This window comes from Microcebus murinus, chromosome X (assembly GCF_040939455.1).
Source record: "Microcebus murinus isolate Inina chromosome X, M.murinus_Inina_mat1.0, whole genome shotgun sequence".
NCBI lineage: Eukaryota > Metazoa > Chordata > Mammalia > Primates > Cheirogaleidae > Microcebus > Microcebus murinus.
In genome coordinates this window covers 96,830,554-96,974,732 of record NC_134136.1, presented here as the reverse complement: position 1 = coordinate 96,974,732, position 144,179 = coordinate 96,830,554, and the positions used below count along the sequence as shown (strand labels likewise).

Below are 144,179 nucleotides of genomic sequence, written 5' to 3'. Positions count from 1 at the left end.
AGTACTCTTTCAAATATACTTGTGGCTAGTGGCTACCATATAGTGAAGGTCTAGAGAAATGTAACCTTGTTTAACTTACTAATCACTGTTGATTAGGGCCCAGATTCTGTAAAGCTACATATTTGTCTGTTAACTTGTAGAAAAGATCGATAAGATTATGAGTGATTTTTTGGTTCAGTAGAAATGCAAATGATTTCTCCTGGTCAATATGATAACACCAATAGTTGCATTTATATTTAACTTTGTGCTGGGCACTGGTGGCTCACGCCTGTAATCCTAGCACTTTGGAAGAATAAAGTGGGAGGATAATTTGAGCTCAGGAGTTTGAGACCAACGTAAGCAAGAGCAAGACTCTGTCTCTATTTATTTATTTATTTATTTATTTAATTTTTTTTTTTTTGAGACAGAGTCTCGCTTTGTTGCACAGGCTAGAGTGAGTGCCGTGGCGTCAGCCTAGCTCACAGCAACCTCACACTCCTGAGCTCAAGCAATCCTCCTGCCTCAGCCACCTGAGTAGCTGGGACTACAGGCATGCACCACCATGCCCGGCTAGTTTTTTCTATATATATTAGTTGCCCAATTAATTTCTTTCTATTTATAGTAGAGACGGGGTCTCCTCTTGCTCAGGCTGGTTTCGAACTCCTGACCTCGAGCAATCCACCCGCCTCGGCCTCCCAGAGTGCTGGGATTACAGGCGTGAGCCACCGCGCCCGGCCTGTCTCTATTTAAAATAGAAAAAATAATTAGCCGGGCAACTAAAAATAGGCAATATTAGCTGGGCATGGTGGCACATGCCTGTAGTCCCAGCTACTCGAGAGGCTGAGGCAGGAGGATTGCTTCAGCCCAGGTATGAGGTTGCTGTGAGCTAGGCTGATGCCATGGCACTCTAGCCCGGGAAACAGAGTGAGACTCTGTCTCAAAAAAAAAATTATATCTAAGTTTGTATCTTATTCTCAGCAATCTTATTTCAACATTCTTTCTTTTGTCAATGGAAAAGAAAACAAATTCTGTAAAATAATTTAAGGAGGTTTATTCTGAGCCAAATTTGAGGACCATGACCCAGAGCCACGTCCAAGAAGCCGTGAGCAAGGGGACTGGCTGTGGCTGGGTTACAGTTTTGTTTTATACATTTCAGAGAGACAGGGGTTACAGGTAAAGTCATAAATCAATATGTGGAATGAATTACATTGGTTTGGCTTGAAAAGGTGGGCCATCTCGAAGCGGGCGATTACAAGTCACAGGTGGACTTAGGGATTCTTTAGTTGACAATTGGCAGAAAGAGTTAGGCTTTGTCCAGAAGACTGGGAATCAGAGGAAAGGAATGCTTGAGTTAAGATAAGGGTCTTCTATTCTTTGTGTGATGCTATACCGGAATCAGGTCAGGAAGTAAACCACATCATAAAACCTGTTTATTGAGATTTTATCATTTGTAGGCATGACTCACCAGGTCCCCTAGAAAGGAATTTTCTGCCGGGCTGGTGTAGTGGGTCACGCCTATAATCCTAGCACTGTGGAAGGCCTAGGCAGGAGGATCGCTGGAGCTCAGAAGTTCAAGTCCAAACTGAGCAAGAGTGAGACCCCCGTCTCTACTAAAAATAGAAAGATATTAGCTGGACAACTAAATATATATATAAAAAAAATTAGCTGGGCATGGTGGTGCATGCCTGTAGTCCCAGCTACTTGGGAGTCTGAGGCAGGAGGATGGCTTGAGCCCAGGAGGCTTTTTTTGTTTGTTTGTTTTTCTGTTTGTTTGAGACAGAGTCTCACTCTGTTGCCCGGGCTAGAGTGCTGTGGCGTCAGCCTGGCTCACAGCAACCTCAAACTCCTGGGTTCAAGCCATCCTTCTGCCTCAGCCTCCCAAGTAGCTGTGACTACAGGCATGTGCCACCATGCCCGGCTAATTTTTTCTATATATATTTTTAGTTGTTCAGCTAATTTCTTTCTATTTTTCAGTTGAGACGGGGGTCTCACTCTTGCTCAGGCTGGTTTCAAACTCCTGACCTTGAGTGATCCTCCCACCTCGGCCTCCCAGAGTGCTAGGATTACAGGTGTGAGCCACTAGGCCTGGCCTATTTTCATATGCTTTTAAGTATATTGGCATTCTGGAAAAATAGGAAGGATATAAACAAAGATGTTTACCATTTCCTGTGGGTGAGATTATGCATGATTCGAAAATATTTTGGGGGGTTGTCTTTATTTTAAAAACCACAGTCCTATTAAGAAAAATCTCATAAAACTGTTATATCATTTTAACTCAGGTTAACTGCAGGAAGCCTTTTCTCATTCCCTCTTCTCTGTTCCTGTAAAACCTAGTGAACTACTTTGAAACACTTTAGCAACATTGGTAATTCTTGCTACTTATCAGCTACTTCACGTATTTTAAACAATGATGATGATAATAAATATGTATACAAGACTGTGGAGTCTTCTACCTGTCTCTTCTGTAACTATTCTGTGTTCTTTCAGCTGCTTACTGAGATGCTGTGCTTTTATTTTTATTTTGCTGGGAATAATACTTCCATGTGCCTAAATTGTGAATAAATTGAGAATGCCTTATAAATACAACAACAACTAAAATGTAGTGCATTTTTTTTTTTTTTTTTTTTTGAGACAGAGTCTCGCTTTCTTGCCTAGGCTAGAGTGAGTGCCCTGGCATCAGCCTAGCTCACAGCAACCTCAAACTCCTGGGCTCAAGGGATCCTCCTGCCTCAGCCTCCTGAGTAGCTGGGACTACAGGCATGCGCCACCATGCCCGGCTGATTTTTATATTATATATATTAGTTGGCCAATTAAGTTCTTTCTATTTTTATGGTAGAGACGGGGTCTCGCTCAGGCTGGTTTTGAACTCCTGACCTTGAGCAATCCGCTTGCCTCGACCTCCCAGAGTGTTAGGATTACAGGCGTGAGCCACCACGCCCGGCCTGTAGTGCATGTTTTTATCAGAACCTGTCCCCCTCCCCATCTCTTATAGAGTTTTTAAATTCTATATGTTTTTCTTTTTCCCTAGATTTAGCCTGTGAGCCCTTGACCAAGGACTGTATTTTATTAACCACTGTGGCTCAATGCCTGGGGTAATTCCTGGCATATGACAGGGTAGGAGCATGCTATAAATCTGTAAGGATTTAATGAAAGAATAAGGATTCCCATTCAGCCCTAGTATGTGCCATCCGAGGCACTTGGACATCTGTAAGTTTGGAATATAAAAGGATTGTGATTTAATCCCTTGAATGTGATCAAATGATATATTTAAAAGCAGAAATTAAAACACATAGAACCAAGAAGGCAGCATAGACTCCACTAGTTTTATACAGCAGGTTGTTCATCCTAACCAGAAAATCATTGCATTACTGTTAAACTAAGAAGCAGTGTCCTTATCAGACTTCTCTCTCCGCAGGCACCCAGTCCTAACTCCATATGTAAAACTTAAAATAAAAAGACTGATCTTTTCTTTTTTTCTTTCTCCAAATCTCATGACTTGGGATCAGAATCACAAGTTGGCAAACCTACACAAAGTTTGTAGCACTCTGTTTTCAGCACAGACTCTATTGAGCTACAAATAGAATCAACCGGTTCCATCACAGCTGGATTTCCACCTTCTCTGCCAGCTGTGCAGCCAACCACAGGGTAGTCAGTGAATAGGGACTCTGCCTTCTCTCTGACTTCCTGTGGCAACGAGGCGGACATGTCCACAGAGAAAAATGTGAATCTGAAGCAGCGTCCCTCAATCCCTAGTTATCTTGTTCTTAAGTTGATATAGCAAGAATTACTTTAAAAAATAGGATAAGACACTCCACAGATTACTTATTATTATTATTATTTTTTGAGACAGAGTCTCACTTTGTTGCCCAGGCTAGAGTGAGTGCCGTGGCATCAGCCTAGCTCACAGCAACCTCAAACTCCTGGGCTCAAGTGATCCTATTGCCTCAGCCTCCCAAGTAGCTGGGACTACAGGCATGCGCCACCATGCCCGGCTCATTTTTTCTATATATATTAGTTGGCCAATTACTTTCTTTCTATTTATAGTAGAGACGGGGTCTTGTCCAGGTTGGTTTCGAACTCCTGAGCTCAAACGATCCGTCTGCCTCGGCCTCCCAGAGAGCTAGGATTACAGGCGTGAGCCACAGCACCCGGCCTTATTTTTTTTATTTTTTTATTTTTTGAGACAGAGTCTCACTTTGTTGCCTGGGCTAGAGTGCTGTGACGTCAGCCTAGCTCACAGCAACCTCAAACTCCTGGGCTCAAGCAATCCTCCTGCCTCAGCCTCCCGAGTAGCTGGGGCTACAGGCATGCACCACCATGTCTGGCTACTTTTTTCTCTATATATTTGTCAGTTGGCCAAATTAACTTCTTTCTATTTTTAGTGGAGATGGGGTCTCGCTATTGCTCAGGCTGGTTTCGAACTCCTGACCTTGAGCCATCCTCCCGTCTCGGCCTCCCAGAAGGCTAGGATTACAGGTGTGAGCCACCATGCCCGGCCTACTTATTAATTATAATAGAGAGGTCTGGTAGGTAAGAACTTACCCAAATGACGCAACTTCCATCACTAAAAACTGACATTATAGGCCTCCTGATGTGATGCAACGGTGTCTGGGTTATCCATTGCTACATGATAAGCCACCAACAATTGAGGGGAACCTTAAAATTGAATACAAACAGAAACAAGTGAACTGAGGCTGGGGCACGGTGGCTCATGCCCACTCGAAATCCAATCACTCTGGGAGGCTGAGGAGAGAGGATTACTTGAGGCCAGGACTTGGAGACTATCCTCAGCAGGAACAAGACCCCATCTCTACAAAACATAGAAAAATTAGCCTGGCACGTCGTTGTGGCAAGCACCTGCAGTCCCAGCTACTCTGGAGGCTGAGGCAGAAGGATCGCTTGAGCCCAGGAGTTTGAGGTTGATGTGAGCTAGGCTGACGCCATGGCATTCTAGCCCGGGCTCTAGCCTCGGTGACAGAACAACACTCTATCTCAAAAACAAAACAAAACACACCAAAAACAAGTGACTGAAGCATCTTTCAAATAAATAACATAATCACATTGGAAAGGGGGCATTAGACCAGGCGCGTGGCTCATGCTTGTAATCCTAGCACTCTGGGAGGCCGAGGCGGGTGGATTGCTCGAGATCAGGAGTTCGAAACCAGCCTGAGCAAGAGTGAGACTCCATCTCTACTAAAAATAAAAATAAATTAATTGGCCAGCTAACATATATAGAAAAAAAAATTAGCTGGGCATGGTGGCGCATGCCTGTACTCCCAGCTACTCGGGAGGCTGAGGCAGGAGGATAGCTTGAGCCCAGAAGTTCGAGGTTGTTGTGAGGTAGGCTGACGCTATGGCACTCACTCTAGCCTGGGCAACAAAGTGAGACTCTGTCTCAAAAAAAAAAAAAAAAAAAAGAAAGGGGGCATTAATTCAAATAATGTTAACATGGAGAATTTGGACCACATGCCCTCAGGCTAAAGGGAAAAATAACTCTAAACAAGAATTGAACTCAGAAATCTTTTTTCGTTTGTATAGGCATGAATTCAAAATTCTGAAACTACTTTCTATGTATCCTAGGATTAAGCAAATAAGTAAATATATTGTGGATAATAGGATTCAGTTTTCTTCATTGTTGGAGAAGGCAGTTACAATTATGGAAAGGGGGAAGAATAGATTGAACACCTTGTGTTGGATTGGAACTGGAGGTATCAGTGGGAAATCATGAGTTTTAACTGATGAGAGAGAGAGAGACAGAGTGTGTAAGAGAAAGAGAGAGCGCTAGATACAGAAATAGATATAGATATGAGTAAGTGTGTATATGTATTGAATACATATGTGAGTGTATGTGTATAATTGTGCACACATATGTGTATGTGTGTGTTCACATACATACATCTATTTCCCAGCTCTCTCTGCTGAGAGGTTCTAGACGCAATGACTCCCCATATATGATGAACACATCCAGCACCCAGATCCTGGTTTCTAAATGGCATTCTCCACTGAAAGGATCCTTAGAGAAATGGCTGATTTTAGGGCTGGGGCAAGGAAAATACAAGATGAGCCTTGATCATTTTGTTGTGTTAAAAAGTAAGGGATTTCTTCCACTGGTCATGGAAAAAAAAAAAAAAAAAAAAAAAGTAAGGGAGTAGGCCAGGTGCAGTGGTTCACGCCTGTAATCGTAGCACTCTGGGAGGTCGAGGTGGGTGGATTGTTTGAGCTCAGGAGTTCGAGACCAGTCTGAGCAAGAGCCAGACCCCATCTCTACTAAAAAAAATAGAAAGAAGTTAATTGGCCAACTAAAAATATATAGAAAATATTAGCCGGGCATGGTGGCGCATGCCTGTAGTACCAGCTACTTGGGAGGCTGAGGCAGGAGGATCACTTGAGCCCAGGAGTTTGACGTTGCTGTGAGCTACCATGTTTCCCCGAAAATAAGACAGGGTCTTATATTTATTTTTCCTCAAGAAGACACCCTAGGGCTTATTTTCAGGGGATGTGTTATTTTCCCCTCAAAGCCTCAGCTTGCAGCACGCACAGGATGGCCAGGGTCTGACAGGGGGAGCCGACCTTGTTGGTGGGGCTGCCCGCACCTTTTCGGTCACCTCTGGGATAGTAGCTGTCACCATGGGGCAGATGAGAAGGGCTGCTCATCTTCTTTACCTCTCCACAAGGAAATGCATGGGTTGTGCAGATACGCTGCGTAGTCACGACCATGACTAGGCCTTATTTTCAGGATAGGGCTTCTATTGCACAAATGCTTAGAAATCTTGCTAGGGCTTATTTTATGGGTAGGTCTTATTTTCAGGGAAACACGGTAGGCTGATGCCAGGGCACTCTAGCCCAGTCAACACAGTGAGACTCTGTCTCAAAAAAAAAAAAGTAAGGGAGTACTGAAGAAATAATGGGGACAAAGATCCCCATTATCTCCTGTTAAAAGATCACAGGAGCCAGTTTGAAGAACTCCCACTAGCCAACTCTGAAACAATTTGAGCATAAAAGTAAATATTAACGTTAATAGTTACAATTTGTTGAATAAAGAATCCATGAGGCCTGGTGCCGTGGCTCACCCCTGTAATCCTAGCAGTCTGGGAGGCTGAGGTGGGCGGATAGCTCAAGGTCAGGAGTTCGAGACCAGCCTGAGCAAGAGCCAGGACCCCGTCTCTACTATAAATAGAAAGAAATTAATTGGCCAACTAAAAATATATAGAGAAAAAATTAGCCGGGCATGGTGGCGTATGCCTGTAGTACCAGCTACTGGGGAGGCTGAGGCAGCAGGATTGCTAGAGCCCAGGAGTTTGAGGCTGCTGTGAGCTAGGCTGACGCCATGGCACTCTAGCCTGGGCAACAGAGTGAGACTCTCTCAAAAAAAAAAAAAAAAGGAAGAATCCATGAGTTCACAATCAAATGAACAAACAAATATATAAATAAGAAGGGAGGCCGGGCGCGGTGGCTCACGCCTGTAATCCTAGCACTCTGGGAGGCTGAGGCGGGCGGATTGCTCAAGGTCAGGAGTTCAAAACCAGCCTGAGCGAGACCCCGTCTCTACCATAAAAATAGAAAGAAATTAATTGGCCAACTAATATATATATATATATATATATATAAATCAGCCGGGCATGGTGGCTTGTGCCTGTAGTCCCAGCTACTCGGGAGGCTGAGGCAGGAGGATCGCTTGAGCCCAGGAGTTTGAGGTTGCTGTGAGCTAGGCTGATGCCATGGCACTCACTCTAGCCTAGGCAAGAAAGTGAGACTCTGTCTCAAAAAAAAAAAAAAAAAAATAAGAAGGGGAAGATCTTTCTTATAGTAGAAAGCCACATAATCAATGTAGAAGAAATGATGAAAATATGAAAATCACCATTTGGTGGCCGTCATCATAACTGATTCAGACGAGAATCATCAACAGATGCTAAAGCCAGTGGATGAAAATTTGGGTAGTAACAAGAGATTTACAGAGTGTTTTACACTCTGTAAGATTTACAAAGAGATTTACAAAGTATCTCCCCAGAAAACATTTATTAATTACAAAGGGAAAAGCAGTAACTTTATGGTTACTGGCATATACCAGCTTAACCAAATGATCAAAGTTTACCCTGACTGTAATGAAGGTAACTGACAGCATGTGCCTCCTGATCCGAGGCACTAAGAAGGACTCAGCATCACTTCTGTGGGATTCCTGCCAAAAATGCATAATCTGAATCTAATCATGAGGAGCATCAGACAAACTAAAAGCGAAGGACAATTTATAAAATAACTAGCCTACACTCCCCCAAAAAAGTCAATGTCATCGAATACAAAGAAAGACTCAGGAATTATCCCAGATGAAAGGAAACGAAAGAAACTTGATAACAGTAGGCAACACATATTTTGGAATTTTTTGATTTTTGTTTTGTTTTGTTTGCTATAAAACACATTATTGGGACAATTGGTGAGATCTTATAAGGTATATAGGTCAGACTATATTATTCTATCAATGTTAATTAAGTGGTATTTTTTTTTTTTTTTTTGAGACAGAGTTGCCCGGGCTAGAGTGCCGTGGCGTCAGCCTAGCTCACAGCAACCCCAAACTCCTGGGCTCAAGCGATCCTCCTGCCTCAGCCTCCCGAGTAGCTGGGACTACAGGCATGCACCACCATGCCCGGCTAATTTTTTCTATATATATATTAGTTGGCCAATTACTTTCTTTCTATTTATAGTAGAGATGGGGTCTCGCTCTTGCTCAGGTTGGTTTTGAACTCCTGACCTCGAGAAATCCGCCCGCCTCGGCCTCCCAGAGTGCTAGGATTACAGGCGTGAGCCACTTGCGCCCGGCCGACTCTATCTTTTGAAGGTGCTGTGGCATGCATGTACACAGAGGGAAGGAATTGATAAAGACCTCTTTGGGGATCAGCTACCACAAGTGATAGCTATATGAGAGTATATAAAGAATTCTTGTCAAAGAGGTTTAACTAGAACCCTATCAAAAGGAAACAATCACATAAATCTAGATATAGACCTTTTACAACACATTGGGCTGGACTCAAAAAAATCTCAAAGTCCTAACACTCCGGAAAGCTGAGGCACGTGGATCATTTGAGGTCAGGAGTTCGAGACCAGCCTAAGCAAGAGGGAGACCCTGCCTCTACTAAAAATAGAAAGAAATTAGTCAAACAACTAAAAATATATAGAAAAAATTACCCGGGCATGGTACTGCATGCCTGTAGTCCCAGCAACTCAAGAGGCAGAGGCAGGAGGATCGCTTGAGCCTAGGAGTTTGAGGTTGCTATGAGCTACTCTGACGCCACGGCACTCTAGCCTGGGCAACAGAGTGAGACTCTGTCTCAAAAAAATAAATAAATAAATTAGACTTCTGCTACATCTCATTAATTAATAGACTAAGTGAAATAGCACACATATACAGTAAATATACATTTCTAATAGTACTTTGATAGCCACATTTTCAAGATATTTGGTTTCCTTTATATTCCTATGCATGCTGTTTTGTGCATTGAAAAACATTATTTTGAGAAGCCAGACCACCAAAGAGCCCCTAAGTTAAAAAAAAGTATTTATAATACTTGGACTGGGCCGGGCGCGGTGGCTCATGCCTGTAATCCTAGCTCTCTGGGAGGCCGAGGCGGGCGGATCGTTTGAGCTCAGGAGTTCGAAACCAACCTGAGCAAGAGCGAGATCCTGTCTCTACTATAAATAGAAAGAAATTAATTGGCCAACTAATATATATAGAAAAAATTAGCCGGGCATGGTGGTGCATGCCTGTAGTCCCAGCTACTTGGGAGGCTGAGGCAGGAGGATTGCTTGAGCCCAGGAGTTTGAGGTTGCTGTGAGCTAGGCTGACGCCACGGCACTCACTCTAGCCTGGGCAACAAAGTGAGACTCTGTCTCAAAAAAAAAAAAAAAAAAATACTTGGACTGGATGATCTCTGATTTTCAAAGTCCACTTTAGTGTGTATGCAGGATCTCTATTAGTCTCTCTGGAAGAATGGCTTATAACTTAGATAATTATCTCTGTGACAAAGCTGTACCAGCATTTTGATCATTTCATATTTGACTTGAAGTGCAAACCTTTAAAATCAACTTTTCAAATGAACTTTTGTATTAAAATTATTCTCTAATGTGTTTATAACTAAAAGTAGGAAAAATAGCACCAGAAAATCTGGGTGTGGTGGTGAACACCTGTTCTCCCAGCTACTCGGGAGCCTGAGTCAGGAGGATTGTTTGAGCCCAGAAGTTGGAGGCTGTAGTGTGCCATGATCGAACCTGTGAATAGCCACTGCACCTCAGCCTGGGCAACATAGCAAGACCCTGTCTCTGAAAAAACCCCAAAAGTACCAGAAACTGAAACAGAAAACCCACATCTTATTTTCATTTCTGTTTTCTGATTCTGAGATAGTCATTCAATGTCTCTGAACCTCATCGATAAACACATTTAGATGATCTTTAACATCTACAAGCTCTCTTTCCTGTCGTAACATTGTACACTTCTGGAATTTTCTGGCTTTCTGCTGAGGATTGTATCTTTAATGAATTCATTCATCTATTGGATATTGAGGTGGGAATAACTAAGCAGTTAGGCCAGGGGATTCTGGGAATATATTCCATAGAGTCATATTTAAGCTGGGTTTTGAAGGCTGAGTAGGAGTCTGTTCAGTGAGGAGAGGACAAGGATGTTCCAGGCAGGGAGGATACTGCCTAGAAAGGCCCAGTGTGCACAGGGCCCACAGTGCACTGAGAGGCTTGATACGGGTTCAAAGGGGCCCAGAGTATGGGCTCCTTAGCTTATAAGAAATGGGGACGGTGTCTAAACAGGGGAAGTAGCATGGTCAAGTTTGTGTTTTGGAAAAAGAACCCTGAGAACATGGGGGAGATTGAAATCAGAGAGATCAGTTACAAAGGAGAATACTGAGAAAGAAGAAAGAAAAAGAAAGAAAGAAAGAAAGAAAGAAAGAAAGAAAGAAAGAAAGAAAGAGACAAAGAAGACAAAGAAAGAAAGAAAGAAAGAGAAAGAAGACAAAGAAAGAAAGAAAGAAAGAAGAAAGAAAGAAAGAAGAAAAAGAAAGAAAGAAAGAAAGAAAGAAAGAACGAAAGAAAGAAAAGAAAGAAAGAAAAAGAATCTGTGCACACTCTTATTTCTACACATAGAATACATGCGTCCCTCCCCTTTGGAGATAACTGAAAGTACAAGCCATTTAGCGAGTACAAAATAAAGTCTTAGCCGGGCGCGGTGGCCCACGCCTGTAATCCTAGCACTCTGGGAAGCCGAGGTGGGCGGATTGCTCAAGGTCAGGAGTTCGAAACCAGCCTGAGCAAGAGCGAGACCCCGTCTCTACTATAAATAGAAAGAAATTAATTGGCCAACTGATATATATAGAAAAAATTAGCCTGGCATGGTGGCGCATGCCTGTAGTCCCAGCTACTTGGGAGGCTGAGGCAGGAGGATCGCTTGAGCCCAGGAGTTTGAGGTTGCTGTGAGCTAGGCTGACGCCACGGCACTCACTCTAGCCAGGACAACAAAGCGAGACTCTGTCTTCAAAAAAAAAAAAAAAAAAAAAAATCAAAATAAAGTCTGGCATCGCTGGGTAGTGTACAGTCCTCTCCATTAGGTCTAGATCTAGTGTCTCATAATCCAGAAATCTATATAATGATAGATCATTACTCCTTTGTCACTACTCAACATTCAGTATATAATGTAGAGCAAGAACAGGATATCCACAGAAAACTCCCATTTGGACAAGAGAACAATGGAAAGCATTCATCAGTCACTGGTGCATGGAAATGATAAAACCGTGCTGGGCAAGATGTGCACGGACTCCCTAGTAGTGAAGGAAGTTCTCCTGTAAGATCTTGGTTCTGCTCTCTGGGAAGAGCTCCTTTGTACGTGATCCTCCTTGAACCTTGGCCTTGTCCATTATTCTGTCATACCTGAAGTGGGCTGTGGAGAGTACATCTATGTGTCCTGACTTATTTGTCTATTGGTTCTACCAATTATAATGAAAGTCGTATTAATATCTCTCACTGTGATTGAGGATTGTCTTTCTTCTCCTTGAGGTACAATGTTTATTTTTTATATTTTAGGCCATATTATTAGTTTACATACAAATTTAAAATTGTCCTATCTTCCTGGTGAATGGAGCCTTTCATAAGAAGTGACTTGTTTTATTTTCAATAACGCTTTTTGCTTGAAGTTTATTTTGTGTGATGTTAATATGGCTATGTCAGCTTTCTCTTAGCATTGTGGGATAAATGTCATTTCTTTACTTTCTCTTTTTTTGTTTTTTTTTTTTTGAGACAGAGTCTCGCTTTGTTGCCCAGGCTAGAGTGAGTGCTGTGGCGTCAGCCTAGCTCACAGCAACCTCAAACTCCTGGGCTCAAGTGATCCTCCTGCCTCAGCCTCCTGAGTAGCTGGGACTACAGGCATGCGCCACCATGCCTGGCTAATTTTTTTGTATATATATTTTTAGTTGGTCAATTAATTTCTTTCTATTTATAGTAGAGACGGGGGTCTCGCTTTTGCTCAGGCTGGTTTTAACTCCTGACCTCGAGCAATCCGCCTGCTCGGCCTCCCAGAGTGCAATTTCTTTACTTTCTACCTTTCTTTATTCTTCTATTTTAAATGTGTCTCTTTAAATGGCACATAGTTTTGTTTATTTTCCATTTCATAATCTTTGTTTTCTCACTGGAAAATTTAGTCCACTTACATTCAGTATACTTGCCAATGTATTTGCATTTAAATCTACTATCTTATTATGCACTTTACCTTGTCCTGTCTGTTTTGAGTTTTTTCTTTCCTTCCTTCCCTTCTTCTGGACTGATGCATTTTCTCATTCAATTTAAACATCTCTTTTAGTTGAAAATAGTATATAGATCATAGCATATGATATATAGTATATAGTATATAGATATATACTATATATACTATATACTATATAGATATATACTATCTATATCTATATACTATATACTATATGGTATCTATATAGTATACTATATATACTATATCTCTATATACTATATAGATATATAGTATATAGTATATAGATCATATACTCTTCTTCTGTTCCTTTGGTGGTTATCCTAGAATTACAACATGTATGTTTCACTTATAAATATCTAATTTTAATTGATACCTTTCCTCTCCTCTTGGATAATGTGAGGAATTAAGAACATTTATCCCCATTTAATTTCTTCCCAAACCTTTATGCTATGATTGTCATGCATTTTATTTTATTTCACTTGATTTAATTTAATCTAATTAATTTATTTATTTTGAGACAGAGTCTCACTCTGTTGCCCTGGCTAGAGTACCCTGGTGTCAGCCTAGCTTACAGCAACCTCAAACTCCTGAGCTCAAGCGATCCTTCTGTCTCAGCCTCCCGAGTAGCTGGGACTACAGGCATGCGCCACCATGCCTAGCTAATTTTTTCTATATATTATTAGTTGGCCAATTAATTTCTTTCTATTTTTAGTAGAGACGGGGTCTCCCTCTTGCTTAGGCTGGTTTCGAACTCCTGACCTTGAGCAATCCACCTGCCTCGGCCTCCCAGAGTGCTAGGATTACAGGGGTGAGCCACTGAGCCCGGCCAATTGTCATGAATTTTAAATAAATTTTGTATCTATCTATCTATTTATTCCCACAGGGCATTATAATAATTATTTCACATAGTTAATACTGATTTAGATTTACCCAGTATCTGGAATCCCTTTGAATCTGTTTTGTTGTTCATTTTTCCTAGTGGTTCTTGCTCAAAGTTTTCTGTCCCTAATAGGCGTGGTTATCTTTAATTGTGTGCTGGACGCTATACATGAAAAATTATTTGTTGAAATAATTTGAGGCCCAGGTTGATGTTAGCTCTCTCTAGAGAGGATGTACATTTGCTTTTCCCAGGATCGCCTTAGTCCAGGTTCAAGATTTGAGATTTCCTGAGCAAGCCACTTCTAGTTCACCCTCCCTCCTGGAGTATGTGTGGGTATGAGATGAGGACGGTTTACCAGGTCTCCACCCTTGGCAGGTCCCGATATCGGACTTTTTTCTCCTTAGTTCCATGAGGTTTCTAACAAGACTGCTCACCCTCTCAGTTATCTCTTCAGGATCTGTTAATGACCCCAAGGCAAAAACAGTTCAGAGTGCCAAGCTCACCCCTCTGGACTTCCATTCTTTTCTGGATCTCATCCCAGTTATTTGTCATTATTTTGTTAGCTTTTTGATGCTTTCAAGAAGATGTTTAATATATTATTATGTTTAGCAGGAAGGTTGATTTTTTTTATTTTTATTTTTTTTTTTTTTGAGACTGAGTCTCACTCTATTGCCCAGGCTAGAGTGCTGTGGCGTCAGCCTAGCTCACAGCAACCTCAAACTCCTGGGCTCAAGCGATCCTCCTGCCTCAGCCTCCAGATTAGCTGGGAGTACAGGCATGCGCCACCATGCCCAGCTAATTTTTTCTATGTATTTTTAGTTGGCCAATTAATTTCTTTATATTTTTAGTAGGGAAGGAGTCTTGCTCTTACTCAGGTTGGTTTCGAACTCCTGACCTTGAGGGATTCGCCTGCCTTGGTCTTCCAGGGTGATAGGAGTACAGGGGTGAGCCACTGCGTCAGGCAAGGAAGGTTGATCTTTTTTATTTATTTTTTTTGAGACACAGCCTCACTCTGTTGCCCGGGCTAGAGTGCCGTGGCGTCAGCCTAGCTCACAGCAACCTCAAACTCCTGGGCTCAAGCAATCCTCCTGCCTCAGCCTCCTGGGTAGCTGGGACTACAGGCAGGCACCACCATGCCTGGCTAATGTTTTCTATTGTTTAGTTGTTTGGCTAATTTCTTTCTATTTGTTGTAGTAGAGACAGGGTCTCACTCTTGCTCAGGCTGGTCTCGAACTCCTGAGCTCAAGCAATCCTCCCACCTCGGCCTCCCAGAGTGCTAGGATTACAGGCGTGAGCCACCAGGCCCAGCCTGAAATTGGAAGTGTTACTTCTTTATAGCTCCTAGACTAATGTTTCTAAAGATGGGGCCTGTGGACCATGTGCATCAAAATCACATGTTATGCTTATTAAAAATGAAATTCTGAGGCTGCCATGTCAGACATCATTCAGAACCTATGGCACTAAAACCTAGGCATCTGCCTTTTTGATAGGTTCTTAGACCAGACTATGGTTATGAAGATTTAAGTTTGACAAATTTTGCCCCAAAGCTTTGCCTAGTACTCTTAGTAATAAGCATTCAGGGAATATAATTTGATTTGATTCTTGGTTAAAGGTCAGGTAGGGTAGAAGAAATCTGAAAACATACCCCAGTTGGAATTTGGTCAATATTGAAATCTCTTATCTCTCCACCATTTGAAAAAAAATCCTCCTTAATGCAAGATGAGCCCAAAGAAAAACTCTCAAGAACCAAACACCTACCTAGAGCCAAAGTCTAGTCCTCTCACAGTCACCTGTCTCAGGAGTAGTGTTCATTTTGATTGGCTGTGGCAGGTACTTCAATGTGCCTGTTTGTCACTAATGAAAAGTTTTAGGCCAGGCGCGGTGGCTCACGCCTGTAATCCTAGCTCTCTGGGAGGACGAGGCGGGCGGATTGCTCGAGGTCAGGAGTTCGAAACCAGCCTGAGCAAGAGCGAGACCCCGTCTCTACTATAAATAGAAAGAAATTAATTGGCCAACTAATACATATAGAAAATATTAGCCGGGCATGGTGGCACATGCCTGTAGTCCCAGCTACTCGGGAGGCTGAGGCAGGAGGATTGCTTGAGCCCAGGAGTTTGAGGTTGCTGTGAGCTAGGCTGACGCCATGGCACTCACTCTTGCCTGGGCAACAAAGTGAGACTCTGTCTCAAAAAAAAAAAAAAGAAAAGTTTTAGAAAGAAAATACCTAAAGATATCTTGACCCCAAATGCACTGGTGAATCTAATTATGAACCAGCCTCAAAAAATAAGGTCTGTGAAATGATAGCAATTATAAATAGTATTTTTCCCAATATTATTCTTTGTCAAAATAAGAAGTTCTTAAGGCCAGGGGTGGTGGCTCACGCAGGTAATCCTAGCACTCTGGGAGGCCGAGGCAGGAGGATCGCTCAAGTTCAGGAGTTCGAGACCAGCCTGAGCAAGAGTGAGACCCAGTCTCTACTAAAAATTAGAAAGAAATTAATTAGAGAATTGAAAAATATGTAGAAAAAATTAGCCGGGCATGGTGGCGCATGCCTGTAGTCCCAGCTACTCGGGAGTCTGAGGCAGTAGGATCACTTGAGCCCAGGAGTTTGAGGTTACTGTGAGCTAGGCTGATGCCACGGCACTCTAGCCTCCCGGGCAACAGAGTGAGACTGTGTCTCAAAAACAGAAGTTGTTAATACCATGTTGGTCTTCAACATTATTTTGAGATTTTACTGGCTCAAGAAATCTGTAGATCTCAGAATTACTGACTTACAGCTTCTCAAACCACTCCAGATTCCAATATTCCAGAAAGCTCTCGGCCTGCCTGCTAAAGTCTGTGAGAATAGCAGGCGAATCTGCATTCCACACTGTCAGGAACATGATTAATTATCTATTTGGATTAGCCAACAGACTCTATGTTCCTGTGTTTCTGCGACAGTTACTTAAATTTCTTAGCTTTGGTCATGCTTTTGAGTTACAATGCTTTCTCAAATGTTTATCTTTGCTTTCCTGCAGGAAAAAACAAAGCCAAGCAGTCGCTCAGCAACATCTTAGATATCTCATTTCTTCACCAACATTCAGTGTCTTAGATTTTATTCAGCTTTTAAAGGAAAAGCTTTGTGTGAGTTCTTGTGTTTTCCACAGCTGAATAACCTTAATATGGAAAGGTACTCATGTTACACACCATAGCCTTCAATAGAAAGTTTCAGAGAACTTGAGCTTTTTAATCAGATGATTTTGCTCTCTACTCAGAAAACAAAATTCTGCGGGGAACCTGCTATGTAGAGAAGGCTTTGTTCTATTGTAATATTCTTTTTCTCTTATTTCTCTCTAACCAAGAGAACACTTTTCAAAAACCATCTGAGTAGGGAGCTGTATTACAAATGAGCTGTTATGAGATTTTTTAAAAACCAGATCTGTTTTGGAAACTATTATCAGTTGGAGAGTGGTTTATATGTAAACTGTGCTAAATTCCTTACAGTGAAAGCAACTCTGAATATGCCTTATTGTTGCAATAATGTTTGTCACTTCAGGAACCTAACAGGCTAGCATACATTTAATGGCCTGTGGTAACTTATGTAACCTATGATGACTGAAAAATAATTATCACATGCCCTTATGGTTTCATTTAACCAGATTAATCTGCTTTGGTAATGGGATTGCTCAGGCCTACTTAAGTCTATCTAGATTATAATTCTAAGGAAAGGGTAATTTAAAAATATTTAAAATCTATAGCTTTAGAGAAAAATCACATATTTAGGGATTTTTTTTCTTTCCTATATAACTTTATTATTTTTTAAAATTTCAAAGTATTACCAGGGCACAAATGTTTCTGGCTACATGGATTGCTTTTGTAAGGCTTGAGTCAGGGTTAAAAGTGTGCCCGTTCCTAGTGGCAATCATAGCAGCAACAGAAATAAATAAATGGCACTTGATTAAATTAAAAAGCTTCTGCACAGCCAAGGAAATAATCAACAGAGCAAACAGACAACCTACAGAATGGGAGAAAACATTCACAAGCTATACATCCAATAAAGGACTAATAACTAGACTCTACAAAGAGCTCAAGCAAATCAGCAAGAAAAAAATCAAACAACCTCATTAAAAAGTGGACAGAAGACATGAACAGAAGCTTCACATATTTAGGTTTTTCAAGATACCCATTCACTTGGTCTCTAAGGCAGAAACCTGGACTTGCTTTAAACCCATCTTTTGTTTCTGTAGGCTCTTTATAAATCCATTCACAGCTCTTTTTTCCCATCGGCTCTCTGGGTTTGTGTTTGTTAAGGTGGGTGGGATGAATGTGATGTTTGACTAAGTTAAAAAAAAATTACCTAACACTTGGAAACAAGGCAAAAGGATGGCTCCTTGTCCTTTCAGCTTTTGGAATGAAGCTTTATTTAAAGACCTCTATCTCTAGGGCCCACCCAAGGATTATTCCGTTCTCTAGGAGAATGCACTGTTGCTTAAGGCCAGGCATGTTAACTTCGAGGTTTTTGTCCAGTAAAGATGCAAATGATTTCTGTGCAGAAGCGATAACCCCAAAGGTTATGGTTTTATTGCCTTGTTTACCCTCTAACTTAGCAAACTTATTTTAGCATGCTTTTCCTTTTTACATGCATAAACCCCTGTCTTTTGAATTCTCCTTTGTATCAGAGTTACATCCTGCTGGTTCCCCCATTAATACATAAAACTTGTGACGTGTGTTCTTTCTATATTTTCTTTTTTTTTTTTTTTTTTGAGACAGTCTCTCTCACTTTGTTGCCCGGGCTAGAGTGCTGTGGTATCAGCCTAGCTCACAGCAACCTCAATCTTCTGGGCTCAAGCAATCCTCCTGCCTCAGCCTCCCGAGTAGCTGGGACTACAGGCATGCGCCACCATGCCCGGCTAATTTTTTCTCTATATATTAGTTGTTCAATTAATTTCTTTCTGTTTATAGTAGAGACAGGGTCTCTCTCTTGCTCAGGCTGGTTTTGAACTCCTGACCTTGAGCAATCTTCTTGCCTCGGCCTTCCAGAGTGCTAGGATTACAGGCGTGAGCCACCGCGCCCGGCCTAGGGTCATATTTTTGAAAATTATACTTCGTCTCTATGAAAAAAAAAGAGATAGATCTCACAAGACACTCAAGAAAATGGGTATCTCATTATTTTAGTTCATCCAATCTCATCTCTCTGGGGAACACATTTAATAAGAATTAAACCAATGCATTTTGATTCCCACTTTAAATCTCATTTCCTGGTAGCTTTCCAACAAGTCATCAAGCTTATTGTCCAGAAAAGAAGGGACAGACAGGTACTGTCTACAACAGAGAGGCCATTTATCAGCTTTGAATTTGAAAGCTGATTTTTTTGCTCTTTTTAGCAAGACAACATATATAAAATCCAGGCTTTTTAGGCCGGGCTTGGTGGCTCACGCCTGTAATCCTAGCACTCTGGGAGGCTGAAGCAGGTGGATTGAGATCAGGAGTTCGAAACCAGCCTGAACAAGAGTGAGACCCTGTCTCTACTAAAAATAGAAACAAATTAATTGGCTAACTAAAAATATATACAAAAAATTAGCTGGGCGTGGTGGTGTGTGACTGTAGTCCCAGCTACTTGGGAGACTGAGGCAGGAGGATGGCTTGAGCCCAGGAGTTTGAGGTTGCTGTGAGCTAGGCTGATGCCATGGCACTCTTGCCTGGCCAACAGAGTGAGACTTTGTCTAAAATAAATAAATAAATAAAATTTAAAAATACAGGCTTTTTAGAGAAAGGGATTTCTAAATAACAAAGCTTCCTTGTTTTTTTTTTTTGAGACAGAGTCTCGCTTTGTTGCACAGGCTAGAGTGAGTGCCGTGGCATCAGTCTAGCTCACGGCAACCTCAAACTCCTGGGCTCAAGCAATCCTCCTGCCTCAGCCTCCCGAGTAGCTGGGACTACAGGCATGCGCCGCCATGCTCGGCTAATTTTTTTTTTTCTATATATATTAGTTGGCCAATTAATTTCTTTCTATTTATAGTAGAGATGGGGTCTCACTCTTGCTCAGGCTGGTTTCAAACTCCTGACCTCGAGCAATCCGCCCGCCTCAGCCTCCCAGAGTGCTAGGATTACAGGCGTGAGCCACCACGCCGGCCTCAAAGCTTCCTTTTTAATACATAGCCCTGTGTGTGCAGGATGAAAGGGAGGCCCCCACCCTCACCCCAGGCTGTAGAATAGAGGGAAAAGTATCCCATCCCTCTGGACTCTGTTCTAGGGAAAAGAAAGGGAGAATGCAATCTAGGAGGCAGGTTGCAGGACACAATTATCCTGATCCCTTCAGTCCAGGTGAAAATATTAGGGCAGGAAGTATGTTAGCTAGGTTGCTGAGAAAGCAGAGGGCCAGCAAGGGTATGGGTCTTGCTTTTCTTTTCTTTCTTTCTTTCTTTCTTTTTTTTTTTTTTTTACAAAATTGAAAACTTTTACTACATTATCAATTAAGAAAAAAACCTTTCAAGGCCGGGTGCAGTGGCTCACGCCTGTAATCCTAGCACTCTGGGAGGCCAAGGCGGGTGGATCACTCAACTCAGGAGTTTGAAACCAGCCTAAGCAAGAGCGAGACCCTCGTCTCTACTAAAAGTAGAAGCAAATTAATTGGCCAACTAAAAAAATATATAGAAAAAATCAGCCGGGCATGGTGGCACATGCCTGTAGTCCCAGCTACTTGGGAGGCTGAGGCAGGAGGATTGCTTGAGCCCAGGAGTTTGAGGTTGCTGTGAGCAAGGCTGATGCCATGGCACTCACTCTAGCCTGAGCAACAGAGTGAGACTCTGTCTCAAAAAAAATAAATAAAGTAAGATTTTTAACACAGATGGATCCTGCTTTTCTTTGAGAGGATTAACATCTGCCCTTTGCCACTATGAGGTCACGGAAGCCACACTCTTCCCTCACACATCCGGATGCCATCCTGGAGAGGAACAGAGGGAGGGGTAGAACTCTTAGTGGTTAAGCATTTAACTGACTCATCCAAGTAGAGACCATTTACCTACAAAGACATTTTAATATGGGATTGAATTAAGGTTAATAAATTGGACTTAATCTTGTCCTCCCTGCCCACTTCGACCTAGAAAGTGTGGGCTTGTAAAGTAAATGAGAGCAGAGATAAAAACGAAAGCCACAGTTTTCTTTGTCCAACCGAGTATGTTCTGAGTAAATGTGAAATGCTGCCACCTAAGTATTAGGTCATTAAGAATGAAATGTCTGATTTCCTTAAGTACTAGGCTTAACAGTTGATATCTCTGACATTTCACTTTGACATGTCTTGTTCTATTTTTATTGTGAGGGTACATCCTCATTCTTTCATATGCATGGTTTTTGGCTTGTGATTATTGTAAGCTTTTTCAGCGGCAAAAGAAACAGAGAGAGAGAGAGAGAGAGAGAGAGAGAGAGAGAGAGAGAGAGAGAGGGGCCAAACAACATGGCTTTATTTTTTTATTTTTTATTTTTTATTTATTTTTTTTTGAGACAGAGTCTCGCTTTGTTGCCCAGGCTAGAGTGAGTGCCGTGGCGTCAGCCTAGCTCACAGCAACCTCAAACTCCTGGGCTCAAGTGATCCTTCTGCCTCAGCCTCCCGGGTAGCTGGGACTACAGGCATGCGCCACCATGCCCGGCTAATTTTTTTATATATATATCAGTTGACCAATTAATTTCTTTCTATTTATAGTAGAGACGGGGTCTCGCTCTTGCTCAGGCTGGTTTTGAACTCCTGACCTTGAGCAATCCGCCCGCCTCGGCCTCCCAAGAGCTAGGATTACAGGCGTGAGCCACAGCGCTCGGCTCAACATGGCTTTATTGAGTGCTCCCGGGTGAGGTTCGTAGATCCCAAGGAGGGGGCCAAGAAGTCGCGTCCATTGCCTGGGCTAGAGTGCCGTGGCATCAGCCTAGCTCACAGCAACCTCAAACTCCTGGGCTCAAGCAATCCTGCTGCCTCAGCCTCCTGAGTAGCTGGGACTACAGGCATGCGCCACCCTGCCTGGCTAATTTTTTTAAATTTTTTTTTTTTTTTTTTTTTTTTTTTTTTGAGACAGAGTCTCGCTTTCTTGCCTAGGCTAGAGTGAGTGCCGTGGCGTCAGCCTAGCTCACAGCAACCTCAGACTCCTGGGCTCAAGCAATCCTCCTGCCTCAGCCTCCCGAGTAGCTGGGACTACAGGCACGAGCCACCATGCCCGGCTGATTTTTATATTATATATATTAGTTGGCCAATTAAATTCTTTCTATTTTTATGGTAGAGACGGGGTCTCGCTCAGGCTGGTTTTGAACTCCTGACCTTGAGCAATCCGCCCGCCTCGGCCTCCCAGAGTGCTAGGATTACAGGCGTGAGCCACCGCGCCCGGCCTAAATTTTTTTATTTATAGTTTAGTTGCCCAGCCAAATTTCTTTATTTTTAGTAGAGACGGGGGTCTCACTTTTGCTCAGGCTGGTCTTGAACTCCTGAAATCAAGCAATCCTCCCACCTCAGCCTCCCAGAGTACTAGGATTATAGGCATGAACCACCACGGCCAGCCTCAAAAAAAATTAAGGTTGTTTCTACTTTTTTGCTTGTTGATTAATTTACCTATAGCAAATTATTTCCCTAGGATCGACTATTAGAAGTGGAATTTCACGCCTGTAATCCTAGCTCTTGGGAGGCCGAGGCGGGTGGATTGCTCAAGGTCAGGAGTTCAAAACCAGCCTGAGCAAGAGCGAGACCCCGTCTCTACTATAAATAGAAAGAAATTAATTGGCCAACTGATATATATATAAAAAATTAGCCGGGCATAGTGGCGCATGCCTGTAGTCCCAGCTACTCGGGAGGCTAAGGCAGAAGGATCACTGCAGCCCAGGAGTTTGAGGTTGCTGTGAGCTAGGCTGACGCCACGGCACTCACTCTAGCCTGGACAACAAAGTGAGACTCTGTCTCAAAAAAAAAAAAAAAAAAAAAAAAAAAAAAAAAAAAAAAAAAAAAATAGAAGTGGAATTTCTGGGTAAATATCTTTGATTACACCAATTTATAAAATTTTGCTTAATTTCTTTTCTTATGCTGTTATAATCATGCAGTGAATAAAGTTTCATATACTGTTTTATTTTTTAATAAAGATATTTCCCCATGTTATCACATGTTCCATAAAAACAAATTTTAATATCTTTATAAGGACATAAAGTTGAGTTAAATTAGTCAATTTAATCCATTTATTCCATTATCTTGGTTGTTAGATAGTTAGGTCGTTTCTAGTTATTCACTGTGGTAAATCACACGTTTAGGAACATCTCTTTGTAGAAAGCCTAGTATATATTTAGGATTATCACTTTAAGATAAATTCCCAGAAGAGGAATTACTGCCTCAAAAGGCATGGACAGTTTTGAGTTTGGTGATAAATACTGATAAGTTGCTTTCTAAACTAGTTATAGCAATCTACACTGTAATGCATCATGTTTTATCATGACAAATCATGAGCTAGATATTAGAACAGCCTGATGGATTGCAGAACACTCTTGCTTAGAGATGTTTAAACAAGAATTTAAAAAATTCCCTTTCTGTGTTCCAGGTCAGACTTTCAAAAATATAAGACAGGTTTATGAACTCTCAATTAAAAAGAAGAGACATCTAAAACACCAGGCAGGGTAACATGAACTTAGTGTTCTTTATCATTTTTCTTATATCAGATCTTAGATTTGGATAATGACTTTCTAAGTGAAATGTTTTCACATTCTCTCTACAAGCAAGCACTTAAGTGTCTATTCTATGGGCAGGAAAGTACTGAGGCACACTGAAAGTTTCTTTAAGTGACTTTCCTATAGCCATATAATTTATACCGAACTCACATCTATGGTCCACGCCTTAGGGAGGACTCTAGGCAATGTTAGTAACATTCAGATTCACCTTAAGATACACTAGATATAAAACAATGTTTTTAAAAAGAGGGCACAGCAGAAAGAAAGGCTCCATCTAAGTTCTATTTTTGTGTGAAAGAAAATACTATCACATCAAAAAGAGGAATTCCTCATACAAAACAGATGGTACATACAAGCTAGACTTCAACCTAATAATTTGTAGTTTATAAGAATCAAGGCTGACTTCAACAGTTGAGATGACTTTGAAATGATGACAATTTATTCTTTCCTCTGCAGGAATTCTAATGAAAAAAGAACCTGTTTGTGTTGTATTTTAGACATCAAGGTGCTTGGTGTAGAACATCGTTTCTTAACCCTGGCACTATTGACATTATGGGCCTGAGCTTGCTTTTTTTTTTCTTTTTTTGAGGCAGTGTCTCACTCTTTTGCCCAGGCTAGAGTGTCGTGGCATCAGTCTAGCTCACAGCAACCTCAAACTCCTGAGCTCAGGCGATCCTCCTGCCTCAGCCTCTCAGGTAGCTGGGACTATAGGCACGCACCACCGTGCCCGGCTAATTTTTTCTATTTTTAGTTGTTTGGCTAATTTCTTTCTATTTTTAGTAGAGACAGGGTCTCACTCTTGCTCAGGCTGGTCTTGAACTCCTGAGCTCAAGTAATCCTCCTGCCTTGGCCTCCCAGAGTGCTAGGATTATAGGCGTGAGACACCCGCACCTGGCCCTGAGCTTGCTTTTCTGTGTGGGGCTGTCCTGTGCATTGTGGGATGTTTGGTAACATCCCAGGCCTCTTCCCATACACACCACTGACACCACTCCCCCAAGTTGTGACAACCAAAAATGTCTCTAGCACTGCCAAATGTCCTCTTGGGGACACAATCATCCTGGCTGAGAATCCCCGATGTGGTACATAAGGTGTGTTTAATTTTCTTGAATAAGCCCTGTTATGTCCAGATCAATGACGAATGAAAAGGATGGAAAGCTTAGACACTGATGTCCTTTAACAGATATTATCATATAAATTTAACTTTTTTTTTTAACATTATCTGATACATTTTGAAAAAAATGGATGTCTTATCTCAGAAAATAAATGGAAAAGTAAAATGGACATCAATTGATAAGTATAAAGTATCCTAAATCTGTAAAATTGAATGTAATCTAAAATTTTGATGAAGATGGTTTTCTAGCATAATACTGGGTAGAATCAATGGATTTGTTCATTTGTAATTATCTGTGAATAACAAAATTTTATCAGCAAATGGCTTTTCCTAAGTTATTAAGTAAAATACAAGGTAAGAAATCTGGGTTTTCTAAGCCATTACAGAAACAATTTCAAAGATACTTTGTTCATGAATTCTGCTTTCAATCTGGAAAATTTACATGGCATTTCAAATAGGACAATTTAAAACTCCCATTACTATCAGAATAAAGGACACATTTGAATCGGAATCCTTGAGAAAAACATTGACTAAATAAGACTGACAGTCTTGTCTTTCCCCTTAAAATGTATTTTATTTTATTTTTTTAATTATTATTATTTTTTATCCTCCTCCTTCTCCTCCTCCTCCTTTAGCCCTTAAAATGTAAAGCACTTGTTTCTGGATTTTATTCTAATAATTGTGCCAATAAATTTAGCCAAAAAGACTTTGCAATATGGATATTTTCACACATAAGGTAGTATGTCTTTTCTTGTACATGATGAACAACTTTTTCTGATCCTGGGATAACTGAGACCTGCCAGGGCAACCCTTGGGGGCCTAAACTGGCAAACTCCCTTTGTCTCAATGTTGTAAGGATTTTATTATATGCTTATGCTTAGTAACATGTCGTCCCAATATCTGAGGGAAAGTTAGTAAATGTTTACTAAAATATTTTCCTTCTGGACTATATTTAAAACCTCATTGAATCAGTTAAGAAGCTTTCAGCTGTGAGTAAGGACATCCAACTCTAAGGAATATATTCAACAGATAGTGGTATTGTCTTACCTGACAAGCTTTTAGAAGTCCATCGTCCCAAGTTAGACAGTGTCATTGGTGACTCAGGCTTTTTCTTTCTTTCTTTCTTTTTTTTTGTTGAGATATAGTCTCACTCTGTTGCCCAGGCTAGAGTGCCGTGGCGTCAGCCTAGCTCACAGCAACCTCAAACTCCTGGGCTCAAGGGATCCTCCTGCCTCAGCCTCCCAAGTAGCTGGGACTACAGGCATGCGCCACCATGCCCGGGTGATTTTTTCTATATATATATTTAGTTGTCCGGCTAATTTCTTTCTATTTTTAGTAGAGACGGGGTCTCGCTGTTGCTCATGCTGGTTTCGAACTCCTGACCTTTAGCGATCCTCCCGCCTCGGACTCCCAGAGTGCTAGGATTACAGGCGTGAGCCACCACGCCAGGCCTGCATCTGGTTTTTTAAAAAATAATTTTATTTTGAAATAATTTGAGACAACATTTTCAAGAAGAGTACAAAGAACTCCCTCATACCCTTCACCCAGACTCAACAATTGTTAATGTTTTGCCACATTTGCTCTATTATCTCTTTCTCTCCGAACCGTTTGAAAGTAAAGTAAGCTTCAGGCTGGGCGCGGTGGCTCACGCCTGTAATCCCAGCACTCTGGGAGGCTGAGGCGGGCGGATCGCTCAAGGTCAGGAGTTCGAAACCAGCCTGAGCAAGAGCGCGACCTCGTCTCTACTATAAATAGAAATAAATTAATTGGCTAACTAAAAAATATATATATACAAAAAAATTAGCCGGGCATGGTGGCGCATGCCTGTAGTCCCAGCTACTCGGGAGGCTGAGGCAGGAAGATTGTTTGAGCCCAGGAGATTGAGGTTGCTGTGAGCTAGGCTGACGCCATGGCACTCACTCTAGCCTGGGCAACAAAGCGAGACTCTGTCTCAAAAAACGAAAAAAAACCAAAAAAACAAAGTAAGCTTCAAACATCATGCCCCTTTAGTCTGTCAAGGAGGAAAAAGTTTTCTTCTACTCAGTTAGGTTATGTCCTTGGAGGCCGGCAAATGAAATAGATTAGACAGATTAGCAAGAAAAGGAACAGGCATGGGAATTCAGAAGGCAATGTGACTCAAGGGGGCTTATGGAGTCATGGTGGCCTTCCGCGACATAGAGGAGGTGAGCCAGGGACTGCTCAGCCTGCTGGGCGCCAACTGCGCAGGCGCAGTAGCGGCGAGTGCGGGAGCGCCATGAGCAGGTAGCGCAGCGGCTGCTGGAGACGCATGGCGCCGAGCAGAAGTGGCCCAGAATCTTCTGGACGTGAAGGAGTGGGAGCACCAGGGGGGGAGCAGAGCTGCAGCAGCTGGAAGCCGAATTTCAGAAGGCCGGAGAGGAGGACGCGAGACTGAAGGGCGGCCTGGAGCTCAAGGAGATGGAGGCAGGTCTCGAGAGAAAGAAGTGGGAAGTTGACGAAGACATGACAGTCACGATCCCTTCGGCCGTGTATGTGGCTCAGCTTTATCGCCAAGTTAGTAAAATCGAGTGGGATTACGAGAGGGACCCAGGGATGATCAAAGGCGTCCATCACGGCCCCAGCATCGCCCAGCCCGTCCACCTGGACAGCACCCAGCTGTCCAAGCAGTTCATCAGCGACTTCTGGAGCATGGTGGACACCAAGTGGTAGCCCGGAGTGTCGTCGCCGTGTCTCGCACACAGCGGGACTCTTCTGTGGTGGGATCGGTTTAAAATGAAATGTTTATCTGTAGATGGTTTTATTTTTTTCCTATTCAAACTGGATTTCTTTTTCCTTTAATTTTGGCCTCAGCTCCTGGACGTGGGAAACTGCCTTAGCCGTGCTAAGCCTGTGACCTCAAATCTGTGGCAACGCACCACAAATACCGCCACAGTATTCAGTGACAGATCCCAGGTATTTGTCATTTTTGATGCAAGCTCAGCCCCTTTTTATTCATTCAGGGAGTCTCTTTGAGTGCCGCGGTGTGCCCAGAACTGTGCTGGGTGCGAGAGACACAGATGCAAGTGACAAGGATCCTCCTTGGTCCACAGGGAATTCAACACAGAAGCAGACGCCACCCTCAAGTCGGAGAGGGGTCCAGATTGTGACAGGCCCCAGCTGGAGAGCGTGTGGGCTGCAGGGAGACCAGAGCAATGTTTGTGATGGGAATTATAAGGTGTTGCTCATTTGGAGAAGCAGTGAAGGGCGGGTAGATTATGGGATGTCCATTCTGAGGAATCTCCTGCAGCCGTGGAATCCCACTCTGCCTGCACACACAGCCCACCCACTCCTCCATCTACTGCAACCTGGCTCAACTTCCCTTACCACACTGGGGCTGACCTCAAGACCACCTATGAATAGGCTGGGTGCGGTGGCTCACGCCTGTAATCCTAGCACTCTGGGAGGCCAAGGCGGGAGGATCGCTTAAGGTAAAGAGTTTGAAACCAACCTGAGCAAGAATGAGACCCCGTCTCTACTATGAATAGAAAGAAATTAATTGGCCAACTAAAAATATATAGAAAAAATTAGCTGGGCATGGTGGCACATGCCTGTAGTCCCAGCTACTCAGGAGGCTGAGGCAGGAGGATCGCTTGAGCCCAGGAGTTTGAGGTTGCTGTGAACTAGGCTGACGCCACAGCACTCTAGCCCGGGCAACAGAGTGACACTCTAAAAAATCACCTATAAAGTCTTCTAGAGCCCACAGATATTTTTCAGTCCTCATCCTATGTCACTTCGCTCTCAGCAACATCTCACATTAATTGACATTCCCTTCTTGATACATTCTCTTCCCATTCTCTAATACTAAATTCTCTTATTTGCTTCCTAATTTTCTGAAGAAGCCCTTTCTCAGTTTTCTCTTGGTTTACTTTTCTTTCTTTCTGTCTTTTTTTTTTTTTTTTTTTTTGAGACAGGGTTTCACTCTGTCACCTGGGCTAGAGTGCTGTGTCATCAGCCTAGCTCACAGCAACCTGGGCTCAAAAAATCCTTCTGCCTCAGGCTTCCAAGTAGTTAAGACTACAGTCATGCACCACCACGCTTGGCTAATTTTTTACTTTTTTAGTTGCCTGGCTAATTTCTTTCTATTTTTAGTAGAGATGGCGTCTTACTTTTGCTGAGCCTGGTTTCGAACTCCTGACCTCAAGTGATCCTCCCACCTCGGCCTCCCAGAGTGCTATGATTATAGACTCCTCTTTCTGCACTTTTTAAAAACTAAATACTGGTATTCCTGAGATCTCTATGCCGGGACCCCTTCTCTTTCCTTTTTGTTCTCCTGCATTCTTGCCAGACTGTATCTCCCTCCAAGGGCTCAATTATGTATTGGGGTGCATCAGCTCATACATGATATCTCCAACTAATTTCTCTTGAGTCCCAGGCCTGTACCTCCAACTGCCTACTTGCCATCTTCACTTGGAGGTCTCTCAGGCATTCAAACTGAAGAGTTCCAAATTGAGCTGCTCCTTTTTTTTTTTTTTTTTTTTTTTGAGACAGAGTCTCGCTTTGTTGCCCAGGCTAGAGTGAGTGCCGTGGCGTCCTAGCTCACAGCAACCTCAAACTCCTGGGCTCGAGTGATCCTTCTGCCTCAGCCTCCCAAGTAGCTGGGACTACAGGCATGCGCCACCATGCCCGGCTATGAGCTGCTCCTTGTTTGGTGTTCCCTAGCTCTGTTAATGGCACTGCCACCATTTATTTTATTTTATTTTATTTTATTTTATTTTATTTTTTTTTTTGAGACAGAGTCTCGCTTTGTTGCCCAGGCTAGAGTGAGTGCCGTGGCGTCCTAGCTCACAGCAACCTCAAACTCCTGGGCTCGAGTGATCCTTCTGCCTCAGCCTCCCGGGTAGCTGGGACTACAGGCATGCGCCACCATGCCCGGCTAATTTTTTATATATATATCAGTTGGCCAATTAATTTCTTTCTATTTATAGTAGAGACGGGGTCTCGCTCTTGCTCAGGCTGGTTTTGAACTCCTGACCTTGAGCAATCCGCCCGCCTCGGCCTCCCAAGAGCTAGGATTACAGGCGTGAGCCACAGCGCCCGGCCTATTTTATTTTATTTTTTGAGACAGAGTCTTACTGTGTTGCCCGGGCTAGAGTGCCGTGGCATCAGCCTAGCTCACAGCAACCTCAAACTCCTGGGCTCAAGCAATCCTCCTGCCTCAGCCTCCGGAGTAGCTGGGATTACAGGCATGCGCCACCATGCCCAGCTAAGTTTTTCTATATGTTTTTAGTTGACCAATTAATTTCTATTTGTTTTTTTTTTAGTAGAGACAGGGTCTCGCTCTTGCTCAGGCTGGTTTCGAATTCCTGACCTTGAGCAATCTGCCCACCTCGGCCTCCCAGAGTGCTAGGATTATAGGCATGAGCCACCACGCCCGGCCACTGCCACCATTTATTAAATAATTGTCCTGTTGATTCCTTGTGGAAGCAAATCTACACCTAACCATTGAATACAGTGGATTCTACTTTTGAGTTTGTCTTTTCTCTTTTGATTCCTACTGCCACCGCTATGTCTAGATCACCATCATTTCTTGCTGAAGATTACAAAAATAGTCTCCTAATCAATTTCTTTGCTGCCAGCTTTGTTTCCCTCCTATCCATGCTTTACCTTCAGCCAAGGTGATCCATCCAAAAGGCAAATCTGATTACACCACTCTCTTCTTAACATTTTCAATGACTTCCCATTTGCAATGAGGCTAAAGTCTACACTGTCCTTAACATTTTCTAAGACTTGGCAACTGTTAACCTTCTTAGCTTAATCTTTTGCCACTCCATGCTTGCAACATTTAGTGGTGCTCAGCACATATTATTGGTTTAAAATTAAATGGCATTGTTTTCTTACAAAAACAAAAGAGAAGAATCATCTTATTCACTGCTGTATCCCAAGAGCCTAGAACAGTGCTTGGCACGTAACAGGTGTGCAATAAACATTTGTTAAATGAAAGACTGTATGTATCAGTTCTAGTGATTGAAGAATGAAGATGAGCAAGAAAAATCGAATGTTTTTAAACCAATAGGCGTCTCTTAGTGTAACATGTTTGCAAGAGTCATATACTGTAAAATTTGTCAAGTTTAAAAACCAATTACAGGCTGGGTGCAGTGGCTCACGCCTGTAATCCTAGCACTCTGGGAGGCTGAGGCAGGATTGTTCAAGGTCAGGAGTTCGAAACCAGCCTGAGCAAGAGCGAGACCTATCTCTACTCAAAATAGAAAGAAATTAATTGGTCAACTAAAAATATATAGAAAAAATTAGCGGGGCATGGTGGCACATGCCTGTAGTCCCAGCTACTCGGGAGGCTGAGGCAGGAGGATCACTTGAGCCCAGGAGTTTGAGGTTGCTGTGAGCTAGGCTGATGCCACGGCACTCACTCTAGCCTGGGCAACAAAGTGAGACTCTGTCTCCAAAATAAAACAAAACAAAAACAACCCCAATTACAGTGGCCTCAGAAGAAAAGGATTTTAGGCAGTGCATCTTGGGTTGACGTAGCTATGGCGGCTTGTGTCCTTTCCTTCTGTGTCCACCACCTGCCCGCAGCCTTCGCGTCGCTGCCTTGGGTCCCCATGTTAGCCACGGCCTGGCCGCTCAGCACTGCTCTGTGCCCTGCGGGGACCAGGACAGGGCCTGGGGCTTCGCAGCCAGCCTCGGTGCTCGTGCAGGTTCCAAGTCAAGTTACACAGTTGTGCCAACAGTATAGTGACGTTCCCCCTTTGACATTAGAGGGACTCAAGGACTGTGTTCTTTATGTCTTGAAACTCTATGACAGGATTGACCTAGAGAAGCTTTCAGTAAATTCTCATTTTTTTTTTTTTTTTTGAGACAGAGTCTCACTTTGTTGCCAGGCTAGAGTGAGTGCCGTGGCGTCAGCCTAGCTCACAGCAACCTCAAACTCCTGGGCTCAAGCAATCCTCCTGCCTCAGCCTCCCGAGTAGCTGGGACTACAGGCATGCGCCACCATGCCCGGCTCATTTTTTCTATATATATATTTTTAGTTGGTCAATTAATTTCTTTCTATTTATAGTAGAGACGGGGTCTCGCTCTTGCTCAGGTTGGTTTCGAACTCCTGAGCTCAAATGATCCTCCCGCCTCGGCCTCCCAGAGAGCTAGGATTACAGGAGTAAATTCTCATTTTATGAAAGACCTGGGTTTAGACAGTTTGGACCAAGTGGAGATTATCATGGCCATGGAAGATGAATTTGGGTTTGAAATTCCTTATGTAGATGCGGAAAAGTTAATGTGTCCACAAGAGATTGTAGATTACATTGCAGATAAGAAGGATGTATATAAATAACATATCAGACCCTCTTGCTTCACGGAGAGAAGATTCAGGTGATACTGGGGAGTGTCTGGACATGAGAACGCATTTTGGCATTATTGCTGACTTTAACAGAGTAATTCTGTTGGACTTGTATTTAAATTGTGTTAAGTATTTTACGCTTTGAAAATAAATCTATAAAACCAAAAAAAAAAAAAAAAAGTATTTTAAATGGGAAAAAGAGCACAGTAGACCAGCTTCTTTAAAATTGATCATTTATTGTGAATAGAAAAAACTTAAAATTTTATAAAAACTAAAATACAAATTCATAGTATCTTCATTACTTCCTTATTTTCATTATTTAAATCATGACAATAAAGATTAATGCATGTATTTGAACAAGTAATCAAGGAATGCAGTGTTTCATATTTAATTATTATGTAACTAAAACAGATGAAGATAAAATACTTTAAAATCAGGATATTTGTTCCAAAGATAGAGTTTTTTAACCTTTAAAGACTAATATTAAACAATTCACAGATAGAGGAATTAAAACTTGAAAATCTATAAAGCAAAAAAATATTTCAATTGAGAAGTTGGTGAAAACAGTACATTTAGATAATAATATATGTTAAGGATAATCTCCAGATTGCTAACCTATATTATTCAGGAATGAGAAACGCTATTTCCGTAAAAAATAAAACCACCTAAAGGAAAAAAATGATTTAAGTACTTTATTCAATCAAAACATATAAGGCATATACTCACTTTGTTGTATTACTGAACTGAAAAAGAAATGATAAATAGTTGCTTCCTATGTAAATAAGAATTATTTTTCAAATGAGAGATAATTTCATCCATTATATTTATTCTCTCCAAAGGATGTAAATTTATGCTTCTCTTTGGCTGTTATAAAATATTTTTTAAGACTAACCATCTCCTTTGGACAACTGATCAATCATTTGGAGAAAACAAAACACAAGGTAGGTTATATGTCTACTTTGCACTAACATCAAAATATATTACATGTGGGTTAAAATGTTTGAAAAAATTAAATTGTAAAATTATTATAAGAAAAATGTTTGTGAATATTTATAAAATCTTGGGGTGGGGAAGACTTCCACAATATACCACCAAAGGTGGAAAACACAAGGCAAAGATTGACAGAGCATGATATATACAAACAAAAATAAACATTATACTTAAATGAAGTTTTAATATATTCACATGTAACAAATGGTACAGCTGAGCTTATGAGGAAAAGCAGTAAGAAGACAGTGATCACTCACGTGAAAAATGGGCAGAAGATGTGGATAAACAAAAATAACACAATGTCCAATAAACACATTTTAAAATGTTCAACCTTTTTCCTAACCAAAGAAATGCAAATGAAAATGAGATGTCATTTTTGCACACTTAATAGAAAAAATTTAAATGCAACAAGGCAATATGTATACTGTATATAAAACTGTGTTCACACTTAAAGATAGAAATCTTCCCTCTAGGATTTTTATAAGAGTTTCTAGAATTATCTAAAAAATTATAGATATGCAAAAAGATTTAGTTGTAAGGCTATTACTGTTTTATTTATAATATTGCAAAATTGGAAATAATAATGGTTGATTAAATTATGGAATATTTAACACTGCAATATTATATGCCCATTGAAATAACACTAGAATATTAATAACCTAGAAAAATTCTTATAATACATTGTCAAGTTTAAACAGCAGCTTACCAGTTTATGCATAATATAATTCTAATTTTTCAATAAATAACAATTTAACTTTCATTAACATGTTTTCTATAATGAGCATGTATTTCTATTCTGGTAGGAAAGAAATTATTTTTCTATAAAGGCCAAAAAAATTACATTACTTATCTTCCTCTGTTCCAATTCTATATTCTCTAAGCAAACTCCTGATTACTAACCTCTTTTTCCTAGGTAGTTCTATGATAGAAAGGGGGTGCCCTAAACTGGAAAAGTGAACATTCTATAAACTGCAAAGTGCTACCTTCCATTGTGGATTTCTGGTGATACCTAAAGCCTAGAAAAAAAATTAGAAGCCATTAAGAGATGGAAACAGGCCAGGCATGGTGGCTCATGCCTGTAATCCTAGCACTCTGGGAGGCCGAGGCGGGTGGATTGCTCTCAAGGTCAGGAGTTTGAAACCAGCCTGAGCAAGAGCAAGACCCCGTCTCTACTATAAATAGAAATAAATTAATTGGCTAACTAAAAATATATAGAAAAAATTAGCCGGGCATGGTGGCACATGCCTGTAGTCCCAGCTACTTGGGAGGCTGAGACAGAAGGATTGCTTGAGCCCAGGAGTTGGAGGTTGCTGTGAGCTAGGCTGATGCCAGGGCACTCTAGCCCGGGCAACAGAGGGAGGCTCTATCTAAAAAACCAAAAAAACCCCAAACAAGCAAACAAACAAACAAACAAAAAACAGAGATGGAAACAAAGTGATTGAAAGGTAAGAAAAGAATGCTAGGAATAAAGTATGACAGTCAGGAACCTGTAACAGAAACTAAGGTATGGTCAAATATGTTTATAAACTCTTCGTAAAAATGTGAGCCCTGAATGATGGATAGCAATAAGAAGGTGACAACCACTGCAGGGAAATATGGGCAAAGGATGTGGATAAACAATCTACCAAAGAATACACATTTAAAAAAAGAAAGTTTAGCCTCTTTTCTAACAAGAAAAAATGCAAATTAAAATGAACGTGTAAAAAAGAGCTTATTTTGAAACAGAACGTCCCAGATCGTGCACAGAATAGATAGCTTTCTATTGTCTGATTTGGTGGCCTCAAAGACCATTCTGTCCCAAATTCTCTCCTATACCAGTTTGTCATAGGGCCTCCTTCTGAGTTAAGATACTGTTTTCATAAGACCAGATTTAAATGTTGGCTTATGTTACCATCAATGAAGACATCCATGAATACAGGTTATTTTGATTAGTTTTGGCAAGCAAAATCCTTAGCTAATAGCTTAAATATTTTAAGGTTCATTTTTTGGTTCATTTTGATTGGGGGAGGAGATGTTTACAAGGGCCAAGTCCTGGGAGATACTTTGGGCAACCAGAATCAGCCCTGAAGGCACTGGAAGTCTAGAAGGCATATGAAAAGGAAGCAAGATCTAATACCAGTAGGGACTGAGATATCAGGGCAAATTATGTCATAATTATTCTGCATTCTGAAAATAAGTAATCTTAGTTCATAATACTAACTTGAATATGCCAGGCACCATATTAAAAACTTTATATAAGCTGTTTTATTTAAAAGTCTTATAAAGGAAAATATTATTCTATGTCTATATATATATTTTTTTAGAAGATATGGTCTCGCTATGTTGGCCAGGATGGATTAGAACTCCTGGGCTCAAGTGATCCTCCCACCTCAGCCTCCAGAGTATCTGGGATTTACAGGCATGTGTTGGCTATGTATATTTTAAGGATAGTTCAGTTCATATAAAAAATAAACCTGGATTCCCTACCTCATATATTCTAGAAATTAAAGACCTCATCATGAAAGTACAACTCTAAAGCAAACGGAAGAAAATATAAGAGAATATTATTGTGACCTTGGGACAGGACAGGACTTTTTCAATAAGACTCACAAAACAAGGCCGGGCGCGGTGGCTCACGCCTGTAATCCTAGCACTTTGGGAGGCCGAGACGGGGTGGATTGCTCAAGGTCAGGAGTTCGAAACCAGCCTGAGCGAGACGCCGTCTCTACCAAAAATAGAAAGAAATTAATTGGCCGGCTAAAAATATATATATATGCAAAAAATTAGCCAGGCATGGTGGCGCATGCCTGTAGTCCCAGCTACTCGGGAGGCTGAGGCAGTAGGATTGCTGAGCCCAGGAGTTTGAGGTTGCTGTGAGCCAGGCTGACACCACGGCACTCACTCTAGCCTGGGCAACAAAGTGAGACTCTGTCTCAAAAAAAAAAAAAAAAAAAAAGACTCACAAAACACAAACAATAAATCAAGAAATTAATGGATCCTTGTTAACTAAACTAAATGGAACATACTTGTTCAACAAAAGACCTCATAAATAAAATTTATGGGTAACAAAAAAATTATTTGCAACATCTAAAATGGACAAGAGATTGATATCTAGAACTTCGGTTGTTCTGTGAACAGATAGGTATCTGGAAAGTGGGCTGTTCTGTATATTCATAAAATAAAATATTTTTGGCTTGTGGCTATGCGGTATCTGTCACAACTGCTCAACTTAGCCATGGTAGCATGAAAGCAGCCATAGACAATACATAAATGAATGAATGTATTCCAACAAAACACAAGAACACTATTTACAAAAATCATTAGTGAGTAAGATTTGACCTGCAGGCCATAATCTGTCGACCTCTAATCTAGAATATATAAGAAATTCCTTATATATTCCTATGGATCAATAGGAAAAAGTTAGGACACAACAGAAAACTGGGCAAAGGCTATCAATAAGCAATTGGCAGAATGAAAAATCCAAAGGGCTAAATGAGTATACAGATGTACAACTTTATTAATAATCTGAGAAAGCAAATTAAAATGAAATGTCATTTAAAACTCAACAGATTTGTCAGAACATGGAAGTCAGATAATTCAGGTGGTGGTAAGGGTGTGAAGAAACATGGAACCCTCATGCCTTGCTGATAAGAGTGTCAGTTATAAAAAGCCATTTTGGAGGGCAAGCTGGCAGTGCTAAGAGAAATTAAGTATGTGTTTCCACACTCCAAATAAAGGGGAGCTCTTTGATAAAGGCAGCCTTATAATATCACACATACATTATCTTTACTTTGTAATTAAATATAATATACATAATCTTTTTCTTATTTTATTATGAATGGACAAAAACACGACCCATGGACTATCAACAGTATACAGACCAGCTGTTATAAACTAGTTTCTACCAATGTATTTTAGAAATGAAGAAATCTTTATATTCTTAAATTCTTTTATAGTTTAGAGTTTCATGTCTTTAAGAGAACTGGCTTTATGGTGCCTGATTAGATTAATGGAATGCAAACTCCACATGAATTTAAGACAAAGTCAGACTTCAATTCTATACCACGGAGAGCCAATTATAGGGTTCTACTCTTAGATCCTTTTGGGTTTTCGCTCCTCTACAGTGTCAGGAGCACGTCAGTAGAAAAGTTTGAGAAGCATTCAGTTAATAAGAAGGGACAATTATTGACTACGCATCAATCCTTAGCTAAATAAAACTAAGAAATAAAGGTATTTTTTTCTCTCTTTAATGGAAAATTATACAATATAACCTGCTTGGTAATTAGAATTATAACTTCCTCTAGCCATTTTTTTCTACCTCTACCCTGAGTACAATCTATTGTAGCATTGAGTTCTGAAACAGAGGCTTTCCTTTCATTGAATTCATATGCTATGGTCTGATAAAATATACAATGGATTATTCAAATTAGTATGCCCTAAACAGCAAGAGTAGCTTACAAATGCACTGATTAAAAAGGCTAATTGTCTCAAAGAAAGTATATCCACATGTTTTGCCTGAAAAACAAATCTGTTATTCAACTCTATTACATTGCTGGTTAACATAATTTTGAAATAACTGAAACACATTTTTTTCCCTCCCAACTTTTTATCATATGTGCATTTACTTAAAAGGTTAGATTATACTGAAGCATATGCGTACTGTTGTTTGATCAGACATTAAAAGAAAAGTGGTTTACACTGAATTGCACACTTTAAAGTTTACACATAAAGGGTGAACTTTATGTTATTTAATATCTTAGTAAAGCTGTTTTAAAAAGGTGGCTTATTTCCATAGTACAGGTGCAAAAAAATAATAATAAAAAAATAAAAAGGTGGTTTAGATAATCAGTCATCTAGTCTTGTGGTTCATAATTGTAACATAATGGGATCAGGGGCAAGAAGGAGTAGAATGAGGCTAACCAATCAAAAGTTGGGCTCAATTCCCAGCCTATTTTATCTGGCTTTTAGAGAGAGAGACAGAGAGGAAGAGTATGGGAGATGAGAGGGGAGTTGTGGCTGGGCACAAGGGAGGAAGTGCTAAGGGCAAAAGGTCAAGAAGAACCAAATGTTATAGCTAAAACACTCTCTTTCAAGAATTCCTAAAAACATGGACTGACTTACAGAAGACTTCTGTCAGACACTAATGAAAAGAAACACGATAGTCCTTTCTTCATCCATAAGCCGGCAATTTCTGAAACAGTAGTGAGAGCACAGGTACCTAATTTAAAAGACTTCTTTTCAAGGCCTGAAACAACTTTTCGTATACAGATTATATGAATGAAAACTGAAGGCTGCTTTTAGAATCAAGAATTTAAAGACAACTAAGATTTTACTGTATGTAATGGGAACAATTCTGATAGAAAAGAGCATAAAGTTTTTAAAAAAGACAACACATACATGATGATAAACATAAAATGCTGGTACACATTTATTCTTTTATTGCTAAACATTAAATGCTGGCAATTATGATATCTTCAAGTTAAAGCTTAAGAATGAATTACAGCACAGTCAAAGAATTTATAGAAAAAAATACCTGTGCATAATTAGTATGTGAACATTCAATAAATACCATAGGACAAAATGATGACTGAGAGCCACAGTATTTATGAAGCACATGTTTACAACTTGCTGTTAGAACAGACAATGACCTATAAGAGCGATTATCAAAAGGTCAAGTTTAACTGCATGTCTTTTCAAACTGAGATGCTGAAAAGAATATATACATTCTTTACAGATTGTAGGTGATTTGAAAAAACTCTCAAAAATGTAAACAATGCAGAGTCAGAAAACTGAGAATAAAGTTTTACTAGAGAACAAAGTGACAACACAGAAAGAATACTTTCTTCAAATCTTCAAAAGAATTCACTTTTCTAATTGCTCTACAGAAACCAAAATGGATTCTTTCCATAAAGATGATAATACACCAGGGACACAAAGACCTTCCAAGTTATTTTTTTTTATGTTAACATATATTTACAGTAAATATTCAATAATACTTTTTACATCTTAAATAGAAACATGCTTTTCTAATCCATAAATAACCCATTCAACCATTCAACCAACTAACCATTACCCATTCAACCACATTTATTAAGTACTTATGATGTCTCATGCACTGTGCCAGGGATGCAAAGATGAATATGACATGATCCTTGCTCTAGAAGTGCCCACAATCAAGCTAAAGAAGATAACACATATTTCCTTTCTTACACAAGGAGGCCATTTCTATACAAATGGTGCTGATCGGCTCAATTTCCTAACAGAGTGATTCCAAACCCTGACCCTATGGATCAACAGACCAAGTGTTTAACAGCTAAAATAAAATGAGATTTGGGGTTTTTGGTTTTTTTTTACCCAGAAAAAGAAATTTATGGATAGGATTTCCTCTATTAACATTTTTTTTCTCAGTTTTTAAAAAACAGGCTTTGCATATAATAATATTTTCAGTAGCAACTTGCTTGGTTCATATAATTAAATTATGTAAGTATTCCATGGCATTTCCCAAGCTCTATTACTGAACAGGTTTGAGCATTACTATGCTAATATACTTTGATCCTGAATGACTGTCTACCTAAGAACAGAACAAATGCTGTATTTTGTGGGATAAACTAATAATTTGTAGGGTTTTATTACTGGTATTAACTGATGACTCAAATCATTAATAAAATGTTAAAATTATATTCAATATATAATTTTTCTTTAAGAAGGAAGACAAATTTGTAATACAATCTAAAAAGAGTTTCTTAGAAATGATTAAAAAGTTTTAGTGTTTAAAGAGCAACTCAATGGTCCGAAAAAGGTAACCCCAGGGAATACCATGTTTCCCCGAAAATAAGACAGAGTCTTATATTTATTTTTCCTCAAGAAGACACCCTAGGGCTTATTTTCAAGGGGTGTGTTATTTTCCCCTCAAAGCCTCAGCTTGCAGCACGCACAGGATGGCTGGGACCTGACAGGGGGAGCCGACCTTGTTGGTGGGGCTGCCTGCACCTTTCCGGTCACCTCTGGGATAGTAGCTGTCACCATGGGGCAGATGAGAAGGGCTGCTCATCTTTTTTACCACTCCACGACAAAATGCATGGGTTGTGCAGATGCCCTGCTTAGCCACGCCCATCACTAGGTCTTATTTTCGGGGTACGGCTTCTATTGCGCAAATGCTTAGAAATCCTGCTAGGGCTTATTTTATGGGTAGGTCTTATTTTCGGGGAAACACAGTACCTCATTTAGTGAAGAAGTTGGACACATGGCTGTTAATGAGTTATTGTCCTTTATCCCTTCTTCAGTCTGAGAGAAGCATGTATTTTTTGTAATCAAAGAAACAGCAAGGTCGTACACTTCTAAGATCACTGGGCCTGTTGGCTTCCCAAATTTCCCAGGGCTGTGTCTCCACTCTAAAAGACCTTGAACCAGGTGTGGCTCTTTCGGGCTCAAGAGTCAGTTCCCAGGCTGTGGCAAATCAACCTTTGTACTCATGTGTAGCCACTCTCACTGTACTACCAAGTCTTCCATGGACCCAAAGAGGTAGCTTAGGGGAAAGATGGAAAGCAAGGACTAGGTATTTAATCACCTGACACAGACATGGGAGACGCTGGTAAGGACAGAGTAGGGCTCAGGGTTTAAGGTCATTGCTTTTTTTTTTTTTTTTTTTTTTTTTTTTTTTTGAGACAGAGTCTCACTTTGTTGCCCAGGCTAGAGTGAGTGCCGTGGCGTCAGCCTGGCTCACAGCAACCTCAGTCTCCGGGGCTCAGCGATCCTACTGCCTCAGCCTCCCGAGTAGCTGGGACTACAGGCATGTGCCACCATGCCCGGCTAATTTTTTGTATATATATTTTTAGTTGGTCAATTAATTTATTTCTATTTTTGGTAGAGACGGGGTCTCGCTCAGGCTGGTTTCGAACTCCTGACCTTGAGCAATCCGCCCGCCTCGGCCTCCCAAAGTGCTAGGATTACAGGCGTGAGCCACCGCGCCCGGCCAAGGTCATTGCTTTTTGAAGACAGGAACCCAGGAGCTAGGCACCAGATGGCCTCAGCAGCACAAGAGAAAATGTCTGCTCTGGAAGGGTTCCCAAGCTTCAAAGCTCTATAGAGAATGGTCACCAGGACTGCTGAAGATCCTGTGATCTGTCCTGTGGCCTGTCAGAAGACCTGGCTTAGTTCTGAGGTTCAACCCTAACTGCTTCAGCTCACATGCTGCCGGTGTGAGAAACTTCCTGCAGCTCACTCTGAATGTCAAGGCCAGTGCTGCTTTATGATGGGGCAGAGACACCTTGTAAGAGGCAACTCTTGTGGGGCAAAACATGTCTCATGATATCATAGACCCTACTTCCTACTTTGTTCATTTATTTGGCATCGTTTGACAAAGATTTTCTCTTTCACATCAGCAGATTCTTTTATAAAATTTTATTAATTATAATCAGACCTCAGTTTTCAGAGTAAAAAACAATATACATTAACTTTTAAAATACTTATCAAACAAGACAAAGAACAAGAGATACACGCTAAGAAAACAGTGACCCTTCCACTTGGCTAAAGTCTGGTCTCCTTCAAATGTTGACTAATGATGCTTTTGCAAAAAGTTTTTCCCAATTAATTCCACCCAATTCTGTTCTCCTTTATACTATTTCAATATGATATGTAGTCACACAAAATGGTATTACATGAATTTGTACTTGTTTAGAAATTGTTCCACAAGCATCAGTGTATGTTCAGTCTTTAAAACTAGAGTGTAGTTAGAGACTATGCCTTTCATTTCTTCTGTTTATTCCCCACCACAGAGTTTGGGTACTCTGGATATAGGAGGAGCTCAAAGTTGTTTGGCTAAGATGTAATTTTAAGGAAACACTTTATATTTCACACCAAGTAAGGATTTCAATGGCAATGGATACCACCTAGCTGTATATTATAATTCGGAGGTTCTGTAAAATGAGGGCAAATATTACCGTGCTGTAACCATCCAGAGTCCCAGGGTCACATTGGCAGCCAAAAGTACACTGCCACCAAGCAATATGAAAAATCCTATCAGATCTTTGACATCATTGTCTCCGATCACTGAGGTAAGGGTGGCATCCAGAAAAGAGTTTAAAATCCATTGTCCATCCAAAGCAAAGCAGGGCACTGCATTAACAATAGCCAGAGCTCCTGAGAGGGAAATCAGGTACCTGGTTAAAATCAGTTAAGGAGCCAACTGTATGGGAGGGGGAGGGGGCATGTGCAATATATATAACCTTAACACTTGTACCCCCATAATACGCTAAAAAACAAAAAACCAAAAAAACCCAAAAAACAGGAGCCAACTGTGAAGTCTGAGTGGAAACCACATTTCTGTGAGTCAGAAGGTATTTTACTACGACTGAATTTGAGATTACAGTTTACATCCCTACTTTCTTTTTTTTTTAATCTTTTTTTAAATTTTTTATTTTGGCATATTATGGGGGTACAGATTTTAAGGTTTCAATAAATGCCCTTTCCCCCCCTCCCCCCACAAGTCTGAGTTTCCAGCAGGACCATCCCCCAGATGGTGCACATCTCACTCATTATGCATGTATATACCCACCCCCTCCCCCCTGCCCATACCCTATTACTGTAGTACCTATGTGTCCACTTAGGTGCTACTCAGTTAATACCAGTTTGCTGGTGAGTATATGTGGTGCTTGTTTTTCCATTCTTGGGATACTACATCCCTACTTTCTTTAAATCTCTGCCATTCCTTCTTAAATCTCTACTATTTAAAACAAATGAGTTTATATTATTTCAGAGGTCAAAAAGTTTGACTAGAAAAATAAAGGCCAACCACTTATAAACTAAACCAATCTAGAACGAATTCCTAGGAAGACTAAGTCTTTCTAATCCTTTAATAATACAAGGGAAAGAAATGTGGAAGGACTAAGAAATAAGGGAAAATTATTTTTTGATCTTTATAAAATATTACTTTGTATTAGGAAACAAAGCTTTTGGCCCTCGAACCCTACTTTATTTTACTATCATCTATAAGGTTATAGCATAAGATTCTTTGCGACAAAACTGCAGAGTCTACAAGGTACAATCTTTTTTTTTTTTTTTTTTGAGACAGAGTCTCGCTTTGTTGCCCAGGCTAGAGTGAGTGCCGTGGCGTCAGCCTAGCTCACAGCAACCTCAAACTCCTGGGCTCAAGCGATCCTTCTGTCTCAGCCTCCCAAGTAGCTGGGACTACAGGCATGTGCCACCATGCCCGGCTAATTTTTTCTCTATATATTAGTTGGCCAATTAGTTTCTTTCTATTTATAGTAGAGACGGGGTCTTGCTCTTGCTCAGGCTGGTTTCGAACTCCTGACCTCGAGCAATCCGCCCGCCTCGGCCTCCCAGAGAGCTAGGATTACAGGCGTGAGCCACCGCGCCCGGCCTACAAGGTACAATCTTGATTATGCGCAGTGTTTTTAGTAACTGCTCATTTGTTTGCCATCTCATTTTTTGGTAAATCATTGAAGAAAGAAATTAAAAAGATTTAAAAGCAACAAAAATAAAGAACCCTTCCAAAACTTTTCGTTAATTCTATATGATAGTCAATTTTTTAAAATTTCATTTTTATACGAAAACATAATATGCTAAAGACCGCATGAGATTTTGTTCTCTGAACTGCTATTTTAGTAGTAGAAAGTGGCTTGGTCTTTCTTAGGCATTCCTCCCTGGAACCAGTGGAATGGATTTACATGATTCCTGATTATGCATATAAGGGTCATCCTCCATTTGGTTAGAACTAACAGGCTAACCATGGGGCAGAATTCATCACCTCACTAGTAACTGAAACTTTCATCCTTTATAAACTTAATAAAAGGTTTTAGACCTGTAAATTTAATTCTCAATTTGTATTCTGGGTTCCTTCCTCTCCACATCTTAACCTTTCACCCTTCCTGACTAATCTTTCTCCTCTGACTTATTCCCTCCTAGTTTGTACATTCTGATCTCTTTTAACTTTAAAGTCTCTTTTTTAGCTGTTAGCAATTAAGTGACACTTGTAAGGTCTATACTTGTAATGTTCTATTCAAGGTAAAAGGGATCAAGCTCCAAGTAACACACTTTCAAAACATTTTTCACACCAGAAAGGATACTTGACAAATGTCTCCACAATCACTGGAAGATCTATGCTTAGAAAGTTGAAACGTGGGATGAAACTTGTGATGCTCACTAAAAAAGAAAAACAAGGAATAATGAATATTATTCATAACAGATAAGCAACAGCATTATGAATTTTACCACATGGTCAAAAATTGGGCTAACTAATTAAATTGAGAAAGCTCTTCCTGATTCTTTTGGAACATCTAATAAAAACAGTGAAATGAAAAAATTCATGTTCCAGTGTGTACTTATGTTTTCAGACAAGAATAAGACAAAGTGGACTATATACCAAAGACAGAGACGGACTTGAAAAAATACACTATAATTTACATCAAAAGAGTCTTTACCCTTTCAAAGAAGCACAACCTTAAAATCACACATTAACTCCAGCTACTATGCTACTTAACCTCTTTCTGGTCTTAGGTTTTTTTCTTCATTGCTAAAACAAAAATTAAGACAAGGAGATTTTTAAAGTCTCTTCTACTCTGTGGATTCCATAATTCTGTTTTTGTTCAAAATATTTTAAAACTATCCTGTAATTAGGTGGAACCCATAATTCACTTTTCTGAATCACCCCAACTGGAGACATTTCTTCATTTGTTGAGGTTTTATTTAATAGCTGCAGTCTAGAGTCACTTAATGTCAAACTAATAAATAAGAAAAATGACTCAGATTGTATCTCAGGATAAGACTATAGAGCAATGAGAGAACTTTTTAAAGAGTAACATAAAACCAACATATCCATTAACTGACAAATGAATAAGGAAAATGTGGTCTATCTATACAATGGAATATCATTTGGCCCTAAAAGGAATAAAGTACTGATTCATGCTATTACATGGATGAACCTTAAAAACATTATGCTACGTGAAAGAAGCCAGTCACAAAATATTCCATTTATATGAAATGTCCAGAACAGGCAAATTTATAGAAACAGGAACTAGATTAGTGGTTGCCAAGGGTTGGGAGGTATTGAGGAAATACAGGGAATGAGGTTTCTCTTCAGGGTGATGAAAATGTTCTGGAACTAGATTGTAGTGATGGCTGCACAACTCTGAAGATATTAAAAAACACTAAATTGCATACTTTAAATGGGTGAATTGTATGGCAAATTGTTAAAAAAAAGTAACATATAAATCTTGTACAACAAAATGAGTTAGTTTGTATGATCTTCAGCCATACGGCAAAGCTATATACTTAGTCCAATTATGTTGCCACTGATAAAATGATCATGCTGGCCCAGTTTGAAATTATAATCATATAAAATTCATATGTCATACATAAATTACTTTATAGTCACATCCCCATGCATCCTGACATTCTCTAGGGTATGCTGATCTTGCTACTGTTTTGGGGAGCTCAGATAAACTTAATAAACTTTCAAAGACTATCTGAGAGATTATGTATTTGAATTGGGTATATATAAATAGTAGGGAAGGAAAAATGTCACTCTCCATAGGCAGGCATGGAATTCAGTTCTTCCTTTATAAATTCAGATTATCTTCCTACTGTCTAAATTTCATACTTAAGAACAAGTTAACAAGACTTTTGATAAGTGATCGAATTTATAATAAATAAAATTAATACAAGGATTTGTACTGAGTTTCTACCACTAAGAATATATGTGATATTAATGATTTTCTAATGGGCTACCACAATAATACCCACCTGTGTAGTGAAGATGCAGAGGATGTCCTACATACAACATATCAATTTGAGGTGGGTGTTTCACTTTTATTAAGCGAGTGTGAGTTTCCAAAGAAGGTATTATACAGAAACTTGAACTTTTTTTACAATCTTTATTGGTTCTACAAACTTGGGTGGCTTCAAGTGCTTTCCGGGCAGGTAGACATGTATGCTATAAATAAAATATTACTTAGTCAATATTAAAAATGATTTATTAACAAGAAAAATCTAAGTTATATTCCTTCAATATTTTTCATGTCACCTAGCATATTAGGAATGAAATTTATATAAAATAAATGCTATTTATATATACCTATTATAAAGTAGATTCAGGTATCCCACTTTGGACAAATAAGATATTACCACTATAAATTTTTAAAGATTCTCAGATGCAATGTGACATCTGAAATGCAGAGATTTTAATAAAATGATACAAAGTAAATAGAGAAAAAGGGAGAAGTTTTCAGATTCCATTTTAGCTTTATATGCTTATTTTGTAGTAATTATCAGACAAGAAAGACTGCCTCAGGGACAACTTACCAAACGCTTATTAAAATTATTTCTGTAGGAAAAGCACACATCTGTGAGGCTGTGATTGTTACAGCATTCAGTGGAACCATCTAGCCGTTTGTATGCTAAAGAGGAATACAGTGTTTATTAGAATCTGTTACATAAAAGCACATTTGTAATGAAAAATTTGCTTTTAAGACAAAAAGAATAAGTAAAATGGACATGAATTTGGAAGCAACTTATAATTCAGAGTTCAGCTTGAAGGCCACTTGCTGCAGTTACATTTTACATTCCAAAGAGAGATCTATTCAATTTGAAATCAAGAAGCAGCGCTTAACCCAGGTTAGTTGTCCTCATATAAGCTTACCCATACATAAAACTGGAGTTCCAGTGTCTCAGTAGATTTCACAGTAATAACTCTAGCTGGTCAAACACAAACATTTATTGAGCCACTATTTTTTTTTTTTGAGACAGAGTCTCACTCTGTTGCCTGGGCTAGAGTGTGTGGAGTCAGTCTAGCTCACAGCAACCTCAAACTCCTGGCTCAAGCAATCCTTCTGCCTCAGCCTCTGGAGTAGCTGGGACTACAGGCATGTGCCACCATGCTTGGCTAATTTTTTCTATATATTTTAGTTGTCCAGTTAATTTGTTTCTATTTTTAGTAGAGATGGAATCTCACTCTTGCTCAGGCTGGTTTTGAACTCCTGACCTTGAGCAATCCTCCTGCCTCGGCCTCCCAGAGTGCTAGGATTACAGGTGTGAGCCACCGTGCCAGGCCCAATGAGCCACTATTATGTGCCCTAATGCCACTGATCCAACATTATTTCTGAACTCCTGCACTGTGGTGTTAGCAAACAGAGGGGGCCAGAGGATGTCTAAGACATTCCCATTATATCCAAATACCTATTTTACCTCCAGGCTTACCTTAGGGCTTTCCCTACAGATCCAGGGAAACCTAATTTGACCCACAGATGTGTATATATCTGTCTGCACGCCAGTAATCCAGTTACTATTTTTAGAAGTCAACAGAAATGGGGCAACTGTTTATTCCCAGTATTTATTTTTTTAAAGCTCTTTGGTAGACTGCTTCACTTGTATCTGGGGCAAAATAAGGAAGCTAAATCACTGATACAGGTGGGACAAAAAATGATTTCATGTATTTATCTTGGAAGGTTTCTTGCATCCAACACATCAAACTGATAAAGCATGGATTGATGTGTGGCAAGGACCAAATAAATTTGAATCTTGAATACAAACTACTATACTCAGATGTGGTGAGGAAAACAGTCTCAAAAGCAAAGTTATCTCTGTTTTCCAGTACTGCAAAAAGCTTTTCTATTACAAGAGTATCTTCGGAAGCACTTAGTATGAAAATGTTACGTGATTTGCAATGTGATTTTATAAGGATTTCGTATTTCAGCCAAAATTTTTTGCTTGTTTTTATAATAGTTGTTTGTTTTGCTTTGTTTTAGCAGATTATATGAGGAAGACATCTTGTATTAGTTATACTGGATCTCCCCTAGCCACACACTATTGCTCTCTCTCCCTGGCCAATACATACTGAAGAACTAAACAGAGGCAAAGCAAACTAACTGATGAATCAATTTTGCCTCTGCACTAGGTGGCTGCATGAGTAGTTTTGTTTTCTTATTATAACTGAATGGGTATTTAATTTTGGATTAAAGCAAATTGTGAGCATCTAATGGCATGGACAATCTATGCCTATAATCACTTGTCACCCCTAATGGTAACGGGTAAGGCAAAAAGTTGTTTAGGATTTTTTTTTTAATCAATTCAGGCTAAAACTCTCAGCGTCCTCTTTGATCAGTTGCCAAGTCCTACCAATTTTTATATCCTCATTATTTTTCTACTTGGATGTAGACAAATTCCTTCTCACTTGACCCATTTGAACAGATCCCTAATAAGTCTGTTTGCTCCCCATCTACCTATCATATGCAAACTTGTCCTACATACTGAATGCTTCAGATTAAGCTTCCAATGTATATCTCTGAGAATATAACTTCTCTAATTCAAAATTTCCAAAGACTGCACTGTTACCAAATAAAGTTTAATTCCATAGCCTAAAACTTAAAGGCCTCCACTTTTTTTTTTACCACCTTATCTTATATAATTCTTTTGCTAAACTGAATTACTAGCAGTTCCCTGACCACCTTCTATTCTGTGATGATGATGAGGTTCATGTTCATCTTGGCCTCCTAAAATTTAACTGACTATTGAGGTCCAACTCAAGGTCTGCTGCTGTGAAACCTGCCTTCATCTTCTCAGTAAAGACTGGCTGTCATAATTTCCCAGTACTGCCTGTCATTACTTAAATTTAACCTTATACTGTAATAATCTATTTCTTTGATTAGACTGTGAGCTCCTTGAGGGAAAAGTTTTTCAGTGTCTTTTTATTTATTTTTTTTGAGAAAGAGTCTCACTCTCTTGCCTGGGATAGAATGCTGTGGCGTCAGCCTAGCTCACAGCAACCTCAAACTCCTGGGCTCAAGTGATTCTCCTGCCTTAGCCTCCCAGGTAGCTGGTACTACAGGCATGTGCCACAGTGCCCGGCTAATTTTTTCTATTTTAGTTTTTGGCTAATTTCTTTCTATTTATAGTAGAGATGGGGTCTCACTCTTGCTTAGGCTGGTCTCAAACTCCTGAGCTCAAGCAATCCTCCTGCCTCAGCCTCCCAGAATGCTAGGATTACAGGCGTGAGCCACCGTGCCCAGCCTCTCAATGTCTTATATAAGGTGTATTACTCAGTATACATTGTATACATAAATAATGTACCACACTACTTGCTTTTGCATCAGTCATTATTTAAAAAAATTTACAACTGATGCTTAACCACTAACTTTTCTTGGAGGATTATATATAATACAGAATTGGAAGTTGAGAATTTATTATCACTATTGATATAGCATGTTTGGTAATATACATGCTTAAAGGGGCCAAGCAGGTATCAAATAAATGAAGTGGATCATTTATTTGTGTGGAAAAAACAGGAATTGGAAGGGACTGTCATGAATTAGAAAATATATACTCTGTTCTAAGGGGTTAGCAGCTAGGCCACTCAACTTGGGTCCCAGAATCAATAGATCTTCCGTTTTGTTCCAAGAGAAACCAGAAATCTGGGCCCTCACGTGAAACCTCTTGAAGTTTAAATATTGGCAGTGAATTAAAAATTTAAAAAACACTGGGCAAAATAAAACACACAAACAACAACAACAAAAAACACTGGGCAAGCCAAAGCAAATACATCTGCTAAGGCTGGATTTGGCCGGTAGGCTACCATCAATTTGTGATCTCTGGGTTAGGGGTTCTTCCTAGGGTGATTATTCCAATCAAAACATAAATCCACGGCTGTGGCCTCCCTGACAAGATTAAGTACTTCCTGACATACAGAATTTTCCAATAAAGAGTTAAATATTTTGTTTCCAAGTGAGAAGTAACTTGATGTTTCTGTTTGTCTTTGATAATTTTTTAAAAAGTTATAGGCTTAAAAAATATTTTATTTTAGAATTTTTTCTACTGGGTCACATAAAGGACAAGTCGCCTAACCAATTTCTGTGACTCAATTCTTAACCTATAAGATAGGGACGCCACAGATAATTTTTTACATTCGTGTACTATCAATCATGAGAGGCCAATCCAATTCTACTTTGGAAGGAGCATTCAAGATTGCAATGGGATGTCCCGGGGTCATTCATGGGTTTAATTTAACTCTAGGAGATTAAATATCCCCTTAAATATCCCCTGTCTGGGTGACAATCAGAAAAATTTAAGACCAGAGCAGTTTCACAATTCTACTATAGGGAAAACCTATATATTCCGAATGCATCCTAAGATGGGCCCTAGGATAGTCATAGAAATAGTCTAGTTTTCAAAAGATAGTCTAGACCAGAAGTGATTTTGGAAAAAGGCTAGAGAGAAGAAACTTTTTCAATCTATAATTCACAGTCCCCACCACTTTCTATATCTCTAAAATGAACTGAACAATTTTCTTACCCTAGCTTATTAAATATATAGATGCAGCTAGAACTCCAACACAAGAAAGAGAGCCTATTTATTCTCAGTTCTATGGCAGACTTTATACCAGCATTGCCTAGTAACAAGTAGTTCAATTACAAACACACACACACATGCATACACACATAAACGTACATATATACACATATATATACACCCTCACTCTTCAATTTAGGATAGCAAAGAAACATTGGATCAAAACTTGGTGTTCACAATGAGGAAAAAGTCTTTTTTTTTTAATATTAGAGAAAATTTGGGCATAAAAACAATCTGAATATTCAATGTCGAAAATATTCTCAGAGTTTTACTTTTATTATCTTAAACTAGGTCAAGAAGGGTCTTTTCTCACTTGGTTAAACATATGTAAGACAGGACAATATTTCTGCTGCCAGGCAGGTAGGGGCATATACCTTCACTACTTTGAATAGGAATATAGACTATTCCAGGTAGATGCCTGGGCCTGGGCTCACAGCTTCACTTTAAGTAGCAGTTACCTTTAGTATTCTGTCTCATGCTCCCAGCACGTAGTTCAAATGCTGGACTTGTTGAGGACAGTCTTCCTTACTCAAGACAATGCTTTCATCAAAAAACGAATTAGCTTTATGCATATATGAAATGAAGAGTGCCCCCTCAAACCAAAGAGAGAAGGTAAAAGCTACTTGTTAGGAAAAGAGTCCCCCCAAACAGCCATACTAGTTTTTGTCTCTAACTTTTAGTTCCATTCAAATCACTAAGTGGCATATGGACACCCAGATATCCTAAAAGCAGAGGCTTGAATATGAATGGGGGAAAAGTTTTGTTTTTCTGTTCTGACTGAGCATGAGACCTGAGATCTATTCCAGGTGCAAAAGGCTCCAAGCCCTCATTCAGTGTCCTTTTTGGGGCTTTCCAGGAAGGTCATTTAATCTCCAGAGTGATTAGGACAAGCTGCTTATGCTTTCCTCATGCACAGGGCAGAGGTAGAATTGAAACAGGTTTGGCTGTGTCGGTGATGTTTGTAGTTAAGCAGGTTAATGTTTGAAAAACAAAAGGGAAAGGATTAACAGAAGAAAAATGCAGGTCCTAACAATTTTATATCATGTACAGTCATTTCAGGTAGATTAATCACATTTTTCTAATTTGCTAGAAATCTACCTGTTATAGATTTATATAATAAACATTTATTTATTATATAATAAATATTTACTTATTTATTTTATTTTTATTTTATTTTTTTGAGATAGAGTCTCACTCTCTTGCCCAGGCTAGAGTGCCATGGCGTCAGCCTAGCTCACAGCAACCTCAAACTCCTGGGCTCAAGGGATCCTCCTGCCTCAGCCTCCCAAGTAGCTGGGACTACAGGCATGCGCCACCATGCCCGGCTAATTTTTTCTATTTTTAGTTGTTTGGCTAATTTCTTTCAAATAGTAGAGACAGGGTCTCGCTCTTGCTCAGGCTGGTCTCGAACTCCTAAGCTCAAGCAATCTTCCCTCCTTGGCCTCCCAGAGTGCTAGGATTACAGGCATGAGCCACTGCACCCGGCCTTCCCTGTTAATATTTAAAGGAAACAGTTTAGTCTTCTTAATTAACATCTAACAGAATATCTTAAAAAATTTAATACTATACTGGGAGAGTCAGGGTATGAAATAAGAGGCCAGAGATGATTGGCGGAGACAGCTGAGCACTTCCAGGGTTCAATCTTTCCAAGTTGACTTTATTGTTCTTAAGTAGTGTAAATCCCTAGAATTTACTTATGTGTATTGAATTCTACTCTAAATTGGATATTAATAACTTTTGGATTACTGGCCACTTTGTATTGCCATATCTTTTACCCCTCCTCATAATGAAGGGCAACAAAGTTACATGGAAACATAAAATACCATCAAGCCATACCTTTCTTTCTTTTTTTTTTTTTTAGAGACGGGGTCTCGCTATGTTGCCCAGGCTGGAGTGCAGTGGCTATTCACAGGCGCGATCCCACTACTGATCAGCACGGGAGTTTTGACCTGCTCTGTTTCAGACCTGGGCCGGTTCACCCCTCCTTAGGCAACCTGGTGGTCCCCCGCTCCCGGGAGGTCACCATATTGATGCCGAACTTAGTGCGGACACCCGATCCGCATAGCGCACTACAGCCCAGAACTCCTGGGCTCAAGCGATCCTCCCATCTCAGCCTCCCGAGTAGCTGGGACTACAGGCGCGCGCCACCGCGTCCGGCAAGCCATACCTTTCTTAAATGTCCATGGCCCCAGTGGCTAGGCCTGCCATTAAAATTAATCTAGTATGTATTTTAAATATTTATAGACATTAATAATCCTTTAAACTGGCTAAGTAAATGCACTCAATTTTAAAATGGTTACACAGAGGCATAGGTTTATCAGATACAGTCATCAGATAAAATAAATACTTATACTGATATAGTTGCTCCTAAGGAGATAAAACAGATATTGAAGAATTATTTGGGGTTTGATTCTGAAGTAGATAGTGAAGAAGAATTATTTTGGGATTGATTTGTTATTAGTGTGGAAACAATAATATCTATTTTAGATATTTAAAGAAATATCTCCAAAATAGAGCATATGACCCATAATAATAAAATACTTAAAAAACGAATAAGGAAAGAGTTTCAGAGTATTTCAGGGAAAATTTTCATTTATATTCTGTCTCACAAGAAAAGGATAAAACCTTAAACATCTGAAAATGCAGATATTCTAAATAAAACAGTGCTACTGCAGAGAACTTTATTTGATTAATGTATTATTCTGGTTTTTGTAATTCAATACACATCATATCAAAACTGGAGGAAAATGATAAAGGATTTAAGATGTGTGAAATAATGGATTATTTCTCTTAAAGAACACATTGTGGATTACATATCAACCTGTCATTTCAAAAGTTTTGTAAGATAGGAAATGGCTCTTGAGACTATGGAAAATTTACAAATATTTCAACCTTAAAGAATCAGGTTGGCACAACGAGTAAGAGGAGCAATGTTTGGGGGATGAACACGCTTGAAGCTCTTAATCAAGGGGGAAGGGGGGCACGGGCAATATATGTAACCTTAACACTTGTACCCCCATGATACGCTAAAAAAAAAAAAAAAAAAGAATCAGGTTGGCTCACTGAACAATCTTCTCATTGCTAAAATGGAGAACAGCAGACACTGGACAACTCCAAATATGATGCAATCAGAAGTACCAAGTATTACCTATGAAATATTTTTGTCCCCCAAAAAAGCAGATTCTGAATCTAACCAAGCCTCCAGACCTAATTACCAGTTTATAGGAAATTGGGGGACATCTGAACATGTTAGTGACATCATGAGGATAAGATATAACCAGAAAAATCCAGAATATGGGAAATTCAACAAAACAAATGACTACATTTCTTTAACATACAAATGACATTTCAAAAACTGGTCAAGGGCAATTGTTACAGATTAAAAGAGATTTAGAAGACATCCCATCTAACTTAAAGAAACCAACTCTAATTTTAAAAGAGAGAAAACTGAATACCAACTGGATATCAGGAATTACTGTTAATGGAGTGATGGAGTGATAACAGTATTGTGGTCATTTCTATGTTATATGTAGTCATCAACTATTTTTCTTTTTTAGTTGGCCAATTCATTTCTTTCTATTTTTAGTAGAGACAGGGTCTCGCTCTTGCTCAGGCTGGTTTGGAACTCTTGACCTCGAGCGATCCACCTGCCTCGGCCTCCAAGAGAGCTAGGATTACAGGCGTGAGCCACCGCGCCTGGCCAGTCATCATCTATTAAAGGCAGGCTGAAGTTTATGGATGAAATGGTAGGATGCCTGGGATGTAGTTTAAAATACTTCCCCCGAAAGTGGGCTGCTTAGATGAAAAACTTGGCAAAATGTTGATAACTGTTTAAGCTGGGAGAAAGATACATGAGGGTTCATTTATACTACTCTCTTTTAAGTATGTCTGAAAAATTTTTAAGATAAAAAAAGTTCTTAAAATGGGGTTCTATCTGGAAGACCAAATTTGAAAAAATTTTTTTTTTTTTTTTTTGAGACAGAGTCTCACTCTGTTGCCTGGGCTAGAATGCCGTGGTGTCAGCCTAGCTCACAGCAACCTCAAACTCCTGGGCTCAGGCGATCCTCCTGCCTCAGCCTCCCAAGTAGCTGGGACTACAGGCATGCGCCACCATGCCCAGGTAATTTTTTCTATATACTTTTAGTTGGCCAATTAAATTCTTTCTATTTTTAGTAGAGACAGGGTCTCGCTCTTGCTCAGGCTGGTTTTGAACTCCTAGCCTTGAGCAATCCTCTTACCTCGGCCTCCCAGAGTGCTAGGATTACAGGCGTGAGCCACGACGCCCGGCCATCTATGGCATTTTTTGACTTAAAGATATAGTCTGTGAGCATAATTTGTATTTTCCAACATTTTCAATAATTTGGGTCCCCATAATTTTGTATAAAGAGTTGGGAGGCTGATTTTTCAGAGCTGAAAGAACTCATAAGTTTGAAAGGTTCTGAGAAAAAATTTGCTTCAGCCCTGTCACCTGCTACACAGAATAACATATCTGACTTCACAGGTTATTTTCAGAAGCCAGGATAACTTCCTCTGGATATCTGCCACATAAAACAACTACCCCAAATAGCTTCGGGCATGCCATCATCTACACAGCTACCACTAGAACTGTTTAAGTGTAGATATATTTTAGTCAGAAGAAGCAAAGGAATCTTTTCCAAATCTCAGGTGGGGTTTGTGTTTGCATGTTGCTTTTATTTCTTTTAATCTTTCCTTATCACATGCCTGTGTTGGGCTAACAATATATTAATATAGAATCCTTATGCTTTGATTTTATCTAGCAGTTGTTTATCTGTTCCAACATGAGCTTATGCAAAGGAGAATTGCTTCTTGTTACTTATATTAATTTTTTAAAATTATAGAGGTATAAATTAAGATACTATTATATATCTACACACACATAAAGATAATATTATATTGGCAGTATATAATTATTGGAATTTAGTTACTTGGTTATGGTTGAACTTGAATGCTGATTTAATACAAGTTCCTTTTTTTTTTTTTTTGAGACAGAGTCTCACTCTGTTGCCCAGGCTAGAGTGAATACCATGGCATCAGCCTAGCTCACAGCAACCTCAAACTCCTGGGCTCAAGCAATCCTGGTGCCTCAGCCTCCTGAGTAGCTGGGACTACAGGCATGTGCCACCATGCCAGGCTCATTTTTTCTATATATATTAGTTGGCCAATTACTTTCTTTCTATTTATAGTAGAGACGGGGTCTCGCTCTTGCTCAGGCTGGTTTCGAACTCCTGATCTCGAGCAATCCGCCCGCCTCAGCCTCCCAGAGTGCTAGGATTACAGGCGTGAGCCACCGCGCCCGGCTTCTAATAAAAGTTTTTTTGAAGCAGAAAAAATTACATACTAGAGTCCTGAGAGTCAAATATGATATGAAAGTAGTTAGAAGTTTAACAACAATATATAATAAAGGAAACATACATATTGGTATCTCACTTACCAAGAAGAATTCTATTACTTTGGACCTATTTACTTTACTGATTTGCTTTAAAAAGACTAGAACAAAATAAATCTATAGACATGGTCTAAGGATTAGTGAATGCCAGGTACTAGTGCTTGAGGCATTATATTATAATGAGGAAATATACATACCTCTAACTGGGAAGCTTAACTGCTGTAAAGTTGATGCACTTATACAGTACCCAATTTGGGGCTCATAGGCAATGGTATCTAGACATTCATTCCAATCTTGCACGTTAGTAACAGGACAATCCTGTAGATGGGTGACAAGGTCTCCCACGAAAAGGCCTCTGGGTCCAATGGCAGGTGAGTCCTTAGGAACAGAGTAAAACCAAATCAGATAATGCATGAAGATAAGCTATGATTAATCTGAGCAAATAATTCTTAAAGACCTTGAGTTAATTAAGTAGAATATTTTGAATTCAGAAAATGATCCAGCTTTGAATCTAAGACATATAGTCCTAGAAAGTTAACAAAATAGGACCCCCAATTATAGTTGCTTTTCCCAATTCTCTAAGATTTTGAATTTTTCACAATTGAGAAAGAATCCACTTACTGACTGTTAAGATTAAAATGACACAGTTTTTTCCCAAACTGCCAATTAAAATTTTCCGTGAAAATGGTCATTAGACTGCCTTCACTATCCTATATCCTCAGTGGATAAAACCATAAGACAAATCCTTATATAAACACAGCCCCAAATATGCAGACAATACCAGCAGCACAATGACTATCTAAGCCAATTGCTCACAAAGGTAATTTGCCTCTTCCCAATGTCTGTATAGATGATTTGATGTCATCATGGCAGTTATAGTCTAAGGGAGTAAAATATAGAGTTGAAAACATTATTAATTTAGACTCCCATAAAATGTCCTGTCTGGGTAGCCTAGGTTTCATCCTTCTTCTTAGGAGTAAAGACAATTGACTCAAAAGCAGAGATATAAAACTAAACAGTAAAGGTAAATTATGCATTTTATCAACAAACTACAGGTAGAAAATCTTGATACTATATTTGTAAATCAGAACAAAAACAATTTTCATGATCTTTAAAAAAGTCAACGTATTTCGCAGCATTATTTGTTAGATTTGAAAGGATTAATTTCTTCGGAAGAAACTGAGCATTCTGTACACAAGGAGATCTTGAACAAAAGTTCCTGACATTAAATGCTAAGTGTTACATCACAACATCTGGTGAAAGAATGCCCCAATTAATTCATTACTTACCTCAGCAACTTCAGTGATAAGCACTCCGACTCCAGTGTAGTAAAATGGCAAGAGAATTACTGGGAGGAGAACAAGAGCTAAAATACCCAAGAGTGCAAGGACAAAATTATGCCAGATACCTGAAAAGATAGAAAAAAAAAAAAAGCAATAAGCTCAACCAGGGGCAGGAATGATATAGGTAGCTGGACTTCATAACACCTGGGCACTCTGATAAGTTAATAAAGTAATGAGAAGAAGCTGTGAAGCAGAGAGATCTACTTATTAGCACAGCAGACAGATGTTCAGTTAGAGGTCACTTTTATTTCTGATACTGAAATCTAAAATGAGCATGTTAAAAGCACATTAGGGGCTGGTCCAATGGTAGTGGGTTATCAGAACTTATTAACATTAGTGTCACTTAAAATTGGTATTCAACCCCCCACTGCTAAATTTGACTGGCAAAAAAAAAAAAAGCACATTAGGAAGACCACATGCTATTATGATTTAATACTGATAGAACTAGTGTATTTTACTAACTACACCCTTTTTTCAGAAAATGTATACATTATTAATTTAAACATGCTTGTGATCTTTGAAAGAAACCTCAAATACATTCAAATAAAGTTAAGATGAAATTAAAAAAACATTCTTGCTGAACTGGGGTATGGACACCCAAATGGCACTTGGAAAAAGAGATTGTTTCAATTTTAAGAATTAAACAATTATGGAGAGTAATATTGGTGGAACAAATATAGTATGTATCTTACAACTTGTCACAGACTATAAAGCAACAAATCATAAGATAACTTGTATCTTTATTTAAACAAAAAATGAAAATTTATGTGGTCAAATTCACCAATCTTTTCCATTGTATATTCAACCTTTGCAGCTGTGTAAAGACAGACTTTCCCCTAGGCCAGGTACGGTGGCTCACGCCTGTAATCCTAGCACTCTGCGAGGCCAAGGTGGGAGGATTGCTGGAGCTCAGGAGTTCCAGACCAGCCTGAGCAAGAGTGAGACCCCATCTCTACCAAAAATAGAAAAAATTAGCCAGGCATGGTGGCACATGCCTGTAGTCCCAGCCACCTGGGATGCCGAGGCTGGAGGATCCCTTGAGCCCAGGAGTCTGAGGTTGCTGTGAGCTAGGCTGACACCATGGCATTCTAGACTGGGCAAGAGAGTGAGACTGTCTCAAAAAAAAAAAAAAAAAAAGACTTTCCCATAACATTTTATATGTAATTACTCTTTTTGTGGGAGAGGATGGCCTTAAATAGTTTTATTTTGACATGTAAATCTTTCACCATTTGGAATTTCTTTTTGTATATGGTGTTTTTGATAAATATAACTAATTTTATTCAAATTTTTAGCCAATTATTACTGAGCAATGCATTCTTTTCCCACTAAATTAAACACCACTTTTAATGTACACTACATTTTCATCTATTCTTTGGCCTGCTTCTAGATTTCCCATTTTTTCCCACTGGTCAGTCTATTCCAGTGACAATAGTGCAGTTGTCATTACTGGTAGTAATAATATTTCACTGAAATAATATTTCAGTATTTAGTAAAAAAATACTTTCTTTCCATTTCTTTCAATTTGTTTATTTTGGTTATTTCTCCTTTATTCTTTCTGATAAATTTGAGAATCATTTGACAACCACCAAATATTATTCAAATTAGGATTTCTAATATCACAATAATGACTGCAATAACTAGGGGTGAATCCACAAGTCTACATTTCTAACACAAGATTATGTCGTCTTTCCATTTACTCAAATCTTTACATCTCTCATCAAATATTTGTAGTTTTCTCTATATAGGCCTTATAGATTTCTTATGAAATGTTAAGTTTTTTTTCTGGAGACAGAGTCTTGCTCTATTGCCCAGGCTAGAGTGCTGTGGCATCAGCCTAGCTCACAGCAACCTCAAACTCCTGGGCTCAAGCAATCCTCCTGCCTCAGTCTCTAAAGTAGCTGGAACTATAGACATGTGCCACTATGCCTGGCTAATTTTTTCTATTTTTGGTAGAGACAGGGTCTTGCTCTTGCTCAGGCTGGTCTCAAACTCCTGCTCTCAAATGATCCTCCTGCCTTGGCCTCCTGGAGTGCTAGGATGTTAGGAGTGAGCCACCATACCCAGCCTAAAAATTCTTTATACCTTCATTCGACATTTAAACATCTTCATTTTCAATGTGCTCAGGAAGTATTTCAGCTCATCTCTCTTTCTTCCACACCAAATTTCAGACAGATGGTTACTGGCTTTTCCTTTTCAAAATCAGTATGTATTTCATTATTTAAAAATAACTATTATTAAATATATATACCACTCTTTAAAAGTAGCATTATGAAACTAGATTTAAGTATTCTGGCCGGGCAGCCTTTAAAAGCTGGAAAAGACAAGAAAAGGGAATCTTCCTAGAGCCTCCAGGGGGAGTGTAGCCCTGCTGACACCTTGATTTTAGTTCATTGAGACCTGTTTGGGGCTTCAGACCTCCAGAAATGTAAGAGAATAAATTTCTGTTGTTTCAAAAAAAAAAAAAAAAAAAAAAGGAAGTAATAAAAAGTCATCTTTCTAAATGCCACTTCTCAACCATCAGAAACAAGACTCAGTAAATCTACTGTTATCATTTTCTGTTTATCACTTGATTTTCTCTGCACACACCAGCATGTATATGCCTGTATAAACATATGTAAGCATTTATTCAAGAATATAAAACAGCAAGTTTTCTAATAACTTAAGAATACTTAAGAATAGTATTTAAAGATAGTTTTAAAGGATTTTAAGATCATTATCCATTAAACAAATTGCATCATTTCAATAACTGAAGAATGTGTGTGATGTGTAGTTATAGGCTATTACTTGGTGTGTATCTGGATATACACACACAAATACACAAGAAGACTTTTTAAGACATAGTTTTATAGTTTTTAAACTTTTTTTTTTTTTGAGACAGAGTCTCACTTTGTTGCCCAGCCTAGAGTTAGTGCCGTGGCATCAGCCTAGCTCACAGCAACCTCAATCTCCTGGGCTCAAGTAATCCTACTGCCTCAGCCTCCTGAGTAGCTGGGACTACAGGCATGCGCCACCATGCCCGGCTAATTTTTTCTATATGTATATTTTAGTTGGTCAATTAATTTCTTTCTATTTTTAGTAGAGACAGGGGGGCGGGGGGGGGTCCGCACTCAGGCTGGTTTCGAACTCCTGACCTCAAGCAATCCACTTGCCTCAGCCTCCCAGAGTGCTATGATTACAGGTGTGAGCCCCACACCTGGCCTTTTAAAACTTTTTTCCCCCTAACATCTTATATCCCATCCTACTGTAGAGATGGCTATATGAAATCAGTGGTGTGCTGGAACCTGCTCCCACCAGCTTGCCATAGCCAATTGTTTGTATCTCTTCCCAATTCCTCTTTTAGAAACTGTAGGTTGGCAGTTTGAAATTGGCTACAGAAACCAGCAAATGCTACTCTTAAAGCTCCCCACCCATACCCTCCAGAGCCAGGTGTTATTCATACCACTGGATAACCCCTCCTTCATACCTAATCTTCCCTTTTCTATTGCAGCTTTTCTCATGGGGTGATGGCCACTACTAGCACTAGGTTGTGAATGAAGTGTTAGGGACAACCTTGTCCTACAAGGTGGAATGTAGCTATGGTGGAGCTGGACTTTGAGTCCATACCATAGAAGCTGCAGGTTGGGAATGGCAGAGCTAACAAGACAGAAAGAGCCTGAGTCTCCCAAACCACAGAATTATATCAATGCTGAACTATTTACATTTGGAATCTTTTATGAGAGTTTAGGCCACTGTCATTTTCAGCTATTAGAGCAGCCAGATATTTAGCTAACACATGTTCCATGTACCATATTCAGATTGTAAAATGTTCCTTTTTTTTTTTAAATGTCGTAAGTTGTTAAATTCCAGAAATATCCAGAGCAAGTTCTGGTCTTAGACTTATTGGGTAAATGATCATTTCTATTATACACAGATAAATCATTTGAAAACACCAATGGTATCAAATTACTTATACTATATTTTGCTTATATATGTATCGTACATTTTTCCAAATCTGCACATTTGTATCTATCCCATATCTTATATCTGCTACAAAGTAATCTATTTTTATTAACACATCAATTTATTTATAAGGTTTCAATGATCACTTGGGCTGTTTTAATCTTTTCATACAATGCTGCAATAAACAGTTTTGCTTATATTGTTATGCATCTATTTATGCATCCGAAAGATGTATGGAAAATTACCTAGAAATGGAATTGTTCAGTCAAAAATATGTGCATTAAAATTGACCTCTAATGAGTTTATGTTCTTATAATTAACGTTTTCCTACCCTCTGAACTAAACTCGTTGCTATCATTTTAGTCTGTAGTCTTTAAGAAGTAAAATCCCATTGTCTTGAGAGCTGCCTATTTCTATCCATTGCCTGTTTATATCTTTGCTCATGTTTTGACTGGGTTTTTCTCCTAATTTTTTATATTATTTATAATATATACATTGATGAATTTGGTCCTTTGTAAAAAGTTTTATAACTCTCTCCTCTCCTCTGTTGTTTGGCATGGTTTGTAGTTTTGTCAAAACAGATATTTTAAATTTTGGTGTGGTTAAATGGCTCCTTTGTATTAAGCCTTTCCCACTTGAAGATTTTATAAAAGATACCTGTGTTTTCTGATTCTGCTTTCATAATTTCCTTAATTAAATTAAAACCAAAAAAACACAAAAAACCCCTAATTCTTTGATGCACTAAAATTTGCTCTGGGGAAAATAATTTATAGTATTGCTATAAATCCCTCCCCACCCCACCTGTTGCTAGTCACAGAAACAAAAGGCATGAACAAATAAATAGAGGTGGGGACACACAGCAACACTGAATCCTTGACTTCCTGGGTAGTGTCCTCTTTGTCAGGCATGCAGCTGGTACCAGACCACCCCTCTAGATTCTGGATCTGCCTATGATGGCTAAGTGGCAATGAGGGTGGTGGGGCACACACATTTATTTCCTTCATCAAAACAACTTCTTGTCCATTAATGATTTGTTTATAAGTACTGTACATTTACAGAGCAGGGCACTATTGGCATTTTGGTCAGCTAACTCTGTTTTGGGAGACTGTCTTGTGCATTGTAAGATGTTCAGCAGCATTCCTGGCCTCTACCCACAAGATGCCAGAAGCACCCTCCCCCTTTTCTTTATTTTCTAGCTACTTTATTTATATAGGCAAACTACTTTTTTTCCTTTCTTCAGAACATGGATTTTATTTTTGCTTTTTCTATTACATAGTACATAGCAAGTGTTAAAGTCAATAGATACACACTGTAGCCTAAAACTGAGCAGTACTCTTTCTAACCAAACAGGCAAAGAAATTACACTAAAAAACAGGACCTGGTCATATTTTTGGGACAATAAAATGACTAACATATGTTAAAACTAATACTCTTAAATCATCTAATATTCAATACCACATAATTGAATATAGCTAAAAGATAGTTATGCAAAATGTGTTAACATCCCAGAATACAATCAAAATTAAGACAGCAAACAAAACCTGTATAAGTTTTTTAGCAGAAAAGTACTTCATGTATGCATGTAACTTCATTCTTTTAAAGTAAATGTTTTGCGAAGTTATCACCCTCCAGAAAAACCGTATGTAGAATTATCAAGCATATTCCTAAAAGTATAAACATTAACATTTAGAAAATAATTTTTAAAAAATTATAAGCAATAATTGAACTTTGTATTTCTAAGAACATGAAAAGTATTTTTTTTTTTTTTTTTTTTTTTACAGAGGGAGAGAGGCCAAAAGTCCCAAAAGTCCCATTTTTAACACAGTTGTATAAAGAATTGTCTCTTGTTGTGAGGTTCATGAATTATTCTCCTGTTGGGACCAAACTTGACAAAAACACCATTATAGAACAAGACAAGGCATCTTAGCAATATTATCTTATATTAAGGTTTACTTTTTTTAAAAACTTTTAAATTTTACTTTTACTATTCTATCAAAACATGAACCTTAAGATGTAGGTTTTTTAAAAACTCTTTCCTAGAAACAACACACAAATGAGATGCATATATATTTATTCCCAACCACACTCCTGGGCAGATACTTCCCGAGTTTGGGAAGGGTCTTCTCTCTTCACTGGTTGTTTTTGTTCTTGACATGCGTTAAGATATGCGATTTCAGGTTAGTTGACTGAGCGAACTTCTTATTACAAGCATCGAAGGGGCACACGTAGGGCCTATCTCCGGTATGGATTCGCACATGTGTGCGCAAATTGAAATCGAGGGAAAAGCGTTTTCCACAGCCTTCAAATGTGCACTGAAAGGGCTTCTCTCCAGTATGAACCAGCTGATGTCGCTTTAATTTTGAGCTCTCCACAAAAGCTTTGCCGCATTCCGCACATACATGGACTCTGGGACCGTGGGTGTGCAGATGCTTTCTCATCGCAGAGTTATCCCGGAACATCTTGACACAGCCTTTATGAGCGCAAGCTATTGTTCTGGGACCTTCTTTGGGTCTTTTTGGCTTCATTCTAGTAAATTCTGCCAGCTGCTTGGGATCGGAGAGGTCGATGCCAGGTATTCCTTCAGGAGGAAGTTTCTTCCCGGTCATGTACTCGGAATAATCAGGAGAAGAGTTTTCAGCCTGTCCTTCAACCGTCTCCTGGTCTTTTTTATCGGTAGAGGACCACATGGTAACGGAGAACTCACCCTCTAGGGTTTTGATCTGCACCTGCTTCTGCTCCCACTTCTTGCTGCCCTGGTCAGAGCTGCTGCCTCCCGCCCTGGCCTCACTGCTGGTGTGACTCTTGCCACTGGCCTTCTTGTTGTGGCCGCTGAACTTCTTGCTGTGGCCGGAGGTCGAGGTTGAGGCCGAGGCCGATGCCGAAGTTGAGGCAGATGCTGATGTCGATGCTGAGGCTGACAGAGAGGCCAGGGTCTGCTGGAAGCAGTGGTTTTCATCGCCGAGCGGGATGACTATTTGGTCTTCGAAATCGTTGGCCTGCAGGTTGTCGGAGTCATAGTAGCCCACCACCTCCTCGCGTGTCTGCACCATTATCACTTCCTGGTCTTGGTCGCCGTGGCCCGAGTTGTTAATGACGAGCGGCTGCAGCGCGATCAGAGGCGAGTGGTGGTGGCCACCGTGAACCCAACTGCCGGTTAAATCTCCGTATTCCTCAATGGTTTCCATTGACATCGTCTCTACAGGAACGGTTTCCACATGGATCTGGTGTAGTTCCACGATCTCCGCAGGCATCGGCGCGTTTTCTGTGGTGATGTAGAGAGCTTCGTTTGAGGACATGGCTGAGAGCTCAGTGGTAGTCTTGGCTACTCGGCTGCTGGTAGGCGACTGGAAGGCCGTGGGAAAAAGAAGGCTGAGGACAGGAAGGCGCGAGCTCGAGAGAAAGGCGGGAGCTCCAGAGAGAGGCGCCCGCCTGAGGAAGAAGCGAGCACCACAGAGGACTTGGACGGTTGAAGCGGAAGAAGCCGGTGCCTCTGACGCAAGTGCTTCTGGGAGCACCAGGCGCATGCGCCTGAGCACCTGATGCTTCTTGCCGCCCAGAAAGCGCACACGCGCACACGCTCAGGCCCACGTAAACGTGCACGTGCTCGCGCTCGCCTTAGTGCTCCTGCCGCCTGTCCAGCTATCGTTTATTGAATATTAATTTAGTAACCAGGATCTTTACTGATTTTTTTCTGTATTTCATTTCAGTTGATTTTTCTTGTCTTCTGCCCTCCTCCCATATGACAGTATGCAAAGAAAAGCATGCTTCTAATATTTATACTTTTTTCTTTTTATTTAATTGCACTAAGACCAACATTTAACATCAGTAATAGTTGATAGTGGGATTGCTTCTCTTGTCCTTTAATAGGAATACTTATAACTGCCATACCATTGTGCAGTATCCAGCTATTCCTACTTCTACAAAGGATTTTAAAAAAACTAATGGATGTTGAATTTTGTTAAACATAGTCTCAATATCTTCTTTTTCTTTTGAGACAAAGTCTCACTCTGTTGCTGGGGCTAGAGTGCCCTGGCGTCATCATAGCTCACAGCAACCTCACACTCCTGGGCTCAAATGATCCTCCTGCCTCAGCCTCCTGAATAGCTGGGACTACAGGCATGCACCACCATGCCCAGCTAATTTTTTCTATATATTTTTAGTTGGCCAATTAATTTCTTTGTAGTTTTTTAGTAGAGATGGAGTCTCACTCTTGCTCAGGCTGGTTTCGAACTCCTGACCTTGAGTGATCTGCCAGCCTTGGCCTCCCAGAGTGCTAGGATTATAGACGTGAGCCACTGTGCCCGGCCTCAATATCTTCTGAGATGTGGACTCTTTCTCTGAATGGCAAATATTTCCAAATAGATTTCCTAATGTTGAACCATCTTTGCATTCTTGAGATAAGCCATGTGTCTCTAGTTTGTTTTTGTGCTTTACCAGATGATGTGCCAATGTTATATTGGCTTTAAAAAAGAAAAATCTCAGTTCCTTCTCTATGTGATCTGGAAAGTTTATACTAATTGGAATTTTTTTAAAAAGTTCTTTTATATATATATATATATATATATATATATATATATTTTTTTTTTTTTTTTTTTTTTTTTTTTTTTTTTTTTTTGAGACAGAGTCTCACTCTGTTGCCCTGGGCTTGAGTGCTGTGGCATCAGCCTAGCTCACAGCAACCTCAAACTCCTGAGCTCAAGCAATCCTGCTGCCTCAGCCTCTCAAGTAGCTGGGACTACAAGTTTGCACCACCATGCCCAGCTATTTTTTTCTATATATTTTTAGTTGGCCAATTGATTTCTTTCTATTTTTAGTAGAGACAGGGTCTCACTCTTGCTCAGGCTGGTTTCGAACTCCTGACCTTGAGCGATCCTCCAGCCTTGTCCTTCCAGAGTGCTAGGATTGTGAGCCACTGTGTCTGGCCTCAACATGAGGACTCTTTGTCCTAATGGCAAATATTTACAACATTCAAATAGATTTCCTAATGTTGAACCATCTTTGCATTCTTGAGATAGGCCATGTGTTTGTAGGTTGTTTTTGTGCTTTACCAGATGATGTACCAATGTTCTATTGGCTTTAAAAAAGAAAAATCTTAGTTTCCTTCTCTATGTGATCTGGAAAGTTTATACTAATTGGAATTAAAAAAAAAAGTCTTTAAGTTCAAGATCTGAAGGCATTCCATCTATGAAACTTACAGGGGCATTCTTCATCAACTCTCTTAATTTCTCCCATTGTAATTATTGGCCTATTTTGATTTTTTTTCTATCTCCTCTGGGATTAATTTCAGTTTTATTTTCTTGTATATATCCAGGTTTCTGAAATATTTTTGCAGAGATGAACAAAGAACACTTAAAATTGTTTTAATTTTCTCTGTATTAGTTGTTATTTCCCAATCTGACTGCTAATTCTGTCTATAGATGCTTTCTTCTATTGTTTAATCTTTTTTTTTCCTTCAAGGAACTCTTGGATTTAACAGTTCTATTTTTCTTTTTTTTAACTTACTATTTTCTGCCTATATCTAAACTAATTAATTCATTTCTTAACTATTTTATAGTTCTTTTCTCATTTCTTTTTTTTTTTGAGACACAGTCTTGCTTTGTTGCCCAGGCTAGAGTGAGTGCCGTGGCATCAGCCTAGCTCACAGCAACCTCAAACTCCTGGGCTCAAGCAATCCTCCTGCCTCAGCCTCCCGAGTGGCTGGGACTACAGGCATGTGCCACCATGCCCGGCTAATTTTTTCTATATAAATCAGTTAGCCAATTACTTTCTTTCTATTTATAGTAGAGACGGGGGTCTCGCTCTTGCTCAGGCTGGTTTCGAACTCCTGACCTCGAGCAATCCACCTGCCTCGGCCTCCCAGAGTGCTAGGATTACAGGCGTGAGTCACCACACCAGGCCTTCTCATTTATTAAGTTGAATGCTTAACTGATTTATTTCCATTTCTAATTGCATAATAATTGTCTTAGGCAGTGAATTTTCCTTTTGGCAAAACTTTGTACATTATGTCAGTGAACTGATTTCATTATCATCATTTTTAGATATACTGAAATTATGGTTTTGACTTAAATTGATCCAAGATGTGATTAAGATAAATTTCTAAATTTAGTTAGGTTCCTACTCTTACCTTGGGAATTTATGGAGGCTTTCTTTGTAGACTAATATATAATCAAATTTTATACATTCCTGGGACAGTTGAAATTATCTTCTATGTTCATGGTATAGAGTTGGACATAACCATTTTTACCTTACTAATTAGAGCTTCCATAGCCTGACTTTTTTATCTGCCATGTGTTAAGAGATGAGTCTTTTTATTACATTTCTGTTTCTCTTTGTAGTTTTTCCATTTTTGTTTTGTGGTTTTTTTTTTTTTTTTTTTTTTGCGACAGAGTCTCACTTTGTTGTCCAGGCTAGAGTGAGTGCCGTGGCGTCAGCCTAGCTCACAGCAACCTCAAACTCCTGGGCTTGAGTGATCCTTCTGCCTCAGCCTCCCGAGTAGCTGGGACTACAGGCATGCGCCACCATGCCCGGCTAATTTTTTATATATATATCAGTTGGCCAATTAATTTCTTTCTATTTATAGTAGAGACGGGGTCTCGCTCTTGCTCAGGCTGGTTTTGAACTCCTGACCTTGAGCAATCCGCCCGCCTCGGCCTCCCAAGAGCTAGGATTACAGGCGTGAGCCACAGCGCCCGGCCTTTGTTTTGTGTTTTGATAGTTTGTTATTTGATACAGTAAGATTCACAACTGTTGTACTTTCACTATGGCTTATATTTCTTATTATTATTTAGTTCCCCTTATGTCTAACTTAATGCTTTTGGTCTTATTTTCAAAAGTTCACATTTGTATGGTATATTCTGCTTATCATTTTATTTTCAATATTTTTTTTTTTTTTTTTTTGAGACAGAGTCTCGCTTTGTTGCCTAGGCTAGAATGAGTGCCGTGGCGTCAGCCTAGATCACAGCAACCTCAAACTCCTGGGCTCAAGCAATCCTTCTGCCTCAGCCTCCCAAGTGGCTGGGACTACAGGCATGTGCCACCATGCCCGGCTATTTTTTTCTATATATATTATTTGGCCAATTAATTTCTTTCTATTTATAGTAGAGACGGGGTCTCGCTCTTGCTCAGGCTGGTTTCGAACTCCTGACCTCGAGCAATCCACCCGCCTCGGCCTCCCAGAGAGCTAGGATTACAGGCGTGAGCCACTGCGCCCGGCCTATTTTCAATATTTTTGAGTAATCTTTTAGATGGATTTCTTTTATACATCACAAATTTGGCATGTTTTTAATCCAGACTAAAGGCACTTGTCCTTTAATAGGAGAGCTTATCTCATATATACATATATATGCACATACACACACACACACACATATATATTTTAAATAAGAGAGGGAGTCTCACTGTATTGTCCAGGCTGTAGTGTAGTGGTTATTCACTGGTGTGATCCCACTTCTGATCAGCAGGGGAGTTTTGACTTGCTCTGGTTTCTGACCTGGGCTGGTTCACCTCTCCTTAGGCAAGCTGGTGGTCCTCTACTCCCTTGGGGTCATCATACTGGTGCTAAACTTAGTGCAGATAACTGATCACCATAGCACACAATGTCCAGAACTCCAGGGCTCAACTGCTCCTCCCACCTCAGCCTCCAGAGTAGCTGGGACTACAGGCATGAGGCCCCAGCTCATTTATATTTATTGGCAAAATAAATGTGTTTTGGTCTTAAGTTTGTTACCTTAGTTGACCTTTTGATGTAAGGTCTGTTTTCTTTTGTCTGTGTTTCATGCTTTCACTCTGATAACTTGAAAGGTTTATGGGTAGTTTTAGATCTTGTAGTGTTTACATTTATAATCTTAAGTGATACACTTAAGTCTCTATTTCTTGGTTTATCAGCTTTAGGCAGACTCCTTCTCTCCACTATGAAGTTGAGGAAGTTAGTATTTAGACTTTTTGTTTTTAACTTTTCTCACATTCAATTTTTTTGTTCTATTATATTCATAGTCTATTCAAGAATTCTAACTCTATACTTGCCTAGCCTCAGTTATTCTATTTAAAGTGATGCAGAGTTGTGATGAATTTGTCTTATGTCAATTTAGCTCAGATAGAACTGTGTTTCCCAGAATTTCTTCCCTATATAGCCATATATTTCTGAGTGATTCTGTTTCTCTGACTGAACTCTGACAAAGCTAGAGTTCACCACCCATTTTCACATATCATCTCTTATCTATTCCCAAATTTTTTTTTATTTATCTCTTGGCTAATTTTTTGTATTCTACCTTGATTTCACACAAATTTCGGCTAACGTGATATTCTTCATAGTTTGTGGTTCCAAGTTGTGGCCATTTCTTAGCATCAGTAAAAATGAAGTTTTCCTCACTGTCTTTTTATTTATTTTATTTTATTTTTTTTGAGACAGAGTCTCACTCTGAGTGCCATGGCGTCGGCCTAGCTCACAGCAACCTCAAACTCCTGGGCTTCAGCAATGCTACTGCCTCAGCCTCTCGAGTAGCTGGGACTACAGGCATGTGCCATCATGCCCGGCTTATTTTTTCTATATATTTATAGTTAGCTAATTAATTTCTTTCAATTTTTAGTAGAGACGGGGTCTTGCTCTTGCTCAGGCTGGTTTCGAACTCCTGACCTTCAACAATACTCCCACCTCGGCCTCCCAGAGTGCTAGGATTACAAGTATGAGCCACCGTGCCTGGCCCTCACTGCCTTTCTAAAAAAAATTTTTAATAATTTATTTTATTTTAGTTGTTTTTAAAGAATAAATCGGAATGTAAATTTACTATACTATTTTTGAGGAAGTCTATATAAACTGAATTTATTAACCAAAAGATAAGATGTTGTTTGTAACGTGAGTACTTTCCATAAAACCACTAACCATAGAAAACCAAAACCAAAACCACAGATGAACATTAAAAAAAAATTAAGTCTGTTACCTGCACAAAATATCCTTAGCTGCTGGACTGGTGATATAAGTTGCAAATGAGTGGTGAACAGATCAACAAATGCTCCGGGATAAATAATGAAGAGAAAAATCCCGAAGCCATTAAATCGAACTTGTTCCCTAAGAAATCACATAAGAAAACGGAATTTACTAATACTATTGTATTTGTCAAATTAATAATGTATCTAATCTTAAAACTTCTCACCGTAATTCAAATTCTTGCTTAAAAAGTCTCTCTAGATAGCCCAAAAATTATATGTATACTATATAATCATAATTTTATAATAGTGTACAGATTTGGTTATCTATGAGATTAAATTTTGTAAAATAGGGCATTCTGAAATAGACTTATAACTTCAAAATTTTCAGAAACCAATATGTTGAGCAAATAATTAAAATTAGTCACAGATATAAAGACAGTTAATAATACTATGAGAAACTAAATGAAAAACATTTTTATGGTTCATTTTGAACTATTTTCAGAGGATACAGGAGAATATAAAATTCAAATAAATTATCTAAATACTTACATTTGTCTTAGCGATTATCAATAATGATAGAGATTTATTTAAGTGTATTCCTATTGAGCTAATGTTAAAGTATGTACATTTTAAAATGAATAATGCTCAAATTGTCCTTAAGAGAACTATTTTTTGTCACTTCATTTTCTAAAAGTGTACATTACATTTAATAATCTCATAATACCAAACAGCTACTCTAAAAAAAGCATCACCTAAATATATTTTGTGCTGTCACTCAATACTAAATATATAAGACAACTATATAATTCACTTTTTCTTGGCAGTTGGGATTTAAAAAAATTACCTAACTCATTTTATAAACATATTGTAAATTATTAAGCTGTTCATAATGATGCCTCTATATATAAAAACTTAAAGGCTGCACAGCTAAAAACGTGGAAGTAAGGATGAAAGAGATTTAAAAAAAGTAACTGCCCCTTTAAACAACTACTGTGCACACTTGTTTAACAATATGTGCTCTGTCAAGATGAGGGTTTATTGCCAGTCAATAGACTCTTGTTCATAAGCAAATGGAAAGTAATAAGAAGTGATTAAATCTTCTCCTCTAAAACAGTGGTTCTTAACCTTTTCTCTGGTCCACACACCCAAAGGATAAAATACAATCAACATGCTTGCTGATTATGGCAGTAATTCACTTGGGGTAGCAGGGGAGTTGCAATGCGCCCTCTCCCCAGCACAACTTTATAAGTTTAGTAGGCTTTTAAATGCTCAGGTATAATTACAATGATACATTTGGGTAGTCAAGACCAAGAAGAGGGCAGGATACTCAAAGCAGGTCCCAGGTCTCATCTTTTCTTACTTTCCATTTGGGTTTCTAGATAGGCATGATATTTGTTAAACCCAGTGCTTTCAGTGTTCTTGCTCTATCCAGCAGAGAACATGAGCAGAAGCAGGAAATTATTTCAGCTGATAAGCTAAAGAAAGTACTAAGGTGAGTGGGTTTTGAGTACAGTGGTTATCATTCTGACCCAATGATGAATAGAAAGATTAGCTTTCAGGATTGGATGAAAAACCTTGAAGCATCATGAGGATCTAACCATACAGCCAAAGGATAGAAACACTAGATTACAGATATGCACACTGTTAATTGAGCATATTCATTAATATATTAATTTTCTCTGTACAAGAGAAGCTACCTCAAAGTAATAAATGATGGCTATGCACTGGGCAATATCCAAAAGAAAAACAGTGAAAGTATCAAATGTAGTATCAGATGTTAACAGATTTTAGTAAACTCTTCTAAATGAAAAGCTTCTTTGCATTTAGTAGAAAAAAAAAAGATAAATCTTGTTACCTAATAGCTGCTATCCCATGTCCAATTTCATGTACAACACCACTAATGAGAACTGCAGCGAAGAAATAGGTCAGTTGATTGACGGGTAAATTTATACCAGGAACCTGTTCATAGACACAATATGGTAGTAATTATCAGTGGGGGTGCAGGGGAGCCCCACTTGGGCACCAAGATACATGATGCTCACTCTGTATTAAAGCTTAAACCTCCAAAATGAATGTTCCATAAATTAAAAGTAATATGACTATCAACAGTTCACTTCTCCATTTCTATCATAATAAAAAGCAAAAACACCAGTTTTTTAAACTAGGCAGTTTCTCTGGAACAAGCACATGATCAAGCTAAAGAAAATAGGAAATCCCAGGTTAAAAAGTTGAATTTTCAGCCTGAGCAAGAGCGAGACCCCGTCTCTACTAAAAAAATAGAAAGAAATTAGCTGGACAACTAACAACAACAACAGAAAAAAAATATATATACATAAAAATTAACCAGGCATGGTGGTGCATGCCTGTAGTCCCAGCTACTTGGGAGGCTGAGGCAGAAGGATCGCTTGAGCCCAGGAGTTTGAGGTTGCTGTGAGCTAGGCTGATGCCATGGCACTTTAGCCCAGGGCAACAAAGTGAGACTCTGTCTCAAAAAAAAAAAAAAGAAATTGAATTTTTAATTTCCTGAAGTCATCTCCCCAGGAAGAATGAGGGAGCCCAGCAAAGTGCCAGGGAATGCAGGGTGACAGTGAAGGAGGCAGCAGCTCCCAATTTGGAAATTCTTGTTAAAATTCTCAGTCATTCCTGTGACTTGTTATTGCAAGGTTCCAAGTACTTATATTGATTAATATGGATCATGTTTCCCAATCAGTGAGTTTCATTTTAATATTCTCAAGTTACAGAAGAGTTGGTAATGAAAACTAGTGCAATAAAGTGCCTGATCAGTGTGGGAACATCATGCTCTTCATTCCTCTTATTCCATCAGTTTGCCCATTACATTGGTCAGAAAAATAGCATCAAAGAGATACATAAATACAATATTAAAATTAAAATTTAATGAAGAGATTAAATTTGAACATACATGTAATGAACATATGAAGCAGCTGTCTTGTAATTATGTGCACCTCAAATGTTGTACATTTATATATATATATCACTACATACACAAGGGAAGTTTGCTATGGTAAGAGCTGCACAGTAAACTTTTTTTAGATAGCCAAGAGTCTTCCCTTAAGATAAACACTCATCCATGCAAGTTGCTGCAAAAAAGAAAGAAAGAAAGAGAGAGAGAGAGAGAGAGAGAGAGAGAGAAAGAGAGAAAGAGAGAAAGAGAGAAAGAGAGAAAGAGAGAAAGAGAGAAAGAGAGAAAGAAAGAAAGAAAGAAAGAAAGAAAGAAAGAAAGAAAGAAAGAAAGAAAGAAAGAAAGAAAGAAAAAGAAAAACACTCCCAAGTTATGTCTTCTGGTAAAGAGAGATTCTTAAATTAGGCTGGAGTGGGCATACCAGGCTCATGAATATAACTTACATACATCTAATTCTCATAGTCCAGGAGTTGGGACCCAAAAGGTATCTTTCTGGAGGAAACTCCTTCTTTCTTTTATTAATTATTATTTTATATTCATCATAAAATATGTTGAAAGCAAAAAAATTGGAAAACCCAAGGGAAAATAGAAGCTTATAAATCCTGCTCCCTAAACACAAAAAACCATTCTCAATGTTTTGACATGTCTCTAGTCTTTCCATGTGCATATATTTTTAAAAATTGTACTTTTATTATAAATATGATTTTGAAACCTGCCCTTCTACTTAACACTGTCATAGACATCTTCACATGAGTATTTTCTGGTTCAATATGATTTCTAATAGCTATGTTGTATTTTAAAGAATACATTGTTGGGCATTTAATTGTTTTAAAAATTTCTGCTCTTATAAATAATGCGATAGATATTTGGGCATATACACTCAAATATTTTGGGGGGATAAAAATTCTTAGAGGGGCATAGTTATTAAGGGCTCAGGCTGGGAAGACATTTTCCTTGGGTTTGAAGTCCTGGCTCTATCACTAGCTAAATGACCTTTGGGAAGCTGGCATTATTTCTCCAACACTTCAATTTCCTCATCATTAAAATGGAAATACCCACATTTGGATAAAAGGGTAATTTTGAGGATCAAACGAGCAAATCTTTGTCCAATGCTTAACATTACGCCTCATAGAGAGGGTAACAAATGCTATTATTACACAAAATTTAAAGGATTTTGATATATATTATCAAACTGCTCTCCAAAAGCAGACTCTTTTATAACCTTGGGCAAGCTCATTCTATACAAATCTGTAATATGATATACATTTATTTGATCATGAGTAAAGCAGAACTTTCCCCCTACTTTTGACTATTTTTTGGTATTCTGTGAGTTGCCTACTTGTGACTTGACATTTTTTTCTCCTAAAGTGTTTATCTTTTCCAAAACTGATCTGTCAGATTACTTCAAATACTAGTACTAGTCCTCTGTAATACATGACATAAATGTATTACGAAGTATGTTTGCCTTTTAATTTTATTTTGCTATATAAAAAATTTTAGGTAGTCAAATGTACCAATATTCATGGTTTCCTACAACACCAAGAGTGAACTCTAATGTAAACTATGGACTCTGGGTGATAATGATGTCAATTATAACAAAAGTGCCACTCTGGTATTAGATGTTGATAATGAGAGAGGCTATGTATGTGTAGGGGTGGGAAGTACATGGGAAACCTCTGTACCTAACCTGTCAATTTTGTTATGAACTTAAAACTGCTCTAAAAAAATAGTCTTTAAAAAATAAAAGATAAAGGTGCTATTGTTACATAAAAAAATTCATGTCTTCTGCCATTAGTTTTATGTTTATGTCATCCTCATTCTATATTCATATAAATACTAATCTGAAATTTTTTTCTTTCAAGGTCTTTTTTTTTTTTTTTTTTTTGAGACAGAGTCTTACTCTCTAGCCCAGGGTAGAGTACCGTGGCATCATCATAGCTCACAGCAACCTCAAACTCCTGCGTTCAAATGATCCTCCTGTCTCAGCCTCCTGAGTAGCTGGGACTACAGGCATGTGCCACCATGCCCGGCTAATTTTTTCTATATATAGTTTTAGTTGTCCAGCTAATTTATTTTCTATTTTTAGTAGAGATGGGGTCTCGCTCTTGCTCAGGCTGGTCTCAAACTCCTGAGCTCAAACGGTCCACCCGACTCAGCCTCCCAGAGTGCTAGGATTACAGGCATGAACCACTGCGCCCGGCCGTGAAAAGAGTTTTTATAATCATCATTTTTAATGTATGTACGGTATGCATAATATCTCATTGAATGACAATCCAATAATTTAACCATTCGTCAATTAGATGTTTTTGCTGCTTCTAATTCTTCCATAATAAATAATGTTAGGCTAAAGAGCTTGATGGCTACTTTTTCTTTTTAATATTTGGCAGTGTTTCCTTAAGCAAGAGTCTTAAATATGGAAGTAAAGGGCAAAAGGGTATGGACATGTTTATGATGCTCATTATCTGAAATTCTCTTTATTCAGACCCTATTGACCAACTTTTTTCAAGAGCATCAATGTCCCTTTTTCTATATACCTGTTCCATTCCCAGGTTCTCGGGTATCTGTTCAGTAGTTTTCTTTTCTCTGACCCCTCTCTAAATTTATGTGTTTAAGATTGCCATACATCCCCTCTATATGACAAAATATCCTTTTATTTTTATCCTTTTTATTTTTATGACAAAATATCCAAATTACCTTTTCCTACTAAATCAGTAAGCTTGATGCAAGAGGATATTTGTTCCTTCTCTTTATTGTTTTTTGGATGTAATAACAAGTAAGATAAGGTAAGAATTTGAGTGTGTGACTATACCAACAGATGGTAGGTCTTATTTGCTGGCAACAGTACATGACTGCCCATCTGTCTCTGCTATGATCACATAGGGTATTAGATGTACCAGAATATTGAATACAGAATACTTTCAACAACAAAGAATGCCAGGGTTTGGGGAATTAATACTGAACAAGGCTGTAGGGAATTATAGAGCAAGCAGAAAATATGTTCTTTAAGCTACAAGAGCTCATATCAAAGTCAGGAGACATAACATTCTTAATCTTATAAATAAATGCGTATGGTGAACTACAGAGGACAGCTGACTTAATGGTTCCAAAGCATGGTTCTCCTAAGAGAGTCAATATTTTTGTGAGCACTATGAATAAACTGAGAAGCAAAGAGAAGAAATAATTTCTTCTCTAAACAACATTTTGCCATTCTAATTCTAGCAGGCAGACAGGTCAATGATCACATTTCCTTCAAACTGGCTTTTTCTTTCCTATCCTCTTTCTTGATGTATGATAACCAATCGTGTAACCTGAGTCATCTTAAACTCTTCCTTCTCCCTCAAGCCTTACATACAATTAATCACCAAGGTCTAAGAACTCTCCTCCAAAAGATCATTTGAATCCATCCCCTTCATCCTCCTTACCACTAATTTAGTTTAGATCTTTATCACTTCTAACATGAATTGGTTTAGAAATTTATCACTTCTAACATGAATTACTCCTCTTAAATGATCTCCACATCTTCCTTCTAACCAACTTTGGTCTATTTTGTGCAGAAGTGTTATCTACAGGTGAAATTAAAACCTCTTAGGATGGCCCTTCGTAACCTAGACCCCACCTATGTCTCCCATCTTATTTCCTGTACTATCTTTTTCTCTTACTGCCACTCCTACCTGTCCTTCCACCATATACCTCATTGACAGGTCAATATTACTTATAGTTCCTCGAATAAGTATTTGTCTTTCTTAATAGGAGTACAGCATAATGTGTGTAGGTTCTAAGGTCAGTGATGATGGATCCGCTAATTATTAGCTGTGACCACAAGCAAGTGACTTAATGTCTCTGTGCCTTTATTTTCTCATCTGTAAGTCAGGGATAACACTAATACTAGAGATAACACTAATATTTACCTCTGGATTGTTACAAGAATAAAATAAAACAGGCACAAAAAACCTCACACAGGAAGCACTGCATATTAACTAGGTTTTATTATTGCTAGTATTCCCTCTGCCTTTCCATGTCATATTTTCCCTCTATTACTGGGATATTCAATTTCCATCTTCCTTTCCCAGGCTATGTGGACTCTCCACATCTTTCTGTGGACGTTTTCCCTTTAGTCTCTTCCTAGTGCCAGGCACATCTCACGCTCCTTCTCTCTGTTCCCACAACACCTGTACGGTGTCCAACTGCAGCACAATCACAGCGACTTTCCTTCTAGACTAAAAGCCCCATGAATGCTAGAATTGGATTGTGTTCCCCATATAAGCAGTACCTAGCACATGGCCAGTAGGGAGGACACACTCGGTGTTTGCTGAAGAAATAAGTCATTTCTTATGAGCCATATCGGGTGAATCTTTTAACCTCTAAGAAAGAGCTATCACCATAGGACAGATTCTTTATCATTCTCTACAAATGACTTCTAAATCTTCCCAGTGACCCAGCCTAGTAGAGGCCACAAAGAGATGAGGAAAAAAAATATGTTTTTAACCCTTAAACAGTCTATTCCATTAATAAAAACATGACTACAAATATAACATCCATGACTTATGGAAATGGGAACTATAAATGTAAAAATGTGAACTAAAAGTGAGCCAATATAGAGTCTCCCCTTCTAAACTCTGAAGACATAAAACAATAAGGTACAGGTCTACACATGTGCTTTAAAGTGAGAAGTATTATAAATAATTTATAGTATAAGGAGTATAACTCAGTACATTCTTCTTCACATTAAGAAATCACAGCAACCATTCAGAAAGGCCTTTTACCTTTAATTAAAATGATATTATTGGCTGGGCGTGGTGGCTCACGCCTGTAATCCTAGCACTCTGGGAGGCCGAGGCGGGCGGATTGCTCGAGGTCAGGAGTTTGAGACCAGCCTGAGCAAGAGTGAGACCCCATCTACTATAAATAGAAAGAAATTAATTGGCCAACTTATATAGAAAAAATTAGCTGGGCATGGTGGCTCATGCCTGTAGTCCCAGCTACTCGGGAGGCTGCGGCAGTAGGATTGCTTGAGCCCAGAGTTTGAGGTTACTGTGAGCTAGGCTGATGCCATGGCACTCACTCTAGCCTGGGCAACAAAGTGAGACTCTGTCTCAAAAAAGATATTATTGGTTAGATGCTAAAAGCCATAAAAGAGGAAAGGGGAACACTTTCCATAGGCTTAAAATGTAATTTATTTATCAACTATAAAGAACTTAAATCAGCATGCTTATTCCTTGAAAGTAACAATTATTGAACATCTTAAGAAGACAACATGAATGAAGTCAAATATCTGTGTAATTACTGACAGTCTTCACAGTGGTCTATTTGTTCTGTTACTATTACTAGAACTACTACCAAATATCACAACAATTTCTTGCTGTATTCTTACTAATGGTTTTTGTTTTAGCAGGTAATTTGAAAAATTGTGACTTTTATTTTCATATTTATATTATGGATAGGAGTTATGCTAGCCAGAAGAAATTTCTTATATCTCTATTTCAACAAAGTTATTTAAAACAAAAAGAAGGTACTTACCACAACTTGTAACACCTGTTCATTGTGAAGAGAGGAGGAGGAGGATGAGGAAGAGGATGAAGAAGAGGAAGAAGAAGAGGAAGAAGATGAGGAGGAAGAGGAAGAAGAGGAGGAAGAATAAGAGGCGGAGTCAGCCATCATTTGTGCCAAAGTCTGCATCAGCGTTTTTCCAAGGAGAAAAAATGAGCTAAACATGGCAATTACGCCGAACACCATTCCAAAATTAAACCTGTCAAAAGGAAGAAAAATCACATAAATGTACAATTCCTTGCAATTCATGGACTAGCAAATTCACTGACCAGCCACATTTTGTAGCTTCAAAATAATGGCTAAAAATTTCACCTGCCTCTTTTTCCTACCTGAACTTCAAATACTTTTTTCTTTTGAGACAGAGTCTCACTCTGTTGCCTGGAATAGAGTGCCGTGGCGTCAGCCTAGCTCACAGCAACCTCAAACTCCTGGGCTCAAGCAATCCTACTGCCTCAGCCTCCCGAATAGCTGGGACTACAGGCATGCACCACCATGCCCAGCTAATTTTTTCTCTCTATATTTTTAGTTGGTCAATTAATTTCTTTCTATTTTTTAGTAGAGATGGGGTCTCGATCTTGCTCACGCTGGTTTTGAACTCCTGACCTTGAGCAATCCGCCTGCCTTAGCCTCCCAGAGTGCTAGGATTACAGGCATGAGCCACCGCACCTGACCATGAACTTCAAATACTTGACTGAAGCATGGGCACTAGTTTCTTTAAGCAGTTCTAATACTTTACATTCTCTGATAACTAAAGAGGCTGAATATTATTTTCAATAAAAAAGTCTGTTTCCTCTCATGTATTTACTCGTTTACATAGCATTGTTTTGATCTTGTTCTCATATAGTTATGAAAGCTCTTTTGATATTTTAGACCTCCATCCTTTTTCATCTACCTATTCTATTGTCTGCATTGTATTTTAACTTTATTTTGTGATAAATGAGCTTAAATATTAACATGGTAAAATTTAATAGTTTCTTCCTTTCACTATTTTAATAATTAGAAGTTACCCTTCTATAGTTGGGAATAATCTGTTGCATTTTCTAACTTTTTGATAAGTTGTGTTTTTCAAGGAACTTGTCCATTTCATCTAAATTGTCAAATTTATAGGCATAAAATTGTTCATAATAGTCTTATTATTATTTTTTTTTGAGACATAGTTGCCCAGGCCACAGTGAATGCCATGGCATCAGCCTAGCTCACAGCAACCTCAATCTCCTGGGCTCAAGCGATCCTACTGCCTCAGCCTCCCGAGTAGCAGGGACTACAGGCATGTGCCACCATGCCTGGCTAATTTTTTGTATACGTATTTTTAGTTGGTCAATTAATTTCTTTCTATTTTTAGTAGAGACGGGGTCTCGCTCAGGCTGGTTTTGAACTCCCGACCTCGAAGAATCCACCCGCCTTGGCCTCCCAGAGTGCTAGGATTACAGGCGTGAGCCACCACTCCCGGCCTTAGTCTTATTATTTTTTAGTGTCTATAGAATCTGTACTAGTGCAGATTCTAATTTTCAGTTACTTGTGTTTCTTTTTTCCTTAATCAGTCATGGTAGGGAGTTGTCAATTTTATTAATCTCTTCAAAGAACTAACTTTTGGCTTTGCTGATTTGCTCTACTGTATACTTTCCATTTCATTGATTTCTGCTTTTATCTTCATTATTTCATTCTGTCTAGTACGTATGTGTTTGACTTGCTGTTGTACTTTCTGCTAACTCTTTGATGATTTGATTGTTTATATTTAGCTCTAATCTGTTTGGAGCTAAAAGATTTTAACAAAAAATATGCCATACGCTACCCTCACATTCTCTCAACTACAGAACCTGTCAGTATATCCTGGGTGTTCCAAAGATGATTGTAACCCCCCTAACCATAAAACAACATAAAGGCTTTGATTTTTAATGTACGCAAAAGCACAATACAATCCCATATGTTTATATGAAATCAGAAAGTTTTAATATATCAATATTTAAAAACTCAGTATACTGAAAAATGACAGAAATGACTTAACAAGCTATCTCTCATGATCACAATGATTAATTTAAACCAAAAAGAGAAAGTGAAAATACCATTGGTAAAGCATCCTTGCTTTTCGCCGTCCCCAACTGTAAAAGGCACGATTGAAAACAGCAGTTTGCCATCTTATATGAAAAGGGGAGATGCTCAATCCATTGTTTTCCAGCCAGTCTTCATAAGAATGCTTAAAATAGACAGATGACTAAAAGAGAAAGAAAAGTTCCACATCACTCAATTTTGAAGAATAATTCATAATGTATAAGAAAATAAAAAAAGAAGTATTTTCTACAGGAAATAGAGATATTGACTGCTCAAATGTTTATAATCTTAAAGCTTCATGTTTATTCTTCTAAATATTAAAGGTCTCAGGCTAGCTCGTCTGCTGAAGTTAACATTTGGCAAACTACGGCCCATAGGCCAAATCAAGCCTATACCCTATTTTCATACAGTTTGTGAGCTAAGAATAATTTTTACATGTTTAAGAGATTATAAAAAAAAGGACAACAAAAAACAAGAGTACATGACAGACACCCCAAGTGGCCCACAAAGCCTAAAATACCTACTATCTGGCCCTTTACAAAAAAGGTCTGCTGACCCCTGCTTAAAAGAGTGCGGTCCCAACTAGTTCAACCTCTGTGGAAAGCAATATGGAGATACCTCAAAGCGATACAAGTAGATCTACCATTTGATCCAGCAATTCCACTACTGGGCATCTACCCAAATGATCAAAAGTCACTTTATGAAAAAGACATCTGCACTCGAATGTTTATAGCAGCACAATTCACAATTGCAAAGCTGTGGCAACAACCCAAATGCCCATCAATTCATGAGTGGATTAATAAAATGTGGTATACCATGGAATACTATTCAGCTTTAAGAAACAATGGTGATATAGCACCTCTTGTATATTCCTGGATACAGCTGGAACCCATTCTACTAAGTGAAGTATTTCAAGAATGGAAAAACCAGCACCACATGTACTCACTAGCAAATTGGTATTAACGGATCAACACCTAAGTGGACATATAGGAGTAACATTTGTCAGGTCTTGGGAGGGTGGAGGGGGAGATGGGTATATACAACCACAATGAGTAAGATGTGCAACGTTTGGGGGATGGACATGCTTGAAGCTCTTACTCGAGGGGGGGAGGGGCGCATGGGCAATATATGTAATCTTAATACTTGTACCCCCATAATACACTAAAATAAAAAAAAGAGTAGAGTACAGTCCCATAGAAATATAATGTGAGCCACAAATGCAAGCCACATATATAATTTTAAATTGTCTAGTAGCTGAATTTTTAAAAGTAAGCAGAAACAGATTTTTATATATTTTTACCCCTAAATATTCAAGATATCATTTCAACATGTAATCAGTATAAAGAAGTTGTTGAGATACTTTTTCTGGCACTAAGTTTTTGAAATCTGGTGTCAACTTTACCCTTACAACACATCTCAATTTGGACTAGCTCCATGTCAAAGGCTCAATAGCCACATGTAGCTAATAGCTACCATATTGGACAACACAGGTCTGGAAGCCTATGTTATAAGTTAAAAAGACCCTCGACCAATCCAACAGAAAGGACAGGTTAGTTGATATCAGTGCTTTCTACCTTCTTCTGAGCAACAACTCTAAGGGGTTAGGCTGATTTTGATCATATAAAAGTACAAAACTTTCCCTAAAACAAAAGTAAAAAAAAAAAAAGAAGAAGAAGAAAAAGGAAAAGAATCAAAATTTAAAAGAAAAAATAAATAAATAAAAATACAAAACTTATATAAAGCCATCTTGGTCTCAGTAACATCTCTTAAATTCTCTGGAGTTGTGGGGATGACTGCTTATACACAGCCCCATCAAGAGTTTTATCTTTAGAGAAGTTTTAGTCCCTGACTAATGTAGGATTTTGGATAACATAAGGCTGGGTTTTATACGTGACAAAGTTACAGTAAGTGCAGTAAGTATTTTGTCATATTGATGCCCACTCATGTGAAAAACTTAACTCTATCCCAGAAAGGTATTTCAGCCCTATCACAATCATAAAAAATGACCTGCACCTGAATATAGGTATTTATTTGCTTTGGATCTGTAATGTTCTCTGCTCTCAGTCTTCAGGTGGTTTTTAAAACCTGCCTGTTTTCCAGAACTTGGAAAAGGAGAGTGATACATACCTCCGGCAGATGTCTACTTCATAAATCCTAGAAAAACCAAAGGTGGAACAACATATCAAGCCAGAAGCAGAAAAGCTGAAGGTACAGGCTCCTAACAGTTGAGGTTTCTCCATTCCTCAGACAGATAACTCTGAATGTTAGGTCTTTTGCTCAGGTTATAGTGCTCTCTTAGGGAGTTAGGGGCTGTCACTGAAATTAGAGTGACATCCTGATCACCTCACACACTTGTTACAGAGACTGTAGAGGTTTGAAAAGTTCTTTTTATTTTGGCTTTTTATGCAACATGAAGAAATTATGTGGCTTTTTTTCCCAAAAAACAAAATCACTGTGGTCTGTATTGCTAGTGGTTAGGATAACTAACCACTAGTACCAGACACTATGTCAAGTACTTTATATCCACACTTCTCAAACACAAACGTGCAGAGGAATCACCTGGGATCTTGCTGAGATGCAGATTCTGCTTCTGTAGCTCAGGGGTGAGGCCTGACACTCTACATTTCTAACAAGCTCCCAGATAATGCAAGCACTGCCAGTCCTTCAACTTCAAGTTGAGTAGCAAAACTTTATGTGGATACACTAATGTAGTCCTCTCTATAATCTCAGGAGATGCTGTTATTATCACCATTTAAAGATGACAAACTGAGGCACAAATAGTAATTTGCCCAAGGTCATAACAGCTAGGAAGTGGCAGAGCTTGGCCCTTACTCTAAAGACTATACCGTATAACCTCCTGCACTTTACAAGTTTAAATGCAGCAAAGCACAGTCTCATTTCATTTTATTGTTAAATCTAAAACACACAATACTGTCGTTTTCTGTTTAAAATGGTATTCATAACATGAAGGCTTTATTATTCATAATTGGAAGTTTCATTAAACATTTGAGAATTTATATGATCTTATTCCACAAATATTGTTACTTTCTGCCCCACCCCCAGTCAATTCCAAAAGGCTACTTGAAGCATGTGGTCAGACAACTGCTAATTTTTTGCTACCCTTTCCAAATAATTGAAAATGCACCGTGCACCCAGGGTGTGTGTGGTTAGTGTGCAGAAAGGGGTGCAGGGTGCAAATCAGAATTCGAGTAGTCAGAAACTGATTATACTTTTGCTACTTTGGTATACTACTTTGAAGTATGGTCTCTGGACCAGCAGCATCAGTAGCACTCGGAACTGGGTGGAGATGCAGAATCTTAGGCCTTGCCCCAGATCTGCTTAATCAGAATCTGCATTTTAACTGGAACACTAAATGACCATATGCATTTTAAAATTTGAGACCACTACTCTAAATCACGACTTGACTTAGATTCATCCCAATACCAGAGTCTTTAGAGGGTCGTGATTTTTAAAAACACGAGAGAAAAAAATGTCTTTCCTAAGCAGATGTTTTATTTTCCTCTCTGGTGCACTGCTGCTGCGGGGTCTGGCAGGGCCCAGTCCCTCCCAAGACTACCACCGGCGCCTCCCGGGAAGGACCCAAAAGCTGAGGGGCCTGAACTGCTCCGCACTGCGACCGCGGCAGCCGGGCAGACCGCCACACCCCTCCCGCGGCCAGCAGCGCTTTATTTACTCCACTGGGCTGACGCGCCACGCGGAAGGCCGCACGTGGGTACCGGCCGCGCGGCTTCCAGCCCGGGAGGCGCGAAGCAGGGGAAGAGAAAAGAAGGCCGGTGGCAAAGCAGGGCCTTCCGCTCCAGCCCTGGGCACCGCGGGCTTGAGCCTTAGGCCCGAGGCCCTCACCTTCAGCACCAAGTCGGTCAGGTACACTGCAGTCCAGCCACCCACTACTACCACCACCAGCGACACAGGAATCATGGCGGCGGCAGCGGCAGAGGAGGGAAGGCGAGCCCTGATGTCCTGCTCCCTGCGCCGCAAACAGCCGACCGCGTCGCGCCTCACAGCCCCAGCATCCGCACAGGAACCAAGCTACAGCCGGCTCCTTTCCCGCAGTGGCGACGTTTCTCTCCGGACTCTTCCGGCGGGGACACACGGGTGGGCTTGAGAAGACCGGAAAATGGCGCGGGGGCTTATTTTTGTGGGACATTCGGGCGCCGCATTGTAGGCGGCAGCTGGGTTATGGCGCCTACCCTTCTAGCTATTTCTTAGGCTTTGGCCCTCCCTGCTGTCTGCTCTGCATTCTCGCCACTTCTGGTCTGGGTTTTGCTGTTCCTTTTAATCTAGCGTGGGTTTGGGGATGATCTGAAGTAATAATCGTCTACTTCTCTGTCATAGGTATCCAGATTTAAATTAATTGTGGTCGATTCGTTCTTTTCATCGAAGTGTAATTTACATATAGCGAAATCATACATATAGATCTCAGTTGTCCATTTCAATGACTTTTTTTTTTTTTTTTGAGACAGAGTCTCACTCTAATGCCGGGGCTAGAGTGCCATGGCATCAGCCTAGCTCACAGCAACCTCAAACTCCGGGGCTCAACCATCCTTCTTCCTCAGCCTCCTGAGTAGCTGGGACTACAGGCATGCGCCACCATGCCCAGCTCATTTTTTTCTATGTATATTTAATTGGCCAATTAATTTATATTTTTAGTAGAGATGGGTCTCGCTCTTGCTCAGGCTGGTTTTGAACTCCTAACCTTGAGCGATCCTCCCACCTCGGCCTCCCAGAGTGCTAGGATTACAGGCATGAGCGACTGCGCCCAGCCCCATTTCAATGACTTTTAATAAATGCATATATCCATGTACCCTAATCAAAATAGAGAATATTTCTGTCTCAGGAATTTCCTTCTCAGGTCCCTTCCCAGTCAATCCTCCCTTCCCCCTACGTTCTGATTTTTTAAAAACTTATTTAAAGACAATGATGCAATAGGTCCTCTTTCTGTCTGGGTTATTTCAATCAATATGTTTTTGCCATTTATTCGTGTTGATTAGTTTCTTTTTTCAACTTCTTCTATTATAAAATTTAAGATTAGTGCTAACAGTTAAAAATTGGAGTTCTGAACGTCTATGCATTTTAATGTTGATGTATACCTGATTATATATTGAACTAGAGCAGTGGTTTTCACCCTTGGCTGCACATTAGGATCACCAGGTGGCTTTTAAAATTCCAGATGCGTATTTAGTAGCTTAGATCAATTAAATCAGAAGCTCACTGGGACCCAAGCATTTATACTTTTTAAACTCCTTAGGTCATTGCATTGTGTAGCCAAGGTTGAGAACCACTGAACTAGATAATCTCTAACAGGAAGGAAAACTAATATTTATTGTTTTTCTGTATTCTATTAATGTTCATCTTTAAAAGCTATTTAATTTTCCTGGAAAAGCATCATTAGCAATAATATTATACCAAAATATAGAGAACTTAATACCATCTTAAGAAAAAGTATAAATAAGTAAAAATACAAGAAACCTGTATTATAGATATTGCTACTAATTTGCCTCTATCTCTCATACTTTTCCTAAAGTTTTAATCACTTAGCAACATGTCTTTCCAGCTCCAAGAAGTCTTATGACTCAGTTTTACATCTGTTTGTGTGTATGTGTTGTTATAAATGGCTTCAATTTTCTTTGGACAGAGCTGAGTATAAATTATATATGTAAAGTTTATATTCAAGGAGCCTGTGACTCCACAGTTTTCCATATACAAGTGTCCCAGAAGTCTTAGTGCTGTTTTAAGCTTTGATAATTTCTGAAGTATAAATGCTATGAACTTGCAAAAACCATCATGTGTAAAGTTTATTTAAATTTCTTATATGCTTATTTCCTTTTGTGAATTTTAAAAAAATTTTAAGTTTTACATTTTTTAGTTCCTCTAACAGTAGATGGCAAATGTTGACTGAAACAAAAAATTAAAATACATTTACTGTTCAAAAATTCACAAAACCAAATAAACATAAGTGAAATTTAAATAATTTTACTTTCTTTTTTTTTTTCTTTTTTCTTTTTTTTTTTAAGATATCTCAAGGTAAGTAATAATTTTACTTTCAAATGATGTTTTGTATAAGTTCATAGAATTTATACTTCTGAAGTTGTTAAAGCTTAAAACTATACTAAGATTATTGGTACACTATTGTATTTGATCTGACCTTTGTTTGCTCATATATGACTCATAGTTTTTAACAATATTCTTCCCTGGGAGGAGAATATTAACTTAAGAATTGAAATGGCTTCTCTTTTGTTAGCCTGAAGCCTTGTCTGGACCACTTACTGGGACAAGTACCAGCTACCATGTGGCTATCTGATAGCCCCAAATATATAGGAAATGAGTTGATTGTGCTTTTCTGTTTCCAGCTTAAAAATTAAATTATTCAACTGACTTGGTGTTCTCATTAGGGACCCAGCAGTCAAAACAGAGCACTGAATTGAATCCTGCTGGTTGCTGGAATTTAGCTGTAGCAGAAGCTATCTGGTGGCAGCAGAAGAGACAAGATAGAGGATGCAAGATGGCAGCAAAGAACACCTGAATTCTAGAAGATCAAGGTATTCTTCCTTATAATAAATTTGTGACTTAATTTACAAATCATTTCAGGTTTCTCTGAAGTAACTATTTTAAATAAAGGACACGTAGCCAAGTATTTATTCATATCATTTTTATTTAGTATATTATTTTTAGAGGGGGCACCAAATATATATTTTGGCTGAATGCAAAGCAGCTTCATGTTAAACATCAGTATTTGGCTGAAGCAGAATATCACCATCCTGTAATAAACTTTGGAGATAAAAGAATACACATGAAATATAAAAATTAAAAATTAAATTTTTATATTAACAATACAGTTTTATTATTAAAATGTTAGTATCCAGTTAGCCATTCCACAATGTATATGTATTTCAAACCAACATGTTGTACATGATAAATATATACAATTTTTATTTATCAATTGAAAAAAACAGTATTCAAATTTTCTTTAAAATTTTGAGATGGGATCTCACTATATTGCCCAGGCTGGCCTCAAACTCCTTGTCTTAAGTGATCCTCCCACCTCAGCCTCCCAATAGCTTCAACTATAGGTATGCATCACCATGCCTGGCTAGTATTTTCAATTTTTAGTTTGACATTGCATTCAGGAATATTTATGTCTCATCAGTGTAAGCTGATAGTTTGCTTCTGGGGTCATTATACTCTGCATTTATGACACCAACACCAAATTGCACCAGCCAGGATAAGCTAGGTCATACTTTGGAAACAAACCCTAAAGTCCAGTGGCTTAAAACAACAAATATTTATTTTTCGTTTGTGCTGCATATCCATCATAAGCTGGCAGGATGTGCTAGTGGGAGGAGGGTAGTAGGCTGACGGAGACTACTGTTTTATCATGTCCACACCTTAAGATGAGGCTTAGAGCTTACCAGGGTAGGGAAAGAGTGGGCTATGGAGTCTATCACTGAAAGTGAAGTACTATAGCCCCAATATGCACATGTTACTTCCACCCATGTTCCACTAGTCAAAACTAGTCAGTTAGCTGTGCCTCACTTAAAGGGCACGGGAAGTCCAATCCCCAGTACACCTAGAAGTAGAGGAGAATATTCCCAGAAATAAACACTAGTGCTGTCTACAACAAAAATAGATGCTCACTTTCACCTAAGGAGGATACAGTGGCAGATAATATTTGGTTAGCTCTGCTAATGTTGATGCTGCCACAAAATTATTAAGCTTTTCTTTTTGTTTAACATGAACTGAGTAAGGTAAAGATTCATCTCCACTTAAAATCCTAGTCTTGGTGTTGTTGCTGATGGTGGTGCAGTTTGATTGAAGTAGTCCCACAAATGGAAGCTTTAAATACCAGTCGAAGAAAATATTTTCTGAATCTTTTCAGAAAGTGTTGTCCTCACTTATATTTCTTATTTCTTTCTTTTTTTCTGAGACAGGGTCTCGCTTTATTGCCCAGGCTAGAGTGAGTGCCAGCCTAGCTAGGTGTCAGCCTAGCTCACAGCAACCTCAAACTCCTGGGCTCAAGCAATCCTACTGCCTTAGCCTCCCAAGTGGCTGGGACTACAGGTATATGCCACCATGCCCGGCTAATTTCTTCTATATATATTAGTTGTCCAATTAATTTCTTTCTATTTATAGTAGAGACCAGGTCTCGCTCTTGCTCAGGCTGGTTTTGAACTCCTGACCTGGCGCAATCCGCCTGCCTCGGGCTCCCAGAGTGCTAGGATTACAGGTGTGAGCCACCGTGCCCAGCCTATATTTCTTATTTCATATATATAAGTATTTTTTTTTTTTGCTTGTTCTTGATGCTTTACGCAGTCACTTGAACAAAGTATGTCCTTAAACCTTGGTTCTACCAATGTGTTATCTTGTTATATTCAGAGTAATTTCTTGAAATCTTTCAGTTCATTAATTCTGACTTCAACTGCATCTAATTTTCTGTTTTAATTAGTCTATTCATTTTCTAATTCCAATTATTTTATTTTATTTGTTTTTTTTTTTTTTTTGAGTCAGAGTCTTTCTCTGTCACCTGGGCTAGAGTGCCAGGGTGTCAGCCTGGCTCATAGCAACCTCAAACTCCTGGGCTCAAGTGATCCTACTGCCTCAGCCTCCCAAGTAGCTGGAACTACAGCCACGCGCCACCAAGCTTGGCTAAATTTTTTTATATATTTTTAGTTGGCCAATTAATTTCTTTCTATTTTTTTAGTAGAGACAGGGTCTTGCTCTTGCTCAGGCTGGTTTCAAACTCCTGACCTTGAGCCATCCGCCCGCTGTGGCCTCCCAGAGTGCTAGTATTACAGGCGTGAGCCACCATGCCCGGCCTCTAATTCCAGTTATTTTTTTTTTTTTTTATTTCTTGAAATTGTTTTGTTTCAAATACGATTTGCTATTTTTTAACTCTCTCTTGTTCCTTAGTCATACTTTCAATTCTACATATTAAACATGTTTATTATATTTTATGTATCTGATAATTCCAGTATCTGTAGTATCCGCATGTCTGGTCCTTTGTTACTGTTAACTGTCGCTTATAGTGACTTGTGATTTTGTTTTTTTTCATTGCAAACTCATGTTTGTTGGGACTCTATCTGGTGCAAGTACTTAATGCCTGGGCTTAAGGTAAATACCTCCAGGCTGGGTGCAGTGGCCTGTGCCTGTAATCCTAGCACTCTGGGAGGCTGAGGTGGGAGGATTGCTCTAGGTCAGGAGTTGAAGACCAGCCTGAGCAAGAGGGAGACCCCCATCTCTACCAGAAATAGAAAGAAATTAGCCGGACAATTAAAAATATATAGAAAAAATTGGCTGGGCATGGTGATGCATGCCTTTAGTCCTAGCTACTTGGGAGACTGAGGCAGAAGGATTGCTTGAGCCCAGCAGTGTGAAGTTGCTGTGAGCTAGGCTGATGCCATGGCACTCTAGCAAGACTCTGTCTCCACAAAAGAAAAGGTAAGTTCCTCCAGAGAGGATTGACATTTATTTTCCCCAACTACCTAGGGTTCTCATTAAGCTCAGGACACTTAAACTGAATTATTAATGTGGAGTTTTTCTTTAGATCACAATTTTAGGTTCAGGATTAGAAGCATGGTGTCCAGTTGTGGTAGGCTGTTCTGAAATGGTTCCTCATGACCTTTACCTCTGGGTATTCATGCCTTATGTAATCCACTCCCTGTATATGTGGGCTGGGCCTGGTGATACGCTTCTAACAAATATTTAATAAAGTACAGCAAAAATGATGGGCTATCACTTCTGTGATTAGGTTATAAATGACTGTGATTTCTGTCTTATTCTGTTTCTCTGACTCTCCTCACTTGCTCGCTCTGATGAAGCAGGCTATTATGTTGTGAGCTGCTCTATAGAGAGGCCTGGTGGCAAGGAGCTGAAGGCAGCCTCCTGTCAATAGCCAGCAAGGAGCTGAGGCCATTGGATCAACAGCCTGTGAGAAGCAGAACCCTGCCCACAATCACACGAGTGAGGTTGGAAGCAAATCCTTCCCAAGTTGGGCCTTGAGATGACTGCCATTCCCACCAGCACCTTGACTCCCACCTGTGGGAGACCCTGATCCAGAAGACCCAGCTAAGCCATGCACAGATTCCTGATCCACAGAAATGGTGAGATATTAAATGTTATTGTTTTAAGTCACTAAGTTTTGGAGTAATTTGTTATTCAGCAGTGGATAACTAATATACCAATCAAGAGTGGCCAGAATCCCCCTCTATTATGTATAGGCTTAGCCATATCTGGATCACTCTTTCCAGTTATGGCCATCAATCCTTAAGAAGCATACTGGAACAAACCAGAAAGTACTCTAAGGAAGAATGTTGTAGGGCTGGTGGTGGTGGTAAAATGTCTGAGAAATAGGTCATATGAAGAACAGGTGAATGAATTGTGTGTGTTATACCTAAAAAATTGACTTATGATAACTTTTCAAATGTTTAAAAACATGGTAGAAAAGAAGCCAGAACTAGGAGTAACAGAAATTACTAAGACTTATAGACCTAAAACCTCCTGGAGGCCAGTTTATAACCAGAAGATTTCACAGGAGACTTTTTTCTCTTCCATATAGAGCCAAGGCGAAGAGAGGCAAATTTCTTTAAGTTCACGCTCTGGGAGTGGTTGGTTTGTTCTAGTTCACCCTCTGATGGTCAGTTTCCAAGTCTTTGAGCTTTATCATCTGTTCCCTGAAAGCTTGTTAAAACAGCAGCTCTGGACCACCTAAGATCAGCAGATGACATCAGGGCAGCTATCAGCTTTAGAGCTCACTCACCTCTCTTGGATTTATGTTTTTTCATCTTGTATTTTTTTTTTAACCTCTAAGGATTTCTTTTACTTTTCACTATCTCAACTATGCATTTATGAAATCTTCAAAATATTTTATCTAATATTTTGGGTATTTTTGTACTAGGAGGGTTTTTTCAGGATGGTTCATAGGCCATATTGCTGGAAATGGAAGTCCCGATGGCTTTGACTTTTTAAAACTGTAGTAAAATATACATAACATAAAAATTTGCGTTTTAGCCATTTTTAAGTGTACAATTCAGTATTAATGCCAGAGTTGCATAGCCATCATCATTATCTATTTCAAGAACTTTTTTTTTTTATCTTCCCAAATAGAAATTCTATACCCATTAAACAACAACTTCCTATTCCTCCTCCCCCCAGCCCCTGGTAACCTCCTGTGGAGCTGTTTTAAAGGGAGAAGTTACCACAGATCTTAGAGAATATATCTGCAGAAGCCCAGGTAGTCTCAGACCCAGAGTTGAGAAAAAATGGTCAAATTTCTAAATTTAACATCCTGGAATTATACCAGGAAAGTGCTATTGATTATCACTGTGCTCTGTGCCCATGTCCAGTGCCTTTTAAAGTTGAAATGTGCTGACAATATTTACATTTAAGAAAGTACAATTGGTTTCTTCTGTCATTCTCCAGATGCCATGCTGCTTCTTAATTTTACCTTTATAATTTTCAGCAAAAAAAAAAAAATAATAAATCCAAAAATCATCCTGCATGGAATACCTGGTACAGGCTAGTAGATATTGCTAAGAAGAGCAAGACAAAAGCTTCCTACACTTTAGGGGAAGGATCAGTTATTTGTACTGGTACACAATTATTAAAAAGAAATAACTATGGCTGGGCGCGGTGGCTCACGCCTGTAATCCTAGCACTCTGGGAGGCCGAGGTGGGCGGATTGCTCGAGGTCAGGAGTTTGAAACCAGCCTGAGCAAGAGTGAGACCCTGTCTCTACCATAAATAGAAAGAAATTAATTGGACAACTAATATATATAGAAAAAATTAGCCGGGCCTGGTGGCGCATGCCTGTAGTCCCAGCTACTAGGGAGGCTGAGGCAGGAGGATTGCTTGAGCCCAGGAGTTTGAGGTTGCTGTGAGCTAGGCTGATGCCACAGCACTCACTCTAGCCTGGACAACAAAGGGAGACTCTGTCTCAAAAAAAAAAAAAAAAAAAAAAAAGAAAGAACTACTCAGTGGTATCTTTTCTCTAGGGTGAGTCAATTAAGTTTATAACTGAAGATATGTGAGAGGACAAGATATATTACTGGCTTAACATTCTTCACTTCTCACCTCATAACTGTCTAGTAAAGAAAATTTTGTCTTTTCTATTCTTTTCTGCATCTTTCATTATGTAGAACTGGGAGAACAAGATGGACTTAGAAAGAGATGGTCTTTAGAGGAGGTGGGTAAGAGGAAAGGATTTAGCAAAAAGCGAAGTCAGGGCTGGAATTAAGATTGAAAGAAGGGAAAGTTGAAGGAAAAAAACTACCTGCTGGACATCAGATAGAATTATAGGGTTTGTTCAGTGAGAGGTACTGTAGCAGAATTGGGGAAAAGAAAAAAGCTGACTTTAGGGTGGCTGCTGTCACTTATTGTTTGGATGGCGTTTAATGCTCTTTGTTGTTTTTGTGGTTTTCTTTTACTTTGAGATGTTACTCATGTACATTCAGGTGCACAATCTTTTTTTTTTTTTCCTCCTTTTATTTCATTATATTATGGGGGTACAAATATTGTTGGGGTTACATATATTGCCCCTGCCACCCTCCTCCCCTCTGTGCCAGTGCTTCAAGCGTGTCCAACCCCCAGTTGGTGCATACCACACCCATTATGTAAGTATACCCCCTTTCCCTCCTCCCCCCTCCCACCTGCCCACCACTGGATATTCCCTTCCCTTCCACAATGCTCGCCACGTCCCTAAGATGTGGCCCCCCTACCCCGAATCCCTGGTGCACACTACCGCCATTTGAGCAACATAGTTTTAGTCAGTCAGTACCAATTTGATGGCAAGTAGATGTGGAGCCCATTTTCCAGATCTTGTGTCGCCTCACTTTGGATAATGGGCTTAAGCTTAATCCCGGATAGCATAAACAGTGCAAGCTCACCGTCATTTCTTAGAATTGAGTAATATTCCATTGTGAGCATATACCACATTTTAATTATCCACTGGTGAATTGATGGGCACTTGGGTTGTTTCCATGACCATGGAATTGTGAATTGCAGGTGCACAATCTTAAGAGTTGAGCTCAGTGCATTTTTACATGGGTCTACACCTGTGTCACCACCACCCAAATCAAAATACAGACATACCAGCACCCTGTGTATCTTCTGTTCATCCCTTTCCTGGTCAACAATCTCCCCACTCTCCCTAAGAAGTAACCACTCTCCTGGTTTCTATCACCATAGGTTAGTTTTTGTCTGTTTTGTAACTTCATAAAAATGGAATCATACAGTCAGTATGTTGTTTTGTTCAGATTTCTTTTGTTCAGATTTTGTTCAGATTTCTTTCACTCAACATTATATCTAGAAGATTGATCAAAATTTATGTAGGACAGGCGCTGTGGCTCACGCCTGTAATCCTAGCACTCTGGGAGGCCGAGGTGGGAGGATTGCTCAAGGTCAGGAGTTCAAGACCAGCTTAAGCAAGAGTGAGACCCCTGTCTCTACTCAAAATAGAAAGGAATTAGCTGAAAAAAAAATATACAGAAAAAATTATCTGGGCATGGTGGCGCATGCCTGTAGTCCCAGCTACTCGTGAGGCTGAGGCAGGAGGATTGCTCGAGCCCAGGAGTTTGAGGTTGCTGTGAGCTAGGCTGACACCACGGCATTCTAGCCCGGGCAATGGAGTGAGACTCTGTCTCCAAAAAAATTTTTTTTGTGTAGCAAAACAGGTTTTTTTAAATCATTGTGTAGTATTTCATAGAGTATTCATCTATTCTATAGTTGATGGACATTTGGATGTTCCAGTCTTTGGCTATTATGAATAACAGTGCTATGAACATTCTTGTCTATATGTGCTGTGGACATAATCACTCATTTATGTTGGCTGTGTGTCCAGGTATGGAATTATTGCATGATAGAGTGGACATATCTGAATCTTTAGTTTCTGTTGTCAGATAGTTTTCCAAAGTGGATGTACCAATGTACACTCCTACCACTAATACAAGAGTGTTCCAGTTGCTCTTTATCCTGGCCTGGACTTGATAATTTTAGCCCTTTAATTTTAGTCAACTTGAATGTTTTTGGAGGTGTACAAGAAGAGATTAGAAATCCTCTTGAATTATTTTGGTTATTAAACTCTGCTGCAGTATAAAGGATTCTATACATAAACTGGCTACATGAAGCCTTGGAAATTTTTAGGGAAATCCATATGAGACCATATCCATATGAGGATTTAGATTTGTGCAGATCCAGTTCAGCTGTTGTAACAAGCACTTATTCAAGAAGAATTGAAGAAGATCCTTGTGTTTTTTGAAGGTGAAACTTTATTCTGTAGAGATAGAACAGGGGCTCCTAAAAGAAAGATAGTTCAGCAGAGATTGTCTGAAGTTGGCTAAAAGGAATACATCTTTTTGTTGGCTAATTGTTAAAATTAAGTGTGCATCAAAATTACCTGGAAGGTTTGTTAAAACACCACTTGCAAGCCTCACTCCTAGAATTTCTCATTCAGTAGGTCTGGAGTAGAGCCAGAGAATCTGCATTTCTAACAACTTCCTAGGTAATGCCACTCCTGCTGGTCCTAGGACCCACACCGTGAGAGCCCGGAGTTTGTCTGTTGCAGTAGTCCTAGTGAGAGGCAGTGTCGAAGGAGGTGAGAGGTAGTTGAATTTGGGATATATTATATTTGGAGGGGTAGAACCAATAGAACTTATTAAACATTGTGATCCTAGAATGTTCCTTAGGTAGGTTTCTCGTTTGTGTATTTTTGTTTTTTAGTTTTTTAAAATTTAAGAGCCAGTTCAGTTTTATTGTTAAACATACAAGCTCTAGAGTTAGATGGTCTGGGTTCAAATTGCAGCTCCACTACATATTAGTTGTACAGTCTTGCAAATTATTTCATTTATCATTTGTAAAATGTAGATAATATTAACAAGAGTTTTCTGCAGGGAGTAAATGAGATACCTCCTATGAAACACTTCTCATGGTGCATAGAATATGGATTTTTAATTGGTTCAATTTGGGGCAAGAACATGCTGCTTAGAAATGACAATGAGGATTGTCAAAATAAATAAGAAGAAAAATTTCCATTTATTTTCTAATGTTTTCTATAAGTAAGAAAACTTACAGAAAGCTAAATTAAAATTTACTGATTTTAATTACTTTTACACAAAGCATAAATTGTGTTAATAATGATTCCAGTAGGTCATTTGAAAAATGTAGCTTGTACCTTGTCTTAGTCTGCTTTGTGCTGCTATAACAGAGTACCACAGACTAGGTAATTTATAAAGAACAGAAATTTATTTTCTCACAGTTCTGGAGGCCAGGAAGTTCAAGATCAAGGTACCAGCATGTGGTGAAGGCCTTCTTGTTGGGTCCTCACATGGCTGAAGGCAAAAGGGCAGGAGAGGAAGAAGGGGCCAAACTCATCCTCTGAGAACAGCATGAATCTCACCCATGATGGTAAAGCCCTTATGGCCCAATCACTTTCCACAGGTCTCACCTCCCCACATCGCCACGATGGTAATCAAATTTCAACATGAGTTTTGGAGGGGAAAAAAATTAGAACCATAGCATACCTTCTATGCAAATTCTGTACAATATTCTGTATGATATTCACAATGGACATTTTATCCATTTGGATTTAATAGGTTTTATTAAGAACTGCAAACTAGATAGCAGCTGTACTTAGCACTTGCAATTCTTCGTCTACTTGTTTAGTTATCTTATCAGTGACATAATTAAAAATTGCTGAATTATTATCCATTCAGCCATAAAACTGCCAAAGGTCAAATGCTATGATATTGGCTTGTGGCATCTTGACAGGCCAAAGCAAATGATGCAAAAGTTTTAAAATGTTTTCAGAGCTCAGCAAAATTTTGTCCAAGGAAATTTTTCATGCAGGAAACATGATGCAAACATCTATTTTTTTCTTACCCTCTCAGAAAATGAAATTGTACACAATATAATAATACATAATTCCAACAAAATCTCCTGCATCCAATTAGCTATAAAAAGAGCTAACCATCAAAAGGCAATCATCTGTGGCAAAAGCATTTTTATTTTTGTAGATGTCAATAAAGGTTTCATTTCTTTTGAAAAATAGGCTAAGATTATTTTCCAGCAAAATATAAAGCTTCCTTGCATGATATAATGATCCAGGCTTGTTATTTTCTGTTGCAGTGGGTCTTAAGTGAAGATGCGCATTAGAATCCCTAGATGCAAGGCTGGGAGTCAGGCTGTATAGTGTGGCCATGTTTATGTTTACATATTTCCTAGACTTCAATAGGACTTCCATTTTGGGCCACGTGGCAGTTTGGATAATCTGAAAACCCTTTTGCTATAGAACACCTAGAAGTATCGGATAAAATCAGGCAAATATTTTATGGCCTAGGAGGTGATCAATCTCAGAGAATATTTCGTGAGCTAATGAGAAGAACGTATATTCGGTAGTTTTGCGGTAGAATGTTCTGTAAATATCTGTTAGGCCCATTTGTTCTAGAGTCTGGTTTAAGTCTATTGTTTCTTTGTTTATCTTCTGTTTGGAGGATCTGTCCCGTTTTGTCAGTGGTGTGTTGAAGTCCCTGGCTATTACAATCCTGCTGTTTATCACTTTGTTTAGATCAAGTAGGGTTTGCTTTATTAATCTGGGTGCACCTGTGTTAGGTGCATAAATATTTAGGATTATTATATCTTCCTGTGGAATTGTTCCTTTCACCATATATAATGACCATCTTTGTCTTTCTTTACTTTTGCTGATTTGAAGTCTATGCTATCTGATATGAGAATGGCTGTACCAGCTTTCTTTTGGTTTCCATTTGCATGGAATATTGTTTTCCTCCTTTCACCTTGAGTCTGAATAAGTCCTTGTGGGTTAGATGCATTTCCTGGAGACAGCAGATATTTGGCTTGCATTTTTTTTTATCCATTCAGCCAGCCTATGTCTTTTCAGTGGGGCGATCAAGCCATTCACATTTATTGAAAGAGTTGATAAGTGGGGTGAATTTCTGTTCATCCCGTTGCATAGAACTTTATTGCTTTATTTTACCTCTTGAGCCATTGTGGTATCTGGGCTCTGAACTTTAGGTTTTGGATGTTTTTATACTGGTGTGTGTCTATTGTGCTGATCAGTGTATAATGCAGATCTGAGTATTTCCTGCAGGGCAAGTCTGGTCTTGACAAATTCCTTCAGTGTGTGCTGGTCTGTGAAAGTCTTTATTTTTCCCTCATGTAAGAAACTTAGTTTTGCAGGATACAAAATTCTACTATGCTAGCCATTATTCTGTTTGAGAAGACCAAGAATGGGGCTTTAATCCCTTCTGGTTTGTAAGGTCTCAGTTGAGAAGTCTGCAGTTAGTCTGATGGGTTTTCCTTTGTTACTTACCTGATACTTTTGCTTCACAGTTTGTAGGAATTCCTCTTTTGTGTTAACTTTGGCCAGTCTTATGACTGTATGTCATGGTGATTGCCTCATGGAAAAGCCACTAGGGAGGAGCTGTAGTGGCCTCACCCAATCACAAATCTCCACTCATTGCCTCTGAGCAATACAATTGAGACCTGGTGGTGCGGTGTCTGTCCTGTGGGCCTATCTCCAGATCCCCGAAGATCAATCCCTAATCACGCCAGGGAGAAGTGCACTTATCCTGAGTCACCCACGGAGTGCCCAAGCAGGTTTGATGTCCCTCTGCCTTGGGGCATGCCCTGCACTGATGGAATCTCCAGGCAAGCAGCACCAGGGAGGGCCGGTGGGCAGGGAGCTCACAGTCCAAGCACCCCTAAGTCCACTGCAGGACCCCTAGAGGAAAGGTCTGAGCCCCATTCTCTGTGGAAACCTCATCGTGGTGGCTCTATTGTCTTTCTCAGTAGCCACAGGTGGGGGAGGGGAAAGGGAGAAAAGAGTCTGGAAAGGTTTGAGCCCCACTCTGTGTGGAAGGCCCAGTATGGTGGATACACTAACAGAGAGGAGAAGCAGTTTCTGCAAGCCCTGGCTCAGTCGTCTTTCAGCAGCCATAGGCAGGACAGGGGAAGGGGAGGAAAAGAGTCTGAGTGGAAGAGCAAGCACTCCGGTTCTCTCTGTCCCTCTCTCCAGAAGACAGCCCACCCGTAATGTCCAGATTCTGGGGACATGCAGATCCCCCAGGACCCACTGGCCCCCTGTGGCTCCTGCAGTCTGGGCTGGAGTTGGAAAATGTATGTGTGGGAATGGGCGAGACGAAAACTGAGGGTCTGAAGCCCCCTGGGGAAGACAAAGGTGCACGGCAGGTGGAGAAGCAATATGGCGCCTACCATCTTGGCTCAGTTTTGCGGTGATGGGAAGTGACCCCAAGGGTGCCAGCCGCATGGTGCTTCATCCTCAAGAGGCTCTTAGTTTACTGGAGGCAGCAGCTTTTGAGCTCATGAGGGTAGAAGAGCTCTCCAGCTGCTCAGGAGCCCACTGACTGCCAGAGATGTGGGGAAGGGAGAAATAAGCTGCTCCACCTACCCTTCTGGCTGGGCTCCAAGCCTCTAGGGGTTGATCTCTGCTAATATCCTGCTCTTTCGTGTTCTGCTTCTAATTCTGGGGGCTAGAAGTCCCAGATCAAGGTGTCAGTGGGGTTGGTTTCTTCTGAACCTCTTTCCTAGGTTTGCAGATGGCTGTCTTCTCTTCTCCCTGGGTCCAGTCTCCCAGGCAAATATTTTAAATGCATAGTTAGGATTGTAAGGGTAATAGTTCAGGGCTAGAATTGGAACTGGACCTCTAATTCCACATGGTAAGCGCATGCTGATACCTTATTTCCTCTGGCAGAAGAAGAGAGTACAGCAGGTCCTTGAATAACATCATTTTGTTTAATGACCTGTTGTTATTAATGAGAAAAAAAATTGATTCTGGGCGGGGCACGGTGGCTCACGCCTGTTATCCTAGCTCTCTGAGAGGCCGAGGCGGGAGGATTGCTCAAGGTCAGGAGCTTGAAACCAGCCTGAGCAAGAGCTAGACCCTGTCTCTACTAAAAATAGAAAGAAATTAATTGGCCAACTAAAAATATATAGCAAAAATTATCCAGGCATGGTGGCACATGCCTGTAGTCCCAGCTACTTGGGAGCCTGAGGTAGGAGGATCGCTTGAGCCCAGGAGTTTGAGGTTGCTGTGAGCTAGGCTGACGCCACAGCACTCTCTAGCCCAGGTAACAGAGCGAGACTCTGTCTCAAAAAAAAAAATCGATTCTGGGCTGGGGCCACTGTCTGTGTGGAGTTTGCACGTTCTCCCCTTGTCTGCGTGGGTTTTCTCTAGTACTCCCATTTCCTCCCACATCCCAAAGCTGTGCAAGTCAGGTTCATTGGCATGTCTAGATGATCCCAGTGTGAGTGTGAATGTGTCTTTGAGTGTGCCTTGTAATGGGATGGCATCCTGTCCAGGCCTGGTTTCTGCCAGGCACCCTAAGCTGCTGGCATAGGATCTGGCCACCTGCAACCTTGAACTGTAATAATTGGGTAAATAATTATCTTACTTATTTTTATTAAGCTTTCTTAAATGTATGTATAGTTCACATATATTTCAGTGTTTAATATTGGAAGTGTTTTGGTCTTTATTTAGAAGTTTGGCAATGTTTTGTGGCCAGAAATACACTGTAGGAACTTAACCCTTGTTTATGTCAATTAGCTCATGGTAAGAGTGGCTTCATTATACTATGTTGTTATGCTTAAAGTCACGGTTTCCAAGAACCCATGAACGACATAAGGTGAGGATTTACTGTGCTCTGATCTTTGTAACTAAGGAGCTTGGGTTTTAATAGCTTTAGGGGTCAGGGGACAAGGCTGTGGGCACAGAAAAGGTGGGGAATTGGAACTAAGAATCTTGTATAAACTTGGGACCCTGGAAAGCTTACAGCTGCATAGAAAGAAAAGGCATCCGTCAGCTGACATAGAAAAACAAAGAAATCTGTCTGCCCTTGTCTGAGCTTTTTTTTTTTTTTTTTAGCTGAGGAAGTTCCCTTCTTTGTTGCCTGAACTTTGAGTGAAAAAAATATGCATCCATGAGAATGAATAATCACTATCTTTGCTCAGGTGGTTTGTAGTCTGAATTTATATTACCTGTGTGGTCTGGCAGCCCCAAGGTGAGATATTAATATAAAGAATGGTCCCAGGCTGGGACGCTTTTAGGGTTCTTGGCAAAAGCAAATGCAGGACTTCTCTTGAGGGATACACTGAAGCCAGACCAAACTGGGGTTGCGAGGGGTCATGGGAGTGATGTTAATTAGAGCCCAAGCCTTCCTGGGGTGAGAAGTGACTGAAAACAGGGTGGACTTCTGCCTGGCGTCAGGCAGTCACCCCTGCCCCTGCCAACCCTCCAAGCTGATGGAATGCTATCTATGGGGATGACCTCCAAGTGCTGCTTCTCTCTGAGGGTTCAAAGGTGTGTTCCTGACCTGAGAATTTGTTTGGAGGGATGAGAGAAAACAGCAGTGATTAATTCTGGTTTTTGAGATGCTCAGACCTAGGACTCCTTTTCACTGCTCCCCTTGAATTTTGGAGCTGACCCAGATCAGGGGCTGGCCTTCAGCCATTATCTGTAGATATTAATATTATGAGGCAAAGGAGCCAGTACCTCCATGGGAATGTGAGTTCATAGGCCCAAATAACTAGGCATCTGAAGAAGACAGTTACCTCAAAAGAAAAACAAGAAACTGGGAACCATGCACCAATTGTGGTAGAAAGACTAACTAACAAACCAGGAATTTTAAATCAATATGAAAGACTTCCCATTCTGGTTAGGATGTAGAAAGTTGTAAGAGGCTGTCATTCTCATCCTACCAGGTGATTCTGAAGTAACACCCGCCATAGAAAATTGCTGCTCTGTTCCAGTGACGTGGATAGCAATAAATGCATGGGTACATGTCCACAGGCTAAGTTTGACAAGAATGGTGATCTATGGTGATATTGTTTACATGCTGTGCTTACATTTTATTTAGTGTGTGCAATTTTATCTTGAAATTTCTTAGTCAATTAGGGATTAGTTGGGGGAGATATAAAGTTGAATATACCACTGACACAGTAATTTATTACTTTGTGGTTCGTTGGAAGACCATGGACATTCAAACAGTTGTGCAATTTTCCTTAATCCCTTGTCATGGAGGTATAACTCCAAATTAACATCAGTGTGCCAGCATTGCAGTGCTACAACCAGCTTTATAAGAAGAGCCAGCCAAATTTTAATTTAGCACTACTTCCCTTGCTCATTTTTTATAAGTTGCATTTGCCTGTCTAACCCTTCTGTGTTGAAACATTCCACGTGCAAAGGCCCCATGGCCTTGCTGCAGGGAATTGCCTACAGAGGCTTCTTGGAAACCCCACTGTCACTCAGAATTGGCCAGGAATGGAGCCCTGGAAAAAAGTGGGGTGAGCTAGGTAAACATGAGCCATGCCTTTCTATGCATTGTTCTATGGAGAGGGTCTCCTATGAATCTTGATTAGTATCCAAAATACCTGATACTTCAAACCCTGAAATTATATCAGGCTAATAAAATCTGATTCCATTTTAACATTTAAGTCCTCTTTCTTTTGCTCTAATACCATAAACCTCAAGCTACCTTCTGATTGTTAGACATCCCCTATAGCTTGTCTAAAGGAAAAAAAAGTACTGGTTTGGCAGATAAGAATAGAAAAGTCCACACACTAGTTATATTTCTCAGTACACATTAATAATGAAACATAGTAGTGTGTATGATTTAGTCCCTGGTAGGTTAGTGTGAATCAGGATCTCTGAGATAAAGCTCATAGATTTTGGCAACTGAGAGCCAGACTTAGAGCAGGGTGATTTCATTAAGGTAAATGCCATTAAGGCAGCAGTAGCATCCTGCTAGCCCTTCTTGGCTGTGTGTCTTCCTTCCCATATCTACAGTGCATAGGAGAAATATTCTAATCCCCACTGTTATAGAACTTGAAACCCAAAGAAGCAGGATGAGGAAGCTTGTGGTTTCTGAACCTAGCACTCTATTGAAACTGCCCACAAAAGTTAAAAGCAGCAGGGCCCAGTGGTGCACATGCCTATAGTCCAAGCTACTTGGGAGGCTGAGGTGGGAGGATCGCTGGAACCCAGGAGTCCCAGGCCAGCCTGGGCAACATAGCAAGACAGCGTCTCTAAAAAATAAAAAGATAAAGACAATAGTGCAACCTCCTAGTGGCAATGTCTTCTTAGTCTTCATCCTATATTCTCTTTAGCACGCAAAACTATTGACCACCATCTCCATTCATGGGGGTCCTATCTGAGGCAATCTAGACTGGAAAGAGACAGAAGGGTAGATCTGAGCCAAAGCTCAGGAAACTAAGCACAAAACCCACTATTTATCAGGCATCTACTTGGTGCTAGGCATTTTCTTTTAGGCACCTGGTATATATCAGTGAATCAAACAAACAAGGGCCCTTGCCCACATGGATGAATATAAATGTCCCCAGGAACATTAACAGAGTAAAGAAAGGATCATGTTCTCCTTTATGTTCCTCTAGGTTTTATTCTAACTTTTATTACAGTATATTACAGTACTTACAACATATTATTGCAATTATTTGTTTACGTGTCTGTCTCTCTTTGCTGAACTGTGAGCTTTTGGATAGCAGGAATGTCATATCTTATTATTCTGACACATGGCAGGCATTCCATAAATGTCAGTATAATGAATACATGAATGAACACGTGAAGCTGGATTACTAAAGAAGCTGTTGAGCTCTAATGGCTTAGAGAGACTGTGCTCATCTTGGTCTTAAAGGAAAATAGGTTTTCTATTAAAAGAAAAAAAAACTACAAAAATGAATACTGCACTAAAGGAATATTAAACAGGAATCAGTGCTTCTTTTTATCCCCTACTACTGACACCCTAGACAAGGCCACCATTATCTCTCTCTGGATTAACAAAGCCTTAGCTGCTGGCACCTCCACCAACTGGTCTTCTCTCCTTTAATCTGTTCTCCGTGATGAAGCCAGGGAGCATTTTAAAAGACAACTATGACCATTTCACCCTCGCTTCACAATCTGTATTTTTTTTTCTTATTTTATTTTCTTCTCTTTCAACTTACCCCCCTGCATTCTGCATTCTCCTCATTCTGTTCTGCTTTCATTTTTTAGTTCCAGTAATGGAGCATGCCATCTCTCACTTTCAAGCCTCCATACATGTAATTACCTTGTCCTGACCCACTCTTCCATCCCCCCCCTTCCTGAACCCACTCACCCCAGGGCGTTATTGCTTTTTCTCACTTAATTAACTGTTGCTCCTTCTAGACTGTGACCTTCCTGAGGTTGAGACTGTGACTCTGTTTTGCCATCCTGTCCCCAGCACCTAATATAGTGCCTTGCATATAGGAAGTACTCATTTTTTTTTTATTTAATGAATGTATACATGAACAAGAGCAAACAACTGAGAATACGGTTTGGTTTCAGGATCTGCTCAAAGGAATTTATTTTGAGAAGTGTAGTGCACAGACATGTACTCAAAACTCATGGCAATGAAATATGTGCACAGCCTTTGCATTTTTCAAAGTCCTCTCTGTTTTCTGCTGTTTGTTTTCATCATACAAAATCTCCCTTTTGTTAGACTTTTGTCATTCACGTACTACATTGCAAGACAGCCTGTAGGTGACCCTAGTAGTTTAAAGAGAGACTTTATCCTGTGGCTATAATAAAAAAGAACTGGGCTAATGATATTTGCAACAATTCAAAGGGTACAGCCCCAAAATGATCAGTTCTTATGGCTGATTGGATGCCAAGGGAGAAAGGCATCTCTCCCAGGAGGGAGTGGTAGGATCTGCCCTGTAAGCTACAGTGCTCCAAGTTATTTGTTTATAGCCAGAAAACCAATTCTTAATTGATACATTTCTGAGTGAAGAGATCCAGATGTTACATGCTAATTTTCTTTTTTAGAGTGTGTCAATTTATGCAATTCTGGCTTGAGGGCTGGGAGAGTCAATCAGTCATACCTGACTAGCTGCTCTGCATGAAAATATGAACAATAATGTTTTGTCTCTGAAATTTGAGGAAGAAAATCTCATTAAAGACAGGAGCCATTCCTAGTCCCCAGTAAAGGGCAGCTAGGAATGTTGATTAAGGATTTGAAAGTGATTGGCTGGTGAGTAGTATGGGGTCAGAGGGTGGGGAGGATATAGGGGGAATGGGAAAAGTAATGGAAAAGACCCAAATCTTCCAGGGTCCCAGAGCATGGATTTGTTTACTTTGAGAGGTAATTGCCAGCTGAGGCCTGTGTTCTTGCAGCTCATTTTGAATTTTGATGATAAAGAAATTATTCCTTTTTCTGATGATGAGAAATCTGATCCAAGTTGTATAGGCTTGGAAATGTCTATGCTAGTAATTTGCTAGATTTAAGGATCTAGTATTTCACAATTAGATTCTCATTTAAGAAAAACCATCTTGCTTTATTTAGAGAATTAGTCTTTTATTAGTCAAAATGGATTTGCTCCTGAGGCCTAAACTATTTGGACTCATTTCAGGCAAATGTTTTCTAGGAGCTGGGTTCTTAAATTGAAAAAGAAACATAGCCAACATAATAATATATTTAATGATCTGTACAAACGCCCTGGAAAATCCCATCCTGGCCAAACATTAGAATAGAAATCAAGACTGAAGGTGCCAAATGGTTTCCAATCCCCCCAAAGGCCCAAATCATCCTAGGTTACAGTACACAGACTTGTGCATTTATTTATTTTTTATTTTGGGAATTTCTTCTTGTCCAAAGCCTGATCCTTTTAAAATTTGTCCTGATTTTCCTGGCTAACTTAAGGGCATGTTTGGCAACAGTGAATCGATTGTTTCTCAAATGAGATAGTAATCCCTCTGGGAAGTGTGTGTGTGTGTGTGTGTGTGTGTGTGTGTGTGTGTTTATGTGTATTGCGATGGCAGAGAGTTATGAAGACACTTTGGGAACAACACTTTAAATGCCTGAACAGGGATTACTCTAGATAGTATGATTAGCCTCTTCCAAAATGTGTATCTCCCATCCTTTGTGACGTGACCCTTTATCTCCCAATTATTTCAAAGGTTGCCATGAAATTCTCAGCACAGTTGTTGAACTAAATAATGGCCTTGGGGACTTCCCCTCTGCCCATTTCCTCACCCACTTTGAGACTGAACCTCTCCAAGTCCAGGCAGGAATTGTTCAATGGCCCGAGAGAAGAGCCCCAGCAGGGCAAGTCCTGGGTGAGGAGTGGAGGTGAGGGAGAGAGGAGTGAGAGTGGAAGAAGGTTGTAGCAGGATCTAGAGTACTGGAGGATAATAAACTGAAAGGTGAGGAAATATTTCTCAATGTACACCTTTCTGAAGTTCCAAGGAGAAACACTAGAAAGAGAATTTTTATGGCTGGATGACTTGCTGACCATTCTGTTCTGACTCAGTTCTTAAATATTACCTTCTCCTTGAGGTTCTCTCACTGGTGATGCTGCCACCGCCACCAGCAACACTGTTAGAGCTCTTATAAATGAATCTAAGCCTGCATGGGTGCTTGGCAATAGCCAGGTTCTTTGGTTAATATTGAGAAATATAATCAGAGATAGATGAAAGTTTGGTATCACTTACCCCACAACCAGGCGGGATTTAACTATAAAAGCAAGCAGCAGACCAAATTCTGCCAAGCATATTAGGGCTTAAGAGCAAACAGACATGAAACAGGCAACCTGTTCCTGTGAGCTCAGTGACCTTTTTACTCTCAGTTCTTTAGGCGTTCCAACAAGCACCAAAGGTTGAATGCAAGGCAGATTCAGCAATATTCTGAAGACTGGTAAGCAAGCCTTTTTTTTTTTTTTTTTTTGAGACAGAGTCTCACTTTGTTGCCCAGGCTAGAGTGCTGTGGCATCAGCCTAGCTCACAGCAACCTCAAACTCCTGGGCTTAAGCAATCCTGCTGCCTCAGCCTCCCAAGTAGCTGGGACTACAGGCATATACCACTATGCCTGGCTAATATTTTCTGTGTATTTTTAGTTGGCCAATTAATTTCTTTCTATTTTTAGTAGAGATGGGGTCTTGCTCTTACTCAGGCTGGTTTTGAATTCCTGACCTTGAGCGATCTGCCCACCTTGGCCTCCCAGGGTGCTAGGATTATAGACATGAGCCATTGCGCCCGGCCAAAGCAAGCCTTTTAGTCAGATCAGCCCCACTGTCCTTCATGAAGACAGTAGGACACAAGATCAAATAGGATGCTGGGCCTAGATGTTAGGCTGCTAAGTGTGCTGGATTCTTCTTTTTCATTTATACAAGAACTGTGAGTCCTATGCAGTCTTTCTGGCCCATCATATACCTCGAACACCACTCATTCCATCAATGATAAATTATTGCTAACACCTCTTAAGTTAATATAAAAACCCCAGGTACAAATGTGAAGAATGTGGAAAAAAAAAAAAAAAATATATATATAAAAACCCCAGGGCAGATTCAGATGGCCATGTTTGCATAGCTACCCTGGAATGTGGATTGCTGGCTAGGGCCCTTCACCATTAACCGGTATCCCTATGGTGTAGGCGAAAGTACATACTTAGCAATTCCTGTTTCCTCTCCCCACCAATATCTATAAACAATATTATAAAAATCATTCATGGGCCGGGCGCTGTGGCTCACGCCTGTAATCCTAGCTCTTGGGAGGCCGAGGCGGGCGGATTGCTCGAGGTCAGGAGTTCAAAACCAGCCTGAGCGAGACCCCGTCTCTACTATAAATAGAAAGAAATTAATTGGCCAACTGATATATATATATATATAAAAAAAATTAGCCGGGCATGGTGGCGCATGCCTGTAGTCCCAGCTACCCGGGAGGCTGAGGCAGAAGGATCACTCGAGCCCAGGAGTTTGAGGTTGCTGTGAGCTAGGCTGACGCCACGGCACTCACTCTAGCCTGGGCAATAAAGCGAGACTCTGTCTCAAAAAAAAAAAAAAAAAATCATTCATGGAAATAAAGTAACTCAATAAAATCTTTGTCACTCAGGGTAAAGCAGTGTGCAAATTATTACATCATTGTTTCTCAATTCCAAACTCTTCTTTATGATGCCGAGGCTAGGACTCTGCAAAAGGCATTTTTGCTTTGCCATCTGTCTCTGTTAGGCTCTGCCTAGGGGGGCACTGGAGAGAGACTGTAAGTCTGGACAAAGGGGAAGGGACGGCTCCTTTATGTCTCCTTCCTGTGTCTGTCAGCATCAGCCCGTCAACTGCCCTCACTTTGTCAACAGCAGTTGGTTCTAGCACAACTGGTTCCACTTTTCAGGTGGATTCTGGCACTCTTGGAGCCAGCCTCTCTTGCTTTCCTCAGAGGCCTGGGTCTTAGCCATGAGACCCTCTTCTTAGCTTCTGAGGCATCTGCATCAGCCAAGCAGCTCCCCACAGATCTGGGTCCCAGCTCCATATAGGGTCCCTTCTCTGAGCTTCTAGACTCTGCCAGCTCTAACTTCTTCCCTTTGTTTCCCCAGCCCCAGGGTTAGTAGCTGCTCTCGAAGTTCACTGTCTTTGTGTTACCCTAGTGTTCCCTTTTTGCCTTTTCAGCCCTTTAATAGCTGCTTTACTAAATCCCCATAATCAGTTTTCTCTATTAAAACAACTGGTGTTGGCTTGGGGAGGGGGTGGCTCACGCCTGTAATCCTAGCACTCTGGGAGGCTGAGAAGATTGCTCAAGGTCAGGAGTTTGAAACCAGCCTGAGCAAGAGCAAGACCCCGTCTCTACTAAAAATACAAATTAATTGGCCAACTAAAAATACACAGAAAAAATTAGCCTGGCATGGTGGCACGTGCCTGTAGTCCCAGCTACTCGGGAGGCTGAGGCAGGAGGATCACTTGAGCCCAAGAGTTTGAGGTTGCTGTGAGCTAGGCTGACGCCATGGCACTCTAACCCAGGCAACAGAGTGAGACTCTGTTTCAAAAAAAAAAAAAAACCCAAACCAAAAAAACCTGCTGTGGTTTCTGTTTTCCAGCCTGGATCCTGAGCCATATAGTCAGGGTCTAAACAGAAGAATGGAAGCAGAAAAAATTTCTAGGAATTTTACCAAGAAAACTTCAACCCAAAAGGTTGGTTTACAAAGAAAAGACTAGTAGAATATGATTATCTTTGGATAGCCCCAGATAAAAAATGTCAGTATGGCAAGCCTGTGTCAGATAATTAGAAAACTGTCAAAAATCTAGTCATTACAGTGATCTGACAGCAGTTATTGGAGAAGCAGGCACTGAGTGCTTGGGAGTTATAGGCAGTGTGCAAGCTAGTCTCCAAAGATGGCCCCAACAGTTCCTTCCCTCTCTCTACACACATGCCACTCTTTACATCCAGGGTAGAATTTGTTTTCCCTCCCCATGAATCTGAACTGGCCTTGTGCCTGGCTTTATGCTGACATTATAGGATTTCTGGGCCCAGTCATTAAGAGGCCTGGCAGTTTATGCTTCCTCCTCTTGGGATGTTTTTTCTTCAGATACTCCCGCTCATAACCCAGTCACCATGATAAAAGACGCCTGAGCCACAGGCTCATGGAGAGGCTACATGAAGGAGAACTGAGGTACACTGGTCAACAGTCCTAGCTGAGGTCTCAGCAGGCAGCCAGCATTTACTATCAGAAACATGAGTGAGCCATCTTGAATGTTCTAGACCAACTGGGATCCCAGATGACTGCAGTCCCAGCTGACATCATGTATAGCAGGAAAATGATCCAGTTGAGCCCAGTCAACCAAGGAACTGGTGAAAGATAGTGGAATGGTCATTGTTTTATGCCACTAGATTTGGGAATAGTTTGCATGCAACAAAAGAAAACTGAAAACAGACAGGAAGCCCACTTCCTAAATACTAGGAAATGTGGTGACATGGTTACTAAGGTGGGTCAAACCTATCCTAGCAAGAGTATTTATACCTCTTCCAAATGATTCCTTTTAAGCTAGCACAGCAGAGTGAAAATTTGATTACACTCACTGATATTGGAGTTTAGGGAAGGTCTAAAATCCTTTCATATGTTGCTTGGAAGATGGAAGATGAAACACTTGGACATCAAATGGAAGGAGACAACAAAGATATAGGCAAAACTGCCTATGTAGAAATGGACAGGAATTCCTGGGGTGAGTGAAGACAGAGGAAAGAGGAGAAGAGGTGTAGAGAGTGAGAAAGCAAGTGAGCAAGTAAACAAGGACTAGGGTGAGAGTGAGGCTGAGAATGAGAGTGAGAAAGAGTATAAGATGACATGACTGGAGACCAGGTTCTGTGAGGAAACAAGACCCATGAGAAATTTCCAGTGGCAGGAGGGTGGAGAACTTTTAGAACAAGCTCGTCCAGTATCCAGTATTTGCTGTAAACTTATATGCCTTTTTTGGAATGTTTTCTGTTGAAATTGGTATAGAAATGAGACCACAGACTCAAACATTTTTGAAATAGAACATTTGACATTCACTAAAAATTATTCATGTGAGAAGAAAGGAGGAGAGCAGCAAACCAGAGCCAAATGTCCATGTGCCTCAGTTCTGAACATATCACTTTTACTGCCTCTCTTATTCACGAGTACAATCCAAGATCTCCCACCGCACCCCTTTCCAGAAATTGTGATGGGATCCACAAGGATGCAGACTCTTGTATATGTAAACAAATTTATACAGCTTTGAAGAGCAATTCAAATATACATTTTGCAAACAAGAGGAGTCAAAGTAAATAGAATAGAATAGGAATAAGGTTTAGGTAATTATATAAAAAGAAAGAGAATTACAGTATTTACTCAGAAGAACAGAATGATTAAATGCTGAGGGAACAAAGCATTAACCATCTATTTTGTTAGTGGGGGTTTTAACTTTTGGAATATGTGTGCAGTAGTTTGAATGTATCCCTCAAAGTTCATGTGTGGTAAACTTAATTGACAGTGCAATAGTGTTGAGAGGTGGGACCTTAAGAGGTGATTAGATCATGAGGGCTCTGCCCTCATGAATGGATTAATGCTGGTTTTTTTTTTTTGTTTTTTTTTGAGACAGTCTAACTCTGTTGCCCGGGCTAGAGTGCCGTGGCATCAGCCTAGCTCACAGTAACCTCTGACTCCTGGGCTCAAGCAATCCTCCTGCCTCAGCCTCCTGAGTAGCTGGGACTACAGGCATGGGCCACCATGCCTGGCTAATTTTTTTTTTTTTTTTTTTTTTTTTGAGACAGAGTCTTGCTTTGTTGCCCAGGTTAGAGTGAGTGCCATGGCAGCAGCCTAGCTCACAGCAACCTCACACTCCTGGGCTCGAGCGATCCTCCTGCCTCAGCCTCCCGAGTAGCTGGGACTACAGGCATGCGCCACTATGCCCGGCTAATTTTTTATATACATATCAGTTGGCCAATTAATTTCTTTCTATTTATAGTAGAGACGGGGTCTCGCTCTTGCTCAGGCTGGTTTTGAACTCCTGACCTTGAGCAATCCACCCGCCTCGGCCTCCCAGAGAGCTAGGATTACAGGCGTGAGCCACCGCGCCCAGCCATGGCTAATTTTTTTATATATATATATATATATATATATATATATATATATATATATATATATTTTATTGTCCAGCTAATTTCTTTCTATTTTTTAGTAGAGATGGGGTCTCGCTCTTGCTCAGGCTGGTCTCGAACTCCTGAGCTCAAATGATCCGCCTACCTCGGCCTCCCAAGTGCTAGGATTACAGGTGTGAGCCACCACGCCAGGCCTGCATTAATACTGTTATCATGACAATGGATCAGTTATCCTGGCAGTGGATTCCTGATAAAAAGTTTCTTCTCCTCCCATCCCCCCTCCCCACTGGTGCATGTGAGCACACTTGCGCATGCTCTCTTGTCCTTCTGCATTCCACCTTCCACCTTCCACCATGGGATGATGCAGCAAGAAGGCCCTTGCCAGATGCCACCAGCACCATGGTATTGTGCTTCTCAGCCTCCAGAACTGTGAGAAATACATTTTTTTCTTCATACATTACCCAGTCTATGGTATTCGGTTATAGCAACACAAAACAAACTAAGACAACATGACTTCGAATTCTCTTGCTTTTGGTATAGCTGATTGCCCTCAAGTAGTTGGAGGATAAAGAGCTGCATTTCTTGGGCAGAGACAAGATAACAGAACAGAAAGAAATGTGGGAATGAGACTCAGCAAGAGCTGGAAATCTTATCAAGAAGTGTTCCAGAAATCATGAGCTCCTAGGAATCTGCAGACATTTGGGGAGGGCTTGGAATTTCTCACAAAGTTTAGAGAGGCTTGAGCAGAGTTCCTCCAAATCTAAAGAAAAGATACAAGATACAATTACAGCCTTTCTCAAATGGATTCCAAGAGATAATTAGACTTTAGTGTGCTGTGGGCATCCATTGTTTGCAATGAATTAACTTCTTTCCTGTAACTTTTGTCTCAGAAGTACCTTCTAGAATGGTATTTGTTATCAAGTATCCTTGGGAGAATTGAGAACAGAGTCACTCAAATTATCTTCTGTGTTCTGGGATTCAGATCAGGCGTTTAAAGGCCCACATAAGGTGCCAGAAGGGTTTTTAGAGAAAAAGTTTGGTGGTGTGCTCTAGGCCCTCGCTGGTTGAGAGGGTCCCCGTTCTAGCCACCAGGAGCCTCTGATCACACAGCCTCCAAGCTAGAAGGCACCCTGAGAGTCATAAAATCCAATCCCTTTATTTTTTTGATTGTGAAAGTGAAGCTCAGAGAGGTGAGAGTTGGTTAGACAACAGAGCTGGAAGTGGAACCTCTTTTTTTTCTTTACTCTAAGCCTGGGACTCTTCAGAGAGTGTGAACTAAAATAAAATTTTAAAGCTTATTCTCCCCCCCCCCCCCCCACTGAATTGCTGAATTGCCTGCCAGGAGGAGGGAGGTCAGACATCCTCATCATGCCCCCCTCCCTTCTTGGGGACATCCTTTGTAACCCATTAACAGACCTAAGGGTATGCAAGACACACCTGCAGGTCCTCAATTTACATAACAAATATATATCCGGTGGCTTGTCTCTGATAAACAGCTCCTTATGTTAAAACATTCCAAGCCTTTAGACAAAGCTTCCTGTTTTTAACTAATTACAAGCCAAAGAATTTTTAAACCCACCTATAACCTGTAAGGCCCTACTTGGAGAGGGCCCACCTTTTCGGGCCAAACCAATGTATGCCTCCTACATATTGATTTATGACTTTACCTGTAACCTCTGTCTCCCTGAAATGTATAAAACCAAACTGTAACCCAGCCACTTTCTTAAGACTTCTTGAGTATGGCTCTGGGTCATGGTCCTCAAATTTGGCTCAGAGTAAATATCTTTAAAATTATTTTACAGAGTTTGGCTTTTTTTTCTGCTGCTGACAAGAGATAATTCCGTTACTTGTTGTGGTAGTCTGTGTTACTGTTCCCCAGATATTCTTTCCCCTCTTCCTTCAGTGCCCCTTCCCTGTGGTTGATATCTTTCTTTTCCTTTTGCCTCAACAGCCTAAGTGAATACAACATGGAGCAAAGCTGTGATAGACATGTCGTGTGAATGAGAAATACTCTTTTCTGGTTGTAAGCTAGAATGTTTTGGAGTTGTTTGTTACCACAGACAACTTATCTCAACTATTGCAGTTTTCTTCTGCCTTGTAGGCAGTCTGTCTTGCAAGTGAGGGAATGTATCATCCATTGGTCTACCTGGAAACTACATTTTTGTTGTAGCTATTAATTTGGAATGCTGGTACAAATTTATATTCTATGAGTCTGGGTTGCATGACTAGTGTCTGAACCTGGATAAATGGAACATCAGAGTCAGGAGTTCAGAAAAGTGACAGGGACCTTGAAGCCTTCCCTGACCATCCCTTTCTCCACTAGAAAGGAAGCAAGGGAGGGGGGGGGGTGAGGGGATGGGGTCAAGGCTGAGAAAGAGACTTGAGTGACTGAAGATAAGCAAAATTTCCCGACTTCATACTTTTGTATAGGACTAATCTTGAGAGATAGCTCCATACCTGAGCCTTAGAAGGTTCTTCCTTACTGGGTGTCATTCCATGTGACCCACCCTCTCACAGGAGGCTATTCCTTATCCCAAATCAGAGCCAGAAGGAACTTCTAAGTTGGTGGCTTTTAGACTGTATCCTAAAAGTTAAATTTCAGTTTCCATATTAGCAGTGCAAAACAAAGTCTTCATTCTGTTAATATATTGCTGATTTTCTCATAATCAAGTGTTAAATGATTGAAGGAATTGAATTAGCGTAATAATTGGTGATTGTTACATATATCATTGATGTCAACCGTTCTAAGTCATTAGAGTGAGTCAGCCTAAGGTGAGGTAATAGCAGCCCAAGAATTAGATTATGTCATTAGAGAGTCACTGTTTTTCTAAATATATTGTTTACATGCCCTGTGATTTACACATCATCCAGAAGCAAATCCTAAGCATTTGATTTAGGTTCAATCTTATTATTATTATTATTATTTTAGAGATGAAGTCTTGCTGTGTTACCATGGCTGGCCTTGGACTGCTGGGCTCTTCCCTCAGCCTCCTGAGTAGCTGGGACTACAGGTACATGCCACCACACCCAGGTTTAAATATTATTTTGAGCTTTTAAAATTTTTGTGTTCCCCTAGACAGAGTAAGAGTTACCTCAGAGCATTGCCAAAGTCAGAGGGAGATTCACTTTTATCATTACACCCTCAAAACATCAGTTCATTAAACATTCTTCTTATCTTAACTCAAATTTTGTATATTTTATAAGTAGTGAGTAACCTTTTAAAACAAATTCTCAATGAAATTTATATATACAAAAAGCCTTAAAAAGAATTTTATATTTGGTACTCCAGGGACCAAAAAGGCACAAAGTACTTGAAACAGATAGGAATGACCTTTGTGTTTCAAATATTGATACCTAATGACTCCAACAGTCAAGACAAAAGCTATTTCATGTCAACATTAGGCAGGCAGTCATAAAATCTCTCTGAAGTAACTTCATGAGAAACAAGATGTTTTGTTTATATATTTTAAAAAGTTCACAAAGTCTCCATTATGTGGGAATGTTAAATGTAACCCAGGTGACAACTCCATCGTAACATATGCCATGTCTGATGTTGCCTGGCCCAGAACAGCCCAACTATGGACACTGCTCTTTTCATAAATATTTGGATTAAACACTCTCCATTTAGGCTTCTTACTAACACAGCATGCTACTGTTCAGATGGAGTGGTCCTTATGGCCCAGTGAGTACCACCGTGACCTACCATGACAGCACCATACCCTGGAGGCTGATGAATGAATGAATGACAGTGCCCACCATTCCTTCTTCATTTACATGTTCACATGTTTCCTACTGTCTCTGTCAGCTGCATTTTTTTTTTTCTTTTGCTGTGTTTGGTCAAAGCACTGCAAAATTTACTTGGGTAAGAGGCACTATAGTGCTTAAGAGCATGTATTCTGGGGCCAGACTCCCCAGCTTCAAATCCTGGCTCTGTCACTTATTAGTTGTGTGACCTCAGCAAGTTCCTTAACCTCGCTATGCCTCAGTCTTCTCATCAGTAAAATGGGGTGATGATAACAGCACCTACTCACAGGGTTGTTGTGAGGCCTAAATGAGTTGGGCATATAAAGGGCATAGAATACGTTTCTGGCTCATAGTAAATGTTACATAAATGTTAGCCGTGACTATTGCCTCTGGCTACAGTTGCTATGATTTGGAATTGCATCTGTCAGGAGAGGGTTTATCTGGTTTATCAGGACACTCAGTTGCCAAGACACTTACAAAGCCCAACACAGGAACTAATTTGGGGTGCTAGCCTCCCAAGGGGCACCTGAGCAGGCCAGAGTCTTAGGGGCAATTTCACTAAACTTTGTTCACTGGGAGGGGCATGGCAGCCCCAGGATGGTAATGCCTCCCTTTACCTGAGTGGGGCCAGGGCAGGCCTGGAAGTTGCTGACATAGATGCAAAGATGGGCAGTTAATTCTTGGCAGCAGCCAGTCTCCTGGAAGGGCATAAAGGTGAGCTTTGGCATTATTTCTTATATGAACAGAGCATTTCATACATGCAGTTTTAGGTTAAGAGAATTTTTTTTTTTTTTCCAAAAACACATGTTGTGCCAAAGACCTTCAATTAAAGGTTTAGTCCCATACAGGCCCTGAGACATCTGAACAGGAGTATTAGAAGCCTCATGCCCACAAGGAAACAGGGGTCTAGAATTGGTCTGGTTGTCCAGGCCTGTTGTCTGGGATGCTTGATGGGGTGACCCTGAATCCTAGCATTTCCCATCAAGTTGCACTCTCCCTGCCACACTGTGGCAAACACTTTTGCCAGGTTATTCCACAACCATTCGTCTTTTTCCTTTGCTTTCCTCACACTAGAGAAATGAAAAAGTCAAATACTACTTGCTCTTGTGGGTAGTCATGGTACACAGCTCTGGCCAGTGAGACATAGGAGAATTCTTCTGAGAAATATTTTCCCATCCTTTCTGTCTTTGGGGCCAGTTATGTGAGGATATCATGCTTATAGCTGTGGCAACCAGTTTGTGATCATCAGGTAAGATACATCCAAGAGCAAAAAAACCCAATATATTGAAGCATAGTAGATGGGAATGATGAAAAAAGCCTGAAATTTCAATGACATCATTGAGCTGCCTAACAAATCCTGGGACTGTTTATCTCTGGACTCTATTCAGTAAACAACAAATGCTCGTAAGGTTTAAGCCCCTGTTAGTTGTTTCTCTGTTATTTATAGCCAGAAGCATTCCCAAATGATACCTAAACTCTCACCTTGTGTGTTTAGCCTGTTTTTTCTTCTCAATCAGACCCTTGTTTGACCAGGCTTAGATAGACTTCCCAGCTCTTATAGTTTTCTCTCTCTCCACAGTGCTGGATTTGACTATCCTCAACCACTGGCTGAGACCAGGGATACCTCATGTCCGTACACTAGGAGGCAGAATCTGGCCCTATCCAGACCCAAGGGTTCCCTGTAATTTTGAACACTGTGATTTGAACTCCAGGCTGCCCAAGGCTAGGACAGCTCCCTTAGTCCGAGGCCTACCCAGTTCTGCCTACTCATGCCCTCCTTATAGACCTTCAGCTGAGGCAACATCCTAGCATGGCTGGCAGCTTGGCTCATGCTGGTTGGAACCCATACAGCCTGAAAGGTTAGAGCCCAGAAACAGTTCCTCTGAGTCCTGAAGATTTTGAGTTCTAGTTGCTTTATCCCTCACGCTTCAGAATTTCTCATACTGCTGACTTGTCACTTTGACCCTGGCCAAGAAACCTGATCTTGATCCCTGTATTACATCTGTTCAGAATGGTATTTTAGAAAAGAGGCCTGGATTTTAAGAGTCAGGAGGTTTTGGCTCTAGTCCCGTCTCTCCCACAAACAAACCAAAGTAGGCTGCTACTGTTCTCTTGGTGCTTCTATTTTCTGGGTACAGATGGAGTGTTGATCCTTGCCTGACACTGCCATTTACCTATTTAGAAAGTGAATTTTAAATGTAGACACACAATAAAAATTATAGACTACACCTTAAAGACATTATTTAGAACATTAGGGACATTTCTATAAGTACTCATGGTGTCTTTTTAATTTTGAGGTTTGGGGAGTATAATGAAAATTTCACTGGAGCCAGTCTTAATTGGAAAAAAAAAAAAAAAAAAAAAACCACAATCATTTTCCCTCAGGGTTTTCTAACGCACCAGAAATAAATTACAGAAAGGAGGAAGAAAAGCACTAAACAGTAATTCTGCCCAGCTGTAAACCTTGCTTTTCATATGAATTAAGTCTTTGATCCCTAAAAATCCATTTGCTCTTGGACGAGTTCCAGTGATGCTGCCCTCTTGGGGAAGCAACGGTGCCAGGGACAGAATGACTGTTGGGAGGGGAGGTTTCTCCTACAGTTGTGCTGATCCAGGGAGGCAGCTTGAGGAATAGGGGTGGGGAGGAGCAGGCAGGAGCTCAGTGTTCCCACTCTCTGGCTTAAGATGGTGCCTTCCCCCTTTTCAATTGACTCAGCTGCTTCTCCACTGTCTTTAGAAACGCAGGCCTTGACTTTTTCCCTAATGAGTGTATTTGTCTTTGTAACTCTGCAAGGCCACGGCAGTCCTGCTAAATAAACTCTGCTTGAAATGGTAAGGCCTTTTTCGTGTAGTCACTTCTATCCTTATATAAGCTCATCTGTTTCTCATATCAGAGCATGTCTGTATGCCAGCTACTGTCCACAGATGTATTGAGAGTCAAAGTGAGTAGAGGGCACTGAAAGGAGAAAACTTGGTAAAAGCACTTTTTAGAAAATTAAAAAAGAAGAGACTTAAAAAATCATTTTAGCAGAATTGTGGTAAAATATACATAATACTTATTTTAACCATTTGTGAATGTGTAATTCAGTAGCACAAATTACATTCACAGTGCTGTGTAACCATCACTACTATCTATGCCCAAAATTTTCCCATCATCCCCATTGTAAACTCTGTACCTGTTAAACAACAACTCCTTACTTCTCCCTCCCCTGAGCCTCTGGTAACCTCTATCCCACTTTCTATTTCCGTGAATTTGCCAGTTCTAGATATTTCATCATATGATGAAATCATACAGTATTTGTCCTTTCGTGTCTGGCTTATTTCACTTAGTATAATGTCCTCAAAGTTCATCCATGTTGTAACATATATCAGAATTTCATTCCTTTTTATGACTAATATTCCATTGCATGGATATACCACATTTTGTTTGTCCATTCATTAGTTCATAGGCATTTGGGTTGTTTCCACCTTTTGGCTATTGCTGCTGTGAATATTGTTGTACAGAGATCTGTTGGAGTTCCTGCTTTTAATTCTTTTGAATATATACGTAGGAGTGGAATTGCTAGATCATAGGGTTTTTACATATAGACGTGGTATCAGTAGTACCAATAAAGGCAGTAGGGATTTGCAAAGACAGGACACGTAGCCACGTCCAGAGAGCTGAGGCAACTGAAGGATCAGAGCCAAGTACAAGAAGGGTTGGAAAAGATGGACCATGCTGCAATTCAGTCAGGCCAATGGTGAAGGCAGAACCTTCAAGAGCCTGGTGAACTGACAGAGCAGACAGACAGGGAGACCGAGCAGCCAGGAGGGCAACAGGCAGCAGGGAGGCACCACTGAGCCTGGTGGACATGGCAGGAGGACCAAGCTGTTAGTCAAATGCCAGCTGTGCAGTAAAGAGCCAGAGAGTCCATAGGAACCTAGCACCAGGGCAGAATAGGGATCAGGGCCCAAACAAGCTATCCAGGGAGCAATATGGGCCCTGGCAACCAAAAAACCTTGATCTTGTGAGAATTTTCCCTCAGCTTGAAAGCCTCTTGTATTCTTCCTATTGATACAAGGAGAAAAACCCTGATGTTCTTGGTTCTCGAGGGAGGTTATCAAGATAAGGACAGATCCTGACCCAAGCTTACTTATGGGAAAGAATCTCTGAAGCAATTCACTTTTAGAGACCAAAATGAGAAGCTAAAGCCTCAAGATGATCCGTCATCCTGAACTATAATATGAACAACTATTACAGAACAGCACAGTTTTATCACATGTTACACCTGAGGATAAATATATTGCATGTGTATTGAGCACCATTTTCTGTTATGAGGCCAGGAAACACACATATTAAATTCTAGGTGATGACTAATTCCCAACTAGTTGGCTTAAAAATAACTGCAAAGGCCATTCCAGGCCACTGTGGTCAGTAATTCCATGAGGGTACAAACCAGGTGACATCCTAATCCCCCTGACCTACAGCCTGCTGGGAAGGGAGTTTACACCTCATTTTTAAGTTTATCACTAACAGTCATCTAGTGAAGACAGCCAGGAGAACAGCTGCTTGGGACACATCCCGGGTAGGTGAGCTCTTAGCCCAGGATCATACAGCAATACTCTTTTGGGCTCACCATATGAGGCTATACAAATATTGGATGGTACAAAACCTGCTTAGCTTGAAACTCCAGGTGTTTTTCAAAGGGGCCTTATAGACAAATTGTCTCTGGGGTGATAAGTTGCAAAGCTCAATCTAGCCCAATCTGTGAGCCTTCATTGGGACTAATTTATACTAAAATAACATCCAGATGTAATTAGGAAAGATTCTCTTCTCTGTCATATCCCTGCCAGATAGAATTGCACCACTGCTGTCCAGAAAGCACACAGACATTGCTTCAAATTTGCAAAATACACTGAGGGAGGAAAATCCACATTATGAGAGAATTTAGTTCATGTTCTTTAGTGATTCCCTTCCCCCAAGCATTCTAAAATAGTAATAAGTCCAACTGTGGTAATTTGGACTCTGAGAAAGTCCTGTGCTTTCTGGCTTCTGATGTGTTTATTTATGCCAGCCCCTATCTCTGGTGGCTTCTCTCAACCCTCTCCACTTGTGCAAATTGGAACTTCTTGGGGTTCAAAGATGCCTTTTACGAAACCCTCTCTGGGATTGCTTACTGCCCCCAGGGGCCTTTGCTTCCTCTGAAAACCTAATGGCACTTCCATATTCTGTTTTATCTCTGTATCTTTAAATCTCCTCTACTATATGGTAAACTTCTTGAGGGCACATGTTTTTTCTTCATTTTCTCATTTCTGCAGTGTGTATTGCCATTAAGAGACATGCGATAGATATTTATAGAAATAATGAATAAACTCATGAATATAGGAGCAAATTATATTTAGTACAACTTTTTGGAATCTCTATTTCATAAAGTGGGATGTGCCAGTATATTTCAGGGAAGTGTTCCTAAGTATCTGATTTAAATTCCCAGTGTTTCAATGTATCTATTTTTTCCTTAGTAGAAAAAGCACCATCTGCTCTGTATTTACTTAACTAATTAATTACATGATTGATGAAGTCTTAAGTACCTCTGCAGCTACTCCTTCAGGCTGCCTAAGTCCCATTCTTTTTGCCTTCATTTTCTACCCCTGTGCCTTAGTTTTCTCAGCTGTGAAACAGGTCAGTCTATTACCTCACTGGGTAGTTGCTGTGAGATGTTTGGAAAAGTGATAAGCACCAGGCAAAGTGATACTGGACTAGGAACTTTTCAAACCACAGTTGCAATGACACATTTGACTGTATGGGAGAAGACAGCACCAGGGAACAAGTTCTTCGTCATAATAAGCTCTTGGGGAGGTCGTGTACGTGTGCCACAAGAGTCGAGCGAGGAACAGGCAGAGAGCAGGACTAAGGAAATTTCTCCCATTAATCATGGAACTGAGAACAGAGCTCTCTGGTGTACCCACTTAATCAAAACAACACACCTTCCCTCCAAAGCAGCCGATCCCTAAAACACACAAGTGCGTTATTTCAAAGTCACAGGAGTTACCTTCCAGAACAAGACAGTCTATTTAAACATGAGTAATGTGCATTTCTTCCTGGAAAGAACAAATCAATACCCCTCAGTGGGCCCAGTGCCACACACCAGTCTCACGCAGCACTTTGCTTTTATCCAGAAGGAGGGATGGAAACACCCTTTTTTCCCCCTCCCCTAGACCCACCAGTTTTGCCCCAGTAGGAGCACTGTGCATCTCTCTCCCCTAGGAGTCTAAGGTGAAAAAAGTTCACCTCCCCCACACAGCACATTATGCATTTCAGCTGTGCTGGACATGCTGGGGCAAACATTCTTTGCTAAAGAGCAAGCAGACTTGGCCGGATGCGGTGGCTCACACCTGTAAGCCTAGCACTCTGGGAGGCTGAGGTGGGCAGATTGCTTGAGGTCAGGAGTTCGAAACCAGCCTGAGCAAGAGCGAGACAACCCCCCCCCCCCCAGTCTCTACTAAAAATAGAAAGAAATTAATTGGCCAACTAATATACATAGAAAAAATTATCCGGGCATGGTGGCGCATGCCTGTAGTCTCAGGGAGGCTGAGGCAGCAGGATCGCTTGAGCCCAGGAGTTTGAGGTTGGTGTGAGCTAGGCTGACACCACGGCACTCACTCTAGCCTGGGCAACAAAGTGAGACTCTGTCTCAGAAAAAAAAAAAAAAAAAAAGAGCCAGCAGACTTGAGGTTCAGATTACCCAGAGAGGTACAATTGCCCATTTTGTAGATTCAACTACAATCTCTTTTTTTTTTTTTTATATATATATATATCAGTTGGCCAATTAATTTCTTTCTATTTATAGTAGAGACGGGGTCTCGCTCTTGCTCAGGCTGGTTTTGAACTCCTGACCTTGAGCAATCCACCCGCCTCGGCCTCCCAAGAGCTAGGATTACAGGCGTGAGCCACAGCGCCCGGCCTCAACTACAATCTCTTGGCAGATCAGTTCAACAGATATTTACTTTTAGGTTAATATTTTTGAGCTTCTATGTACTAGACACTGTGCTAAGAACTTTCCATATATTATGTCTTTTAATTCTCTCATTTTATAAACAAGGAGATTGATATCAGAGAGGTTAAATTGTAAGTGTGCCCCAAGTCGCATACTTGGTAAGTGGTAGAGCTGGGTTTTGAACCCAGGTCTGTGTAGCTCCACAACCCTTGCTTTTAACCATTAGGCTATATCAGTCATATGCTATGTACCAAGCACTGTATTAAATGCTGGGGACACAAGAATGAATCAGATTTGCTCCACCCCCGCCAAGTGTGAGAGACTGGCATATTATCTTGCCAATCTTACCTACCTTTCATTTAGAGTTCAGTGGACTGAGTTCTACTGTGAGGTGGAAACTGCAGAGGCCCAGAATTTAAGATCTTGCCCAAAGTTGGGTTAGTAGGTGACAAAGTGGGAATTCAAATGCAGGCAATCTGACTCCACAGTCCACATGCCTAACCACTGTGCTATATTCCTCCCTGCAAATATTTGTAAATAATATTCACCCAAGGTGTGGTAATGTCTTTCACAGAGGTAAGTAAGTGCATAGTGTACCGTAACCACTGCTTGGGTCAAGCAGGCAGGGACACCAGATTTGGGGCTTAAATAATGCCACCAAGGGAGGTGGCAAAGGTAGAAAGGGCATTCCATGCAGTAGGTCCCAAAGAGCAGGAGGTTGTTTCTGTGTCTGTCATGTGCATTTCCTTACTTTGGTCTTATTCAGAGTGACCCAGTAGCCCAGACATTGCAGAATGGTCTTCCCAAACCAGTGTTTTTGTTGTTGTTATTTCTTGTTTTTTACTTTTTATTGAGGTTTTATTTTTTTATTTTTTTTTTTTTTCCTCTCCTCGCCTGGCCTCCTCTTTATTGAGGTTTTATTTACATGCAATAAAATGCACTGATCTTAAGTGTAAGGTTGATGAATTTTTATATAGATATATACCCACATGAACATTACTCAGGGTAAGATATAAATTATTTCCATAGCCCCAGAAGGTTCCTTTGTGCACCTTCCCAGTCAATACCCATAATCCTCACCTGAGATAATCAGTATTCTGACCTCTGTCACCTCTATTGGTTGGTTTTTTTTTTTTTTTTTTTTTTTTTTTTTTATTGAGACAGAGTCTAGCTTTCTTGCCTAGGCTAGAGTGAGTGCCGTGGAGTCAGCCTAGCTCACAGCAACCTCAAACTCCTGGGCTCAAGCGATCCTCCTGTCTCAGCCTCCCAAGTAGCTGGGACTACAGGCACGAGCCACCATGCCCGGCTAATTTTTATATATATATATTAGTTGCCAATTAGTTTCTTTCTATTTTTTTTATAGTAGAGACGGGGTCTCGCTCAGGCTGGTTTTGAACTCCTGACCTTGAGCAATCCGCCCGCCTCGGCCTCCCAGAGTGCTAGGATTACAAGCGTGAGCCACCACGCCCGGCCTATTGGTTGGTTTTGCCAGTTCTTGAATTTCACATAAAAAGAATCATACACTATGTATTCTTTTGTGTCCAGCTCAACAAAATGTCTCTAAGTTTCCTCTGTGTGACTGTGTGTAGCACTAGGATGTCTCCTTTCCAATTGTATGAGTATACCTCAATTTACTCATCCATTTGAATGTTCATGGACATTTGAGTTGTTTCTAGTCTTTGGGTATTATAAATGAAACTACTATGAGCGTTCTTTCACATGTCTTTGGTGGACACATGCTCTCATTTCACTTGAGCTATACCAAGGAGTGGAATTGTCAACCCAAAAGATACACATATATACATATACATATGTTTAGCTTTAGTAGGTGTAGCCAAACTGTTTCTCAAAGTGATTGTATCAATTTATATTCCCACCAGCAGCATATGAAAAGTTCCAGTTACTCCACATTCTTAACAACATTTGATATGGTTCAGTATGACCAATGTTTTTTTTTTTTTAAACTTTTTATTTTGAAATAGTTATACATTCAAGGAACCACAATCAAGATGCAGAATTGTTCCATCACCACAAACATTTCCCTCGTGCTACACCTATGCAGTTATACCCACCATGCTGCCCACATCATCTCTAACTCTAGGCAATCAATGATTTGTTCTCCATCTATGCATTTGGCATTTTGAAATTGCTGTTTCTCACTGATATTCTTTATTTTTTTCTGTTTTCAATTTCATTTATTTCTGCTTTTATCTTTATTATTTTCTTCCTTCTGCTTGCTTTGGGTTTATTTTGCTCTCCTTTTTCTAGGTTCTTGAGGTGGGAGCTTAAATTATTCATTTGAGACTTCCTCTTTTCTAATATATGCATTTAGTGCTATAAATTTCCCTTTTGGCACTGCTTCAACTGTGTTCCACAAATTTTGGATATGTTGTATTTTCATTTTCATTCCATTTAATGCATTTTTTTTTTTTTTTTTTTTTTTTTTACAATTTCTCTGGAGACTTCCTCTTTGACCACTGGAATATTTAGAAGTGTGTTGTTTAGTTTCCACATGTTTGGAGATTTTCCTATTATCTTTCTGTTATCGATTTCTAGTTTGATTCTGTTGTGGTCAGAGAATATACTTTGCATGATTTCACTTGTGTTGAATATGTTGAGGTTTGTTTCATGGCCCAGGATATATCTATCTTGATGTATTTTCTGCGGGCACTTGAAAAGGATGTGTATTCTGCTGTTTGGTAGAGTGTTCTATTGATGTTGATTCAATCCTATTGGTTGATGTGGTTGTTGAGTTTTTTTATATGCGTGCAGATTTTTTTCGAGTTGTTCTATCAATTATTGTGGATTTGTATATTTCTCATTTTAGTTCTATCAGTTTTTGTGTCACATATTTTGCAGCTCTATTGTTTTATGCATTTGAATTACTTTATCTTCTTGATTAATTAACCCTTTTATTATTATGTAATATCCCTCTCTGTCCCTGGTAATTTTTTTTGCTCTGAATTTTACCTTATCTGATATTAATATAGCCAGTCCTTCTTTCTCTTGATTAATGTCTACATGGGATATCTTTTTCCATCCTTTTACTTTCAACTTACCCATATGTTGAGATTGGAAGTGAGTTTTTTCAAAGATAGATATAGTTGGGTCATGTTTTTTTTAATCCATCTTGTCAATTCTTACTTGGTATATTTAGATTCTTTATGTTTAGTGTAATTATTGATATGCTAAGGCTTGAGTCTGCCACTGAATTTTTTATTTTTGGTTCTGTTTTTATTTCTGTTTTTTTGGTTTTTTTTTTTGAGTTTGAGTTTGAGTCTCACTCTGTTGCCCGGGCTAGAGTGCCATAGAATCAACCTAGCTCACAGCAACTTAAAACTCCTGGGCTCAAGTGATCCTACGGCCTCAGCCTCCCAAATAGCCGGGACTGCAGACACGCGCCCCATGCCCAGCTAATTTTTTCTATATATTTTTAGTTGGCCAATTATTTTCTTTCTGTTTTTAGTAGAGATGGGGTCTTGCTGGTCTCGAACTCCTGACCTCGGGCGATCCACCCGCATCAGCCTCTCAGAGTGTTAGGATTACAGGCGTGAGCCACTGTGCCCGGCCGAGAGCAGCCTCACTTTTGTTGATTTTACATATAGGGATTCTATCTAAGATTTCATGGACAAAATAGTTCTATTGCCTAAAAGAATTTGGAAACTACTGCCGTAAACTATTGATAGGTCCTCAAATTCTAACATTCTGGTTTTGAAACTATGTCTCTATCATTGTCTTTTATGCCTGAAAGAAGTGCAAAAAATCTTTTGTCAAAAGCCTGTCTGTGGGCTGGGCGTGGTGACTCACGCCTGTAATCCTAGCACTCTGGGAGGCCTAGGCAGGCGGATAGCTTGAGGTCGGGAGTTCGAGACCAGCCTGAGCAGAGCGAGACCCCATCTCTACTAAAAATAGAAAGAAATTAATTGGCCAACTAAAAATATATAGAAAAAATAAGCCAGCATAGTGGCACATGCCTGTAGTCCCAGCTACTCGGGAGTCTGAGGTAGAAGGATCTCTTGAGCCCAGGAGTTTGAGGTTGCTGTGAGCTAGGCTGACGCCATGGCACTCTAGTCTGGGCAACAGAGTGAGACTCTATCTGAAAAAAAAAAAGCCTGTCTGTGTTTTTAACTTGGGTGACATGGTAGCCATAATAATATGCCATGAAAGCAAAGTATCTAGGAAAATCCCAGATAGTTGCACACCTAACACAGATGTTTCATTTTGTTCTTCTTTCATCTGGTGGGACAGAGGAAAGGATTTAGCAGCCTGTAGGGTCCAAATGCCTAGGCGTGAGTCTTAACTAATCCCTAGTTGTGTTATCTTATATGAGTGACAACTTCTCAGAGCCTCCATGTCCTCATTTGAAAACAGGGATAGTAAGATCTAATTTATGTGATAACCTGTTAAATGCTAATTGGCTATACAAAAGACACTTAAAAGGCTAGCCTCTGCAACACTGTCCGGTTCAGCAGTCAGTAGCCACGTGTAGCTATTGAGCATTTGAAATATGACTGATGTGACTGAGGAATTTAATTTTATGTAATTTGAATTAAAACAAAATGAAACTTGATTCAATTATTACAAAACTTTTAAGTATATTTGGAATAACTTGAGTATGAGTATTTGTAACACCTTGAGTATGGAACAAATGTAACTGTTATGTAATTTAAATACAGGTCAGGTATTTCTGATGGAAATTTAGTATTTGAGTTGTGTTGTGCTGTAAGTATCAAATGCACTGGATTTTGAAGACTTAGTATAAGAAAAAGAATATAAAATACTGATGACTTAGTATTTAGTACATGTTGAAGTGATATTATTTTATAAATATTAAATTAAATAAATTATATTTTAAAATAATTTCATTCCATTCTTTTTATTATTTAAATGTGGCTACTAGAAAATTTTAAATTAGATGTGTGGCTTACATCATATTTTTATTGGATAGTGCTGGTTTAGAGTGATACTTACATATGACGTGGGTAAATAAACACCACACACTTTTAACTTTGGTGAGACTGAGTGACTCCTTTAGGTAGTTTTGTCTGCTTAAGCTATTAAAATATGTTTTTCTAAACAACTAAGCATTTATGGGATATGTATAAATTTTGCCCAAAAGTTAGCTACTAAAGTTGTGAGATATAAGCTTCTCTCATTATTGGTGGGAATGTAAGTTGATGTAATCCTTACCAGATGACCATTCATTCATTTAGGAAATGATTTTTGAGCTTCTGTGTACTAGCCACTATACTGTGTCTGCAGACACAAGCGTAAGCAGATATAAGATGCCTGTCCCTTATAGAACTTACTAGATCTAAGGAACAATTCGGTGGTAGATGTGCAGATATCTGGGACTTTACTGAACACTTTGTTTTTATGGCATATGGTTATGGCTACCATGTTTCCCAAACTAAAAACATAGACACATGTTCTTGACAAAAGATTTTTACACTTCTTTCAGGCATGAAAGACAGTGAGGGAGATATAGATTGGAAGCCAAAATGTTGGAATTTACTGACTACTTGGAAGATCAGTCACTTGAAAAATAATTACAAGAACAGCCATTTAGTTGCAATTGTGATAGGTTCTACAGAGTAAAAAATACCTTAAAATAACCTTTTTGGGGGTAAAAGAGGGAAAGGGCAATATATGTAACCTAAACATTTGTACCCCCATAATATGCTGAAATAAAAAAAAATAACCTTTTAAAACAAACATCTCATTTGTATATAAACTTTCCTCCTAGGAATGTATCCTAGAGAAATAATCAGGGATGTGCCCAAAGGTGTATGTACAGGAATATTCTCTGAAGTGTTAAAAATAGCAAAAATATCTAGAAGCAACCCAAATGTGGCAACAACAGTTTGGGATTGGGTATTTAAATTATCTATTTGATGGAATACTCTGCAGCCCTTGAAAATCATGTGGAGAAAGACATTGAATGACTTTAAAATGTGATTACAAAAGCAGTATGTGCACTATGATCTGATTACATAAACCATATAAATGCATAGAACAGTACAAGAGCGATCTTCACAAATATATTAATAATGTTTATTTCTCGGGTGGGGCTGTGAGAGATTTTTTCTTCTTTGGCTTTGTGAAATTTCTATAAACATCTGTTGGTTTACTATCCCCTGATATGATCTTTAAAAAAAGTAAACTGACTGAATCAGGCTGTATTTCATTTTATAATTTCGTTCAATTGGGACAGAAGACAGGAAGTGGAAAATGGGACTGCTAGTCCTATTGGATTTAATGGTTAATAAAAAAGTAAGACCATGTTTAGTCTATCTTCATCTCTTGTTTGAAACAATTAACATTAATACAAAAATGAAATTCAAGGTAAATGGAAAAGATAGCAGCCTCAGCAAGCTGAGTGGAACAGAAAATGATTGTTTCTTCTGTGCTTGGTTTTGTCATCATAAGCCAGATTTCTCTGCACAATTCACATTCTCAGGAGACACAGTTTGCAAATTCCAGATGCTTCATAAATTCACAATAAAGATATTTCATCAAAGCTGGGATTTGATGAATTTCAAAGATTAAAGGTCCCCTTCAACAAAATGGAGATTACCTGAGGCTTATAAATAAGCTACAAAACAAGAAGCAGTCTCCATTTTTCATGACCCACTTGATACCACTTGGTTTATCCTGTGTTTCATGGGACCAGGATTGTGATTCTCTCCTGTTTTATCTGTTCTTCGGTTGCTCCTTCCACTGTCCAAGCAAAAAACTGTACATTTAAAATAAGTTATTTCATTTGCAAATTCATTCTCAGAACTTTTATAAGATGGGTCTTATTTTTTTCAATTTACAGATGAAGAAAATGAGATTCAGAGAAATTCTTAATAGTAATACTATCATTACTATTGCTAATACTATGACAGCTGGTTAATTTTATGGAGCAATTGCTATGCACCAAGCACATGCTCTGTATTTCTCTATCTCATTTAGTCCTGACAACAACACAATGAAGTAGACACCGGAACACACATCTAGTGACTTGAGATTCATATCCAAGTGTGTTTGACTTCAAAATCCACTTCTTTCCATTGCCCTATACAGTGTCATCTACCACCAATCATCTTTAAAATGGTAATTTAATGGTACAAATGAAGAATAACTGAAGAATGAAAGTTAATTTGATTCTTCTTCTAGTTCTAAGTTTGCTGTAGAATTCTTTTGGAGGGTTGTTAATATGTTATATATGTCACTAATTTTTGTCCTCCTCTTTGTCATTTTACTTAAGCTGTGAGTGGAAAAAACACACCCAAACTCAAAATATCTTTTCTATTCTCCCACTCAATAACAACAATGAACACTGAAGACTTTTGCCACCAAGTGTATGGGGATTTCTCCCCACCAACACGCAAGCAATCAAATTTGTAGCAGACACTAGGTAGGTGTCCTCCAGCTCAATTCTGACACTATTTACTTGGAGATAGCATCAGATCTCACAGGTTGAGGGGTCAGTCCCACAAGAATAAGGCCCCCCACCCACTTCTGATGCCAATTGCAAGCCTCAGGTTGTTTTACCTGTGCTTCTGACCGACTGGCTGTCAGTCAGGCATCCCATGACCCCATCCTTGGGTTTGATTGATTTTTTTTTAGAGAGCTCTGTCACCCATGCTGGAGTACAGTGGTGTCATCATAGGTCACTGCAGCCTCCAACTCCTGAGCTCAATCGGTCCTCCTACCCCAGCCTCCCAGAGTGCAGGGATTATAGGCGTGAGCTACCATATCCTACCTGGTTCAATTAATTTGCTAGAGTGGGCCAGGCACAGTGGCTCACGCCTGTAATCCTAGCACTCTGGGAGGCCGAGGCGGGAGGATTGCTCAAGGTCAGGAGTTCGAGACCAGCCTGAGCAAGAGCGAGACCCAGTCTCAATTAAAAATAGAAAAATTAATTGACCAACTAAAAATATATAGAAAAAATTAGCTGGGCATGGTAGCATCCCAGCTACTCGGGAGGCTGAGGCAGGAGGATCGCTTGAACCCAGGAGTTGAGGTTGCTGTGAGCTAGGCTGACACTACAGCACTCTAGCCTAGGCAACAGAGTGAGACTCTGACTCAAAAAAAAAAAAAAAATAAATAAAATTTGCTACAGTGGCTCACAGAACTCAGGGAAACATTTACCTAGCTTTACTGGTTTATTATAGAGGATATTACAAAGGATACAGATAAAGGGATATAGAGAGCATGGCATGTGAGGAGGACTTAGAGCTTCCATGCTCTCCCTGGTACTTTGCTCTCCAGGAACTTCCACATGTTCAACTATCTGGAAGCCCTCAGAACTTTGTTCATTTGGGTTTTAATGGACACTTCATTATGTAGGCATGACTGATTAAACCATTGGTCATTGGTGATCAACTTAAACTTCAGCCACTCTTCCTGGATGTCAGGGGTTGAAAAGTCCCAACACTGTATCCTGCCTTGTTCTCTCCAGTGACCAGACCCTGTCCTGAAGCTACCTAGAGGCTGCCAATCATCAGGCAACTCATTAGTATACAAAAAGACATCACTTTGGAGATTCTATTTTTTTTTTTTTTTTTTTGAGACAGAGTCTCGCTTTGTTGCCCAGGCTAGAGTGAGTGCCGTGGCGTCAGCCTAGCTCACAGCAACCTCAAACTCCTGGGCTCAAGCAATCTTCCTGCCTCAGCCTACCGAGTAGCTGGGACTACAGGCATGCGCCACCATGCCCGGCTAATTATATATATATATATATATATATATATATATATATATATATATATATATATATATTAGTTGGCCAATTAATTTCTTTCTATTTATAGTAGAGACGGGGTCTCGGTCTTGCTCAGGCTGGTTTCGAACTCCTGACCTCGAGCAATCCGTCCGCCTCGGCCTCCCAGAGTGCTAGGATTACAGGCGTGAGCCACCACGCCCGGCGAGATTCTATTTTTATATATTTTATTTTCAACGTTCTTGTGGCAGTAGGGAGGAATTGGAGGTGTGGGGGTGAGAGCTCAAAGAGGGGTTCATTGTGTCGGTAAATGGATTGGGGGGTAGACCAGGTAAAATTTTAGAATGTTCTGGTTCATCTGTAATTTATGAATTGGGGAACCTTCCCATTTAAGGAATGGATAAATATAATTTCTGTCTTTCTTCTAATGGAATTTATTAACTACCTTAACCTTTTCTACCTTAGATTAAATAAATTCTTTAGTAGTTTTTGTTACTTATTTATAATTTTGACAAATTTTTAGAAATGTAGAAAAGTACAGAGACCGATATAATAAACACTTTTGTGCCCAAAGTCGTAATTGCTAACAATTAACATTTCATCAAATTTGCTTTGCTTTTTAATATAAAAGCAAATCATTATAGATAAACTTGAGATCTCTTTTCTCATTTTTTCTCTCTTTCTAGAGGCAATTATTTTTATGAATCTCATATAAGTATCACACGCTAACCGATTGCACCACTGGAGCTCCAATTTCATATGTATCTTTCTCATCCAATTTTTAGACTAATATATTCAGGTTTACTTTCTAAACATTTAATTAGTTTTGTTTTTGGAACATTTTATATCTCAAAGCTAGAGTATCCTCTTTCAGCCTTCTCCACTGGAAAACTCCTACTTGTCCTTCAGGACCCAATGCAAAAATCATTATCTCTTTGAAGTCTTTCTTTAATCCTCTAGGCAGATTAACTGTGAATTCCTTAGTATTTCTACAGCATTCAGTTGTTTCTTCTGTTATATCCCTGGTCAAGTTATAGTGTGGTTAGGTTTATCTGTTTTGCTCACTATGAGACCTTCAGGGATCAGAACATTTATTGTTGCATTCCCAGGTCTAGTTCACTGCTTATCATATAGAAGGCTCTCAGTAAGTATTTGCTGAACAAATGAATAGAAATTTAGAACCTCTGAGCAGCTAAGAATTGAATAAACAATGCTTTTACTAAGAAACCTTAAAGAGTGGGAGTGGGAAGAAAGAATTTGATATGTTAGTCTTCAAGGATTGAGACTGATTCAATTTGTTTCTTTCTTTCTCTTTTTTTTTTTTTTGAGACAGAGTCTCTCTCTGTTGTCCTGGCTAGAGTGCCATGGTGTCAGCCTAGCTCACAGCAACCTCAAACTCCTGGGCTCAAGCGATCCTCCTGCCTCAGCCTCCCGCGTAGCTGGGACTACAGACATGCGCCACCATGCCTGGCTAATTTTTTCTATATATATTAGTTGGCCAATTAATTTCTTTCTACTTATAGTAGAGACAGGTCTCACTCTTGCTCAGGCTGGCTTCGAACTCCTGACCTCGAGCAATCTGCCTGCCTCAGCCTCCCAGAGTGCTAGGATTATAGGCGTGAGCCACTGTGCCCGGCCCAATTTGTTTTTTTTTTGAGAACTGAATATGTTTATACAAAAATTAATGAAGAAAACTAACCAAGGTTTGCTAAAAATTTACACTACTTGTTTGAAATTTGCTATGCCTATTCTTCTATGATAAAATGGAAATTTTAAGATGTTTTGTCTGAGGGAGGTATGTAAATATGGTAAGAATGGAGGAATATTGAATATTCATGAAGCATTATTACTATATTAATAGAAAAATGAGTCAGGTCCAAATTTGTTCAATATAGGCCATAATTGCTTGCTGACATAAAGTGTGAGCTCTAAGGAGAACTGCCATTTCAAGTCTTATGAAAGCACATTATCCTTCAAAATATTTTAATTAAAAGAACTCAGTAAAACACTTAGAAGCAAATGCAAAGGTTTTTCCTCCTTTTTTCTAGTGGGGTGGTCAGGAAGAAAGCAGGTCAGAAACAGCTCTTTGGAGGTGAAGGACAACACATCTCACACCATCCTCAGAAGTGCCAATTGCAATTAACATCTTACAAACCACATAGTTCACACTGTTTTAGCAAGTCATTTTCTACTGCTGAACTTTCATATTCCAAATTTCTGGTGCTTTTTAGGTGTCAAGTGTTCCCAAAATGCTTTATTTTTACTTTTCAAGAAGATTTAGGGCATCTGTCTAGTGTACCTGACCTTATTATGCCCAAGGACCATGAGATGGCCTTGGACCCTGAAAGAGAAAGGGGCCACTGGGCCTTCCTGGGAGCTAAGTCACTGGTCATAGCATTTGACCTGATGGAACACAGCACAAACTTGTCTTTTTTAGTGTGTGTGTGTATGTGTGTGTGTGTTTGTATGAGCTACTTAACAGTTTGTATTAATAAGATTGGCATGATACCTGCCTTCTGAAGTCTATCTACACCAAGGCTTCTTAACCTGGGGTTAATTCAGGGGGCTTAGGATTTATATCTTTATTTTCACTGTCCTCTAACTGAAATTTAGTATTTATTTCAGTTATGAATATAGGCAATGAACCACAATAATATTAAACCATTGACCTGCAACTTTATCACCAATAGAATATTATAATTATTCCAATTATATTATAATTGTTATAATTATTGAAATATTATTTATGCTCATCACTTGGGAATATGATACTTAACAGAACTACCTCTAGACCTTATTTAATATACTAATAAACACATATATTACAGATTTATTTTTCATATTTTGATAACTATTTTAATTGGTTAGCTTTGTAATCCTGTATATTGTATTTTATTTTTATTGTTTATTTATTTATTTATATTGAGATATAGTCTCGCTCTGTTGCCTGGGCTAGAGTGCCATGGCGTCAGCCTTGCTCACAGCAACCTCAGACTCCTGGGCTTAAGTGATCCTACTGCCTTAGCCTCCTGAGTAGCTGGGTCTACAGGCATGAGCCACCATTCCCGGCTAATTTTTTCTATATATTTTTAGTTGTCCAGCTAATTTCTTTCTATTTTTAGTTGAGATGGCATCTCGCTCTTGCTAAGGCTGGTCTGGAACCCCTGAGCTCAAACAATCTGCCTGCCTCGGCCTCCCAGAGTGCTAGGATTACAGGTGTGAGCCACCACACCTGGCCTCTGTATATTTTATTTTATGCATTAAAAATATTACACTGAGAAGGGGTCCATAGGCTTTACTAGATGCAAAGGGGTCCATGGCACAAAGTTAAGAATCCTTGGTCTACAGAGAGATTCAGCTTCCTCAAATGAAACACATTGTGGATGAGCTGTAGTGTAGACCAGTGTTTCTGAAACTTTGTAAGGTCATTGAGCTGTGTCTTCAAATACTAGCTCATCTGGAAGGCCAATATATGTAATAGATGAAAGCATGGCTGCCTTGAAGGACCCTTGTCCTAAAGCCCCAATTTTGTGATAAATGATTTTGAAGTTGGCCCTGAACAATGTCAGGAAATGCAAGCCTGCTATGGACTGTGCCTGTAGCTTTGGATGGAATCAAAGAGGGCAATAGCGCAATGTGAGGTGAAGAGAAAAAAATAATAGTTGTTGAGGAAGGCAAGTATAGAAAGCAGACAAACAAAAGAGAGGGGAAAGACTGGGAGGTAAATATTCATGCCTGTGAGTAGAAGGATCTCCTTGACAAATTAGAGACAGTAGCCTCCTATTTTTGTATTAGTTGTAGAAATGCAGTACTTTTATTGTGAGAAGCTTATTTGCTTGCTAGAGTTAAAGGAAAATGCGTGAAAGTTGGTCTTGGTGTGTGAGAGCAGACTTAGGAAAAACGTCGACTCACACTGTGAGTTTAGGGGAGACTTCTTGGTCGAAATGACCTCTGAAAAGAACCTCATTATAGGACAACCTCTTTAAGCCTAGTGGATGCCGTTGGTGCCCTGCTCAGATTTCCTTTACTAGTTGGTGTACTCACTATCCCCTCATCCTCAGCAGTTGTGAGTATTGGCTGCCTCTTTTCCAAAGAATTGTCCTTACCCAAACAGTAGCCCCTCCCACCACCAGCCCTCCCAACCCCCATCAGGAAAGATTGCCTGACATTGGGGCGTAAATGCTGACACCTTGTTGTCGTGGTGCCATTTGCACTCCAGAGTGCTGGCTTGGTTGTATGGCTGTATCAGCTGAAACTCATCTCCAGCTGAGACCACACCCTTGTGTGGTAGCCTGCTTACCTCACGCCCCTGCTCCCTGGAGCACTCCCACCAAAATCACTTAAACAGGAATCCCTCTGTCAGGCAACTGGAAAAGAAGGTAACATAAGAACGCTATAACATAGCTAATATTTTCTATGCTGAGTGTGGTAAGTACTTTAGTGACATCAGTGACATCAATTATTCCATTACAAAATCTTATAAGGTAGGTAGTACTATCATTATAAGATGGCTGTGGCTTCTAGGGAACCCACACGAAGACACTGGATTCTTTATCTTTAAAATACACATAACTCCTACCTCTCAGAATTGTAGCAAGAATTAAAAAAGAAGGTGGACCTACAATATAGAAAAATATGATAATTGCTTCTAAGAGCATTCAAAATCAGTTTCCTCAATTTGTCTTGATCCCAAATGTCTTTAAATGGCTTCTTTTTTGTTTTTATTTTAAAAAGAATATTGCCGCCTACTTCCTACATTCAGAAGGAGAGAAATGAAATATAAATGTGTGTGTACCTGAATGTTGAGAGGTTGTATCACTGAGGGGTTAAGGGTGTGGGATCATTCCTGTTCCACCAATAACCGGCTCCGTGACCTTGGGCAATTCACAGAATTTCTTAGTGTCTCAGTTTCTATGGGGAAAATGATAGTACTGCCTACCTTATACGATTTTGTAATGGAATAATTGATGTCACTGATGTCCCTAAAGCACTTAGCACACTCAGCATAGAAAACATTAGCTATGTTATAGCCTTCTTATGTTACATTCTTTTCCAGTTTATATATATCTCATGGATTTGATCATAACTAAAGGTCTCCAAACCCTTTTCTCTCACAACTTTGACTATTATCTTTCTGTTAGGATTTAATTGTACTTTATAAGAAAGAATTTTAAGAATTCATATTTGAGATTTTTTTGGGGGGGAGCTTGGGGAAACACAACTCTTCAAATATAGAGATCTGGTGGGTCCTTGTATATTTACTGTCTCAAGAGAAAAATAGTGAAACAGAAATTGAGACCATATACTAGAGGTAATTGTGCATATCCTGATTTAGAAAAGCATTAAATGAATTAATATTCTGGTTGTTTGTATTGTGAAACTAATGCCTTTTAAAAAAGTTATTACTTTCATTCTAATCCAATGAGGGATAAGGAAAGAATGTATGCATTGTTTTTTATTTACTAAAGACTTTTAGTTTGGGAACTAGAAAGAAGCAAAAAATTTATAAGTGGAGAAATATCTGCTCTAGCAGAGGAATGGAAAAGTGAACTAGCTAGTACCATATATGGGATCACTAATCTATATACAGTAGACCAAAGTTTTTTCCAGAGTGGTCTGCAGAAATATCGAACCTGGGGGTGATGCCCTGTGACTTAGATTGATGCTATTGTAGACATGTAGATGCTGACTGAGAATCTGATGGGGCCTCTACTGTATTAGTTTTCTAGGGCTGTTGTAACAAAGTACCACAAATTGCATGGCTAGAAGTCTGAGTTCAATGTGTGGGCAGGGTTGGTTCCTTCTGAGGGCTGTGAGAGAGACTCTGTTCCATGCCACTTACCTAGCCTCTGGTGGTTTGCTGGCAATCTTTGGCTTTCCTTCGCTTGTAGATGCATTTCCCTGGTCTCTGCTTTGGCATTCACATTGTGTTCTCTCTCTGTGTGTGTCTGTGTCCAAATTTCCCCTTCTTATAAAGACACTAGTCATATTGGATTATGGCCCACCCTACTTCAGTATGACCTCATCTTAACTAATTAATTACATCTGCAATGACATTTTTTCCAAATAAGGTTACATTCTTAGGTGCTGGGGATTAGGATGTCAACATATACATTTAGAGCGGGGGACACAGTTTAATCTATAGCACTTACTAATGGGAAAGGAATCAATTATGATTTTAAAGCTTGGCTGTGCCCACAAGCAGATTGCTAATGGGTAAGCTCTTCTCTTCAGATAAAATGTGGACATAAAACATTCAGAATTAGCAAGAATATTTCTAGCCCCTTTCTCTAACCAAACTGTATTCTTCCTTTCTTTGACCTGAAGATATTATTCTTATCTGCTTTCCAAAATCTTCTTATGTTAATACTTATGCTTCTCTCTAAGGCTTTCCTTGGCCTAGACTTCTTTTTCACTTCTATTTTGGGACAATTTCAGCCTTTGCAACAGGTGACCTAACACTTCCCAAACTACTCAATGGATGGCAACTAGAAGAAAGCATTAGAAAAGAAGTCAGGGACTAGGGAAGTCATATGTCCAAATGGCAATAATGAAGAAAACTGTGAATATTAAGCATGACTACGTTTCAGGTTTTCAAAGCTGATATTTGCCTGGTTCTTATTTCTTCCAGGCCTCAGAAGTGGTTTCCTAAAGTCTAGTTCAAAAACAAGCCAAAGGGGCCGGGCTCGCAGTGGCTCACACCTGTAATCCTAGCACTCTGGGAGGCCGAGGCGGGTGGATCACTCAAGGTCAGGAGTTTGAAACCGGCCTGAGCAAGAGTGAGATCCCCGTCTCTACTAAAAATGGAAAGAAATTAATTGGCCAACTAAAAATATATAGAAAAAATCAGCCCAGCATGGTGGTGCATGCCTGTAGTCCCAGCTACTCGGGAGGCTGAGGCAGGAGGATCGCCTAAGCCCAGGAGTTTGAGGTTGCTGTGAGCTAGGCTGACGCCATGGCACTCTAGCCAAGACAACAGAGTGAGACTCTGTCTCAAAACAAACAAACAAACAAAAAAACAAACAAAAAAAACCACCAAAGGTTTTTTTCCCCTAAAGCTAATTCAAATGCCAAAAGATAGCAAACCTGTTGGTTCTAGATAGAGTGATGATTTTTAGAATACATATGAAATAATACTTGGCAGGGAAGAGGAAAGTTTACTCTGCCATCTTGTTAGGCCCCATGGCTGTGGCTCCAATTTTTTGATGATCGCAAATACCAGTGTGGGATTAATCCAATGCCAACTAGTATCTTAGTTTCTCAAAGGTTGTTTTTTTTGCTGCTGGATATTTGCTATATTCAAGGAGTAAATGGTAACTGAAACCAGCCTTGGGTCTAATGCAGCTGTCCCAGAGTTATGTTTCAGTGTTTGTGTGGGCTACATTCATAATACACTTTGTAAGAGCTTAATATAAATTCTTGGAACTCAGATAATACCTCTATATCTATTAAAAGAAGTTGGAACTTTGGGATTTAAGATGAGGTTGCTTGGCAATAATAAAACAGAATGAAGCAAGTCACCTTAACACAAAGCAATTATTTCTTCTACAAGGTAGATTGCCACAGTTTAAGGAAAAAAGCTTTCATTTAAGAAAAATGGAAAAAGAGCAAGCTACCCACATTGCAGAATACGTTTTTTTTTTCATTTATAAAAGCAAAATTTTATTTTGAATAATTCAGTAAAATAGAAAGTAAAATAAAAAATAATTATAATTCTGTATTATTTTATTGTTGGAAGAGTTGAAAACATACCATCCTGTGTTTTTCATATATTTATAAAGAATTTTTTGAACGAGATTGTTTTTTTCACGTGTGAAAACAAACACAGACATTCCCCATAACTGTGGTCCCCCACCCCTGGACCACAGACTGGTACTGTGGCCTGTTAGGAACTGGGCCACACAGCAGGAGGTGAGTGGCATGTGAATGAGAGAAGCATCATCTGTATTTACAGCCGCTCCCCATTGCTCACATCACCGCCTGAACTCCGCCTCCTGTCAGATCAGCGGCAGCATTAGATTCTCATAGGGGGGCTAAGCCTACTGTAAAAACTGCACATGCGAGGGATCTAGGCTGTGCACTCCCTATGAGAATCTAATGCCTGATGATCTGAGATGGAGCTGAGGCGGTGATGCTAGTGATGGGGAGCAGCTGCAAATACAGATTATCATTACTAGAGAGGTTTGAATACACAGAGGCCATAATAAATCAATTGCTTGCATACTCATATAAAAACCATATCAGTGAGTGGCAAGTGACAATTCAGCTGCATGTGGTGGCAGGCCTTTTAGTGGCAAGCGAGCATCTTCACTTGCAAAGCTGCATCTGGTGGCAGGTTTTATGGTGGCAAATGAGCTGATGTACTTCAATTGTACAGCTGCATCTGGTGGCAGGCTCTAAGTCAGAATCTGACACTTATTTTAGTCCACATGTGACCTACCCATTATTTTATTTACCACTTCGATCCATGGCCTTTTCCCGACACTGCGCACTTGTCTCAGTGTTGGTAAGCCCACAAGCTAACTCTAGCGAAAAGGAGTGAAAAACAGATGTCGCTGGAGAGCTTCTTTGAAAAGGGGGAAAGACCCAATGATGAGACAGCAGAAGACTTTAAGACAAAATGAAAGCTGCAACAAAATAAAAGCTGCATTTAAAAGAAAATACCGGCCGGGCATGGTGGCTCACACCTGTAATCCTAGCACTCTGGGAGGCTGAGGCATGCAGATTGCTCAAGGTCAGGAGTTTGAAACCAGCCTGAGCAAGAGCGAGACCCCGTCTCTACTATAAATAGAAAGAAATTAATTGGCTAACTAATATATATAGAGAAAATTAGCCGGGCATGGTGGCACATGCCTGTAGTCCCAGCTACTCGGTAGGCTGAGGCAGGAGAATTGCTTGAGCCCATGAGTTTGAGGTTGCTGTGAGCTAGGCTGATGCCATGGGCACTCACTCTAGCCTGGACAACAAAGTGAGACTCTGTCTCAAATAAAAAAAAGAAAAAAAAGAAAATACCAAGAGTCCTACTTAACTTATGGATTCATTGCAAGAGGTGATTCACATTCTCCAACCCTGCTTTGTATAATCTGTGGCGACCAGCTATCCAACGAAGCCATGAAAACTTCAAAACTGCCTCACCACATGGAGACCAAGCACCCTGCATTAAAAGACAAGCCTTTGGAGTTTTTCAGAAGAAAAAAACGTGAACACGAAGAACAGAAGCAATTACTGAAGGCCACCACTTTATCAAATGTATCTGTACTGAGAGCGCCATTCCTAGTGGCTACCACATTGCTAAAGCTAAGAAGCCCTTTACCATTGGTGAAGAATTAATCCTACCTGTTACTAAGGACATTTGCCTCCAACTTTTAGGAGAGGCTGCAATTTAAAAGGTGGCACGTGTTCCTTTTTTGGATAGCACCACAACTAGACGAAATGATGAAATAGCAATGGATATGGAGGCACAATTGTTAGAGAGGATTAATGAGCAATCCAGGTTGATGAGTCTACCAATGTTGACAGCAAGGCAATAGTGCTTGTTTTTGTGCAATATATTTTTCAGGAGGGTGTGCATGAGGATATGTTATGTGCACTTTTGTTGCCAACCGACAGCACAGAACTGTTCAAGTCTTTGAATGATTACATACCAGGAAAACTGAACTGGTCATTTTGTATTGGTATATGTACAGACAGAGTGGCTTCCATGATTGGAACGCTTTCTGGTTTCACTACACAAGTCAAGGAGGTCGCTTCTGAATGTGAGTCTACGCACTGTGTCATCCATACAGAAATGCTGGCTAGCCGAAAAATGTCAACTAAACATTTTGAAGGATGTGATTAAAATTATCAACCACATTAAAGTGCATGCCCTTAACTCACGTCTGTTTGTGCAGCTATGTGAGGAGATGGTCACAGAGAACGCACGTCTTCTCTAATACACCAAGTGAGATGGCTTTTGAAAGGTAGATCACTGGCCAGTGTTTTTGAGTTACAAGAGCTGCTTCAGAGATTTCTTGTAGAAAAGCAGTCAGCACTGGCAGCACATTTCAGTGACACAGAATGGGTCGCAAAACTTGCTTACTTGTGTGACATATTCAACCTGCTCAACAAACTCAATCTGTCACTTCAGGGGAGAATGACAACTGTGTTCAAGTTGGCAGATAAAGTGGCTGCATTCAAACCCAAACTGGAATTATGGGGGTGATGAGTGAACATTGGGATTTTTGACATGTTTCAAACATTTGCAGAGATTTTGAAAGACACTAAGACAGGGCCTTCTTTCCCCCAGCTGGTGTATGGTCACCTACCTCAGCTTTCAAAAGAGTTTGGGTATTACTTCCCAACCACAAAAGACCCCCGAACTGGGAAGGAATGGATCCGCAACCCATTTGTGAATAAGCCAGGTGAATCGACTTTGCCCATGCGAGAAGAGGATCAGCTGCTTGAGATCTCAAATGACGGTGGCCTTAAAAATATGTTTGAGACAACTTCAGATCTTCATACGTTCTGGATTAAAGTCAAGGCAGAATATCCTGAGATTGCCCCAAAAGCACTGAAAAGCCTGCTTCCATTTCCAACATCCTATCTTTGTGAAGCAGGGTTTTCTGTAGGGACAGCGACCAAAACGAGATTATGGAGTAGACTGGACATAAGCAACACACCTCAGGTGTCACTGTCTCCCATCATCCCCCAGATTATAGTTGTAGGAAAACAAACTCAGGGCTGCCACTGATTCTGCGCTATGGTGAGTTGTATAATTATTTCATTATATATTACAATGTAATAATAATAGAAATAAAGTACACAATAAATGCAATGTGCTCAAATCATCCTGAAACCATCCCCCCCCAGCCCTGGTCTATGGAAAAATTGTCTTCCATGAAACCGGTCTCTGGTGCCAGAAAGGTTGGGGACCGCTGCCCCACAGGGAAAAGAAAGAAGATTCAGGAGAATTGAATGACCCAGAGAACATTTGAATGACTCTGTGTATCAGAGGTTGGCAATCTTTACCTGTAAAAGGAAGATCGTAAATATTTTAAGCTTTGTGGGCCATGCCATTTCTGTTGCAACTACTCCACTCTGCTTTTGTAGGGAGAAAGCAGCCAGAGGCAATAGGCAAATCAATGGATGTGGCTGTGGTCCAATAAAATTGTATTTACAGATACAGGTGGCAGGGTATAGTTTGCCAACCTCTGCTATATGTTATTACTGAGACCTTTATGATCAAGTACTAAACAGTGAGAATAATATAGAATTTGATGCTTTATAACCTTTTAAATAATTTTACAAATATTTTTTCATTGGATCACTCCCACTTTCAACTGAGGAAAAAGCTTTAATGAATATTGTAGGAGAGCCTCTACCAAACTATGAGTTTCTTAAAGACATGTTTTATATCTTATTCTCCAGTGCCAGGCAGTGTTTATTGAATTGAATTAGTGCATTTTCTATAAACTCAATGTACTTATTGTATTTCCTTGCCTACGCCACTTTCCCTGTCTCAGTGATGCATTTTATTCTTCCCAGCAGCTGTTCCCTTGACTCTGCACACATTGAAATCTTCCCTATTTATGCTGAGTATTTATACATGTTCCTAAAGCTATTGACCTAAAGAATTGGGGTGGAGTAAATGGCTTTTCCCCCTTACATATAACTAGCCTGTGTGGATCAACCTCATTGAGCATCCATCACCAGGCACTTAAAAAGGAAAAAGACTATTCATATAGGCACAGTAGACAAAGAATGAAAAGGCAGAATCCTTTAGTCCTCTATTCCTAACTTTGGAAGTAAGACAGGATGTTCTTTCAGTCTGGCCACCTCCTTGAGATGGGAGTAGCTGGAGAGTAGCTGAGATGCTAGTGAGTGCTCTTGGACCAAGTTGTGACTTTTGCTGGTCCCCACTCCTAGTCATTTATTCCTAAGCAGCAAGTATTTCAGGTTGCTAAATTGGATTGCAAAGTATCACCTAAATAAGAAGATATACACTTCAATGGTTTTCCCATTAACCTTGCTAAGTTGTCCTTATTTTTGTCTCTGTGGTTGGTTGAAAAACATGGCCACACTAGTTTGCAGCTTCTCCCATCAAGAGTTAGAGTTTTAGGGCTATGGATTTTCCTCTGAGTGTGCATTGTTTTCACTGTTGTTAATTTATAAACATGTTGTAATTTCAATTTTAATTTTTTCTTCAGCCTCTGAGTTTATTGGAAGAGTATATTTTAGAGTTTTCTTAATAGTCCTATTTTTCTTTTTGGTATTAATTTCTAGTTTTTTTCCATCTGGGTCAAAGATTGTGGAACGTACAACTTCTAAATTTGGGAAATTGAGGTTTTCTTGGTCTCATAGTACCTTAAACACTTTTGCAAATATTTCATGGCAGTAAAAAATAAATTTTGAACTAAAAATTTATGTGTATATATACATATATGTGTATATATGTACATATAACATAATATATAATATATGTACATATAACACAATGTATAATACACATAATGTATAATACACATAAACATTGCTATAGTTTGGATGTGGTTTGTTCCCTCCAAAACTCATGTTGAAATTTGGTCTCCAATGTGATAGTGTTGAGAGGTGGTGGGACCTTTAAGAGGTATTTGGATCATGGAGACTCTGCCATCACAAGAAGATTAATGTCTTTCTCTCAGGACTTGGTTGGCTATCTCGGGAGTTCACCCCCCTTTTCTTTCATGCACATGTGCCCTTTCTGCCCTTTCACTTTTCTGTCATGCTATGAAGCAGCTTGACGCTCTCTTCAAATGTGGCTGCCAGATTTTAGACTTCCCAGCCTCCAGAATCATGAGCCAAAATAAACCTCTTTTCCTTATAAATTACCCAGTCTTAGGTATTCTGATATAGTAAAAGAAAATGGACTAAGATATTTATAAATCATGTATAATCCTGTATGTGTGTATATATATTCAATCAACTTTCATAACTGTAGTATTAAAATCTTTTATATATCCATTTTTAGCTAGAATTTTTCAAATTCAGAAGAGGTGTTTTGTCACAACTTTTTTTTTGTATTTATAATAGTCTCTGCTCTATATATTTTGACAAAATGTTGTCAGTACTTAGAGATTTATGATTGATATATTTTGGTGGCTGTATTTTCTAAAAAAATTCCTAACTTCTTAAAAATATTTAAAAATCCTTGACTATAATAAGTGAATCAAAGAGGAAATAAGAACTGAAATTATAGACTATTAAGAAAGTATTAACAATAAAAATAATACATACTCAGATGAAAATTGATTCTGGCCTCACTTTACATTTTTGACCACAAACCTTAATTAGGCCCCAAGAGCTGAGCTGCAGTTCTACTATGGTTCCCATGCCAATTCCCTCTCCTTCTCTCTAAGAGGGCTATTTTAAACTTTCTCAAAACTTCAGAATGTCTTCTCCACGCCTCACTCTCAGCTGACAACCTTGCTTCTTATTTCACTGAAAAATTATTCTCAATCAGAAGAGCATGTCCTTACCCTCCTCCTGACAAGTGGACCCACCTGCTTGCCTCTGCGTCCACATGCCTTATCCCCTTCTTGACACAACAGGTCAACTGCATGTGCTTTGCTTATATGGAGGCCAGTCTTGCCATCCCCCTGTGTAAATCAGATCTCCAAAGCTCTCAGTTACTCAGGGACTGAATATGGCTTTGACAAATGTCCTTCCTCTCTCCTGCCTTATCAGTTTTTCCCTCATTGTGGAATCATTGCAACCTCAGCCCTCAAAGACAATCCATTATCTTTCCTGTTAAAATAAGACTCCTCCTGTGGCCACCTTCAGCCACTGCCCCCATTTTTCTGCCCCCATTTTTCTGCCACCCCAAGCTAACTGACTACCTTTTCTATCTTGCTTTCCTCATCCCCCATTGTGTCTTTGAGCTCACTGCAAGCAAGTGTTTACCAACACCTGCTTTGCAGTCAAGGTCACTGCTGTTCTCCACATTGCCAAAACCAATGGTTAACTCCTCATTGATTTGTCAGTAGTATTTGATCTGATTGTCCATCCCCGCCTTCTGGAAACACTTCCTTCATTTGGGTTCTTATATTTATTTACTCTTCAGTCTCTCTCTGTCTCTATTTTTTTATTGATGTTGTGGTAAAATACACCTAACATAAAATTCACCATCTGCTATGGTTTGAATGTACCCCTCAAATTTCATGTTGGAAACAATGTTTAAATTCATATGTTGATGG

The 144,179-nt window shown here is 39.7% G+C and overlaps 3 protein-coding genes and 1 long non-coding RNA gene across 4 annotated transcripts; 2 read left to right on the top strand and 2 right to left on the bottom strand.

The window, feature by feature from the left end:
- The first annotated feature begins 26,543 nt into the window (after nucleotides 1-26,543).
- SPC24 (SPC24 component of NDC80 kinetochore complex) lies at nucleotides 26,544-27,075 on the top strand. The gene is given in 4 exon segments (XM_075999513.1): nucleotides 26,544-26,605; nucleotides 26,607-26,683; nucleotides 26,686-26,732; nucleotides 26,734-27,075. Coding segments are annotated over 4 exon segments (528 nt in total).
- A 13,975-nt stretch (nucleotides 27,076-41,050) lies between these two features.
- MBTPS2 (membrane bound transcription factor peptidase, site 2) lies at nucleotides 41,051-84,233 on the bottom strand. The gene is made up of 11 exons (XM_012784620.2): nucleotides 84,015-84,233; nucleotides 80,165-80,313; nucleotides 78,072-78,300; nucleotides 71,490-71,593; nucleotides 69,646-69,773; nucleotides 56,717-56,835; nucleotides 55,625-55,805; nucleotides 45,983-46,077; nucleotides 45,425-45,614; nucleotides 43,750-43,825; nucleotides 41,051-41,823 (listed from the first exon to the last, which is right to left on the bottom strand). Exons 1-11 carry the CDS (start codon nucleotides 84,087-84,089, stop codon nucleotides 41,601-41,603), a joined length of 1,569 nt encoding a protein of 522 aa, XP_012640074.2. The 5' UTR covers nucleotides 84,090-84,233; the 3' UTR covers nucleotides 41,051-41,600.
- On the bottom strand, nucleotides 62,476-65,209 carry YY2 (YY2 transcription factor). Its single transcript, XM_012784621.2, has one exon. The coding sequence runs from the start codon at nucleotides 64,231-64,233 to the stop codon at nucleotides 62,839-62,841; it is 1,395 nt and encodes a 464-aa protein (XP_012640075.2). The 5' UTR covers nucleotides 64,234-65,209; the 3' UTR covers nucleotides 62,476-62,838.
- Nucleotides 84,219-113,738, top strand: LOC105882363 (uncharacterized). The gene is made up of 4 exons (XR_002222997.2): nucleotides 84,219-84,506; nucleotides 86,564-86,710; nucleotides 89,987-90,268; nucleotides 113,474-113,738. It is a non-coding gene; the product is annotated as an uncharacterized LOC105882363 (long non-coding RNA).
- The last annotated feature ends 30,441 nt before the right edge of the window (nucleotides 113,739-144,179 follow it).

Coding starts and splice junctions, on each gene's coding strand:
- YY2 (XM_012784621.2), bottom strand. CDS start 64,233: ATGCGCCTGGTGCTCCCAGAAGCACTTGCGTCAGAGGCACCGGCTTCT.
- MBTPS2 (XM_012784620.2), bottom strand. CDS start 84,089: ATGATTCCTGTGTCGCTGGTGGTGGTAGTAGTGGGTGGCTGGACTGCA. Junction 55,806..56,716: donor TTATCACTGAAGTTGCTGAG/GTAAGTAATGAA, acceptor TCTGTTCCTAAG/GACTCACCTGCCATTGGACC. Junction 45,615..45,982: donor ATAATTTTAATAAGCGTTTG/GTAAGTTGTCCC, acceptor TTTTATTTATAG/CATACATGTCTACCTGCCCG.